Source organism: Hermetia illucens, chromosome 3 (genome assembly GCF_905115235.1).
Source record: "Hermetia illucens chromosome 3, iHerIll2.2.curated.20191125, whole genome shotgun sequence".
NCBI classification, from domain to species: Eukaryota; Metazoa; Arthropoda; class Insecta; order Diptera; family Stratiomyidae; genus Hermetia; species Hermetia illucens.
The window spans coordinates 113,093,664-113,237,842 of NC_051851.1; the positions used below are offsets into that span (position 1 = coordinate 113,093,664).

Consider the following 144,179-nt stretch of genomic DNA (forward strand, 5'->3'; position numbering starts at 1 on the left):
TGACTTTTACCCCAAAAAACTGCCCAAATATCTTATTAATCTTTTTTAATCTAGTTTAAGGTTATTATGAAAAGGATGATTCCTAGAATAAACTTGAATATTTGAAGTATGCACGATCCACCTTCAGATTTTTTAGCTCGTAATTCCCACCTCAAACTTAGGAATAACATATTGATAGGTGACGACACAAAGAGCCTCGAATAGACGAAACGCCATCACCGGAATAACGGGCGGACGCACAAGGACGACAAGCCCGAAGAACAATGCATCACTTTTTAAGCAATTTTTGTACTTCCGCGCGTCAAATATGCACGAAGTTTCCTCGACAGGCGACGTCTACTAAAATCTTCACAGGCGAAATCCCTCGGATCGGCCGTCCTTTACCTCGCACGACTTTTACACAAGTTCACACCTGTCCGCCTGGATTGCGGCCTCACCCCTTGCAAAACGGGGGTGAACAATTTTTTTTTTCACCGAATATCCTACATCAATTGAAATACCTCTATGAGTATTTTTCAAAGCTGACTTCAAGTCTGACATTTAGTCCAAAAGCGAAGAGAATGGTGGCGTTAAAGTGGTCATTTTTTCACAGACCCATTCTCAAAATCTATCCCACTGAAAAATCTGAAAAAGTTGCCACTATACGGAGCCTAAGCTCCGAAATATCCTCCATGACGACATTTGGTCAAATAAAGTTAATAATCATATATTGCTATAACTTTTAGTAATTGATTGTAAAGCCTGTAAGTTCATTCTAGAAGCATGAATATAATATAGGTTATAGGTAATAATATAATGATTCTACCAAGTTTCTAACAAAGTCATAGTAATTCTAAATTATCGCTTCAGCGCCAATTCTAAGCCTTTGAATGGCGGTATCATACTAAAGTGAATATTCTGACGTAAAACATCCAAATATGTACACTACGCATTAGGTACAACTGGCACAAATGTCCGCTCAAATATTATTATATAAGAAATACGCAAAACCTTCCACACCTCAAGTGTTTAGCTTCTGGTTTCCCGACTTGTTAAATTAATATTTCAGGAGGGGAAATAGGAAATTGGAGGGAGTCTAATACTGAAAAAGATCTGTATGTATAAACAGTTCATGTGTCCCTACTGACTAAGGCCTGGAAAAGTATTGCAGCGAGCGCCACCTCCAAGAGATTAGCTGTTAAAATGAAGAAGCATGTTCTAAAACATTGAATGATTTGAACTCCGGAATTTCTGTAGTTATCCGAATTAATTTGATCTCACCCGGTTTTCCCTGTCACTTTTTAAAGTTTTTCATAAATGAAAGGTCCCGATTAGTACTTTTCAAAATTGACAGTTTTGACATTTAATTCACAAGAAAGAAAGGAGGAAGTTGAAAAGTGGTAATATCTTTCACAGACACATTCTTGGAACCTGCCCAAAATCTGAAAAAAAAATCCGAAAGCTGTCAATATATGGTACCAAAATTCCGAAATGCTCCCATACCAACATCTGATCAAATAAAGTTAATAATACTATATTACTATAACTTTTAGTAATTGACTGCAAAACCACCGTTAAGTTCATCCCAGAATCATGAAATGTTGTGGCAATATAGGTTTTAATATATAGCATGATCTTACCAAGTTTGGTGAAAATCGCATTGTTACTAATAAAGTTCTGTACAGATTCTAAGACTTTGAATGTCAATAGGCCGCTAAAGTGGATATTCTGGCATAATACATATATGCATATACATTAAGTGCTGGGCACTAATGGGACAAATGTACACTCAGCTGGCTTTATAAAGGAAATACACAAGACCTTTCATACCTACAGCGTCCAGCATCCGGGATCCGGAATAAAATTTGGAGTTTTCCAGGCTGGCTATCATGTCACATCTCTGCAATGGGATAGTTGTCTGGAACCAGTATTTAGTACAATTTATCATTTTATTTTTTATATTCAAAGCATCAGAAAGTCAGTTGGAAGACCTTATGACCTTATTACGCATACATGAAGGGTACGAATAGTACTATGTCTATGGGCTCATCTGCCGTTGCTTTGATTTCTGACTCTACTTGAGTGTTCACAAAGTGTTTTTTATCCACTGGGCCAAAAAGATCCCTCAATTGTTTCCGTGTTTTGAGCTGCAAGTGACCGTCTCTAATTTTATTGTTTTTTACATGAGCAGGGTATTTTTCCATGAGAAGAATAACAATATTCGGGTTGATCCGTAGCAGGCTTTGAGTGTCATTATCGATGATCCCATCGAAGGTGGTGAGACCAGGCAAAACGAAAAGCTTACAATTGTAACACTTTCAAAGTAAGCGAATAATTATCCTTTATTCCAATTCTTCCAACTGCAGACTTCATGGTAAATTCCTCAGGGGAAGATTCTTCTTATATTTCTGAGTCTTCCTCCAATATTTCTGCTGTATCTATCTTCTGCTGTGTATGAGGGAAATTGTCGAAATTTTTGTGTTTCTTCGCTAGGTACTTGCCACCCCTTCGATTTATCATATATATTGGACTTATTTCAACTGAATTGACGGATCCGTTGAAACAAAGAGCTTTAAGGCTTATGGCTTTAGTAGACGTTGTGGCCGCTGCTCATATTAAATGTGGTAAGTTTCGTCCCCACTCTAAATAGGTAACATTTTCGGTGTAAGCTTAGAAATTGGATTTTTAGGCAGTCTGGGAACCATTCACTTCTCTTCTTGAAAGGAAAACTGGTTCGTAAGCGCAGTAACTGAATTGTTTGTACTTTTTTTTGTACAATAATGTCACAGAAGTTTTCATTTTGGACTTCTAAGCTGGAAGCATGCTGTTTTGATAACGAATTAGCTCTTCAGATTAACGGCATATTAGATAATGATGCTCTGTTCCTGCATGTTTCACGCAATGCACTTACAATTTTTGGTAGTTTGAAAACAATGCTTGGTCATCCGTAATTTACGAATAAGTCCGTTCAAAAGTCCTTGCTCGAGCAGACAGTTTCACTTTAGCCAAGTTTCATAGAAGAAAACCATTCGTCTACGAAAGTAACCGAAAAATAGCATGCCTTTGCGAAAGAGCGTCCTATAAAAGTACTACACTTTTGGTATTCAGTTCTCTGGTCTGGCAAATGTAAATACATACAACCTTTTGTGTTTGAAAGATAGCAGTTGGTCTGTAGGGAAGCCAATGCGGAGCTTAAAACTCACGACATACCTCCAGCAGCTAAGCATAGCGGCGGAAATCAGTTAACTTAGGACTTCAAAGCGACCAAAGAGAGAATTTGGTTGATTTTCATTAGAATTCGTTCATTTTTCTGACTGTACCAATACGCGGTTGCACTCATTTTCTTTGCTTTCCTTATATGATCTGGATTACGTGGAAATAAATATTTTGGTCTCTTTATTTTATCATCTCATACGCATTTAGATGTACGTTCTTCAACCACCTTCCTCCTGGAACGATTTTTCGTAGTGTGCCGAAGATAGTCACATTACACAATAAACGTGAGTATGACACCAAATACAGCAATAGCTTTTTACTTGGATCCTAATATGCCCATAAAAAAGTACCATCTAGTAACTTTTTGTCACATTTCTTGATGCAATGGTTTTTATATTCCAACAGCACTGATCAAGATTTCTCTTTGGCAAACAAGCACAATTAATATTCCAGTGTGCGGATATGCCTCTTATCCGCATAGGAAAGGGATTAGTTTCTGTAATTGAGGTAGATATTGCGTCGGCTTTGGTTTTTCGCCCTTTTTGTACTCCTGTCCTCTAGATAATTCTAGTTCGACGTCGGGTTTGACTTCTGCTAATCTTAGGGAAAGATCCCTAAACAGTTCTACCTAAGCATTTATTGCGCCCGAATCGGTTTAATTTTTCGTACAAAAGTTTTTCTCTATCAACTGCTAAATTAGACAACACTTCGTTTATTTACGATATTTTACCACGTTTTCTAATTCGTATTAAGAGATCTAAACTAGGGGAAGGAATGGTCAAATCTTGTTAACTGCAAGGAAAATTCATCGTGGGCTAGATGCCAGATTGTAGTCGACTCAACGTTGAATGAGTGCCGGATTCAAATCAGGATGATAATCCCAGGCGAAATTACTACGAGTCTAATGGCCTTGCCGCTAGCCTCTGAATATCGTCTGAAAATAAAAGGCTACCTTGAAATTTAACTTAACAGTTTAACCCCCGAAGATTGTTCTACATACCGTCATAGTTCTAGGCTATCGCTGGTTATTGATCTACGCATCAAAGGAACGTTGAAGCAATGCGAAGGGCGCATCGTGCCCGTAACGGTAGTGCCCACTCCCTACTCCTCTCCATTCATGTAATAATGTTGCACTCAGAACTCTCTGCGCCCTGTGCACTGCTCTACATTGATCATATTTACTTAGCTGTCTCAAAACAAAGCTAACCTTGACCAAATTTCAAAAGGTGGAACCATCTTCTCAAGCAGCATGGTCTAAGACCAAACCTAAAGAAAATAGAAGCTTTGACTCTTGACCCTAATGGAACCAGCACGATCCCTGTCAGGGGCAGGATGTCTGTGTCTACTCACGTTGCCTTAGGAGTACCTGAGCCTCGCGGCCGAACCCCCCCCCCCCCTGACGGGATAGCATGGTTTAACGTAGGATTAATCCTACGGTCCTCTTCAGACGCGGATTGATTTTGTGACCACAATCAGAGCCCCGCTGTGACAAGCAACAACGGTACCAGTCTATACCAAGTGCATGGTTTAGCATTCATACTGGTGGATGCAAGCATCACCTAAATCTCTACCGAACTATGGAGTACGACACCCGTGTTGAAACGCAACACCACGTCGAGGCCCGAAGGTCTGTTCTCGCTTGAGCATAACCACAGCCCCCATGAAACTCCCACTAGGGGGTCAACCGCAACCAACCGAGCTGTATTCGGATACGGCAGGAATTCTCCTGAAGTATAAGAGTCCAGCGGGTACCTCGGTTCCCATGGTACCAGTATACCCCTGGTAAGGTTTCGTGACCGAAGCCACTTCAGATGAGTCCCCGTGCAGATTCGGGTCTGATCGCCCTTGCTAGGTCTTGGAGCATTCGCCTACTGCATCACGGCCGGCAAGCCAATGCGATACAGCATTTCCCTGTACCACCACGTGGAGGTTCTCCTCGGCCACTTGGTTTTGGTTCAGCCGACAAGGTTGCCGCCCCGTCTTCCTCCCCGCCACCTCAGAGCACCCTCTGTCAGGGGCCACGATTCGACGTGTGAGTATACCCAACCTATGGTGGACTGCACCATGATGTTTTTGTACAACCTAGATAAAGATTGAATGGTGCGCCGAAGTCGGTATCATGATAATATCCGCGCTGATGATAAGCTGATTGCCAAGGCTGGAGTTAAAATCCAAGCAAATGGACCAAAAGACGGCCCGAAATTTGTGAGTTAGCAACCTGCAAATTTCAAAAAATTATTGCTACGTTCCCGTAGCCAACAATACCTAGGATAGCGACCGGATTGAAGGTACGATTTTGGCTATCGAAATCGGTCTTTACGTACACTGCTATAGTATGTAGGGCTCCCACAATGCTCGCTCTGTCCAACGTAAGCAAAATGAGATGATATGAAGTATCCTAGGGAGTATTTTCCTCCCTCTTTCGGTATGTTTTTGTGCGGCAGAAAGCCTAGCGGTAGCAGGGGAGCATCTTGTGTCGGGCTTTTGATGACAGTGAAAGCAAGGCACCCTCTCATAGGAGCGCTTTTTACAGGATTTCGACTGGGAGATTCCGACCCAGGTTAAGGATCATCAAATTGTGCATTGTTACGTATTAACGGAGATCTCCAATATAAAGGAGAAGAGCAACACCTCGTTTGCGCTTGTATAGATGGTTTTCTAGTGACCGGCAGTGAACTTTTAATCCAATCAACAACATCTGGATCCTCAGTAGGTTTAGGTGGTCTCTTCCCAATGTGAAGAATTTACCTTCACGTGCTTGTCGCCACTGCATCTACTTGAAGAAAACAGAGTGTCACCCCCTAAACTCAATACGAACCGTCCGAGTTCCTACTTCCATACATTCATAAACACTAGGAATCGTTGCTTTACTAAAAATTTTGAAATGCTACCATGTTAACATCAACATAAGGTTGGGGTTGTTCAACAATATTCTGTCTGTGCCATTATATGGGAATAACATATGGAAAGTTACCACAACTGTCACTCGGAAGCTCCACTCTGAAGAGCTGGTCAGATGTTGATGACAAGGCGGAAGTGGTAATGAATAGGTTTCACGTTGAGCAAAAACGGCATACGTCATAAAGTGGAATCCGCTATCCAAAAGTTGCTGACTAGTGGAGCAGACTAGTAAAAAAAGAGTGCATACTAATGAAAAGATTGTGGGAGAGAACACTTTGCTAGGAGCCGGGAACGATGAAGCGTAGACGAACAGTTTATGACGACCTGGTGGTTGGAAGAAAAGTGATTGTTTAGATTGGGTTGGCACCAAAAAATAGATACTTCTGTATTTATCTTTGCAGTTAGTTAACGCGGTGTTACGTATTTATGGCAATAGTATATACAAACTGCAGGACTTATACGAAATGGTTTTCTCTCGTTCGTGCAACCCCTAAACAGCCGTGTTATGATGACATTTATTGAAGATTTGGGGAAAAAAATTGAGGTATTGCTAACAAATTGAAATTAAATACACGCCGATGTTGCTTTGACCATAAATATAGTATTGAAACAAGCTGATTGTAAAAAAAGCTTGGATTAAAAATAAATTTCTTTAATAAGTAAATTTTTGACCTGGAAGAAAGAGAAAACGCTTTGAATATAATCTTATTTAAAGTTGAAAAGAGAGACGAGAATAATAAAAGCTTTTTAAGCAGAATCAACCAAATTTTTATTGATATCGAAATTAGTATTCCTGATCCCTCTATCCAGAAAGCCTAGTGACAGTGATCTATCCAAAAAAACAAAAAAAACAGAAAGATTGTGGCAAAATTTCAAAGGTAGGATACCAGTAACCATTCTATATCAAACTCCTCCAGTTGGATAGGCAGCGAAAAGCAACAGTTTCTTCTAGGGCTGTAACTGCTGGAAAAGTAAATGCAACTGTTGCTACCGTAACAACCAAAAGTAATCTGACGAACAAATACCAACGGGTGCAGGCTACACCCTCTCAAGATGGTGTTCACCTCCGCTGCACTTCTGGAACTCAAGCGGAATGATGAATATTAACGAAATTCGGCCAAAGGTAAATTACATTGTATGTCTCTGTGAAACCTATCCCTACTACTACAGTTACTCAGAGGAATTGATATATTCTGCGGCCAAAAGAATTAAATTGAAGAAAGGCCAAAAAGAGGTATTGTAGTTTGCTTCAATAGTAGAATTCATAAAAATAAAAGAATAAAATATAGAAAATTATATTATTGTAGAAGTTATTGTAAAGTCAGTTACAACTCTACTATGTATGGTATATATTTAGAACTGATGGATACTATGCTGGGCAGTTTGCCAGAGCATGTTGCGATTGTAGCTCAAAAATACCCCGATCTACCTTTTGGGAGTATACTTACTTGAAATAGGAAATAGGAAAATCTGTGATAGATTTGGCTTGGTTTGATGGGACTGCACTTGACCTCGTAGTAGATTGCAAAGAGAATTCCTGGGCAATCTTATCATTTTCAATTTATTATTCATCGTTGGAGTTCCGCTCTTTTGGCGGGTTTTTATTTTGGTCTACCATTCAAGCGTCCGCTCCAGAGTGTGTCGGTGCTTTCTTCTTTTCTCTATTGTACCGGCATTTGGGGGTGCGGTCTGCCGTCGTCAAATTAGGGTCTGCTAAAATTCGTTATAGCCGCGTCCTCGACTCAACTCAGAGCGTGAAACTTAGTTTTTGTCTTGTCGGTAGACGACAAAGACTTGCCGCGCCCATCGGACCCGCAATTGACCGCCCTCGCTGTACAAGTCCCTCCCTTTTGGTGGAGGGTTCGTCCATTTGGAGGTGCAATTCCAAATGACCGGAATCATAGCGTACGTGACTAAATTTAATTATGCAATTGTGGGCCTGGATGAGGAGTCCAGGCGGCGGCAAATTCTTCGCGTATTAGCACCTACGAGTACAGGCAATTGGACGTGAGCCTTGACTTGCGTAGGACGTTCCCGTGGCGATTCATTCTGGGTGGAATTCAAACGCCAGTGAACTACGGCATACCACCCGCAATCCAATGGGATGCTAGGGCGTTGACACCGGACGCTGAAAGCCGCCATTATGGCCCGCGGCGATCCGTCCTGGACTCAGGTCTTGCCTCTTGTACTACTTGGCCTCCGAACAACCCGCGGAGAGGAATTTGATACCAGCCCCGCGGAGTTGGTATACGGGGAGAACCCAAGGTGCCCAAGTGATCCGGTCTTCGACAAGAGATCGGGTCGCACAGACTTGGGATTACTGCGCCCGCTGAAAGACAATCTCCACCGCCTTAAAACAACACCTCTCACCCGACACACATCCGTACCTGTCTGCGCTCCCAAGGAGCTGGCCCGGACGGATGTTGCCCGAAAGGCGCTACAGCCTCCATACGAAGGCCCGTACCGTGTTCTCGAGCATAAAAAAGCTCTCCTTATCCAGGCTGAAACCCATTTGCGCCCCAAATCAACGTCGCATTCGCTTCGCAGAATGATGGGGAACGCAGTTCCGAGTTCAGTCGCTGAAACTCTAGGTTTCATCTTCGAATGTTGTGAATTCGACTGACAGAGGCCACCACCGTAGTTCTCCGTGGCCTGGCCAACCAATTAAATTGTATAAAATAATTGAATGTTTTTGATAGTCAGTTCCCAAACATCGGCCGGACTGGTCGTCGTCATTTTATATTTCATCTAAAATTAAAGAATAATTGTAAATATTGTTAAATAAAATAAAATGATTTAATTTAACAAAAAAATAAAAACAAATTTACTACACTGGCTAGCTTTTTGGCTAAAATTGTTTTTGTGATTCTTACGGCAAACCAGCAAAATCATGCAATACTATTATAGAAAAAAGATAAAAAGATTCCTAACCGACAAACTGGTTTTAATCTACAAAGAAGATAAAAGCAAGCTGTACGCCTTTTTGTAGACTTTAAAGCTGAAATCGATTGGATTCAGTTCCAGATTTGGAAAAATACTAACTAGTACCTATGCCAAAGCTACGGTCGATTTGGCTGACATTACTCAGGCAATTCAAGTTGCAAGAGGAGTTCTTAGAGGAGAAACTCTCTCCGCCCATTACATTTTGCTGTTAAATTTATGATTTGATATTTGATTAGAAATAGTATTACAGGTGTCGCATATGTTAACTATATTGTATTTTTATCAGATACATATGTCAACAGGTCAATCAATTATCATAAGTTATTTAAATATTACTAAAACAATAAATTGACCTTAACTTCAAATCTAAAACAAAATTCCTCCGAAGTTTAAAAACCACCATTTTATTACGGCACACAAGCTGTAGAATATGTCAAGGAATATATATATATATATATATATATATATCTGGGTGTAATTTTTACATATTCTTTCCTGATTCCTTCGATATTTTTAGGAAAAGCTTAATCTGCCCGTTCGGCAATAGTATCGCTAATTTATAAAATGCAAATAAATTCATTTGAAACATTTTTAGACTATTTTAGGTCCTTTTCAAGTCTGTGTTGATTTATGCCATACGGAATGTAGGGGAAATTGAAAACATGTAGACACAATTTTTTAAGAAGATATTGAATCTACCTCGATTTACTTCTAAGTATGCGATAAAACTGGAGACAGCTATATCCCACATGACCCTGTTTTCAAAAATACGCTGGATTTTCAAAATTTTTGAAATGGCAATAGAAATTTGCCTTGAAACAAGTAGCGCTCATGAAATGTGGTGAGCAAAATCCGAAATATATATACAAATAGGTTAACAACCGGAACGGAGGAATGCTGCTTACCAGTAATGGAACAATCTCAAACAAAGCGTGCGCGCGCAGAGACCTATCATGAACTCTGTCGAGAGCGACTTCACAGTCCGCGTAATTGTGTAGGCGGCCAACTACAATAAGTGGTTTATCAACTTATGATTGAGGTTTTAGAACAGCGAATCAATGCGTGTTTCGCCGATATCTTGCAAGGGCAGAAAGCCCCATACGTCCAGAACAGCAATGACGCATACCAAAGCGGCTTCACTCCAGTCAAAAGTCAAGTAAGAAGCAGATCAGATTTTCTCTCTGCGGCAAGCGATGGAAACGTGTGGAATTATAATAATAATAATCGTTGGCGCAACAATCCATATTGGATCAGGGCCTTGAAGTGTGTTAGAGCACTTCATTCAAGACCGTAAGGGTACACTACAGTATACTGTAGGAGGCAATGTGGTCAGCATTGCGCTCACCCGAGATTATTATCCTGATTTGACTCAGATACTCATTTACAGCTGAGTCGACTGGTATCCGACGTCAAATTACGATACAAATCCCACTGCCACCAGTGAAATTTGAACCGTGACCTGCCGTACGATAGCTTTGTGCTCTAACCGCTCAGCTATCCGGACACAGAAAAGTTGAATTATGGACATCATTTACACCATTTCTTCATCGAATTTACAGTGGCCTATGATAACATAGCCAGGATAAAACTGTACTGTACGATGAGACCAAACCAGACTGTCTAAACTGAACCTAATGAATGTACGGGATCAGATAAAAGCAGCAGGATTATTTTCGAGACCCGTTACCATCAACAACAGCCTAAGACAAGGCAATCCCCTATCCGTGACGCAGACGTAAAGTCCGACGAAATCCACGCATGGTTATTGGAAGTTACAGAGCCTATTTCAGCTCACACAAATTATTTCGCTTGGTCCCTCTCACCATAGGATCAAAGTTCTTACTGTAAATGACAATGATCTTACTAATCCTTATGTATTCTGTGGAGGCGTGGGTTCTTAGCAAGAAAAATTGCGAACTTTTAGGCGAATTCGAAGGAAGAATTCAAAGAAGAAAATTTGGCGCCCTACAAAGGAATGGATAATTCTGAAACCTTGGCAACCACAAAATTTCTGAGTGATAGCACGAAGGTTGTCATGGGCAAGTCATTTAACCCCTATGGGTGAGGACGATGCAGCCCGGAAAATCTGTAAGAGTAGTGAGTATTGAAAAAGAAGACATGGGAAATATGCCTGAGATGGAGTGCGGACATAGGCTAAGACGCCAAACAACTTTCAGGGACATCAAATTGAAGGAATTCGACGTAAACCAGGATGTCTGCGATTCCTTACTAAGGCAGGTCTAGATCGGATACTGGTTGTTATGCCGTCGGTGATGATGATGAGTAGTATACTATAATAAAAAAATGTCCAGTTTCACATGTATGGGGAGCCACCCTTAAACTCAACATAAATAGGAAAAACCCAAAAGGGAGTGTTCTTCTATGCTATAACTACCAACGTCTTAGCCATATACATGTATGTAAGCTGCTATTATACCCCGAGGTGCGTTAAATACTCCGGGCAGTATATTTTCAGCGATTTAGTCAGATATCAAATCCACTAATTGTGGCGAAGGGGTCCTTTCGCCCAACTTTTCGAGCCTCACTCAACGGAATACTCCTGTTTCCAGCTTTTCATTTGAACTTCCAAGAATTTTGCCCTTCTTCAAAATTCAAATGATGTGGAACAAAATCTCACTGTTTAAATCATTCACCCAGCTACAGCAGTTTTAAAAAGGGCCCTGGCTGAGGAATCGCGATCATTTTAAAACATATTTCCCGTGTAAAAATTTTGAAAAACCAATTTTTTTGTTGTTTTGCTGAAAAGATGCCCCAACACGTTAAAAATGATATACTCAAAGGATTAGGCTGAGTAAGTAACTATATGTGGACCTTCTTAGTCCGATGTGAGCTTAGTGAAAATTTGAGATCCGTTTTTCTGGAAACTACGTTTTAAAATCCGCCTCGACTTTAGAACAAATCTTAGTATATTAACTCCGTATTTTAACTGTATGTGTCCGGCATTGCCGTCGCCCGAGATTATTACCCTGATTTGATTCAGGTACTCATTCGCAGCCGAGTCAATTGGTATCCGACGTTAAATCACGATACAAATTCATTGCCACCAGTGAGATTTGAATCGCTACCTTCCGTAAGACAGCCTTCTGCGCTAACCACTCAGCTATCCAGAGAGGACAGCTACTGCAGAAACATTCACTTATTCTTACAAACAGTTGATCGGGTGAACATAACAAACTGCATCCAATATCAATTTCAATTTTGTCGCTTCTATCCACGCATTCTAAAAGAATCTAAAGAAAATAAAATGCAATTGATTTTTTCCTAGAACGGGATACATTATTTATTAGTATATACGTATTTCGAGCACAAGTTGTGTAATTAGTTATTTTTAAGGTTTTGTGTAAACCAAAACCTTCCGTCTGTCCGTCTTTTTTAAGGTTTTGTGTGAAACAAAACCTTATTAGAATCGAGACGGTGTCTGTCTGTCCGTCTGTCCGTCTGTCTGTCTGTCTGTCTGTCTGTCTGTCTGTCTGTCTGTCTGTCTGTCTGTCTGTCACACCCGATTTATTCGGAAACGGCTAGACCGATTGTCACGAAAATTGATGAGAGTATGTAATCTGGTGATCCCTTTACATGCAGTAAATGGCGCCATCTTCTGTTAAGTTTAAGGGGGGCTCCCCGTACATGTGAATGGAGGGTGCAAATTTTTTTTTCACAGAATGTAGTCATGTAGGGTATCAAATCAAAGGTCTCAATTAGTACTTTTCGAATCTGGTTCAATATTTGATATTAGATGAAACATAGGGGAGTGAGGGTTCAAAATATGACCCACAAAAAGTGTAACAGGTCTCGTTCTCAGAACCTATTCAACCGAAAAATCTGAAAAAAATCACAGTGGTGCATCTCTATGAAATCTAGGCCTCAAAATATATCCGGTTCCGATATCTGCACAAATAAAGTTAATAATAGTATATTTCCACATTTTAGAAATTTACCCGACACCCCCCCTTATGTTCATCCCAGAAGTACAAAATTTGGCATGTGTATAACGAAGAATATAATGCACAGTTTGGTTAAGTTTGAAGAAAATCCAACCATTATTAACAAAGTTATAGGGGGTGAAACTTTACAATTTTTTGTGAATTGCACTCTAGAACCTGCATGACGTCATCATCACATATCAATTCGTCAATACCACAACGAAATGAATTCTTATGAATTGGGTCGCAGACAATTATTTTGTTTTAGTTTTTTAGTTGGTTGTCAACCAGACATGTGTGTATGTAGGTATATAATATATGCGTGCTAATGAACTTTGCGGGTAGTGCCTAATTCAGTTAGATATAAGACGTAAATCGGAAATATGGGTACGATAAATTTAGATACGTGCATATATGTGTACAGTAGGTAATAGGCAGTTTGTTTGTTTAGGGTGAGCGTGATATATATGGCTCTAATATGTACGTTTGTCCCGTAGTTTGGAAAAATATGAAGGATTATGTTGGATTTGTAACTATATACGGACAGAAAAATGTGCGTCTCTTACATAAGATGAACACAAAACCTTTATACCCGAAGCGCGAGCTTCCGGTATTCCGACTTGTTTTTTTTTAGAAGGTGGAAATCTTCAAAAGACACTGGCCTGGACACACCAGCGTGTGGGATTTTTACCCACTAAAACCATCCCCGGCTGCTCCCAAGCCCCGTGGAACCTCCATACGGTATTACATCACGGAGCGGAGTCAGCTCATTTTAGCTTGGACCCCGTTCGTCTCTACGCGGCGTACGTAACCGCGCTTTTCTAGTCTCCTCTGCCTTTCGCAGTTTGATACATCCATTGAGTTGATCACATCCCAGTCTTCCTGGCATGCTAACATTCTTCGCAACAGATTTTCTGGTACGAGCACTTCTCCTAGAGTATCCTCTAGGTTCTTCCTTTCCTCCACAAACCTTGGACAGTGGAAGAATACACGCTCTGGGTCCTCTGGGACTCCATTGCAGTTTGGACAATCGGGTGAGGTATCTAGTTTAAACCTGAAGAGGTACTGGTGATATCCGCCATGCCCCGTGAGAAACTGAGTAACCACTCCTTGATGGCAGGGATAAGCCTGTGTGTCCACCAACCCTTTTCCGAGCATTCCCAACGCTCTTGCTATCTATTTAGAGATCTCCCCTTTCCGTGTTCTTCGTCTGCGATAAAGGCGAGATAGACTTCGCATTATATATATTCGTCTGCCAAGATGTCAATGCGCATCATTCCAGAGATGACGGATGCTGCATCATCTGAGACAGTTCTGAATGCTGAGCACACCCTTAGGGCTGTTCTTCTGTAGACTGAACTCAGTTTAATAATAATAATAATCGTTGGCACAACAATCCATGTTGGACCAGGGCCTTGAAGTATGTTAGAGCACACATTCAAGACCGTAACGGTACACTAGGAGGCAATGTGGTCAGCATTGCGCTCGCCCGAGATTATTACCCTGATTTCACTCAGGTACTCATTCACAGCTGAGTCGACTGGTTTGTTAGCGTTAAATATAACCTGCGATGCCTTTCCCCAAACTGGAGCTGCATAGAGCAGGATTGAACACACTATACTAGCTATAAGCAACCGTCTGTCCGTCTGTCCGTCTGTCCATCTGCCGTCTGGCCGTCTGTCCGTCTGTACGTCACACGCATTTTTCTCGGAGACCGCTATAGCGATTGACACCATATTTGGTGATACAGTGGGTTACATCCTTTTACGTTGAATCTAAGGGAGGGTCCCCATACATGCAAAAGGGGGTGTTCATTTTTTTATATATAGTCATGTGGGGTATCGAATGAAAAGTCTCGATTATTACTTTCCGAAGCCGGTCTTAATTGGTTTCTTGGAAAGGTGGGGACCGCGGGGGGTTCGAAGTTTATCTTTTCTTTAATGGATCCATTCTCAGAAACTACCAAACCCAAAAAATCTGAAAAAAAAATAAAGAGGCTGCCGCTGTATGCTACCTTGGCTCCGAAATACCCTTCGTACCGATATCTCTTCAAATAAAGTTAATAATAGTATATTACTATAATTTTTGGTAATTGGCTGCAAAACCCCCCTTAAGTTCATTCTTGTACCACGTTATATAATGTAGGCTATAACATAGGGCACGATCCTGCCAAATTTCATGGAAATCGCAATATTACTAATAAAATTACAATAAGTAAAATTTGTCGCTTCTTTCCAAATTCAAGACTATGAATGTCAATATCACTCCAAAGTGCATACTCTCTCATAATATATGCATATATTACGTACTATGTACTAATGGGGCAGATGCATATTCAAATTTCTTTATTTAAGAAATACACAAAACCTTTCATGCCTGAAGCATCCAGCTTCCTGACTTGTTTTGAGTTTCTAATGTCATTTTTAGGATTTTGAACTCTGCCCGGAACTCAATGTTGCCTACGAAGATAGAGTTTCTCTTGTTTTTAGCCTTCAGCAAGGGTTTCATTTTATCCTTTTTCGTTGATTTTCTTTGCATTGTATCCAACAGACTGTGTATTACGCTCTTGTAGAAAACAAAACATATACAGTTCCTTTCCCCCCTTCCTAAAAACTTGTGTATGTCGTACGACGGTGTGCTGATTTCAGCTTTGCTCACCGCATAACAACACTGTCAAATCAAGAAAGCATTGCACACCTGAGTGAATATAACACCATAATACTGATCACCTTCCCGTCTTCTAGAAAGAAATCTTATCAAAAAACATTTCGTCAGATATAATCAGAGGTAGAGGATCATTACCTCTTAGTCCATAAAAGTATCTGTCGATCGAATTATTAAGGATGAATTATTTTAGGAAAATTTACTGGATCCCACGTTTCTTGATTGTGAGGCGAAATCAAAATATAGTATGTTGTCACTTTCATTTGTTTTTCCACTACCTAATAATTAGGTAGTAAGATGGAAACTAAGAATCCCCATGCACGCGTTGAATTACATTTAATTTAAGGGCCTTTCCCTATATACCTACAAGAGGGGTGCAATTTTTTTTCAGCGAACTAGCGGCATCGATCGGTCCGATCGATGTCGGAGGTGTGGAGAGAAAGGACATATTGCCAAGCAGTGCATTAAAGACCCCAAGTGCATTTTGTGCGAAGAAAATTAGGGACAGGATAACCGACATATTTCCGGAAGTGGTAAACGCCCAGAATTTAGGAAGGCGTTAACTGCTGTGAAAAAATGAGGTTAATACAAATAAACCTTAATCATTGCAGGGACGCACAAGATTCGCTTGCGCAGACCACTTACGAATCCGCGATGGAGGTTGTTATCATTAGTGAACCGTACAGAAATCTCTACGGTGGTGTATGGATCACAGATTCGACTGGTGGATTGGCGATATGGGCGTGCGGTCGTCAAGCCATACAATAAAGCATGCGTCAGGCGGCTAGTGGGTTTGTGTGGGCGAAAATAAGCGGTATGTTCGTATACAGCTGCTGCGCTCCACCGAGCCTCGCATTTCCTGAGTTTGAAGAACTGTTAGATGATCTTGTTCACGACGCAAGGGGACGAGGTCCAAAGGTGATAGCCGGTGACTTTAATGCGTGGGCTATCGAGTGGGGCAGCAAAGAGACTAACGCAAGGGGGCGGTGCTTATTAAAAGCATTTGCCCAGTTAGATGTAGTTCTGGCAAACGAAGGCGATGTAAACAATTATCAGAAAGGGGGAACTGGTTCAATTGTAGATCTGAGTTTTGTCAGCCTTGGCACGTGACATGTCCTGGCAAGTTAGCGAGGACTTCACGTACAGTGACCACCAGGAAATCACCTTTGAACTAAGGACGGAGCCACAAGGCATATCCACCCCGGCTGCGGAAGCCGAAATCCAAAAGAACAACAGGATGGTCTGCTAAAGCGATGGATGAGCAAACATTTATGGAAGTGTGGCTAGACCCGCCCTGCTAAGCAGGCACCTCCACGGATAGAACTCCCTATGTTACATAAAGCTTCTCTAAGGCATGTGACGCGTCGATGCCTAGGAGATGCTCATTCTCCACTAGAAGACCCAATTATTGGTGGAATAGTGAACTTGCCAGCCTTCGATCGATTTGCCACAGAGCCAGACGAACGGCTCAGAGGGCAATAGGCAGGATCAATCAAGGGCAAAAGGAGCATGCCTATAGGGAAGCTCGCAAGACGCTCAAGCTCGCCATCCAACAGAGTAAGTGGGAATGTTTCAAGGAGCTCTGTTTGGAAGCGGACTTAAATCCGTGCGCCTATAAAATAGTGACAGGGCGATTCAGAGGCCCATCATCTCCGCAGATCACGTGCCCTATGCTCTTGTTGAAAATAATCCAGGGGTTATTTCCCCAGCAAGAGCGGGGTACCAACACTTTCCAGCGTGCCCTGATTGTGACGCCCATTCCACCAGTCACCAGGGACGAATTGCTGGAGATCTGCAGTCGAATAGGCGATAGCAAAGCCTCGGGTCTGGAAGGCATACCGAATAAGGCGCTCGAACTTGCCGTCAAATGTAGACCAGATATGTTGGCGGAGCTGTTCGAAACGTGCATGTCTAAGGGTATCTTTCTAGCACAGTGGAAGCGGCAGAAGCTGGTGCTGCTGTCTAAGGCTGGAAAATCGCCAGGGGAACCGTCCTCCTATAGACCCATATGTCTTCTAGACACTATGGGGAAAGTGTTGGAGCGGGTTATTTATAATAGACTACTCCCAGTCGTCGAGAGCCAGGGGGGCCTCTCAGATAGGCAGTATGGGTTCCGTAAAGCCAGATCAACCATTGATGCCATCAAAATGGTTACTGGCTTGGCCGAAAATGCAATTAACGGAAGGGGTTCTACCAGCAAATATTGTGTGGTGGTCACCCTGGATGTAAGGAATGCATTCAACTCGGCCAATTGGAACCTTATACGAAAGTGTCTGGCGACGATTGGTGTTCCCACCTTCCTCGCTAGACAGTGCTGGACTGGCACTCGCGGAGGAAAAGACGGAAGCGTTCCTTATCACTAAGCGCCGCAGAAGAAATTACGCCTGCATTAGAATCGGGAATTGTATCATCACTTCCAAGCCGGCCATCAAATACTTGGGAGTGAGGGAAAATTCAATTTTAAGCAGCACAGAGAGCACACTTGTAAAAAAGCATCCACCACAAGTATGGCTCTCGCAAGGATGATACCGAACGTAGGAGGACCGCGACATACTTGCAGGCTGCTCATAGCCAGGGTGGTGAGTTCTATCATGCTGTATGCAGTCCCAGTTTGGGAAAACGCGCTACAGGTTTTAGGCAATGCATATAAACTGAGTACGGTTTACAGAAGAACAGCCTTAAGTGCGTGTTCTGCCTTCAGGACAGTCTCAGATGATGCAGCGTTCGTCATCTCGGGAATGATGCCGATTGACATGCTGGCAACCGAAATGATGAACATTTACAACACCAGGTCCATCTCTCCCTTACCGCAGGTGAAAAAAGTCGAAAGCAGATGGCAACAGCGATGGGACCAGTCAGAAAAGGGGTCGTTGGACTTACACGTTAATCCCTTCCATCGGGGAGTGGCTGGAGAGGAAGCATGGGGAGATCAATTATAGTCTCACCTAGTTTCTCACCGGCCATGGAGGATACCGTCAATACCTGTGCAGGTTTAAATTGGACACCGGACCTAATTGTCCAAACTGCGACGGGGTCCCAGAGGACCCAGCGCACGTATTCTTCCAATGTCCTAGGTTCGTGGAAGAAAGAAGGAACCTAGAGGAAACTCTAGGTGAAGTACTATGACAGGAAAATTTTCTCCGAAGAATGGTAGCTTGCCAGGAAGACTGGGATGCGATCAATTCCATGATCGCAGTAATCCAGGAGAAACTGCGAAAAGCAGAAGAAGTCAGGAAGGCGCGGTTACGAACCCCGCGGGAAGACGGAAGGAGACCTAGCGAAAGTAAGCTAACTTTGCCCTGTGATGTAATACCTAAAGGTGGTTCCACGGAGTAGGGGGGAGTCGGGAGTGGTTTTAGTGGGTAAAAATCCCACATTCTGGCATGCCCAGGCCAGAGTCTTTTGAAGATTTCCACCTCCTTAAAAAAAAAAAAGTCAGACAGACAGACAGCCATTGAACCGATTTTAATCACTTTGGGCATATATTCTACACTATATCTAGATATAATTGATGTAAAAAAAAATGCGAGTCCGCGGATCCGACACCGGGAATGACCCCCTTAAGGTTTTTAAAGTATGGAAATATGATTACACAGTATTTGACCCAAAAACGAAAAATTGTGGGTTATTCACATTTTTCAAAATCAAACAGGAAGCTAGCGTTTGGAGTAGACAATGTAAAACAGAAGCAGATAAAAAAAATTTCTTCACAAAAATTTGAAGAACGCGAAAGTATTAAATTGGATATAGACAATATAAAAAAAATCTGGAAAGCGAGCGGCAGCAAACCTGATTTTAAATTGTTTTTCGGGTAAGCTTGCTAAAAGGGAAAATAAATCATAAATCATCATCAAGCGTGTTTGATGATTTAAAAGAGTTTTGCAACTTTATTCAATCACCAGGATTAGAGATCTCATCCATTTTACCTATCAATGTGGGTAAACTGGAGATATTTTGATGAAAATCTAAACATGCTCCCGCACATTAATATTCCCGTTGCAGCATATACAACTGCCTTTCCACAGATAAAACTGTATGAAGCAATGGAAAATATCGGTAACACGCTTCTTTATTGCGGCACTGATAGTTTAATATTTATTGAGAACGAGCGTCGCCATGGGGTTGGGATGGAAGGGAAAATATATAAGTCTGGAAGTTTTGAAATGGTATTTGGGAATGGTTACATATGATAATTCTGGGCTTCACATCACTTTTCTTTACTCAGATTCTGTGAGTAGCTTGTCCTATCCCAAAAAGGTTTCAAGGAACAATTTATATTTAATTCTAGATTTTTTTATACGATAATATTATGGCTATCAGATCCAATGCTATTTTGAACATGTTTACTAAATTGTTATTCTGATGCAGAAACATTTGTAATTCATGGACAATGGTTCTCTTCACTGTTGGATTATGAGCACAACGATTATTAACTTCCGCATCTGAATTGCCCATAAAATAAATTTGTAAAAATTGATAATCTGCATCAGGTACTGGTAACAGTGTCCCCAATAAGTGATAAATTTGTCCTTGTTAGATAATTTTTAAAAATTTGTCGATTAATTATTTCCGATACATACATTTTAGTACATATTGAATATTTTAAAAAAATATTATATACCAAAACCTTGAAAGTGGGCATGAAATTGTCCTGTATAATATGTGTAGCGCCAAATGATATCATCTAGAAACAGTTGTTATATTTCTAAATGTTGGCCAAGAAGTGCTTAGAATCATTTCCAATCCCAGAAACTAAAGATCGTAAAGGATCTGGTGGTGGGAGCAATTGTGGCAATTTCACTTTGCCTCCAGCACAACATAATCCACTAGATTCATGAGTGTATTTTAACGCCTTACAATATTTACAAATTATTTTCATTTCCCCAATTGTTACCGATTTGTCAACACTATAATCAATTGCCGGATCATAGTGCAATGCAGCTCGTTCAAGAATCACAGGAGCATTCCGTCTGCGGATTCGATCAATTTAATTATGTCGTGATTGCTGTTGTTATGTTTGATGTGCACGAACTCGTTGCATTCTAAGCCTATCTACTTCATTATCACTCACTAAATAACACAATTCTGATATGGCAATACGACTATTTTCTTGATCTGTCTCTCTCTGGTCATCAGTGCGGTTAGCACGTGAGGTAGCTCCTCGCACATTTGATTGACTGCGACGACCTAAATCAGGTCGTCTTCTCCTCGGCATTGTAAATTGTAAACAATCAAAGTGAGAAAATTTTTCGCTTACTTAGCAGTAAAGTGTCACAATCGCAAAATATCAAAAAAAAGAGCACATTTACTGGAATGTCACTATAACAAATAATCGCCAAAGTAAAGAAAGTTCTCGCGCATTCATAGATATTGTAACACTTCTTTCCGGGTTCTAAAGTGCAAGAGGATGGTTGTCATATTAGTTGGTTGTCAAATCTAATGTCAAATGTTACCGTTGCATTCAGAAATTTAATTTGTAACAAAACTTAATATCTAGTCTAGGTCTAGGTAGTCTAGTTTGGTCTTGAAATATTTATGGAAATTCAGAGAAGGTTTAAACGGTGAGAAACAAAAAGACTAAAAACAGAAATTCTATTTTCCAATGCATGTTCTGAGCTGTAAAACATTTGATGTCTTTTGTCTTTTTAGAAATAAAAGATTGTAACTATGAGGTCCGATAAACATAGTGAGTGGTTGAACTTTATTGAATATCAATTGAATATCAATAAAGTTCAAATTGACTCTAAATTTTATTTAGAAAAAAAACGTTTATATGGGAAGAAGAAAAGTGCTGCTTTTAGGGTTTTACCGGCAATTATTTGAATTTTTCTCACCTTTTAAACCTTCCCTAGACCTCCATGGATATTTCAAAACCAAGGTAACATAAATCCGTTCAGCCGTTCTCGAGTTTTAGCGAGACTAACGAACAGCAATTGATTTTTATATATAAGAAGAAGATTATATATAAGATATAATCATCGCGTGTACAAATGAAAAGTTTCGATTAGTACTTTTCGAAGCAGATATTAGTTTTGATATTAATTTCAAAGAGAAGAAGTGAAGAGGTCCGAAAAGGACAATTACTTGAAACATCCGTTCTCAGAAATTATCCAACTCTGAAAAAAATGCTCTACATTGCGCTATCTGTTCAAATCAAATTAACAATAGTATATTTTCATATTTTGGAAATTTACTGCGAACCCCCTTAAGCTCATAATAGATCCGTAAAACGCAGTAAGGTAAGCTGAAATAAGAGGCATTGTGCTGGAAAGTTTGGTTAAAACCTACGATTATTAACAAAGTTATAGGAGATCGAAATTTCTCCTCTCTCATCGCAACTACTGGCTGAGAGATAACATGCCAGCACCATGTCGAATTGAATATCGGGGAGATTCAACATATATACACTATGAAAGATATACAAATGGGACCATGTGTCCATGTGTCCAAATATTTTTACATAAAAAATTAACAAAACCTTATCGTAACTGAAGCGACGAGCTTCTGGTTTCCGACCTGTTCAATATTATTGTGTTTTTGTAATTTTTCTCAGCAAAACCGGCAAGTTTATTTAACGGTAAGTGCAACTGATTTCATTTTGCATACGCACCTCAATTTTATAATAACGGTAAACTAACATAAAATTAGCTTGTAATAAAGGAGATGTTAACGTGGAAAAGTAGATACAGATTATGTATCTTTTAAAACAGGTAGTCAAACTATACAGCGATTGCCTTAAGTGTCAGTGTTTCTAAAAAATCAGTGGTTAATGTCGTAAGAAAATTCAGCATTGTTCGCGAAAACGTTGAGGTTCTCCGAAGCGGTCGGAAAAATGAATTGAAAACGAACGACTACACAAAGGGAAGACCAAAGTATTTTGCGAAATGCTCTAAAGGCTCAAACTGCAACCTCCCAATGTGTTTTGCATAACGTTAGAGACGCTGACGTTGAAATTATCCATCATATACTGCGCAAGCTTTTGTATAGAAATGGGTTGATAGACTGGAGGGCAGCTAAAATGGCGAATTTCACAAAAGCGATGGGCCAACGGCGATTGTTATGGGCGCGCTTGCACAAAGATTACAATTCGAACTGTTTATATTATAATAATAATTGTTAGTGCAACAATCCAATTAGATCAGAACCTTGAAGTGTATTAAAGCACTTCATTCAAGACCATAACGGTACACTGCAGGGTTAGTGTACCCTATAGGAGACAATGTGGTCAGCATCGCGCTCTTCTTCTTCTTTTTCTTCAGCCCCGTTCACAAGCGGGGTCGGCTCGTCGTAATCGGTTTCGCCATTTGGTTCTGTCGAATGCCTGATCTGGGTCCAATCTCGAGGCTTTAAATCCCATCCAGGGTATCAAGCCACCGTTCTTTAGTCCTGCCTTTTGGTCATTTAGCATCGACTTCGATGTTCACACCAATCTTGGCAAGTAAATTCTCGTTAGCATAAATTGCGTGACTATACCATCGAAGACGCCTCTCTCGCAGCTTTTCCACCATCAACGCAACCCCATAACGATTGTAGATATCCTAATTTCGGATGTGATCAACACGTGTCACGCCACTAGTCGAATGTAACATCTTCGTCTCCATTACCGCAAGACGCCGTTCATTGCCTTTGTAGTCGACCAACACTCAGAACCATAGAGAGCGACAGGACGGACAAAATGTGGTAAATTTTAGATTTGAGATGTTCGTTGATACATCGATCACAAAGAACACTAGTTGTGGAACGGCACTTCATCCGGGTTGCGTTAATGTATCGCGCTCGCCCGAGATTATTACCTTGATTTGACTCAGGTACTCATTCACAGCTGAGTCGACTAATCTCACTGCCACTAGTGGGATTTGAAAAGCGAGCTCCCGTACGTGTATATGTACGTCTTGTGCTCTAGCCACTCAGCGGTGCTTTGTTGTCTCCCAGCCTACCCCTAATCTCTCGTAATGCTTTCGTCGCGACTGTGGTATGACAGCCACATCTAAAATTGTCTGCAGATTGAAGATTGAAGAATCAAACCCTTAACAATTTTCGTTACGAGATCAGGACATGTAATTTGCGAAGCGCCCCGACTTCTGAATCCCCTCATTACATCCCTGTTGCCGGTTCCCCATGGGTGTATATATGCTCCTGCGCAGAATTTTTTGAAGCAGTCCCTTTTGCTTCGTTGTATAGCTAACTTCAGGCTTCGTCGAGCTTCCTAATAAACACATTGTTTTAACTCCAGATCAATCGTACACATTGCTTCCTAAGCCGCCCGTCTGGTCCCATGTCATACCTATCGAAAATCAGACCATTCACTATTCCCAGCAGTTGCGCCTTTTACTTGGAAAACTATAACGTCTCTAGATCAATGAGTCGCATGACTTCGCGATACACTCCGTGATATGGAGGGATCTCTCCGAGGGTGTGCCTGATATAGGATCCTGGTAAACCTACACATTTATTAATATTTGCTCGTCAATTGCCTTCGCACACCAACCCGACATTCTTGGACGAGCAGGTCGCCACCCGTTTGACATGCTCTTCATATCAAAGACAATTGCCTGGTAATCACTGTGGGCGCAGTGTTCACTGACGTTCCAGAATATATCGTGAGCTAGTGATGGACTAACAAAAGTCAGATCCACAAACGAACCGGACGGTAATATATTAACAATCTTTAAAATTTAAATTTGAAATTTCCTTAAAAAATATCCATTTATAACAAATTTTATGTAGTGTCCGAAAATAGTATCAAATCTGGGGTTAAATGACTGAGAGAGTGGGAAATTGCGACTTTTTTTGGGAAGGTGAAATGTTTTCACACAATTCACGAAAAACGACATAATTCCGTAATGGTAAAAGATTGACCAATTTTTCTCAAAAAGTGGTATTATCCACCATTAAAATTTGTACCATCATACACGGAACACCCTGTACTGTTTCCTGTCTTTCTTTCAGAAATTTTAAATTCAAGTAGTGAAGGCTTGGTACTACCAGAGATTCGACTTCCAGGAAATTTCAGTATACATCAAAAATAAATAAAATTATCTGATCCTAAAAGAATTTTCCCCTCTATTTAAATTTATCTAAAAAATATACCGAGTAACCTCTCCAAACTGATATCATAACAGTGTATTTTGCAAATACCTCGCACATGTAGTACATACTAACATATTACATGAGTTCAAAACTATTAAAACCTTTCCAAGTAATGAAATCGACAATATGATTCTCCTGCTCCCTAACCTCCGCACACATAAATTTAGGACACGCTACGTACACTGACTACTTTGGCCTGACCTTGATGTTTCATTTCTTACCGCACCCCCAGCCTACGTATTGCAACAGTTCGACAGAGAAACCCTTACAGGCCGGTTCCGTATTGAATCAATGCAAAAAGGTGCCTGTAAGGTAGCTTCAATATGAATATGTACTCCCGTATCCATACATGCGCGCCTGGAACGGTTGAATTTGCTAAAAGCAACAACCCCAAAGCTGAACTAAGTCAGGCCGGCAGGAGTGGTAAAGGAACACAAACAGGGGTTGCGTTTCACCGTTTCAGAAATTCCTGTGTCATTTCTGCACTCAAAACAACGGCGCATCACTAGGCACGAAGCAGCTGATTGAGCTAAGAGAGCAACACGAAAGAGAGCATATTTTTCTCTTCAAACTCAAACTTTACACATATGAGACTTTTAGGATAATTTTTATTAAAATAGGGGTTCATTTTTGTTTCCCAAAAGTCTGTTCTTTCAAGTTATCAGTATTAATCATATGAAGCTACTTTAGATTAAGATACGTTTATTAAACAGTGGAATTTTCCTCTGAAATCTCCTTATCAACTTGTAAATCAAGGATCCTAATGATACACATAATTAAGAATAATAGAAATTTTAAAAGAAAGAAAATGGGAAGGCCCTTTCAGTAAAAAATCAAACCTAAATATTAAATTCAAAATAACAGATTGCAGACGTTGAGCGAACCATCTTCTTTCCATCTCTTTTAGTAATATTCTCCTGAAAACGTGTTAATATGTCGCTTTTATCATAGCGTAGGTACCATAAAGTGACAAATAGGAAAAAAGGAACAAAATACTCACCATTTACACATAGAAGCAATTAGGAAATATTCTTGGTTCTCAAACAACATTTTTTATTTCGGAACAACACTTTTTTGTTCTCAGACAACTTTTTTGCCCTGAAATAAGGACTGTAGGCATACTCTCATGTGAGAAGTGGCAGTCGTGGCAAGTAATATAGAAAAAGGCAACACCTAAACTAACTGCTAAGCTAAATAGAAATTCGTTGCTGGTCGAAACCCATGTGGAATTCTAGGTCGATCCTCTGTTACTCTGCGGGCAAATGTAGAAGTGACACCCAAACGATAGGGGAGCATTGGGGAATGGTCCTATCAAGGTTGTTGCCAGCACTCCTTTTGTTTCCTATATTTAGAATACAACGCCTCCTCGTGGTCAAGTAAATTAGGTGTTCTCTCCTGACCAATCAAACCCCAGATGATCTTGGGCAGTCCATGCGCTCTAGCAATATGCCACCGACGACGAAGCAGTGAACATTGCGGAAATCTTGTACCATTATTTTCAGAATCGCCAAAACCATGACTCGGCATCGCGATTCGACCAACGTCTATGTAGAGGATCTCTCTTTATTCGTAAGACGTCCTAATTATGATGCTTCCTAACCTGGATCCGGGTTTTGGAGTTATTTTTTTTCAAAAACTGCTCCTAGGTCTGGAAAGCCTTTCGGTAACCGTCAGGAATAGTCCAACACTGGATTCACGTATGCCGAGGTCCCCGAATAATCTGTTTGTAAGTTCAGATCGATGTGCGCTAGCGAAGTATCATTTGCGCGTACCAGACACAGTTCTTGAGACTACTCAGCGCAAGATCTTCTTGCCCATAAATGAAGTGGTACTTTGGTAGCCGGTCGGCACTTAGAACCAGAGAAGATGAAATAAATGGGCCAGTAAATGATGCCACTTATCTACGTTGAGGTGATAAGTGAATCAATTTTGTGACGCAGTTCACCATTTGTTGAGTGCGCCTATTTCGGGAATTTAAATCCCTCATTTTACAGCAGGTCGACTTTACTAACATTTTGTTGGGGCTAACCATCAATGAACGCTGCTGTGTTCAGACTAAGTTGCAGGCGGTACTGTAAGGCCTACGTGACATTGTCCAGACAAGATCAAAGGGCTTTTGACCGACGCCACTGAAAAAGGCACTATCGCTGTTAGTAACAGTGAACTGCGTCTACCGCAATTTGCCATGAAATTGTTTCAGGCGTTAGTGAAGTTCTTTGTGATAGACGCATCGACGAACGCCTCAAATCCAAAATGTAGAAGAATGTCATCCACCCTGTGCTTTCGAGTCCTGGTGGAGTATCAATGATAATAATTAGCGCCTCTTGGTAATGGAGGCGGAAATGTTGGGTTCGGTCTTGAATAATCTGGTAATTGAGTTTATGCTGATGAGAACTCACTAAAAAAGATTGGCTTGACCATTGAAGTCGACGGGAAAACGATCCGGATGCCGACCGGAACAGCATTTGTTTGGTACACATTACACAAGATGGTTATTTGAGAGCCTATGACCGACAAGAAGTAGCGAATTTAGTCTAGATGAGCCAATCCAACGTAAGCTAGTAACGGAATGGAAGAATGCTGCATAACGACTAATGTTCCATTCTCAAAGGATGCGGGCACGCTCAGAGACTTACCACGAACTCCAGCGATTGGAGAAGCGACTTCACAGACGGAAAAAGGAAGCCTGGGAGAACCAACAGGTCTGTGAACTCGAAAAGTACAAGAAGCAACCGGACCAGGTGTGCAAGTTTTACCAACAAGTCAGCAGGATGTAGCATTATACACCTCGATGCTCATCCTGCCGAGACAAAGAGGGAAATCTGATTTCCGACAGAGTCAGCATGGTGGAACGATGAGTACTTTGATAAAATGCTGAACAACAAGAACATCAGCGAGTTGAGGCTCCCGCCAACTGAAGACGACGGACAAATACTGCCACCACCAAGTATTTATTATCTGTCCCATATATAAAAACGTAGATATCCCGCAAAGCAGCAATTATAGAGGTATTAAGTTGCTGAGTACCATCTACAAGATATTCTCTGCTCTCTCGTGGAGAGAATTCGATATCCCGATGAAATTGATAAGGCTGACTAGGCTGACCCTGACCAATGTGAGAGGCCAGATAAAAGCAACAGGGTCACTCTCGAAACCGTTCGATATCAACAACGGTCTAAGACAAGGGGCTGATCTATCATGCGTCCTCTTTAACCTGGCCCTGGAAAAAATGATCCGTGCTGCTGAGGTAAATGCGAGGGGCACGGTCCCGGAAAAAAGTGAGCGTGATGCTGAGGTAAATGCAAGAGGCATGATCCTTTTAATTAGTTTTTTAAAAGATTTTAAATAATGGTGAATAGTAATTGCCTAGATCTGAATTCAATCTAGTGTCTACCTATAAGATTTCATAGTCGTAATTAAAAACCTATTTTTCTTTCAGGATAGACAAATAAATTTTTAATATGTAATTAAATATTTCCTCTTTTTCAGGATTTAGATGTAAGTTTTTAAAAACTAATTTAGCCATAATTAGAATAGATTTGGATTAGTATAAATATAGCTAATAAACCCACTGATGAGCAGACTTGTCAGCACTGTTCAAAGGAACAAGTGGTTCCCGAAATATCGGTATTTGCAAAATAAAAATCATCACTAGCGAATAAGAAAAACAAGTTTTTATTATTTCAAATAATTAATGGCTAGAAATACCGCGTAATTTCATTCAGATTACAAAAACTGTTCCGCTCGAAATGTCTCACCATAGGGTCAAAACTCTTACTGTACAAGACAATGATCTTTCCAGTCCTCATGTATTCCTCGGAAACTTGGGTCCTTAGCAAGAAAAATTACGAACTCTTAGCCGCGTTCGAAACAAGAATCCTCCGAAGAATTGTTGACACCCTACCCGTCTGGTTGTGGATAAAATCCGGCTCAACAGATTGCCATAAGCGGGTCACTTAATCTGTATGGATGAGGATGAGAATAGCCCGAAAAGTCTATAATAGCAATATCTATGGTAGAAAAAGAAGACGAGGCAGCCCTGCCGGAAATGGAACAATGGCGTAGGCCAGGGTGCCAAACAGATTTTAGGGATATTGAATTGGTGGACCTCGGTGGATTTGCCTGGAGTTTCTTGTTAAGGTAGACAAGACCGGATACCGGTTGTTGCGCCGTTGATAATGATGTTGAGCCACCTCCGCTACTAAACGGGATAAAGATTACATATATGGTTGCAATTCATCGCGACGGCCACACCTACAAACTATCGGTCGCGGTTAAATAAAATACCCCATTACTTCCCGAGACCCTTGCACTCATCCTCTACTGTTCTACGTCAAGTGCAATTATCGACCTTCCTTAATATGTGACTTATCCATCGCCACTTCTGCTTTCCGATCCGTCGCGTACTGGTGACAGGTCTGCGCACTGACTGAGTACTTCATCCATTACAATATCAGGCCAGTGTACTCCCATGATGCATCGCGGGCAGATGTTTAAGAATGCTTAGAGCTTTGGCAACACAGAAAAAACACTCTTGGTGTTGAGATAACTGCATTTTCAGATTTCAGACAAGGCAGTAAAATGGGTCCAGCGATATACAGTTCGGTCCTACCGTAGGCAGAATCCGCGATTCTTAGATATACAAATTGATCAACGCCTTCGATTCCCTGCCCTTTAATGCAGATACGAAGAGTGTGATCATCTATCAGATTGAGAACCTTGATTTTGTTTGTGTTCATCTTCTGCCCAATTCTATTTGAATCTTGAGCTATTTGGCGAAAGTCCATGACCCGGTGAAAAAGAAAACAGATGTCATTAGCGTATTCGAGGTGTTTTAGGAAAGTTGTCATCGTCTATTGAATTACTCCACGTCCAGATTAGGCAGCATGAAGAACGTCTCCAATAAAAAAAAATAATGTCGATGATAAGATGTAACCTTGGCCGACTCTGCTTTGTATTCCAAATTCCTCTCCGATTTTACCTCGGTGCACCACATGACATTTTGCGCCATCATATGTTCCCGATAGTAGCTACTACTTCGAAACATGAAAAACGTATAGGGGATCCGGAGCAAAAACCAACCTATCTCTCTGTCAGTCAAGTGTTTGACGCGTTCCATGATTAACTATTATCTTTGCGGCAGGGGGTGCCCTTTTTGGAATCTTAATGAACATCGCGTTCTTCCACTTTCTGGGAAGGATCTCGAATTTCCGTACCAGTGGAAGTACCTGATCTACAGAAACTGCAGATGCAGCGATGAATAACTCTGCTGGGAGACCGTCGAAACCAGCGGCGTTACTCCGTTTGACGGCATTGATAACCGAAATGATTTCTCTTCTACTTGGAAGTGACTGGCCATTTCAACCACAAGAGGCGGAACGGTTAAGAACTGTAGTGAAGTGTTCCTTTCACTTCTTCAGCTGCCCATCATCTTGGATTAGAAGTCGACCGTTAATGTTATTCATAGGACCATCGAAAGGTTTGCGACCACATGCAAGTTTTTTGTGATGCAGTATTCATTTCTGACATCATTACGTTCTTCGGCTTCTTCTGCTTCTGCTGACCAGCACAATAACAAACGTCCTCTTGTTCCGTATTTCGAACAGTATCGAAGTTCAAGCGCATTTTCCTGGCTGTGTTCAGAATAGCCTTTTTCTTTCTTTCTTCTCTGAATTCACTTAAATTTGTATATGCTGAATTCCATATTTCTTTCGTTCTGATGACTTTTAGGTCAAACATTGATGTTTCCCTATGTTCTTCCAATTTCACTATACAGAAGTAATTAGCTAGTTAGGATTTTATTTACTGGTATCTTGGCAAAAGGAACCTCAAATGATCCTAACAATATACATTCGTTTTGTTGTAGCTTCTCAATCAATTTCTCATGGTTGAAGTGACATAGGTTCTAACAAGCCAGGGGTAAAAGGGTAAAAAATAAAGGGGATACCAAAGGAAAATGGGAAGAACCTCGGTTCAAGCCTAGAATTGTACGCCCATTCGTAGAATATTCTTCAAACTGGCCATAAATCCAGCCACTATTTGCCTGTAAAACATTTCCCAAATGCTCTCACCAAATTTACGACAGTAAGACTAGACAGGAGGTCAGGCGAACTTTAAATAGGACATTCCAATTTTAAAGAGGAAATTCCGACGAATTTAACACAACACAGCCAACATTATGTGCATCCGCTGGAAGTCACCAGGCAGTCCACTCAGATTAGATTCATATGTAAAGTACAATAAATTGAACAAAGAAATTGCCGAAGCAGTCCTAACAAGTCGGGAAACCGGAAGCTGGGCACTTCAGGTATGAAGGCTTTGTTTGTTTCTTCTGTGAGTATATTTGAGTGTAGAACTATCCCTTTTGTACGTAGCCCGTTATGTATATGCATTTAGCATGTCTGACTACCCACTTTAGTGTGATATTGATATCTAGTTTCAGTAAATTTACACGGTAAAGTCAACTTTGAGCTACTGTAACTTTGTTACTAATAGTATGATCAAACTAATATATGCTCCATATTATATTTTATACTACTACTAACTTTTATAACTCTGGGATAAACTGAAGCGGGGTTTTACTCAATTTCCCCAAAAATATGCTAATGTACTATTATTAACTTAATTTGAACAGATATCGATTTGGAGAGTATTTTGAGGCGTGTGCGTCATATAGAGGCACCTTTATGATTTTTCTGATTTGTCGGTTGGGCAGTTTCTGAGGATGGGTCCGTTAAAGAAATCATCACTTTCCACCCCTCCCACCTTTCTAACAAACCTCAAAACTAAGTACTAATCGAGACCTTTCATTTGATACCCCACATGACTATATTTGGTGAAAAAATATTTGTACACCCCATGGGAACTCCCCCTAAATCTCAACGTATTAGGATATCACGCACTGCATGTCTGGGGGTCCACAGTTCCCACCTTCTCACCAAATTTCATGTCAATCAGTATAGCCCCTTCTGAGAAAAGTGCGTGTGACAGACAGACAGACAGATAGACAAACAGACATTGAACCGATTTGAATAAGGTTTTGTTTGCAAAATCATGCAAAAATCATGATGCAGATTGATGTCACCCTTACTTTATTTTTTCCTACTTTTTCCCAAATTCAATAAATGAACGACTACCGGGCATCAGATATCAGAGCTTCCATCATAGTCGAAATAAATCGTACAAGCATAAGGCGCAGTTTTTAAATTACCTTCTGGGTTTTAGCTGATTAATCCACAATTTGAAATGAAGGAATGCCCATGCACATATATATGTGTATGGATATGTCCGTAGTGAAAGGAGAAGAAATTGTATCTTTATTTTATTTTTTTCTGTAAATTATGGGATGCAGTAGATTAAATTGACCTGAGCATGTTTATCATGCATCCGAGACATATGTATGCTCATATGCACATGTTGACTAAAGCCCGACTGGTACTGAATGCTTTCGTTTGTAAAAGTTCTAATATACATATAACAATATATTTTTATTGAATACTCCCCCACGTGGTGTCATTAGGTGGTAAAGCATCGCATTACCGCAGCTAATCACAAGTAGGCGTATGTTTACATGCCCCCATTCTTCAGATGAATCTGTCCAGAATACCCAACATAAGTATTTCAATATTTTATTGCAACCCATTGATATGAGTTTATGAATGCGCACACGTATGTACACTTTATATTTTTGTGTTTCTGATTCTTAATCATTTTCTAGTTTGTAGATTAACAGGGTTGCTAAAATGAGTCATCTGAAAAGGGTTGAACTACATGTTAAATATCAAATCAATCAAGATCAGAGAGTAAGGCGAGATGTTTACACAACAGAATCCGGCACAAGGCACTCTCCGAGTGGTACGGAGGCGAGTTACGTGAATAAAGGCTAGCGTTCCCATCAATAGGGGAAACTACCCCCTTGACTTGAAGAGTGCCAGCACCATTAAGAGCTGAGGCTTCTCTTGCTCAGCTGGTGTGATGCAACCCGGCCAGGCTGCTATTGCCGCCTCGCCTCCCTCGTGGAAAGTCCTTGTTGTTGGTGGTGGCCTGCATATATTATCCTATCCGATGCACCCTCCGCCTCCTGCATGTCCTGCTTGTGTTTCTCCGTGCCAGTATTCCTACGCATTTTCCCTTGCAGATGCTGTTATCGTATTTCAGTGGATCGAACGTGCCGTCCGTAGTTGTTGGTGGTTCTGAATGGGAAAGAGGCTGCGTGTTCCGTTGGTATTTGAAAATTCAGTGATTTTCAATTTCGTTTCGGTTTGTGCCTAGTGCTGGCCTCCTCGTCTGCCTGTCCCACGCCGCTGCACAATTCTTGAGACGTCAGCGTAGTCTTGCGACCCATTCAGGAATCCTAAAATCAGTTCGCTTTCAGCTTTTGGTCGGTTTGCACGCGTGCGGTTGCCTTGTTTGGCGATGGATTAAGGAAATTCGGTCGAAGTCTCGTATGTTTACTCGTGTTTTGCCGGTACGTCTTGAGCACTTTGTGGCGAGAAAAGGAATACGTCCTGCATTCAGCTTCGTACTTACGAGAGATGACGCCGTGATTGTGATCAACTAATTACCGTGCGGCTTCTCCCAATTAGATGTATTTCAAGAACTGACATCATTGCCGGGTGGACCTGAAGTGATAATCGGCGGCGTTGGTTGGTTGCGTACAAACTCCAACATCGCACTCGGACCATCTCAGTCCCGAGATCTAGAAAAGTAGCACTTGCTGCTTGGATGCTGCTCTGGATCGAGATCTTTATTAGCCTCTTCAGTGGGCCGGGCGGAAAGACCTTGTGTGTGCGTCGGTTGCTGTGCAATCAGAGTGCGGGTGCATTATTTGAGGATTCTTTGTTCTGTGTCTAGTCCCTGTGTCGGTTGCTCTAATGGCAAAGTCAATTAGCATAGGAAAGTGAAACGATTGTCGGGTCTTTGGAGGAGTGAATTTGCGGGATATTGTCTGGTATTGGATTTCTTAGAAAATCTCATCGGTTAAATGCAACGCCTTCAGAACGGTCGGCTCTTGGTCGTTTGGATAATTACGTTTCGATAATGAGAAAACCGCTCAAGTGATGAAGGTACTAATGATTAACATCCCAAGCAGTATTACGAAAATATCAATTAGTTCTAAAAGTGCACCCAGTGAATCCTAATTACTTTACCATTTGAGGAAACTTGCTACGCTTGTACAACCTTTTGGATTAATATTATTCATCTTCGAAATGGCCAGATTCCAGCTCCATACCTCACATTACCACTATCAACTGGGTATCTTACTGTTGCTTTGTATTATCCTAGTTGCATCAAGATTCAATGGTGTTGCTGGTAAGTGAATATCTATTTCTTTATTCTACCGACGTATTAAAATTGAGAGGGACGACTGAAAGTCTGATCAGGATCACCTTTGAGAAGACATAAAAACTGAAACGAAAAAAGATACATATTGCGTTTCAGAGAAGGATCTACATTTCTGAACATTGGCATTGTTCCTTTGGCAACAATGCGTGGATTAGAATTCAATCAGCCCAACATTTTTAGCAATTTGAAATATATTATGAAGAATCACGATGCTGTGAACATTTTTAAATTCATTTAATTTTGTGCTGATGATAAATAGGTATTATAATTTTGGCTGGTACAGCTTCTGATAATTGCCTGCGTAACATTTTCGAAGGATCCAGAATTTGAAAGTCATAAGAAATTTAAATAACGTAATAATTGTAGTCTGCCTTAACTGCACGGAATTTTCTAATGCTGCTGTCCTCCGATTTGAATATTATGTTGATTATTCTCATTAAGAGAAAATAAACTAGAAAATTAATATATTTTTGTATGAATACATTTCACCAGTATTTGCCGAGTGTATTGGAACGCCTTTTAGCCTTGCATTATGCAACGGGTTGTTCTATAATTCCTGTTTATTTGCTCCTCGTTAAAATCACGTAGAAGCTCTTCTTTAGATTGTTTCATTTAATTCCCGGTTAAAAATTCGGCAAACCTTATGCCCTATAGATTCAGGAAATAGTGGTCCGTTATTATCGTTAATACTGCACAATTTTCCCCCAGGCCAACTTATTCACTACTTTCACTTTACCCCGCTTCTGAACGGGACAAAGGCTGTAGAACAAGAAAAAGATATATTATGTTTTTTAGTCAGATAACAACTCATGTCTTGGGAACAATCAGTATTGATATGAATTCTCATATAGTCTCCACTAATATGAACTGTGAAAATTTCGTTTTTTTCACTCTTTGTAGTTTTTTTCGCAGAAAACAATCTAACCTTGTTGTCGACATATAAACATTTGGGCTAAAAAGTTCATAGGCTAATATAGAACAAAATTTTTGAATAAAATTTAAGGGCGATACAACGAGTGTAGCGGTCATACAATTTTTCGATACCATTTTTATAGTACGATTTGTCTTTAGCCTCAAAATAGTCCGCAGTTCCTGCGTTTGCCTTTTCATCGGCGCTAAATCTCTTTGAGCATTCTCTTGAGGTCTGAGGGCCAGATCGGGAGAATACGGGGATCGTCGTTTTCATTGATTTGTAACGCGCTCCATTGTCTTGATAAAACAGCATTTTCTTTTTCTTCAAATGGACCCGTTTTCACGCGATTGCGTCCTACAAAAAATGCTATATAATAGCCACTGTTGACGGTTTTTTCCTTCTCAAGATAGTTGATAAATATTATGCCATGCGCCTGCCAAAATGCTGATGCTATAGCCTTGCCAGTGGATTGATGCGTTTGGAGCCAGTTCACCACGTACAGTCCACTCAGATGACGATCGTTTTGATTCTGGTGTGAAATAATGGGGCCATTTTTCGACCATTATCACATTTCGGTCCCTTTATGAAGGAAGAGCTTCAAACACTGCTCAGAATCGTCAACTCGCGCTGCTCTATCCCACAAACCAATAGTCGTAAAATTTGTACACGTGTCTTTTGAAGGCTAGGGTTAACTAAAAATCATATCTATTAGCACCATCTGTGTGTTAGCCTACAAACTTTTCAGCCCAAACGTTAACATTTTCACCTAAATTTATCAACATTCCAAATGAAATTAACAATTTTCCAATCAAATTAACGGCTGCACACGTCAAATTCACGATTTTCCAAATAAAATTACATATCATTAAGTAATCTAAAAAGAAAGTGAAAAGTGGGAATATAGTCCCCTTCATACATAGTTTTTTTTAGATTATGAAATTATTTGATCTTGTAAATTTTATTTGGAGAAATTGTGTTTTTATTTTGAAAATCGTCAATGAAAGAAAGTTAAATTCATTTGGAATATTGCGAATTTTATTTGGAATGGTCATGAATTTGGTGTTTAAATTTTCTTTATCGTTCATTTGATATAAAAAAATGTTAGTTTCGTCTGGAATGTCGTCAACTAGAGGTGGAAATGCTATATTTCGGTGCATACAATTTACGTTGAAATATTACCTTAAAATTTTCATTACTATTTTAGTTTAGAAAGCACTTAATAAAAAGTTTCCAGTTTTGGGAATACAATTTTCGCCAATGCTAAACTAGGTTCACCTACAAGGTGCTAAACTTGATTTCCCGCCAGGCGGTGCTTAAGTTAATATTGCTTTTTTTCAACCTCTCCCCAGGCAACTCCCTGGCCTATATTTTCAAAACGTTATGAAGAAGGGTCGCCAGAATATAGAAGCTCGTATATACTTGGAAATACAATACCAGCCGCAAAACTATCGGTGTTTTATGTGTTACACGAACCCGCGGGTGTAAACAATCCTGACCGTTGGGTTGGGTTGTTTGCAAGAAAAATTGCGAACTTTAAGCGGCGTTTTAGAGAATAATCCTCCTATCCTATTTCCTATGGATAAAGATGACCTAATCTAGTCTAGTCTAGAAGGACGAAATGTATGGTAGAAATAGAAGACATGGCCGACCTTGCCAGAGATGGAGCGATGGGGTATGCCAAGACGTCAGACTAGCTGTTAGGGATATCGAATAAATGCGAAACTGGAATGTATGGAGTTCTTAATAATCCTTAGTTCCTTACTAAGGTAGCCTAAACACCGTCACTATCCACTTTGTTGTATCGTGACAGACTTTCCAGACAGCTAGAAAAAGCGCAGTTTGTCTACTTTTTATTGCAAGAGGTGCTAAAATCTGGCCTTATAATCAGATGCTTTTGCCTAGATTATTCCACAAGTGTCATCAACTTAAATGAGTAGCTTCAAATGAGGAACACTTTTTTCAGGATCTGTCAAATGGATCATGAAAGAAATTTAATTTAAATAATAAGTATCTACTAGAAAAAACTGAGGATAGTGACAATGAGTCTGTTTTTTTGTGACAACTGCAAAATTTAAGTCAGTGATATAAGTTCTGAATTCAGCCCAGTCCAGTCCAGTTTGAGTTCTTTCGATAAAAGATGAAAACCTAAGCGAGCTCTATAGAATTAGGCGTACTAAGGAAATCACAATAACTAGTCGCATGCACCTTACAGTGATAACGATTAGAAATAAATGAAAGATTTTTCTGTGAGAAATATTAAAACATTTTATTATAATTCACTCTTTGTAAGATATAAATTTCCAAATACATTGGCGGAAAAGAGAGTAAAAAACCTTAACCTTATCACGGAGCCGTATTTTTATTAACGCGTGCTAATAATTTTAATTTTTGCTGTTCATTTCTCCAGTTTCTTATATATGCGTGTTTTGCTCTTGTCAGAATTATGCCTGTGCATTGCAAGGCGTAAAGATGATACAACCCGGAGAACTGGAAGCTGGACACTTCAGGTGTGAAAGGTTTTGTATAAAGGAGCTGCTTCATATACGGGTCTTTAATATTGTTATTGTTAACTTGCTAAAACTTCGTTAATAATGTCATGATTTGCACGCAACTTTTCTGTATTATGCGCCATACCAATCGTTGCTGCGTAATTTGATATTCTTTGAATGAACTTAAGGTTCAATTTAAAAAATTTGACGTATTTTGGAGTCTTCATAAGGCGCATGGTGCAACTTTTCAGGCTTTCGGGTTAGATATTTCCTGTCCTGTCCTGTCTTTTGAGCTCTTACTCTCTTATTTTGCAGCCTTTATCGAAGCTGAGGTTTGGTCGTGAAACTACTAATTGCGGCTTCTTTTTTGATATCTAACATGGATACATTAGGAGAAGATGATTAACAATCCCCTTTTGTATGAATGGGGAGCCGCCCTCCTCTAAATACCATACAAGTTTATGCCACTTATTGTATGCTTAGGATTGATTAATTTCATGCAGCCGCTTTCGAGAAAAATGGTTGTTACAGACAGAGGGACAGTAGTAAATGGATATTAATGAGGTTTTGTTTTACATATAATTGGCCAGTTTGACCAGAATTGGCAGCAAGCTTTGTATTGAAATATTTACTGCATATCTAGAAAACATTTTTACTGCATATCTAGAAAACATTTCTCATCAGCCTAGCAGCTTAGATTTTGATTTCTACTTTGTGAAGTGAGTTCTATGCTGTAGCCTACATCGCTGCAAAATTTTGTGATCCTAGGGTGAACTTACGGGGGGGTATTCCTGTCAATTACTAAAAATTATAGTAATGTACTATTATTAACTTTATTTGAACAGCTATCGGTATAGAGGGTATTTCAGAGCCTAGGCATCATATAGTGGCAGCCTCCTGCTTTTTTTTCAGATTTTTCAGTTGGATAGTTTCTGAAAATGGGTTCGTTAAAAAAATTATCACTTTCAATAGCCCGCACTCCCCATCTTTCCAACAAATGTCAAAACGAAGAGCGGTTTCGAAAAGTACTAAACGAGATTTACAATGCATCCAATAAAACAATTTCAGATGTGATTATTAAGAATTACAAGACAAACAATGGATAGGATTGTGGAAATATTTTATTGGAATGTGCTGTTAAAGGTAGCAACATTAGGTAGGGAACTTGATACGTAACCTGTATACATACCAGGATTAGCTAGTCTAGCATTTTCCTGGTCTGAGTGTAATAGCTACCTAACGAAAAAGTTAATAGCTAAATCTGAGTAGAAGATGAATACGAAATTCGCCTTCTTCTCGGACGATTGCGCTAAAACCATCACCTAAATTTTTGTTTCTAGTCCAATAATTGAAATTTGAAATTCTAGGCGCCATTTCAAAACTCATTTGTCCACCACAAATCAGTGTTACGATTATGAATGTTCAAAACTTTTCGAGCCGCATTTCAGTCTAGTATCCGTTGCAAAGCCCACCTACCTCCCCACATTAACAGATAGATTGGGAGTCTCATTGCGTTATCTATCCCAATTCAGTATACATACACATTGATGAATTACTGAATGGAATATTAATTTTTAGAAAAAAACTGGATTCCTTTGCTAAATCCTGATAAGAGTATTTTCTTAGAATTCAATTTATTACGGATAGGCTATTCAAATTATCAAGAATGCACGAACCAATTAAGGTATTTTCTAACACGAACGAGAACCCCCAACGCTATCTATCCAACACTTATGTACATACACACTACATATATGTCTGATCGAGATTAAGAGATGGTGTCGTGTCGGGTTATCACAACTGGATTAAGTGATGGCCTGCACGCGTTGCAACGCTGCATCACACAATTAAATGACATCTCAGCTGGCATTAGTTTCAGATCTTATTGTGATGTAATGCAGCTTAGAGACAGATGCAGAATTATATTCCAACAAGACACAGTCCCTTCGCCGGGTCCATGCCTTTAATAACATCTCTCCCAAGAAATCTTGAGTATGGCACTCAAAGAGATGTCGATAAAAATGAAAGCCACCCGAATCGTATCATCTTGACATTGCTGCGTTTTCTCCTAATGAAGCCGAGAGGAAAAATATTATATTTTCTGGAGTGGGAGGAAATTTGGAGTCAATCGGAATGCTTTCATGGGCAGTGTTTATTTTTTACTTTTATCCAAATTTAAGCCCTTTCAGCAACCTCTGTCAGAGTTCAATTAGAATAAAGATTCTCTTCGATTTGTAGAATTGCTTCTTCTAGTTCAATGTGTACAATGTCTCGTTATGTAATATAAATTTATGGGGCTTCAGATGAGTGGGTGTATTCCTCATGGGAAAAATTCAAAGGAAAAGGTTCGGATACAGTAATTCCCCTTTATACTCAAAATCACCACTCTTTCACTTAATTGTACAATATGAACAGAATATTACCTCAGATGAACAGAGGTGGAAAGTAATTTCCAAAGACAAATATCTTAATTTAGACAGTTTTTCAGGTCGTTTGCGCTGTAGTTTTTGTTTAACTTTCTCAAGGCTTCATGTCGCTATCATTTTCGACTCCACACTTTTGGATAGAATATTTGAAAACGAACGAAATGTAGTGCGCGGCCAGCAGTGCTTGTGTTTATTTTAGCAATTATTTAACTCTATTAGTTGACATAGTATATTAATGGTTCTTTAAGTGGAGAAAAGTTCACGCTGAGTTCGGCATACTGATTCATTTGTTTAAAGAACTTGTGAACACGGAAATTCACTCTTCGGGTTTTGAAATTCATGACGACGAAAAAATAATATTATTAGAAAAAATAAATGAAACTAGGTTTGGAGATTGGAAATTATCAACATGTGCATTTCAAATTTCTCAAGCAAATTGAATATTTGTTAATTTCTAGTTACAAACCATTCTGACCATATTGGATACTAGCGAAATGGCATTGCTTTTTAAAAAGGCTTGTCGTTCATCGTTATCTTTCCAGATGCATGGTCAAAGCATCTAAAAACAATGTAACTAGTTAAGGATCTCCTCTTGCTCCTTAGGAAACCCTTGTTAGATTCCAGCTTCCTAAGTTTCCTAGTTTAGATTTTTTAATTGCTTTATTAGTGTTGAGGAACACTTTAAAAATTATATAAACTTGTATTCTAAAGATTATTGTTGGGAAGCGCCCAGCACTGATGAAAAAAAAATTGCTCCTGACATATCAACATTTTCTCAAAAATGAAGTTTTATTACCGAAGGGAACGGAGCCACGGGTTTTAAAGTTTTTTTTGTAAAACAAAACCTTATTAAAATCGGTTTACTGTCTGTCCGTCTGTCTGTCTGTCTGTCCGTCTGTCCGTCACACGCATTTTTCTCGGAGACGGTTATAGCGATTGACACCAAATTTGGTAGAAAGGTGGGGGGTGTGAACGCTCACGCATATAGTGAGCTACATCCTTTTACGATGAATTTAAGGGGGGATCCCCATACATGCAAAAGGGGGGTGTACATTTTTTTTCATCAAATATAGTCATGTGGGCTATCAAATTAAAGGTCTCGGTTAGTACTTTTCGAAGCCTGTTTTAGTTTTGACACTTGTTAGAAAGGTGGGGAGTGCGGGGGGTTGAAAGTGGTCATTTTTATAAGGAACCCATTCTCCGGAACTACCCAACCGAAAAATCTAGGAAAACTCAGGGGGCTGCCACTATATGGTGCCTAGGCTCCGAAATACCCTCCATATCGATACCTGTTCAAATAAAGTTAATAATAGTATATTACTTTAATTTTTAGTAATTGACAGGAAAACCCCCCTTAAGTTTACCTTAGAATCACAAAATTTTGCAGCAATGTAGGCTACAGTATAGATCATGATCTTGCCAAATTTGGTGAAAATCGCACCATTACTAACAAAGTTATACTAGGTCAAATCTGTCGCTCCTCTGCAAATTCAAGACTATGAATGTCAATATCACTTGCAAGTGGATATTTTCAAATAATATATGCATATTTTACGTGCTACATGCTAAAGGGACAAATGTACACCCAAATCTCTTTATAAAAGAAATACACAAAACCTTTCATACCTGAAGCGTCTAGCTTCCGGTTTCCCGACTTATTATTGTCTTTGCATTGGTCACTAGAAACACTAAAATATACCCTTAATAATTTGGCGGTCCCTTTACCTGTAAAATAAGTGTATTAAAGGCGAGAAGGGCGCACTTAAATTTCGAAAATAAATTGGGATACCGGATACTGGACGCTTCGTGTGTAAAAGTTTTGGGTTCATTTTATCTGATGATAACGGTCATACACGTCTTAGAGTGTAATAACTTCACGTGTAACACAAAACTTGACCCCATATAACTCCGTTATTAGTTGAATTGCTTTCAAATTTATCAGAATTATGTCTAATATTATTGCTTATAAGAGATTAGATATTGTCTGCTATTTGTAGTCTAGCACTATTCGGGAGCAACTTACCTTGCGGAAAGCACTATTTGAGTTGCAAATGCCAATAATTAATGTCACTTGCATTATTCCCGTCGCTTCCTTCAATAAAAATTGAATTTAGGCCGGAGGAAATGGAAATCATAAAATTAAGCTTTGTATTGATGAAGGAGGTAAGTTGCTCCCGAAATAGCTACGTAGCTTTGTACTATTGAAGGGAAAATTTTAGTTTGGAGGAAGCTACTGGTATATCAATTATCACTTATACTGATGCTAAATTTTGTACTTATAGAATCAACTTTAGAGGGGTTTTCGGATCAATTTCTAAAATATAGTAATGTATCATACTATTATTGGCTTTATTAAAGCAGGTATATTGAGACGTAGATTTTGCATATACGCGTCACTGCGATTTTTTCAGATTTTTCCCGATGGATAGGTTCTGAGATCGAGACCGGTTCACTTGTTGAGACACACATTTTGAGTTCCCACTGCAATGTGTTTCACCCAATATGAGAAATGAGACCATTTTCGAAAAGTACTAACTGAGCGTTTTTGTTTGATACTCTACATGACCATATTCTGTGAAAAAATTCTCTTCTCTCGAGTTGAATCGACTTGGAAAGTTTGATTTTAATGGTGTTGAAAGTAGTTAAGTTCTTTGTCAAATTAATCGCATTGCAAAGTGTAAACTAACGGCCCACTGAATCGAGCAGAACACCTGGCCAAAATGAATATTTCTAGCTGAAATTTTAGGGTGTTGACACCAAGGAAGACTTTAAAAATTCTATAAATCAATTTCGTACCTTTTGAAAAATTTTTGAGAAAATACTTCCTACGCAAGTAGTCTATCACTCATGGATGAAGACCACTTCATTTTTCGGCTTCATAGTTCTCCTTCTTCTTCTTTAGCCTTCCTTAATGGCGTCACGAAAACCCTCAATATCGACACCTTACTGAGTGCACAGGGTACCAAAATAGAAAAGTTTATAGGTATTTTTACCATGTTCGAGTTCTATGTTGTACCTTTGGGCACCGCACCATCGAGTTTCTTCTAGGGCGCAGATATCAATGCGCCTCTTCCGAATGGCTTTTGCAATTTCCTGCGACTTACCATATACCATATGGGGTCATGGTAAATCTACCCAATCAGAAAGTCTGAAATAAAGGTACTGCTCCATATATATGACATCTAGAACACCGTAATCTCACTGGTGACAGTGGAATTTGTATCGTGATTTGACGTCGGATACCAGTCGACTCAGCTGTGAATGAGTATCTGAGTCAAATCAGGGTAATAATTTCGGGCGTGCGCAATGCTGACTACATTGCCTCCTACAGTGCACTGTAGTGTACCGTTACGGTCTTGAATGAAGTGCTCTAACACACTTCAAGGCCTAGATTCAATGTGGATTGTTGCGCCAACGATTACTATTATTATTATCACATCGAGCTACATATATATAAATGGAACCATCGTCTACCCATACATTCTTAAATAAAAAGTCGACAAAACCTATATCCGTCGATCCTCGCTTATCTGAGCTTGGGACCAGCATGTTATATAAACAACATGGAAGAGTTTTCGCCTTTACAGTTGTCGTCCTACATTTCGACGTAAAGTACGAGAATCTGTAAAAAGCAGCAAAATAAAATAATTTTAAAGTATGGAACTGTAGTAAGTAAATGTCCTTATAGAGCAGCAAAGGTCGCTAGAACAGTATGTCTTATCAAAAGAAATGTAATAATATTTTACCGAAAAAAACGGCCTTCACACGGGATGACCTCCTTAAGTTCAATACGATCAGCAGCATTTCTACTTTCTTCCCCGCAAAATGCAAAATAATTTTTTGCCAGCGTTTAGTTGCCATTGACCTGAATCCAGGACAATTGCTACTAAAATTCGATTTCTACCGCTTTTACTAACGGAGTCATGCCATGAAGCCCTTTTTAAGGTTTTGTGTGGAACAAAACCTTATTAAAATCGATTCGATGTCTTTTTGTCCATCTGTCTGTCTGTCACACCCAATTTATTCGGAAACGGCTAAACAGGCTAGGTTGCGAAATTTTTCACAAGTTTGGGTAATGCCTATACGTACTTTATATGTACATACGTATAACTTTATACACGAAGTAAATCGCAAATATGTGAACGATCAATTTATATACGTTCATGTATAAGTGTAGTATTGTAGGCAATACGCAATGTTTGTTTGTTTAGGGTGAGTATAATATCCACGTCTATAATATGTACGTATTTCTTGTAGTTTCAAAAGAATATGAAGGAATATTTTGGGTATTTAACCATACACGAATAGAAAAAATACAAAATACAAAACCTTTATACTCGAAGCGCCGCTTCCGACATTCCGAATTGTTTAAGTATTAGTGTGAAACAAACCCTTTTTAAAATCGGTTCAATGTCTGTCTGTCGGTCACACCCGATTTACTTGGAAACACCTGAACTGATTGTCACGGAATTAGGTGAGAACATGTGGTCTATGTGCCCTTTTATATGCAGCGATTGGCGAAAAGGGGGTGTACTTTTTTTTCTTACGAAATATTGTCGTGTGTGGTGTGAAGGGGAAATGGGGCTCAAATTGTATTTTCCGAAACTGATCTTATTTCTGATATTGATATTGATATTGAAACATAGGCGAAACAGGGCGCAAAATGTGTGCTTCGAAAAGTGAAACAGATCTCGTTCTTTTGTGCACGCAGTGAAGTGGAAATGTGTAAAGATGCGTTAGATCAATTTGTCAATACGGTGATAGGCAATGTTTGTTTATTTAGGATGAACACGGTATACATATGTCTATGTTGGAGTTTGGCAAAATATGACATAATATTTTGGATTTATTTTGAAGAACTGAATAAAGATGCACATGGGAATTTTTCGCCATATATTTTTTTAATATACGATATCATGGCTCATTATTTAAATACGCGGTAACTTATTCAAAAAAGCGTTTTTCGGCCCCACGCTAGAGGGAGCTCTGCTTATCTTAAAGAGGAAACAACCCGGGAAACCGGAAGCTTGACGCTATAGATATAAAAGGTTTTGTATTTCCCTATGTGAGGAGCGATGAGTGCATGACAGTTCCGGGTGTACATAGTTAAAAATTCGAATGTCCGCTATTTTTTAGAAAGCGATTTAAACAATCATTTGATGGAAAATACTGAATTGATAATAGTCAACCATACAACAAATTTCTCATAAATGCGACTTGAATATTGCACGCGAATGTCAATTATGATCGTTAATTATGAAGTCAGCATCTTATTGGCATGGCGGACACTATGAGCTACTATAACTTTGGTGTTAATATCGCGGTTTCCATGAAAATTGGCATGTGTATGCAGGATATTGTCCTCTATGCTAGTGAATTTTGCAATTCAAGTTTGATGTTGCTAGGATGAACTTAAGGGGATTTTCAGTTAATTTCCAAAAGTTGGTAATATACCATTAGTGAGTCTATTTGAGCAGATATCGAAATGGCACATATTTTGAGGCCTCAATTTCATCTAAGCGCACCACCCTGATTTTTTTCAGATTTAAGCTTTGGGTAGTTTCAGAAAATGAATTCTTTCTCATTTTAAATGTATAAATTTTGACTCCTTATTCGCGCAATTTACAAATCACGTCAAAACTAGTATCAGTTTCGAAAAGTACTGAGCGGTGAAAAAATTCTTTAAACCCTGCCATTTTATGTATGGGGACCCCCCTTTAAGCTCCACCTAAATTTATGTCACTCGCTGTATGCGTGGGATTTGATAGTTCCCACCTGTCCACCGAATTTTGTTCGGATCAGTTTAGTCGTTTCGGAGAAAAGCGCGTGTGATAGACAGAGAGACAGACAGACAGTGAATCATTTTAAAAACAGCATTGTAAACTGTGAAGCGAATCACGGTTCGTGAGCTAGGATCAAAACAAACATCAAAAGGTAAATTTCTGGTAGCTTGTCAAACTTTTTTGTAAATTTTGGTATTTTTTCGCGCCTTCTTTAATGCATAACGAAACAGCCCGATGAATTGTAGTTACTCTAGTGTACAAATCGTAGAAATGTGCTCTGTAATCACTTCTGCACACAAGTAAAAAGCATACTTGTGCCAATATATAATTAGAAAAAACTTCACATTTGAAAATCTCATCATCATTTACTAGATATATAAATAAGTAAACTTGTATATGTGCTGTGATAGAACCATACGAACTATCTATTCTTCTTATTGATGGGTACCGCTGAAACGTATAATACCCAGGGGGGATTCTGATTTATGGAGTACTGCCTCGTTAATTGAAGACTCAATCGCCCCGCACCACAAGATTAAAAGAAAAATTGTCTAGTTGAATAAGAAAAATCTTGACCATCTCGTTCGCTGGTGTACGAAATGAAAGACGATCATCTGATGCAAGAAATTGCTTACATCGAGGTGGTGGCTGCGGGTTAGTCACAATTCAATAAATCACTATCGGCGCGTGATGCCATCTTTCCCATAACGTAAAGAAAATTTGATGTCTCAGTGCTCCTTAACTCTGATTTTGCATGTTTCAGTTTCGTTTAGTTAATATTGTAATACATAAATACACATACGCTGTGTGAGCATAGCACTGTAACACTTAACGATGTAAAAATATACTTTCGTCCGCCTACAACTCGAGGTAGATATTCCCTGCTATGCTATTACCGTTTGGTCTCAAAACAGACCGCACAGAGGCATCAATCGTCTACCAACCGCTTCAGCCAATTAAGTGCAGAATTGGGAGGAATATCGTCAATTAGGTGGCCTTCACCCCTAGGCTGTTGGTAATGACCTTCTACACACCTTTGAAAAGCTGGTCAATCGATAAGAAAGATAGAAATTAAGAGGCTCTCTAGTCTGAGATATTGAAGACTGCCTTATTCTTCCTTTTTTTCGTGACACTAACCGAGCTCAATTCCAGATTCGAGAGGAATCAGACTTTTTCATCAAAATTTCCCATGTTTTTAATTAATTTCGCACCACACAATCTAGTAATTTCTGGTGCTAATGGTATGGTGTTGAAGAAGTTGCATGCGTGGCTAAATGTTCCATAGTAAAAGGATCTTTTAAAATAAGGATTTTATGTAACCAATATATTCCTTCATTCGAGAACATTCCCCTTCCCTCAATTCGTTTATCACTTCTTTTATGTTTCTCACAATATACACATTTACTTCCATGAAATCCTTAATATTGTAATTGATACTTTACACTATATAGGATGTCGGAAGCTGTCATCTCGCTGCTAATGCAGCCTTTGCTTACCTACCCGGGAGACATTTCCATTTTTCAAAAGGACAACCTTTATTTACATTACAAACGCTCTATAAACATTGACCAGTTTTAGTTGTCTCGTCTTTCTCTGATGTTTCAAGGCCGACATATTGCTACTCAATATTGATGATGTCGACGATACCTCACCGGTTGGTTATTTTTCAAGTTTGTTTTTTTCTGCCCGTTTTCTTTTCATCTAGCCATACACTTTCGGTCACGCCAATATAACGCAGAACAATAAAAAGATCAAATGCGTACCCTCCAAAGATACCAAGTCCATACACACAGGCTCATATAGCTCAGTAACTATCTGTAGGAGGAAATGAAACCAAAATGGATTTTATGTTTGTTTGTGTTGTTCGCCACACAGGACCACCCAATGTTTGTTTAAATTTACCCAAAGAAAGATAGAAAAACCAACAAAAGGCGGGAAGATTCACAGAAAGGGAGAATTTCTGAAAAAATATTGACCGCCAAGATGCAGAATCCCGTTTTGACTTTACAGAGTCATAAAACTTCGTTCTAGGCCGGTGATGTGCTCATTAATGGCCTGATGATGTTGAGAGACGTTCCGAATGAGTTAAGATTCCAAATTGCTTACGACCTACAGATTTGCATACGGACAGAGCAATGGAGTATGAAAACCATCTGATTGTAATAAGGTTTGTGTTTTCAAAGGACCTGTGTAATATACTGTTCACCCAAAAATTGCAATAAAAATTAAAATTAATTTAATTCTTTTTCACTCATTGGCACTAATTGAAATAAAAACAAAGGTGATTGTAAAGGCCGAGCAAAAGTGTTATGTCATGCTGGTTGGCAGCTACGACAATGCCCTAACCACGCAACACAGCTCAAGACAGCTGATTTTAAAGTTTTGTGTGAAACAGAACCTTATTAGAATCGAGTCGATGTTTGTCTGTCCGTCTGTCTGTCATACCCGATTTATTCGGAAACTGATCGACCGATTGTCACGAAAATTGATGAGGACATGTAGTTTCTTGTTGTTACAAGCAGCAAGTGGCGCCATTTTGTGTTAAGTTTCCCCATACATGTGAATGGAAGGTACAACATTTCTTTCACAGAATGTGGCCATGTGGGATATCAAATGAAAACTTTGGGTTCTTAGCCATATACGAATGGAAAAATTTGCGTAGAAAGTTGCTCACATAAGATGAACACAAAATTTTCATACCCGAATAAGAAAATAATGCAACATAGTTTTGAAGTTTTAATATGATCTTAATGTTGTCTTGAAGAATGCTATTTTTAAGGTGGCGTGTCTGTCACCGCCAATTTACTCGGGAATGGCTGAAAAGATTGTCACGATATTTGATGAAGACATTAAGTCGGTGTGTTTCCCTACATGTAGCGAGTGACAGCATTTGGTGTTGAGTTTAAGGGGGTCATCCCGTGTGTCGAATCCGCGGAATCGAATTTTTTTTGCCAACAGTTGTAACTAGATATAGTGTAGAATATGTGGGCAAAATAACTTTTTGATATTCGGAGTTGTTCGGAAATTATAGTGTTAAATACGTAATAAGTCACATGTCAGATTTATATCGATCGTCGTAATAAAGCGTGTATTTATCGGTCCGAATGACATTCGAATGACTTCGCTAAAAGGTCAAGAATTAAAGCCAAGGCTGTACATGTGTTTCTTTAAGAAACCTAAGGTTTATGGCCTAGATATAGAAGATTAATGGTCAGTTAAGATTTTATGGTTAAAAACCACTTCGTACTTTTTAAATGCGTTTTTCTCGAAACTGCATATTGAAAATCTGCTGCCACCATAGCTCAAAATCTATTAAACGAAATTCTTTGAAATTTTCATGACTTATTCAGAACATACAGTCCGCAAACTAGGATAATTGCGAATGATTCACTGGTTTTTTTTTATTCATTAAAGAAGCCTTAAAAAAACACCAACATTCACAAAAAGAAGTTTAACACTGCACCAAAAATTTAGTTTTTAATATTTTTTAATAATCCTACTTTGCGGACTGTAGTTAAGCCTGCACGTTAAAATGCCGTTTACTTTTTTTCTTTGATATGGAAATTAATACGCATGCTCAAGATATTAATAAATATATGGTGAAAAATTCGTATTTGTATCTTTATCCAGTTCTTCGCAAAAAATTTCTAAAAAAGCGAAAAAAACGGCCTTCACACGGGATGACCCCATTAAAAGGGACTCTTCATACATGCGAAAGAAAGGTGTATATTTTTTTCACAGTATATAGTCATGTGTGGTATCAAATGAAAGGGCTCGATTAGTACTTTTCGAAACTGATCTTATTTCTGATATTGAGGAGATAGGGTTCAAAATGTGTGCCCCAAAAATAGAAACAGATCTCGTTCTCGGAACCTTTCCAATCGAAAAATCTGAAAAAGATCACAGTGATGCGCATATACTGAATCTAGACCTCGACATCCCGTGCCAATATCTACACAAATAAAGTTAATAATAATATATTACCGTATTTTACAAACTTATCCCAGAAGCACAGAATTTGTTATCAGCATGGGCGATAACATAGGAAGGCAGTCCAACTAGTATTAAAGTTCCGTGAGTCCAAAATGACCTCAATTAGAAAAAAACGAATAAATATGGTACCATTATATTGGGTTTGGGGAAAAAGGGAATGTCGTATTTGTGATCGCAATTTGACGCTTTATTTAACATCATCATCATCAACGGCGCAATAACCGGTATCCGGTCTTCCGGGATTCTTCTCGCGAATGCGATCAAGAGTTCGCAATTCTTCTTGCTAAGAACGTTAGCTAACGTTATGCTCGTTCATGTTTATTTATCTGATTTGATCATTCACAGCTGAGACTTTCAGTTACGATCTAAATTTCTCTGCCTCCAGCGTGATTTGAACCACGACCTGTATAAACAAGTCGGGAAACCAGAAGCTAGACGCTTCAGGTATGAAGGTTTTGTGTATTTCTTTTATATAGAGATTTGAGTGTGCATTTGTCCCACTAGTATGTAGCACGTAATATATGCATATACCCACTTTCAAGTGATATTGACAATCAAAGTCTTGAATTTGAACTGAAGCGACAGCTTTGACCTATTATAACTTTGTTAGTAATAGTTAGATTTTCATCAAATTTGGTAGAATCATACTCGATGATGTAGCCTACATTATTGCAAAACTTCGTGATTTTAGGGTGTACTTAAGGGGGGTTTGCCTGCCAATTACTAAAAATTATAGTAATGTACTATTATTAACTTTATTTGAACAGGTAGCGATATGGAAGGTGTTTCGGAGCCTAGGCACTATATAGTGGCAGCTCTCTAATTTTTTTCAGATTTTTCGGTTGGGTAGTTTCTGAGAATGGGTTCGTTAAAGAAATGATCACTTTCAACCCCCCGCACTCCCCATCTTTCCAACAAATGTCGAAACTAAGACCGGGTTCGAAAACCCTTTAATTTGATACCCCACATGATTATATTTGATGAAAAAAAAATTTACCCTGCTCCCCCCCCCCCCCCCCCCCCCCCCCCCCCGCCCCCCCCCTTAAATTCGACGTAAAAGGATGTAACTCACTGTATGCGTGAACGTTCACAGTTCCCATCTTTCTACCAAATTTGGTGTCAATCTATATAATCGTCTCCGAGAAAAATGTGTGTGACGGACAGACACAGACAGACAGACAGACGGACATACAAACAGTCAGCAAACCGATTTTAATACGGTTTTGTGTTTACACAAAACCTTAAAAAGAAGGTCTGAAATGATGTAGCTATCTATGGTATCCGTAGAAACTTTCTACCGTTATTCAGTATTAGGACAGGTAAATCGTATTCGTTTGATTTGACTTTAAGAACAAAATCAACAAGCGTTCTCTTATCTGAATAAATACACAATACAAACCTTTGCGTGCAGTGTCAGCTCCCGCTTTTCGACGTCAAAATCTGTTTAAGCTCTGTCTGTCAAACTCAGTTTACTCGAAAATACCTAGAAACATCACAAAATCTGGTGAGAGCCGCAAGTAGCTCAATTTTGTGTTGAGTTTAAAGAGGTTTAATATTGGCACATTCTAGTTTATTTAAAATATTCAATATTTTTTATTTCTTCAAAATATTTCATATATCAATTGAAGAGCTCAATTAGTAGTTGCCAAAGGTGAAGCAACCTTTTACATTAACGTAGACGAAGAAGAGGCTCATTTAATCTCTGAATTCACCAGTATCGGCTAAACTGACACCCTCCGAGTCATTTAGGAGCATTGTGCGGACTTAAGGTCTCTGCTTTAACTGGTTTTCAACAATTTAGAAAAAGTTTAAATAATAATTGGTGCAATAATCCAGTTGGATTTGGGCCTTGAAGCGTGTTAAAGCCAAGGCCAAGACCGTAACGGTACACTAGAGGGCCACCTTATACTGTAGCAACCAACATGGTCAACATTGCGCTCGCCCGTAATCATTACCCTGATTTCACTCAGGTACTCATTCATCGGATTTGTGATTAACGTGTTTGATTGGGTGAACTGTTCCATTGATGCTGCATGGATAGTCAAGGAGTACACTTCGTCTTGACCTATGTATGTATTGCATACCGTCGGTCTTTAAATTATATATATGTATGTATAAAATCCGCTCCTATGCCTCCACTCCACTCCTCTTCCGGGCCATAAACACTGCATAGGATTAAATTCTTCAGTAAAACAATGAAAATGTGATAACTATTATATAATGGTCTTATCGTATTGATCAAGCAATATTTTCAATCTGAATTTTCTTTTCGTCACTTCTGAACTTCAGATAAATTAATAATGTCAGCTTTTAGATCCTGGAATAAAGCTCAAAAGCATTACAGATTAACTTTCGCATTCGTAAGTTAAAATTTTATTTGGAGACAGGCGAACAGATAGAATACTACGACTACCCAAACAGAAGTTGTCAAACTTGACATCACCGTTCCTAGTTACCTTTCTTAAACAACCTTGGTAATACAAGATACATTCAATCAAAGACCGAGAGTTTGGTTACATACTCGAGCCCAATTGACTATTAGAAATTTATGACGTCGCTCCCTCATTCGCATTGTATGGTCCTGTCACGAGTTCCCATACCTACAGAATTCGACGAGCAAACAATCTTTGAACTGAGATATAATTGAGCAAAAGGGATGCACTTACTTTGAGACCAACTTCTATTTACCTTCTCGTGTAGGGGGGAGCACCTTTGATGCATTTTTGTTTGTTGAATTGATTCCAGTGCCAGCTACCCTTCTCGAGTACTCTTTCTCTTAGAGCATAGTGCTGGCAAGGTGCAAATGGTCGATCGGCTGACAAACTTGCAGTTTGTGAGTGATTGCTTTCAATCAAAGGAAATAAGGTGAAAAAAGTATGGAAACAATGTTCGAAGAAATTTTAATGCGTTTGACCAATTATTTTAATTAACATGAGAGAATTAGGTAACATCTTTCATCTTTCCCAACAGGTAGAATTTTTTGCACCCAGTGTCGTAAATTTGGAGTTGTGTTTTCCCTAATCCTGAAACAGCAACATGGAAGCCAATAGGGGAACATTTTTAATGTAAAAACTGTTTGGTTTGTGTGAAAGTCTTGCTTAAGTGGAGAGCAATTATTGGGCATTTGATAATTTGAAATACCTCCGAATAGATTCAAGCAAGTATTAGTTTGGATGCATATGTATTAGCCTAAATACTATATGTGAATATTCGTGAAGATATAGTTATGCTATCACTTTTTATAAGTGGCTAGCTTTCCCACGTCTGCATCACCCTTTCGTTTCGAGAAACTGTTGATGAACATCTTCCCTGGAAAATACGGAAAATATTTGGTCTGTTTTTATTGGGGGATTTTTATTTCTCGGCACTGGAAGAAAATCAACAAACCGACAAAAGGAATTCACCTGCCCGTTGGCTGGTCGAAATCCTTTCTCATTCAAACTCGAGGAGAAGTCCAGAGAAGAAAAACTTGAGAAGCCAAGCAGGGAATTAGTGAAAGTCTCATTCGCAATAATGTAACCGAAAGCAGTAGCAGAAAACAAACAAAATTTGAGAATATGGTGTGGATTGAATAAGCTGGGAATGTTGTGTGGTTTTGATGTGTTTATATTGTGTCTACATGTAGCGCTGTGTTCGCAGTATTTATACCTACACCCATTTAAGAGCTTCTTTTCCCAGTAGCCCACAATAAAGAACTTCTGCTCGACCACTCCTTTTTTACGGTTATGTTGAAAACAAACTTTAAGGTTTTGTTGAAAATAAAACCTTATTAAAATCGGTTCACTATCTGTCTGTCTGTTACACACATTTTTAGTGCCACAAATTTCCGTAGAAAAGTTGGAACTGTGAACCCCTACGTGTGGAATTGCTCAGGTCAGAGTAGAGGGTCACAACGTAGATTCAACATGAATATGTGGATGGGCACCATTTGATTGAGCCTTACTTTCTCCCGGATAATTTAAACGGCGAAGACTACGCAAATTTCCTGAGAGGTGACCTAGGCGACTTACCGGAGGATCTCCCATTCAATTTACTTCGAGGCATGTAGTTTCAGTATGATGGCTGCACTGCGCATTTCAGGAGTAGTGTTAGAGAATTCCTGGACACTAATTATCCCAACAAATGGATTGGACGAGGTGGGCCTTTACCCTGGCGAGCTAGAAGTCCAGACCTAACTCCCATGGATTTTTATATGCGGGGGAACATGAAGAACCTCATGTACAGCCCAACCCAAATTCATCAATTGAAGTTTTGAAGGAAAGAATAATTATTGCAGCAAATGAAATAAGAAGGACTTTGACAACTGGTGTAGTAAAAAGTGAACTTCCCATGAGAGTGCATAGGTGTGCAAAACAGGGGTGGACATATTGAACATGAAATTTGGAGGCATTTTATTCGAACATAAAAGTTAAATGAATGTTATTTTATACTCATCTATTGTTTTATTTAGTTATCTAAGTTCAAAGAATGAATTAGATTAAATAAGCGCCATTATTTTTAAATCCCATGAGTTTAAATAAAACCCTGTCAGACCTCGTTGGATAGCTGGTAAAATGAAGCTATTTTTAGGCACGTCCGCAAAGCAGTCCCCATATTTTTTTTTGAGATATCCCCTAAAAAAATTAACTTTTTTAACTTTCAATCGTCTACAACGACGAGATATTCCCTAAAAAATTAACTTTTTTAACTTTCAATCGTCTACAACGACCTATTTAATTAACTTTCATACAATTATGGTTATTGTGGTCATAAAGCATCTTATTCTACATGTAAAAATTAAATAATAATAATAAGAGCCATACATTTCATAATATCTAATTCAATAGTCGAAAAATCGGTTTCAGTTCAGTTTGCCGGAGGGTCTATCATAGTGAAATCAGTCAGAAATGATGGTGGCCAATGGTGGTACCGAACTCAATGTCACTCGATATATTAGCAACGGTAAATTCGGTTTTGCGGTTTTGTTAAAAAGCTGGGAACGCAACTATCTCATGACCATATTAAGTTGAGATTGTTCTGTGCTAATATTCTCAATTCATTTCAATAACAATTTAAGAATTTGGTCGGAGTACAGAATACTTACCCATAGAGGTATTGACAAGCGGATAGCTCACATAATAAGAAAAGCGGCGTTATTCCTGCTATGCAATAGAGTCTACTATCCCAAGATGGCTGACAAATAGGTCGTCATAGAACTACGTGACCTAGGACGGTGGACAAAAAGTGCTAGTACTTCAGAAAATTGCAGCGTTAGTTGTAAACGTAAGCGACGGTACATAGGTATGATTGGTGAGCTGCACCCCAGAGAGGGGTTTATGGTCATCATATATATATGTATTTTGTGTCGTATTCATGTATGTCGTGTAATGTGGCTGCCTACAACGATGAATAATAAAACAACAACAAACAGAGTGGATAATAAAAATAGTGCTATAAATTATTAGGTTGTTGCAAATGAAATGTCGGATTTTTCAATGAAGTGAAGTTAGTTATGATTTTAATGTTTAAAACTGCCGCAAGGTGACTCTGGTGGTATGGGATAATTGAGTATAAATAGTCGTTCGTTCGATCAAGGAGTCATTTCAGTTTCAATCGTCATTGAAGTTCCAAGTAAAACTCAAAGAAAAAAGCATGGAAGGGAGTCAAAAACGTCTACTTTTTCTATATGAATTTAAACTTGGTCACAACGCAGCGGAGGCAACCAGAAACATTTGCAGAGCATTTGGAGCTGACGCAGCAAACGAACGAACGACACAGCGGTGGTTCGAAAAATTCCGATCAGGCGACATGACCCTCCAAAGTGTACCTCGTGGACACCCAGGACCATCGATCGACAACGACGAGTTGCGTTTGATAGTGGAATCTGATCCCCGATCATCGATTCGTGACATTGCAGAGAAAATAGGCGTACACTATTCGACAGTATCTCGGCACTTACAACAGCTTGGAAAGGTGAAGAAGCTTGATAAGTGGGTTCCGCATGAACTCAACGAGCAAAACATGGCGCTGCGAATGGAAATATCCAGTTCTCTACTCAACCGCAACAGGAACAATCCCTTTTTGCGCAGAATAGTGACATACGATGAAAAGTGGATATTGTACGACAACCGTCGCAGATCAGCGCAATGGCTAGATGCCGATCAGCCTCCACAACACATGCCAAAACCGAGCCTTCACCCGAAGAAGGTAATGGTAACTGTTTGGTGGTCTGCATCTGGAATTATTCATTATTCGTTTTTGGAGCGTGGTGAAACAATTAATGCAGAGAAATATTGTGCCCAACTTGATGAAATGCACGAGAAATTACGTGTTCAGCGGCCTAGATTGGTCAACAGAGATGGAGTGATACTGCTCCATGATAACGCCCGACCTCATGTTTCCAGAATGACGGTCCAAAAATTAAATGAATTACGATATGAGACTCTTCCTCATCCACCATATTCACCCGACCTCTCGCCAACCGACTACCACTTTTTTAAGCATTTGGATCACTTTTTGGCGGGGAAACAATTCAGCAATGAAGTAGCTGTCAAAAGTGCCTTTGAAGAATTTCTTAGCTCTAGAAACCCAGACTTTTACGAAACTGGAATAAATGCCCTTGTATCTCGTTGGGAGAAGTGCATTGAAGCTGCTGGTTCTTATTTTGACTAATAAAATTAATTTTCATAAAAGTTATAGTCTTTTGAAATTTTACTCAAATATCCGACATTTCATTTGCAACAACCTAAAAACGTTTTAGCAGAAATATGGTTGAAAAATAACTATCAACACCATGAAAACCAAAACATTTATTTTCTCGAAATGCAGGCCACTTGAGGAATCGATAGTGGACATTTTTAAACATTTTTGAGGTATACCGATAACAGCCACTCATGATAACAGATTGAACGGCGTATAGTCTTCAAACTTAAATTCGCATCATATGAGTTTTTCTGTTACCGAAAAATATTGAAAAAATATTTATGCGGGCTTTGTAAATTATAAATTTGGACGAAATGTCTATAGTTGCTAAATTCCTTGCGCTACTTTATAAAAGAATGGCATTTTGCGAGGTGAATTCCCATAACATTGTGGTGAATCACTATTCACAAGACCTTCCACGTCTGAAGTGTTGACCTTCCGATATTAAACTTGTTAATAATGTCAGGACGAAATTATAACTGTTATTAGCAAGCATGATCCGTCTGTTTCTATATTGTTGTGCTTAAGAATCCGAAAGTGTCCATTTGTTTTGGGTTATAATCGCTCAATAAAGTATTTTGTCCAATAGACTCCCCGCCTTATTTTCACTAATAACGGAAATCATTTCTATGGTACGATCTAACAAAACTGTCAAAGACCATGTTTGAAAAAAAAAGATTATCATAAGTCAAAGTTGTCGCTTCAATGCAAATTTTAAGATTTTGTATGTCAGTAGCACGTGAAAATGAATATTGCGACATAATATATGCATACTTATCATGCACTAGGTATCAATGGGGCAAATGTGCTCTCAAATATTTTTATATAAGAAACACACAAAGCCCTTGAAGCGTCCAACATCCAGTTTCTCGAATTGTCTTTCACTGCTTATCGTAAATATTCTTCCGCTTTTGAACACAGTGTATGACTGAAAGTCAAATACATCGATATCTAGTCATTTCTTCTCTTGGATCACCATGTCTTATACTTTCCGACCTTTTTGAAGAGTGCTCTGAGAGTGACTGCAATGTGCTACAAGCGAACGTTCAAATCCCTATTCCACTTTCTGAATCCGTGGCTGTTATTGTAAATTCAATCCATTCCGGTTTTTCCTAACGGATTTTCAGTGCCTTGACCAGCCCTCAAGCCTGATTGCTTTGCTGTAAGAATGGCCGCCGTTCACTCAGGCACGCCTGCTATTACCAAGGTAAGGAGTAAGATTTAATAGTAAGATCAATAATGTTAAATTAACGGGCATTACTCCGGCTTCTATCGTGGATTACTTTGGCTATTTCAGGTAACTATCCTGAGACACATGTTACTTTTGATAATACTATCTACTGATGTTGAAAATTCACCCAAAATGTCAATAAACGATGACATTTATTTTGCAGTCAACTAAGGTCTGATGGTCAGAAGAGGCATGTAGTAGGAAACCGTTAGTTCCTTACAGAACGAATACGCTAATTGGAAACAATGTCTATGAAAAATATGAACCCAATTTATTTTAAATCAAATGCCTTTTGACCAATGAACGCGTCACCGTTAAATTTCTACGATAAATTTCAACATTCCCGACAATTTCTAAACATGATTGATCATAGATTTCAAAGTCATCCTAACCTACCCTTTGTGTAAGAGGTAGGCAAGTTCAAAAACCAAAGATCATATATCGAACCGTGCTAGAAACCTCTCAGTTGAATGGCAAGAAGAAAGAAACAACATTTGACATATTTTATGGCGACACGTCGCTAAGTTCCTCTTATACCATCTCTATTCTCAACTATTCCTATCCGCAAAAATCCTCATTCCTCAAAAACAATTTGTGAAGAGGATTATCGGGAGGATTGTTCGAATGACATGAAATCCCATATTATCTCATCCTCTTCTATATTCTGTAGAACTGAAGGAGCGCTCTAGCTCAAGAGATCTCCATGTGTTTATGTACACAAAGTAAAGTAAATGAAGGCGAAAGCTTTTTCAGCAAATTATTTGGTATTTGAGAATTTGACACCCGCTAAATTCCTGTGATATATCTTAAAAATCGTTTTATCACCATATTGTCTCTCAAGTAGTATTCAGCGAAATTGGAAGGCCTCTTGGCATATGCCCTCAGAAGTAAAGATATTATTTAACCGGTGTTTAGTGTTGAACTATAAATGCTGAGAAACAAGGTAATCGGCAATTAATATTGATTGGGTGGCTTAAATTCATGTGAATTCCAAGGGACTTTCATTCATATACTACGAGAATGTATGTACAGCGACGTTTATAAAACCTAATCGACCTAATTTTGTAGGAGAACAAGATAATTTCGACTTATCCTTATTCTCTACTTCAATATTGCGAAGTGGACTGATTAGATCTGTTTGTATAGTTAGTAATAGCAGGCCTGACAAGGGGGTGGTGATGTGTATGTGTGCAAAGGGGATTCTCCCGGGTCCGGAGGTTCCGCAGGGAGCTCGGGATATATATTTCAATAAAAAGGGATAATACGTGCAATTTTCACTACGTTTTCAGTTACCCTTGGGTCGGGTTTTGCACTTTACGGCCCCGGATAAATTGTATCATTTTAAATTTGTTGCTGTTATAATATATGTAACTAGTACAAAGTATAATCATGGTTAATGCAAAATGGCATAAACAAGAACCTCTCGGATTGAAAATCCTGTGTTTTTGTTTCCGAAAATTCAGACAGAAAACTATCCTCCGTTTAAATAATACCCATGGCAAAGATTACATGGATGATAATCATATTTCATCGTGCTGAAACCAGAAAGATATTCTGTAGAGATAGAATGTAATAAGCACGCCATAACCTCATTCGATAACGACACGTAATTAATGTGCACTTCCTACGCTTTATTCAATATTCGTTAACAAAGGAATAAGGAAGGAGCGATTTGCAATTGTGCCAAGCAATTGCACGTTATGCAAGTTTCCATTTCGTTTCATCCCTCCCTTCATTTTTTTAATTTGTTTATCGTTAATTTCTCCGTCCCTGATACGAAGACAATCTAAGGCCGATTGGGTAACAAAAAAGGACAACCTACAGACAGAATGTGCATTCGAAAATCAATGGGGTAATTCATTTTGCGGGGTGATTGCTATCTTGGCATGACTATGCATGGACCGTCGAAGAACTGTTAGCATTTTATTTAGGGGAATATACATGTACTGTTAAGAAAGATAGATGAACAAGACAGACACAGACCAACCCTGAAAGCCCAACAACCCTGATACCCTGATCGTTGCACTGTTTCATCACAAAGAATAGTAAACCAGGGGAGGATAATGAAATTTCGATCCTTGTGATGATTGATTTCACGCCAAAATGGTTTCAATCATTTTTTGTTGCAGCTATGACAGCAGTATTTGGTTCGGGAGCTTCAGCGCAGGACAACGTTTTAATCGCATGAGAGGACACTGCATGTTAGAGAACACACAACTTGAGTCGGGACATAATTTATATTTTTTAGACATTGCCTAACAAGAAACCATTTACAGCAATTGGTTCTTGCCTACTCAAATACCAATTATGCTGTTTTTTTTAAAAAAAAACTAGCTTCTGTAGGCGGAATTAAGTGCATATGTAAATAAATGTACGGTTTTATGCGAACTCTGCATTATTCTTTAATACATTCTTGCAAAATTTGGACTATAATATCGCCTTCTACCAGAGTTGTTTGCATGTGGGCGCAAATGTAGACACAAATCATATCTTTCTTGCGAATCCTCACAATATCTGTTTTTGGTTGTCCCTAATGTGAGTCCTCCCACGGCTAGCATATAAATTATATGACGACATAACTCCACTTGTCATCAGTTAAATGAAATTCTTGTTTGCCATATTGTCGTAGTTGTTGTGGAAAGACCTCCAACATATCTAGTATGTCTGTTTTCTGATAGCTGAACAGAAAAACATCCGCTCTCTCAAGAGGCAATATCTACACAATCCTCAGAGAATTATCTAATTTGGAATCTATTTGGACGGTTGTTCTTGTGGCGCGTTCAGAATTGTTGCTACAAGAGAATCCATTTAGGGGCCAATTCAATGCTTGCTACCCTTTTCGGGTTCGCCCGTACGGTCATCGTTTTAGAATCCTTTTGAGACTTCTGATGCTTTACGACTAATTTACTGAAGATACGGTTTTGGTTTTTGAAGGAAAAATCCTCGTTTAGGAAAGTACAAGTACAAGTTCTTTAGCATGTGTAGTTGATATACATATGTATATACATAGTTTTGTATATGTATACATGTATAAATATGTACAACTGCTGCAAATTGAATTCTTTTAGCAACACGAGTTTTCACGGGGAGAAAATCTACAAGTCGATTTCATTAATAGATGCAGTTGTAAATTCAGGTTGAACTGTCAATACTGTCTGTGCCGATTGTCTGGCTGGGAAATACAATCAGGGTATTTTGGTATCGCCAAGTAGACTTTGCGTAGAAGTTGATAACATTTTTTCATTTCTGGTTCAACGCAAATGATATCAGTGTAAATTCACGGCTATGTAGCCGTAGTTAAGTAAATACTTGTTTGAAAAAAATAATTTTTTTAAATAACCGATAAAGACAAACAGAGAACAAAAAAGTTCGAATAGACCGAATTGCAAGTTTTTTTGGATAAAGATCCATGTTAACGTTTACGCGTCACCAAAAAGACTCAAGAAGGAAAATGAGTACTATACGAATTGTAGAAAACAGAATGGAGAACACTTGCAAATTAAGCCTTTCCCATCAAACTGTTGTCGGAAGCGGAAAAATGGAAACAAATCAACCACCCAACATTAGGAACGAAATGAAATATTCAGACAAAACAAGTAGGTTCAGGTATAAAAAGTTTTAAATATTTTTTATATTAGAATATTTTGGTGGGTATTTGTCCCATTTGTATCTAGCCTAGCAGTACTTTAGTTTGATACTGACATTCAAAGTCTAAGGGCTCATACGCACTTGCGGTTAACCGGCTTCACGTCTAGGCGCGCGGTCAAAAGCTTTTTGATTTTAATATGCACGGACAACGACAGTATATAAGGACAGTAGTATATAAGAAACAGTAGCAATGGGAAGAGCTGTAGTATAAGAGTAGTTGATATATTTGGAAGCAATAAAAATGGAGGGAATAAAACTCTTGGCAAGCATTTCTGATAAACAATCCAATACATATTCAAAAGTTCTAAAGCTGAGTCTATTTATATGATAGAATTTCAATTATAAAAGTCCCTCCCACGATATTTGATTCTTGCAAGTACCAATTTATCGAACGTCATTTAAATTTCATTTGCTGTATTTATTATGATATTCAATTTTTCCAAATCCGTACATTCCGGACTTGTGTGAAACTAATTCATTTTGAGTTTTCACATCCACCTAAATCTCTTTTTACACAATAGATACATTCCCATTAAAATCGTGTAAAAAAAACTTTTAAAAAAAGATATTAGCTAAATGGAAAAGTAGTAGGTTGGTTCTGGTAATACAATAATACGATATTAAAAGACATCCATAAAACATACAAATATTTATAAAAGAATTCTTAGAATATTTCAAATCGTGGTTAAGCAAAACAATGTGTGTAAAAAGAGAAAAATGTTTACTTTTTAACTTGTGCTAAATGAAATCCGTGTAAAAAAGAATTAGGTGTATTTAGTTACCACAAAGTAAACAAACATCGCGGGAAGCTAGAAAGCTGGGCTTTCAATTGATTTCGTTTGATTTCATACTTTGCGGTAAGATATAGCGGTTCAAGTGCCATGTGTAGCACTGATCGATGTAGTACAGATAAAATAACCTGCTTACTGTTAAAGTAAGCATTTTGGACATGGCGATGATGTAGCCAAGGCTAACAGCAAGTCCGTAAGAGTCCTTAAATTGCAACAAATTTAGATAAAAACGACGGCTTTGACCCATTATGACTGTTGCTAGTAATAGTACGGTTTCCACTAAACTTGGCAGTGTCATGCCCTTTATTAGAACCACTGCAAAATTTCATGAATCTAGGGTGAACTTAAGGAGACCTGTAGCCACTTTTCAAAAATTTCGGTATTCCACATTTCCAAATTCGCTGAAAAAAATATATACAAGCTCCTTTCGCATAGAACGATGTTACTAATTGCATACGACCAACTTCGCAGTTCCTTCCCATCTTCTAGCCAATAGGTGCAGCCATTTTTGAGAAAACTGCGTGCGGCAGACATAGTAAACGGGTTTTGATAAGATTTTGTTTGTTGTTTTATCTTCTTTTTCTTCAGCCTTTGTCCCGTTCACAAGCGGGGTCGGCTCGTCGTGATCGGCTTCGCCATTTGGCTCTATCGAATGCCTGATCTGGGTGCAATCTCGAGGCTTTCAAACCCCCATCCAGCGTATCAAGCCACCGTTGCTTAGGTCTGCCTTTTGGTCGTTTACCATCGACTTCGATGTTCAGACTAATCTTTGCAAGTGAATTCTCGTTTGCACGAATTGCGTGACCATACCATCGAAGACGCCTCTCTCGCAACTTTTCCACGATCGGTGCAACCCCATAACGATCGCGGATATCCTCATTTCGGATGTGATCTAAACGTGTGACGCCACTAGTCCAACGTAGCATCTTCGTCTCCATTACCGCAAGACGCCGTGCATTGTCTTTTATGGTCGGCCAACACTCAGAACCATAGAGAGCGACTGGACGGACAACATTGCGGTAAATTTTAGATTTGAGACGTTCGTTGATACGTCGATCACAAAGGACACCAGTTGCGAAACGCCACTTCATCCAGGTTGCGTTAATGCGTGAAGCAATTTCATAACGCAGCTCTCTATTGGCTGATAACGTTGACCCGAGGTATTTAAATCGGTCAGTTCTGGGCAGATCACTGCCGCTGACAGTGATTGTGTCTGTTTCATGGGGATCGGTCGTCAAAAATTCAGTTTTGTTTAAATTCAATCTGAGACAGTGTTGCATGAGGCGATCATTCCATTTTTGAACAAGTTGCTCGAGATCATTTTTGCTATCAGATGCTAGGAAAACATCATCTGCTTAAAGCAGTGTGTAGGGCGCTGGACGTTGGATATCCCGTGTGACGGTGTCCATAACAAGGACAAAGAGGAGTAGTGAAAGGGCACTTCCTTGATGAACTCCAACAGAGACACGAAGCGGTTTTGATACACCCGCCATACTTCGAACTTTACTTTTCGGATCGTGGTAGAGCAATTGAACCCAGCGCACGAGTTCTTCTGGCACGAAGTGTTGTCGTAAAGCATACCAGATGAGTTCGTGTGGTACACGGTCAAACGCTTTCTCTAGATCCAGAAAGGAAATGTAAAGAGGGCGATGCTTCTCACGGTGTTTCTCCATGAGTAACCGCGCACCGTGTATTGCCTCAGTAGTTCCGCAGTTCTTGACAAATCCGGCTTGATTCACGGTTATTTCATCGATTTCGCGAATACGGTTGTCAATAATGCGTTCAAAAATCTTCCTGGTATGGGAAAGTAACCGGATCGGACGGTAATTTGAACATTCTGCTGGACTACCTTTCTTTTTCCATATTGGAACAGTGGTACTTTCTTGCCAGTCAGATGGTGTTCTTCCTTCCTGAATAACCCGGTTAAAGAATTCACTGAGTCACGGTGTTGGGTCCCAGCTCTTTGCTTTCCAGAGCTCAGATGCGATGTCGTCAGGTCCTGTTGCTTTCTCCGATTTCATTTGTTTTATTGCCTCCTCGACTTCAGTTGCGCTGACTGGTGGAACTGCTCCAAATGTCGGCAATGATTGTGGAAGTGGAGGATGAGCAAATTCTTCAGTTGAAATCTGCTCGAAGTATTCTCGCCATCTATCCGTCGCGGCTCGACGATCAGTAAGCAAAGTACCGTTCTTGTCATTAACACAACAGAAGTGTTCGATATCCTGTGTGCGTTCATCACGGCTTTTAGCAAGTCGGTACAGATCTCTCTCGCCATCCCGAGTGTCCAGTTTATCGTAAAGATTTTTGAAATGGTTCGCTCGGGTGACAGCGACCGCTTTCTTTGCTTCCCGGTTGGCATTCTTATAAATTTGCCAATTAGCAGGCGTTTTATCGTCGAGAAATTTGTGGTAGAGGCGTTTCTTTTCACGGACCTTCATTTCAACATCATCATTCCAAAGCCAAGTATCTCGGTTGATGTACCGCTTACCCGGCTTGGTGACCCCGAGGGTTGCAGAGGCCGCTTTGTGGATCGTGTCTTTCATTTGGTTCCATGATTCTTCCACATTCGTAATGGTTGGCAATCGTATGAGTGAGACCGTTTCTTCGTTCTTCTCACCAAATCGCCACCATTTAATGCGCGGCGGGCCAGTGCGTTCCTCACGCCGTTTTATCGGTGGTTTAATTCGCAGGACAGCAATCAACGGCCGATGTTGAGGTGCGATGGTCTCATAGGGAACGACTTTGCAATCAGTGACAGTGGTAAAATGTTGACGTCTTATGAGAATATAGTCGATTTGCGTTTTATTGTTCCCACTATAAAATGTGGGAAGATGAGACAATCGTTTGATGAACCATGTATTCATAAGTACAAGGTCATGGGTGTCCGCAAAATCGATTATACGCTCGCCACCTTCGTTGCGCGCTCCGAACCCCTTTCCCCCATGGCACCTGTTACCGTCTGCCTTTTCACCCACATGACCATTAAGGTCGCCGGCAATGATTATGTAATCGTCAGCAGGCACGTGACAAGTCTTTTCATCGAGAAGTTGCCAGAAGGCATCTTTCTCGGCATCAGGTCGGCCTGTCTGTGGTGCATACGCGGTGAAGAAGTGAATAGTGCGATCAGCTGATATAATGGTGAGCTTCATCAGCCGATCATCAAATCGTTCGACTTCTTTAATGGCATCACGGAAACCCTCTGACATGGCAATGCCAACACCATATTGAGTGTGTGGGTTACCAAAATAGAGAAGTTTGTAGCCATTTTTACCGCGTTCGCGTTCAATGTCGCAGCTTTTGGAACCAGACCATCGGGTTTCTTGCAGAGCGCAGATGTCAATGCACCTTTTCCGAAGGGCTCTTGCGAGTTCCTCGGTCTTTCCAGTTAGGGTACCAACATTTAGCGTGCAGACACGTATTTGTTTTGTTCGTTGTGTGCGGACTAACTTGCTTACGTCCTGACGCCGTCCATGCGTCAAGAACCCTTGCCCATTTCTCGACAGGACCGGGGCCCGTCCTGCCGCGTCGACTGAGGTGGACGCCCTAGCATTTCTCCGAGGCCTGTGACTTAATCCGATCATCATGTTTGTAACGACATTCTATGCATTTTCTTGGTCGACCTGTCGCGGGGCCTGTCACCAAGAGAGATCAGGTAGGATTTAGCATAGTAGAATAACTCCAACTATACTCTATTTATCTCTTTCCCTGATCTCAGCATTTTATTTTTGTTTTACTGAGGATAGTACAGAGTACGTTGCCTCAAACCCTCCTCCTTTACCTGGGCTTGGGACCAGCATACTATGTTAATAGCATGGCGGAGTTGTTTTATGAGTTGCTAAAATTAGGCGAAACGGTAAATGCAGCCCGCAATCAACAAAAACCAATTGTAACTGAGTGTTGGATGCAAAGAATATACAAACGTCATCAGCTAACCGCGCTTTTTTTAGGAATGAAATATGAAATCTGTCGCAAATGCTGTTATATTCTTGAGATCATCCTATCAGTGAAAATCTATTTACTTTTAAACTCTGCTAATGGAACAGGGATGCTGCACACATTTGAACTCTGAAGTAGCAATCCTGAAGACCTTGAAAGGGATCTGAAATCGCCAGGAAGTTAACCTGGGTCGAAAATGTTGCCAGTATTGATCTGCAACGCCATCAAGGACGGCACCTATTTGGATGTACTGCATTCAACTTTGGAGGTCTGTATGTCTATTAAATATCAAAATTTCACAAGCGACAACTTTCCCTTGAAGCATATTCTTTATGAGATGGTTTTCACATTCATTAGGAGATCACAATCCTTGTCACATTGAAATAGACTATACTATGCGTTGTAAAAAATAAGCAGATGTTTAATTGAAGCGGCAGGCTGCTATCAGTTCCGAGCAAGCTGTATAGATGTTTAGGGGTTTGCGTCTTGCTTAGTTCACTTAACTGTAAACTCACACGCAATGAATATTATTATTATAAACATGCGGATGATATGTTAAGAAAATTATTGATTATATAAATATTAAGCTATAAATTGGATAAGTACATAAAACTGGAAGACGCTTCATTAATTTTCTCTGATTCTGTTTCTACACTGACGTCGAAAAACAATTTTCACTATCAAAAATTGTTTGTCGAGGTCATGGGCAACGCGGTTCGCAATTGCGTGCGTTCGATACGCAAGTTGCTCACTCCGCTATAGCCTTACAGATATGTAATACGCGCGGAATTTTACAGATTGTTATTCTTGCATTGGACAAATGTTCAATCAACTGGGAGCAGGTTCACGTGACATTTTTCGTATCCTAATCCGTAAAAATCCTGTAATTTCATTATTGTATGCAACCCTGCGGCCATATGAAAATGTTAGTCTTCATTTATTTTCATTAACGGCGAATGCCAATAGGTTTGTGATAAGGAGTTCGGTACATGGAGTGCTTATAATACGTTGTTGTTTTTCTTGTTTTCTTCAATATATGGCTAAGGGCACCATTTCTTTAGGAGAAACAATGATGCGTTCAAGTGGTCTACTCTTTTTCCAATGGAATTTCGCCTAGAGCGGAATTATGGTAATGCCTGAAATGTTGAACGAAACTTTGTTAAGCACTCCCCTCCATGACCTCAGGCTCCTTCCCATAAATAAGATTGTACATGTGCTTACACACATACAATCCTTCTGTACTTGAGAAATAACCTTCCCCCACTATTCAGTCAGTAGAACGGGTTGTTTGATGCGATGCTCGGCTAAAGTATACGAGTTTGATGATATACATATATTAAAACAAGAAAAGGGTAAACGGGAAAAAAGACAGAATGGGGAGCGAAAAGTAGCACTTTTTCGCCCTACATTTTATTCTAATTAAAAGCTAGTCACGTGCGGAATACAGTATAAAAGTGATATCTACACGAAGAAGGCATGTTTTTAAACCTATGTATGATAGCCTGGAGAAGTCGTGTGGCCGGTTCGTGACGAATGACTGACTTTTTGATTCTGGACTATTCACAAACGGAAAGTGTAACTAATTATGATTTCAACTGACGCTTGATGCTTTCGCATGTGAATAATGTATGAGTCGCATTGATTTCGTTCCAGGTGAAATAGATTGATATTTTCAATTCCATTCACCAAAATTTAAAGTGTGTTATATCTAAACAAGAGAACATTGGTTTCTGCTTGGTTTAATATTGCTGTCTTTTTTACCTTTTGAACTGGCCGGAGACCCTCCTGAAAAAATGATTGTCTTTATTTTCACATCTGCGGTTTTCATTTAACTTCTCCTATCCTCTTCATTTCATGCTATGTACCTTGTACTTATTTCCTTAAAAATAGCATCGACGATCCCAACAACAGACATGTCCCTTAATTGCTCTTAACATAAAAACATAATCTCAATATAAATTCCATTACACATTATTCCCTATTAATTTATGTTTTCCATGCGAACAGAGTCGTTTACCCGAATCGGGGGAACTGAAAATGGAAATATGAAAAATTACCCGGGAGAGAATCTAGTCATAATTCAAATAACAATTCAATCGAATTTTAACGGCGTCATTTGGAGTGTAAAAAGCAAAGGAATTACCTTTTTTCGTGTGTAATGAGATCAAGACCTCCAAAAGTCCTTAATGCGATTAATGGTTTACGATGACAACGAATGAATTTAAGTGCTTCTGCCTCGTAAAACTATGACTACTATTTTTTCATGAGCCTCGACTTCCCTATACGTTTCGTGTTGCTTTCTATACGCGGTAACGCAAGGCCTTTATCTGCAGTTTCATTCTGTTCTATATTTCTCTATATATATGGCATAAAGTGCCATCTTTTCCATTAAACTGCCAGACAGTTAACCAGCCATTGTCCCCGATGTCGTCAATTTAATGACCAACGCTTTATGCAGGATTTGAGGATGATGGCCATAAGAGACACTGACGGAATATCTTATTAATTTGTTGTATTTTATAACCTACGATCCATTTTTAAAAAGAATTAAAACCATCTTAATTTACACCAGGAAATTTTTATTCAATTTCAGGCTACGAAAATCCTCGAATAGTAGAGCATCCGCTTGATGTGATAGTACCAAGGAATGATCCTGTTACATTGAATTGTAAGGCGGAGGGTCATCCAACTCCGACTGTACAATGGTATAAGGACGGAGAAGAACTGCGAATAGATCCAGGATCACATCGGTTATTGTTGCCTTCTGGTGGATTATTTTTTCTGAAGGTTTGTAATTGAAACCAGTAATGATTTTTGATGCCATACTCACCCAATTTTAGAATGAATGTTTAGTTTTTCTAGTAAAAATAATTATCTTATCAGAAAGTACATATATTCTAGAGAGAGTATGTTACCATTGCTGTTCCATGCGATAGTTGATTATTTAGGTTTTAGCAGTTCCTTAATTCGCGCGAGTCTAAAGAGCGCATATAGCATCGTGCATCACGTTAGTAACAGCTTTTACGCAAGTATGTATATAAAGACAACCCTATTTATTGCTACATATAAATACAGATTCGCAGTTGCCTAATGTCTGTCATCCTAGCACTGTTTTATATTTATTTGTATGTAATTGCATCAACCATTACTTTTAGACAACTTGAAATTTCTTCCCAAAATTCGGACTTTACATTCCTGAAAATTTCAGAGAGTCTTAAGTTTTTATTGATATGCCTGCCACACTTCGCACTTTACTTTTCGGATGATAGTAGAGCCCAGCACACGGGTTCTTCTGGTATTAGGTTTTGTCGCAGAGCATACCAGATGACCCAAATCACGATTATTTGACCAATGTCGCGAATACGGTTGTCAAGAATGCGTTCAAAAATCTCCATGGTAAGGGACAGCAACCGGATTGGGCAGTAATTTGAACATTTTGCTGCACAACGTTTCTTTTTCTTTCTTGTCAGTCAGGTGGTATTCTACCTTCCTCACGAACCCGATTGACGAATTCCTCGAGTCACAGTGTCGGGTCCCAGCTGTCCGCTTTCCAGAGGTCAGTGGCGCTGTCAGATGGAAACGCCGGCAGTGCTTGTGGAAGTGGAGAATGGACCAATTCTTTCGTTGAAATCTCCTCGAAAGATTCTCGCTATCTATCCGTCGCACATCGTCGGTCGGTTACCAAAAAACCGTTCTTGCCATTAAACACAATCAAAATGTTCAATATCTTGTGTGCGAGTGTCCAGTTTATCGTTAAGATCTTTGTTGAGGAATTCCTAGGGTAACAGCGATCGCTTTCTTTGCTTTCCCGTTGGCATTCTTATAAATTTTCCAATTGGCCAACATTTTATCGTCGAGAAACTTGTGGATGCGGTGTTTCTTTCACCGACCTTCATTTGGACATTATTGCTCAAAAGCCAAGTATGCACCGCTTACCTGCCCTGGTGATCCCGAGGGTTGCATAGACCCCTTTGTGAATTGTATTTTCCACGATTCTTTTATATTCGTAATCGCGTGAGCTCTTTTCTTCATCTTTCTCACTTCTTCTATTTGTGGTGCACATGCGATGGAAAAGTAAATAGTGTGATCAGCCGAAATAATCGGTCATTAAATCGCTCGACTTCTTTAATGGCATCACGGAAACCCTCGAAGATAGCAATGCCAGCACCGTATTGAGTCTACCCCGTCGACTGAGGTAGACGCCCTAGGATTTCTGGCTGTGTGTGTCTCACACGCATTGTTTCCCAAAACGGTTACACCAATTGAAAGGAAATGTAGTGGATATATGGAAACTGTGAAAACCCACGCATACAGTGGCATAAATTTGCCTTGAGTTTAAGAGAGAGCCCATACATGCAAGGCGGGGCTATAAGAAAATCGCCTAATGTACCCGTTTGGGGTATTAAATGAAAAGTCTCAATTAGACGACCAGATTACGACGTAAATTTACAGATTTACATTCATGTTTAGAGCTAAAGTTTATACCATACCTTCCATACTTTTCCCCACCGCCTTTAAATAACCTTCAATTCGAAGCAAGATACCAACGGAAACTGGTTGTTAGCGTAGTTTCCAGAAGAAATTAGTTGCGGTAATGGTTCTTGAAAATAGTGCACAATTGAATGCATATTCAAGTGGAAATGCCGTGCAGTAAATGTTCCTTGCATAAAGAAACATAAAGCTAAAGCTTCATACCTGAGATCTTCATTTTTTTCGAGATAAGATATGGGATGAACGTTAGATGAGAGAGTTCAAATAATAGAAAAATATACGTTAAAATGTGACTAAACCCAACATACATTTCATCAATATACGAGAAACCCCTTTTAAATTCATCTTAGGGGTACAATACAGGTCATAGTATTAGCCATAAGAAAAGTTGTAGTTTATTTGTGTGAATTCACACACAATTCTCAATATCACGACTAAAAAGCCCAAAATTTTGAAATTTTTTTAATAAAAAGATAAGTGTATAACATTTGGAGCGTCTAGCTTTAATTTTAATATATACTATATTTATATATGTCTTGATTTTAAATAGTAATATTCTTGGAGACATCTATTTCTCGATATTCTCTACACGCATTCCTACAGATTTGAAAATAGAATATTGAGACTGTAAAACCGTCGAGACAATTTTATGATGCCCATTGCAGTCTGGAAGGGATCCTCTTGTGTTAAAACATACACTTTATTAGGGGTGCGTGAGATCCCGCCCGCCAGCTGTAATTTCAAGTGGCATCCTATCAATTTTCTAAGGATGTTGTGTAGTATTTATCAAGAACGTTTTGAGAGAGCACGCACTTCTTCGCTTTATGGGATTGCTTTATGATTTGCCGTTTTCTGCTACGGCGTTTCCATGTCTTCTGTTAAGGAAAAATGGAAAAACCCTCTAATATTAGGAGCATATATAACAGTGAAGATAAATGCATACAAGCGCAGCGGTTGAGTTGAAACTACGACGCCTCGATGTCACCACCAAGTTTTATTATGAATAAAAACATAGACATGGAATGGAAAAGGACGTGGAATAACATCACAGCAATAGCTTTGAAAAAGAAAAAGATTCACAAGACAATTGCTTTGCTATATGCGAATATACGTCCATATATGGTTGTTCCTTCACGTCGTTGCCGGCACTCTGAAGTCCTCAAGAGTGGGCAGAATCAAGGCAAAGAGCAGAGAGCCTCGCTAGAAACCACTTAAGAGCGTGTCACCACTTGAGTGTCTTCACTTCTAACACTCAACTGCCTACAGTTATCTTTCCCCCGAATAGTCGACAACAATATGTGGTCCTACTTGCCGGCTTCCGTGCTAGTGTTTTTATTCCACTGCTCTGAAGTTTCCAGCTTTTTTAATTATTTTCTATTTATAAAAATTCACACCATATGGTAGAAAATAATATTTATGTTTAGAATAAGGGTTTGTCTCAGACATTATGTTTGGTCTTCAAAGGATGTCTCTGTTGGTCGTTTTTTAGTTTTCTGTAAAACAAAACCCTGACGCATTTATTCAGGAATGACTCAAAATTTGGTGGAATGTTGGAACTATGGACGCCCCTGTATTTGGATCTGTATCTCGCTGGCATAGTGTTCCTGGCTCGAATTACAACACCACCTACAATCGCTTCCTACAATCAGGTTAGAGCGAATACTGAAATCATTCACAACACAGCCCTCCGTAACACCTATAAGGGGAAAAGGGAAAAAACAGATGTCCTGGAAATGAAACATCAACAAATTATCTTCACAACCACCTCAAGAACGATATCATTGATACGGCCACAAAGATACTTGGCCCCAGCCGCAGAAAATGTCGAAACGGCTGGTTTGACGATGAATATAAGCTAACCATGGAGCAGAAGAATGCTGTATATCGAGTAATGTTGCATCCTCAAAGAACGCGCAGAGACCTACCAAGAACTCCGTCGAATGGAGAAGCAACTTCACAGACGGAAGAAAGAAGCCCGGAAGAACCGGGCATTATCTGTTTCATACATAAAAAGGGGGATATCACGCAGTGCAGCCATTCTAGAGGTATTACGTTGCTGAGTGCTATCTATAAAATATTCCCCGCTATCTTGCTAGGCCGGATAGCCCCATACGCTCAGAACATCATTGGCTTTACTCCCGGCAAATCAGCAACATATCAGATTTTCTCTCTGCGGCAACCGATGGAAAAACTGTTGGGATATGGACATCAGTTTCACCAACATTTCATCGACTTTAAAACCGCCTACGATAGCATAGCCAGGGTAAAACTGTACACGGCCAGACCAGAGAATTTGGTATTCCCACGAAATAAATAAGACTGAGTAGACTGATCCTGACCAATGTGAAAGGCCAGATAAAAGCGGCAGGATCACTCTCGAGACTATTCGACATCAACAACGATCTAAGAGAAGGGGATGCCCTATCGTGCGTGTTCTTCAACCTGGCCCTGGAGGGAGTGATTCACGATGCCGACGTAAATGCCAGAGGCACCATCCAAGTCCACCCAACTACTGGCGTACGCTGAGTATATTGACATTATTGGGGAAAACAACCCGAGATGTACAGTCTACCTTCATTCAGATCAAGCAGGCGGCGCGAGAGAGACTACAACTTTTTGAAAATTTCTCCTATCTAGAGTCGAAAATCACAACCGATAACAGCTATGACAATGAAATTCGCGCACAGTTGTTGGCAGCCAACAGAGCCTATTTCACCTTACAAAAACTGTTTTGCTCGAAGCGTCTCACCATAGGGTCAAAGTTCTTACTGTATAAGACAATGATCTTGCCAATCCTTATGTATTCCTCGGAAACTTGGGTTGTTAGCAAGAAAAATTGCGAACTCTTGACCGGATTCGAGAGAAGAATCCTGTGAAGAATTTTTGGCCCCTACATGAGGATGGACGATTCCATAGCCTACATAGTGACGAAATCTATGAGCGATACTACGGCCGTCTGGTTGTGGACAAAATCCAGTAGCAGAGGTTGCGTTGGGTGGGTAACTTAATCCGTACGCATGTGGATGATCCAACCCCCAGATCTAGAGAATAAAACGAAGAGGGAATCAACCAAATCGAAGAATAAATGACCGAGCAAATTCAAAAAGTATCCGGAAAAACGGAGTGTAACAAAATATAGTTCATACGAAAAATGTGCTATTTTGTGTCTTCTTGTTAGTACTGACTTGTATGAAATGTCCTGACTTGTCTTCACAAAAAACAAAAATTGAGAAAACAAAATATTGTGACTTTCGACTTGAAATGTGTGGTTATATTCTATCGAATCAGTAAATAAAAAAAAAGTGCTGACTGTGAAAAGTGCCCTTAAACGGGTTTCGGAAATGAATTTTGAGCTAATTGGAATGTTGTTCACCTGAAATGGAAAAACTACAAAACTACGCGTACCTGAAGCGCTTAGCTTCTAGTTTCCGACTTGTTTCATCTTCGTGGGCTAATTTTATTGATTTCACAAAGAAATATGACACGTATGCATAAGGAGAACAATATTCAGGATGGTCGGTAGTATGAATGAGGCGGCGAGCTGCCTAAATCGAAGGAAAATTGATATTTTTTCTAGGCGGTGTCCCGAATTACTGATACCAAGGGATAACATGACAACGAGGTTTCACTTCGTTAAGAAGTTAGAAACACGTTGAAGTAACAAGGCAAACTGGGAGAGCGTGGCTGCGATATCCGGCTTAAACCAGCAACTGAATACTTGGTACACTGACGGATCCCTCATAGCAGAGGGAGCGGGTGCCGGTGTCATTGGTCCAAGGAAAAAGTACTTTGAGTCAATGGTCAGGTACACTAGCATATTCCAGGCGGAAATATAAGCCATAGACAAATGTGCCTCCTTTAATCTGCAAAGGAACTACAGGGGGCAGAACATAGCTATTCTTACCGATAGCCAAGCAGCGATCAAGGCACTTAGGTTCAACCAGGTGAAGTCTAAACTGGTATGGGAATGCCCTGAGAAACTGAATACACTCGGCTGGTCCAACAAGGTCTGGATACTTTGGGTTCCATGCCATGCTGGGTTGGAAGGCAACGAGGCAGCGGACGAAATAATCAAGAAGGGAGCTGGGACGCCTTTACCAGAACCCTTCTGTGGAATCAGAAACGGTTTCATGGCTATGAATCTAAGAAATGAAGAGTTAACGAATCCGGAATATTCCGTTAGACGGGGGAGGCGAGTACAATGGGCCAACACGGCCTGAGTGCTCAGAAGCTGTAGCTTCTCCCCCACCATACGCACACACACACACACAAGAAATGAAGAGGAACGGTGGAGGGAACTATTCTGGGCGGGCCTATCAGGGATGGAGCAGTCCAGGGTGCTTATTGGGGGATACAAACCCATGCGAACAAAGGATTGCTTAAACCTCACCAAAAAGAACCTCCGAATCATAGTGAGAATTCTCACTGGTCATTGTCGGCTGAACTATCACCTAGGGAAGTTAGGGATATCTACGGACACTGCCTGCAGGTTTTGTGAGGAGAAGGACGAAACCTCTATACACGTCCTGGGACAGTGTCCGGCTTGTGCAAAGTTGGTCGAGGCATCTGGGAGAACACTTAATACCAGATGCAAAGCTGAAAGATCTGGAAGTAGGGAACATACTAAAGTTCCTAACGGTTATAGGCCTGCTTGAGATACTATGATCAATAGGTACACTATAACCAGTAAAAGGGGTACAATAGTTCTTCAAGAACGCGGTGCAACTTTCCCTTGACAGAATAATAATAATAATAATGACCTCCACATCGAAGCTATGACCGAGACAGACTTCTACAAGTACCTAGGAATTCTGCAAGGAACCCATGCTCGAGTTGGTGATCTGAAGGAAGCTCTGCTGTCCGAATTCCTGCGACGTGTAAAGCTGGTACTGAAATCGCATCTCTCGGGGAAGAATAAAATAAGCGCGTTGAATGTATTCACTATCCCTTCACTGGCTTATGCATTCGGAATATTGCCGTGGACGAAGACCGATCTGGAAAACGTCCAGCGGCGGATACGGACAACTATGTCCAAATTCCGAATGCATCACCCAAAGTCTGCCGTGGAGCGGATGAACCTGCCTGGCGAGTCCCTTGCATGCAGCTGTCTGTAAAGCAGACTGTGGGCTGACTCCACTTAACTTGAAGGATCTTTCAATCCTCTGAGTGGGGTGAAGTCGGACCAAGAGCGGATCGACGAATGGAAGTCGAAGGCAATGCACGGTAAACACGTGAATTGTCTTTGGCAGCCAGAACAGATGGCTGTGTGCTGGGGAGCTCTTTGCTGAGACGGAGGGGTTCATGTGTGCCATTCAGGATGGCGTGGTCGCCACCCGAGCTTATAAAAAGCACATCATGAAAGAACGGGTGGAGAACGACCAGTGCAGAATGTGTCGTTTGGCGTTAGAGACGTTGGACCATCTCATTTCTGGCTGTACTGTTATGACACCGGTGCAATACATCACCAGGCATAATGCTGTATGTAAGGTTATCCATCAAAACCTTGCATACAAGCGTGAGCTGATCACGGGGACATGTCCGGTTTACCGATATGAGCCGCAAGCAGTACTTGATAGTTCTGCTTACAGCATATATTGGGACCGGCAAGTTCTGACTGATCGCCATACCGCACACAACAAGCCTGACGTTCTGCTAGTTGACAAGACGGGTCGCTCCGCGTATATTATTGATGTTGCTATCCCCCATAATAGCAACATTGAACGGAAATACGTGGAGAAAAAGGTGAACTATGAGCCATTGGCTCGGGAAATCAAAGAAATTTGGCGTCTCATGCTGGTGGTCGTAGTGCCCATAATATTGTCAGCTACAGGTATTGTACCTAAATCCTTGACGGCTTCCCTTGATGTCCTGGGACTTTCGCGCAGTCTGGTTCAAACCATGCAGAAGTACACCATTCTGCATACGTACTCGATGTTGCGGGGAGTGCTCGACGGATTCTCCCACTGACCTGCCACCGGCCGCCATCACCAGTGCCCCTTTAGTCTTTAAGTAGGTAGGATCGTCCGAGCCTAAATGCTTGGCACTTAGTGCTAGTATTAGGTAAAATCCGGCATCTGCCGAGATTGTGATAACTCGGAAATAATAATTCATATGGTTTTTGTGATATCATCTTTTCTTCGCTATGGTTCTCCGGTTTTCAAAATTAATTTTCCATTGCTTTTTTTCTAGGATAGCCTACACATTGTATTGGTGAAATTTAACGTGTATTATTTTTATTTCCAGGTCATCCACGCTAGGCGAGAAAGTGACTCTGGAGTGTATTGGTGTGAGGCTAAAAACGAATTTGGATTGGCAAGAAGTAGAAATGCTACGCTAAAAGTAACATGTAAGCTTCCAAAGTTTTCTAAGAAAAGTATAAATAAAATAATCAAGTTCGATCTAGACGGCTCTTAAGCATGAAAAAAATTCTAAAATGACAATAAATTAGAATATGCATGAACTGCCCCCACAAGCGAACTCACTTGGTTCGAACGTTTAATAGCAAAAATCACCTGAGAGCCTCCCACTATTAGTCCGCAACCGTGCATTCAGAGTTCCGTAACGTACTAAAAAGTTTCAGTTTTATAATTGCGCGAAGAATATCCTGATGAAAATTCTACATCCTTGCTTAAACCATGCACAGTTGACTCACATTACTTGGGATGTTTATCCATCATAATATCTGCATGTGCAAAATATTCTCCCGTGAAAAGAGATCCTTACTTATCCTGAGTTTTCTCATTCATTCACTGGACTCGGTTTGCAAGTTCCGGTGTTCTTCATTTGCTCTCTGTTCCACGTTAAAATTCCAACTCCTCGACCTGCAATTATTGAGGATTAGCTATAATATAGGGATTAACCAAGAATCCCTTCCACGTAACTCACAGCAGAGAAGTTTCCTGCATTATGAAGTAAATATAAAGGAGAGAGAGGAACATGAAAGCGGGAAAAGTTTGGAAGAACTTCAGATATGAAGCCAGATTCATGGAGTCGTTGGTCAACTTTTATGGGTGCACGTTAACAAAGGGATTATATGAGAAGAAACAGAAGTTTCATAATATGTATGTCTGTGGAATGAAGTTCTATTTTGCTGGAATTAAACGATTCTTTAGATCATTGGGATAACGTCATAAAACGAAATGAGCGGATTTTATTTTATATCATTTCGATGTTCTCCCTGGACTACGGCAAGAATCATGAAATTTTCTCTAAGCCAAACATACTTGAATGTTGCCATCTAATTTCACGTTTGAATGCACCCTTCTAATGAAGTCCTTTTTTCTACTCTTGTAATCTTGCAGATTTACGGGATGATTTTCGACTAGATCCGCAGAACACTGAAACGGCTCAGGGTGAAACAGTTCTGCTGGAGTGTGTCCCACCACGTGGTAATCCTGAGCCTACGATTACCTGGCGTAAGAACGGTCAAAGAATGGATCTGAGCATTTCAAAAAGAATTTCGCTAACGACTGGGGCATATTTGGAAATTAAGGATGTTCGACAGTCTGATGACGGACGATATCAATGTGTCGCTCACAATGCGGCAGGTACGAGAGAGTCGGCGATAGCATTTTTAAAAGTCCGTGGTAAGAATCTCCAACTTTGAAATTTGACCTTTGACTCAGTATTTCGGATAATCTTTGGAAAAAAATTAATTCTTATGTGTTCATACGTTACAGTTCGTCCATTTATCATTCGGGGTCCAGGGGACCAGAAAGCTGTGGTTGGAGGTTTTGCAATTTTGCAATGTAGAGTGGGTGGCGATCCAGTTCCTGATGTTCTTTGGAGACGAAGCACTGGAAATATGCCTCTAGGTAAGTACGGTTCTCCATAAAATTTAAAGATAATGAAAAGTATTAGGTTAATTATAAGCTTGGTGCCGAGAATGGAATTTACAAAGTTCAAATTACCTTAGCTTCTTGGATCGTCATTCAATCCAAAGCACAATGGTTGAGAGGGCAAAGCGTCAGCCTGTCAATTTCGCTGCTCTGGGTTCGAATCATAATCGTCATGGGTGCTGAAAACAAAACCATCATTAAAATCGATTGACACATTACATTGCTGCACAGTTTACACGTAAACGATTTTTTCACCACAATATGGTCATGTGGAGTATCAAATAAAAAATCTCGATTAGTAACTTTCCGAAACAGATATTAGATTTAGATTTGGTTGCAAATGGTAAGAGTTCGGGAGTCCGAAATGGGTCAACTACTTTAAGGACCCGTTCTCAGGAACAAGCCAACCGAAAAGTCTGAAAAGCATTATGATGGTTCATGGATGTGGTATGTAGGCCTCAAAATACTCTCCGTTACGATATCTGTCAAAATAAAAGTAATAATAGTTTATTATTATAATTGACAAATTTTGATGAGGGGCATCGAACTGGAACGTTTGGGGGAAATCCTACTATTGTTGACAAAGTTATCGAAGCCCAAATTAATGATAATCGTTGTCGGGACAATCTAATTATCCCTTGAAGTTCGTTACAGCACTTCCCTCAAGACCGTAACGGCACACTACAGGATTACAGTATCCTGTAGGACACGCGTCAAGTTACCACTACCTAAGAGATAAAATACCGGTACTACCTCAAATTGAATATCGGATATATTCTATATTACCAGCTATATATAAGTGTGAGCATCGTGTTCACAAATATTGTCATTTAAAAGATCGACAAAACTTTTCATACCTGAAACGGCGAGCTTCCGGTTTCCGATTTGTTTGAGTTTGTCCCCATACATACGAAAGGAAATTTTTTTTCACCAAATATGGTTATGTTTGATACACATCATGACCATATTTTGTGAAAAAAATGTACAACCTCCTTTCGTTTGTATGAGGACAAATTCAAAATAAACACAAAATGACACCCAAAGTCCTTTCCGAAACTGGCGTTATTTCTGATATTGGGTGAAATATAGGGGAGGGAGGGAGGGGCTCAAAATGTGTGCCCCAAAAAATCAAACAGGTCTTGTTTTTAGAATCGAGCTAACCGAAAATTCTGAAAAAATCACAGTGATGCAACTATATGAAATCTAGGCCTCAAAATACATTCCATTTCGATATTTGCACAAATAAAGTTAATAATAGTATATTACCATGTTTTAGAAATTTACCGGGAAACCCTACTTAAGTTCATCCCTAGGCCCAGGCCATAATATCGGACATAATTTTGAAAAGTTTGCAACCAATCCGGCTACTATTAACGTAGTTATAGAAGCTCAAAGTTTTGCATTTCAGGTAAATTTATGGCATCCTAAGACGTGTAAGACGTCATCATCACATAAAATGAGCTTATATGAACGGCAGGGTCCATGGCGACGTTTTAGCTTCTCTTGTTGGTTTTTTTTAGTTATTTGCATATCAGTATCAATTATGCGAGGTAGACATGTGTATGTATATGTATGTGCTAATAAAGCTTTGCGGGTAGTAACTAATATAATAGACATGTGTGCACCTGTTTACTAGCAGTTTTTAATTTACGTACATAACATATACATGTATGCTTTTATGCTCGAAGTAAAGTGGAAATATGTGAATATGCGTTGCATCAATTTAGATGCGCACATATATATGTATGCATCGGTTAAATACATTCTGCTGCTTAGAATCTGTACATTTCGCCTTCTTTTCATGCCAAATTCTAACCAATCTAGAGGATAATTTCAAAACTCACTAATTGAGAGCTCCAACAACAGTCGCAATATCGTCGTGGTCTTCATATTAGTTTGATCAACGTCGTTAAATGATCGTAATTTAAAATGACGGGTTGTACGAAACTTGTCTAAGAATCGCTTATTAAATATTAAATGGGGGGAGGGAGAGGTGGAATAGGGTTACTACTTCCAGAGAATTGGCAGTACGTTTGACAAAAAAGTAGGTGTTTGGGGACAAATCCTTTTTATATAAAAATAATTAAAATATTTTTATGATGTAACACCCCATTTTCGTCAATAATGACAATAAAGCAGTTATTTTATTTTTCATTTTCCTTCTTAACAAGGACGAGTACAAATACTTGAAGATCGCAGTCTCAGATTAGACAACTTGAAGCTAGAAGACTATGGAGACTACAGCTGTGAAGCGGAAAATTCCGTTGGTTCTGTGACATCGACAGGACGATTGATAGTCCAAGGTAAGTCTAAAGCAGTTTTTAACTAAACTTGATTTGAAATTTAATTTGATTGATTTTCAGCTCCACCTACATTTGTGATTCGACCAAAATCAAAAATTGTGAAACTAGGCTCTGAAGTGGTATTGCAATGTAAGGCAAAAGGTTACGAGTATCCAACAACATTTTATTCGTTTGAAGGGAACACAACCCGATTATTTCCTAGTTATGATGACGGCAGAATTAAAGTTACAATATCATCGGATTATGCAATCATTTTACGCATTAATAGAATAGAACGCGAAGATGCAGGCAAGGTGGTTGTTTGCAGCGCAACCAATGAAGTTGGGAGCGTTAGCACCCGCATTGTAATAACTGTTGACGAAGAAGATGACCTACCACCACCAGTAATATCTATGGGACCTGTCAACCAAACGCTACCAGTAAAATCAATGGTTACGTTACCCTGCAAAACATTGGGTCATATAGCAGCAAACATATCGTGGTTTCGGTATGGGGTTCCTCTGTCAAATTCAGACCGGATTAACATCACAGAGGACGGAACCTTAACGATAACTGATCTCAATAAAAACCTTGATGCTGGACAGTATACCTGCGTGGCAGGCAGTCTACGTGGAAGATCGTCGAAAAGTGGATATCTTACACTGGAAGTTCCTACAAATCCAAATATAAAGTTTTATAGAACGGAAGAATCCACGTACCCTGGGCCCCCAGGTAAATTTTTTTTCTTCAAAAAACTGTTCCGAATTTTACTAGTTTTACCCGTAAATAACACTAAACTATGATCAAATTTATGTAAGAGAACAAAGTCCTTTGATTCATAAAAAATACACAGAATGTACACTGATGCTTTCTCCTTTTCATAGGAAAACCCCAAATTGTTGAGAAAACCGATGATAGTGTGACAATTTCATGGATACGAAGCAATAAATTGGGAGCGTCTAGTCTTTTAGGATATATCGTCGAGATGTATGGACGGAACGATACTGATGGTTGGGTCACAGTTGGTACACGTATAACAAACACGTCGTTCACCAAAACGGATCTGAAGGCGGGAATCAATTATTTCTTTATTGTACGTGCCGAAAACTCACACGGTATATCGTTACCCGGTCCACTTTCGGAGCCTGTTTCAGTTGGAATGGTAGGTTTCAGTTCGGTCGTATATATTCTCTAGCTAAACTGCTCTTGACATGATTTTTGTTTGCACGAATTGAAAAGTTACGATAATAAGTTATGTGAATTTCTCTTGTAGGGAATGTCTTTTGATTTAGTAGTTGAAATTTAACGGATATCCGCAGGGATATAGATTTGCGACAACTTATTTTTTCAATTTGGTTTTTTTTTTTTTTTGAAGCGGGATTTCAATTTAGCATTGGATTTAAGCGAGGCCCGTGCAAGTCTTTTATCTGGTGACGTAGTCGAGCTTATAAACGCCACTTCCACATCTCCTGGGTCTGTAAAATTATCTTGGCAGGTAAGATAACATTTTAATTCACACATAGGTCTGCATCAATCCTTGCTGGAATAATCCACCATAATCAGCACACTTCTTACTTCATTTTTTTTTTAAATATTCCATAGATAATCAACGGAAAATACGTGGAAGGATTTTATATCTACGCCCATCAGTACTCTGATCCGAGTTATGCATTTACAAACCCCGAATCATTTGTGGAATTGTACCGAAGCAATCCAGAATATAAAATGTTGACAGTACTGAACGGCGGAGGAGCATCAGCATGCACCATAAGTGGATTAATGGAGTATACCGAGTATGAATTCTTCATTGTGCCATTTTATAAGTCTATTGAAGGGAACCCATCAAATCTGCGAATTGCACGTACTATGGAAGATGGTGAGTATACAGCTGCATTCTATATAGCAATTGTTTATTTTTTATTAAGGTTTCGTGTAAACCTTATTAATCATCAGTTTATATTCTGTCTGCCTGTCGGTCATTTTGAAAAAAACGCGTTTGAAAAAAAAATATGTGTAAGTCGCCGTTCGGATAGATGAAGACATTTCTCACCCTCAACTATTACAAGTAAACTTACAGATGGAACTGACGTCAATTATTCATAAATACCTTATTTATATAGCGCTACAAAATTACATAAGAACATAAAGCGACTATTTCTCTTGGATGTGAGTTCCTCTACATCCAACGAGTGGCAGCTTCTTGCGTTGGCTTTAAAGAGGGGCCCCATACATGCGAAAGAAGAAAGGGTGAATATTTTTCTCACAGAATATGGTCATGCAGGGTATCAAAGAAAAAGGCTCGTTTAGTACTCTTCGAGATTGATTTCTGATACTGTATGAAACATATTATAGGAAAGTGAGAACTTGAAATGTATGCTGTGAAAAGTGTAAACGTGTCTCCTGCTCAGAAACAGCCAACGGAAAAATATGAAAAAATCACAATGGTGCATATATATGAAACCCAGGTCGCAAAATACAAACTCAAATAAAGTTAAAAATGACATACCGTATTTTAGAAATTTATTCAAAAACTCACTTTGAGTTCAACCTAGAAGAATCAAATGTTATACGTTAGTATGAATTAATTGAACTGAAATGAATTGACATTTGAGCACACATCATACATAGAATATGTGGTACCTGTGGTATTAAACTTACCTACATATATATATATATATATATGTACATACATATATGTATGAATGCTTTTGCGCATGGAGTAAATCGGAGTAAAAAAAACTTGTTTTTCCTATTTGCTAATGTTAATTTATTATTTATTATTATTTATTATTTTTATACGAATCTAAATCTAGGATGCCATTCTAATTAATTATATGGCTAAATTAGTTTTTCAAAGACATAATTTTAATCATATTTTAAAGACTTATTCGTATATCCTGAAAGAAGAAGAGATTTTTAATTAGTTTTTTGAAAGTTTTTTAAATAACGATGAATAGCATTTGCCTAGATCTGAATTAAATCTAGTGTCTATCGGCTGTTTGCTAATGAATAAGCTTTCATATGCGTCCAGCTAGTTAATTTTTTCTCACCTGTTTTAGCACTTTCACATCGGCGGTGCTTATTTTATGGCCGGATTCCACCATATTTCTTAGTCACCATAGATTTTGTGGGTTTTCAGCGGTACTTGACAGCCAACTCTGCCTCCTTCGTATGCTCCCTAAATCTAATGGCTACCAGCCTTTTTGTTTGCCGAATACACCTTCGGACAATCTGAGCAAGCGATTTTATATATACCGTTTTTCGGTCCTTTTCTCTAGCCAGCTGAGATTCTAGCTGGTAGATACGACTTGATCCTACCAGTTGTATGTCGAACCTTTTTAATGTCCGTTTTAATATTTACAAATGGTTTTAATATGTACGTATGTATATCTTCAAATATGTAAAATAATATTTTGAATTTTTAGCTAAGTACAAAAAGAAAAACGTGCGTAGAAAATTCCTTACATAAGATAAACACGATACCTTTATGGGCCGAAGCGTCCAAGCTTCGGTATTCCGGCTTGTTTGTATCTCTATTAGGTGAACTTCTTTACACTTGCTAATAATATGTGAAGCATAAGAAATTGACTGTTATCGATACAGTATTTTCTAGATCAAATTATTTGTGCAAATAGGTTTTGGTTTTTAACATAAGGAACCACAGAACCTCTTACACTTGGAGCGTCCAGCTTCCGACTAGTTTCATATTCTATCGGGATTCGTTTCTCGTGATTCAGTTTAGAATGACGTCCTTTTCCGCCTGCATGCATTTGGAAACCTGTTATTTTTATGCTTCCCAACTACTTTATTTATCATGCTGTGGTATGTTCATAACACCACCACCCTCTCTTAGCGTTGTGAATTGGCGTTGGCTCCCTTTAAAACTTGAGCATTCAAGAAACTGAGGATGATACATACATGTATGTATACCTCGTCTGCTTCTACTTGCATACTTGTCGTATAGATGTAATTGGCGGTAGGGAGTTCAACTTAAGTATCCTTTTTCCAATTGCTCGTAAATGTTTCTGCTATTTCATTTCAAATTGTGCGGCATGCACACATACCGTTTTCATTCACCATGTTCAAATAAAAACATACTATTCAGCGTTTTGTTGAAAAGCAAATCTCTCGAAAGACGGAAAATAGAGGAAAGGGTAGAAAAGCAAACTTTCCATGCAACATTCATCTGCTCTGAGAATCATAGAGGTAGTTTCGAGGGAGAACGAATTTTAAAATGCTCGGCACCTAATAGAAAGATGCTTGTCTCTATTTATTGTAGATTCTATTTTCATTGAATGCTGAGAGAAATGTGCTTCCAGAATTTATTTGTCCTAAATGAAAACAACGTCGGAAAGGAATGGGTTTAGAATTGAAATTTATATAGACATTAGGAAGTGAGAAGGAACTAGAGAAATAAATTAGATTTTCTTTATTCTAAAAAAAGCGATTTACTTACCTATAATCCGTTGCTTAAAACCCCTTTATCATTATAGGGGGTATTCTATATTGAATTGACCCAGGTCTTTTTCTTGTGAATAGAAGCTTGTCCTACAAAACCTGGCCAGTGGAGTTTCGAAATATGACTATGGGGTGGGGACATCTCTGTTGTATAGTCACAATCTTCTCTATGAGCTCACATTTTCGATTCCGTTCCTAATAACTGGTTGCACCGGAATTAACGCTGTTTAAATCGTCATTTACTTTCCATACGAGCAGCTTTCTACAGTGTGCCCCCTAACCTCCTGATCGGAATCACGCCTCTTCTAGACAGTCTTATTCGAGAAATGGTTGCTTCCGCTATGCGCTGTCTTAGTCCTGTCTTAGTGATTTTTATCGGTCCTAGCAACTTGAACAACTTTAGCCTTCAACAGTGCCTAAAAACAACGCACCCAATGTTTCTTTCACTGGCGTGTAGCCTTTTATTTTCCCATTCCGCGGACAAACTAATTGTGTCAACCTATGTTCCCGCATATGCTTTTAATCTTTCTACGACAGAGTTCTTCGATTACAGTAAGTCGAACTACGTTAGCTTTCCATGAATATCGTTTTTTTGCGGTCGCCTTACCCAGGTTTATTTACTTCACTTTATCTCGTGGGTTTTTTGCATTAGTTCCATTTTGTAACTTAGTCGACTAGTCAAGATCGGACTTAATCCGAGTGGGGCCAATAGGTCACCATCAAACGCCATCGCTGTTTCCGTCGGCCATTAAGTCGTTTCAATCGATTTGGATATTTATGCCAATCTTCGGATGTAAGTTCTCATCCCTTTTCACGTGATCAAAGTGTGTCTATTTTGATTACCGTTAGGCGGGGTTTATTCTCTCCAGTAGCCAGCCAGCATTCGGAATCATAGAGTGCGTCCGGGCGGTTCACAGTTATCTTTTATTATAGTCGAAATTTTCAATAATTTTCTAAAAGACAATAATGTGATTTCCTTTATTTCAGTTCCAAAAACAGCACCCACTCAAATGGAAGCCCTATTGCTTAACTCGTCCGCTGTATTCCTCAAATGGAAAGAGCCTGAACATAAGGGTAAGTGGTCTTGAATTAAAGTTTTAGTAAGTTATACCACACACAGCATTTTTTCGTTTTTTTTTAATGAAATGCAATTGAGATTGGAAATGTCCAAATCGGTGGGCGTAGCCACTTTCAAACATATTGGTGATTTTGTATAAAATATCATGACTGAGTGACTTTTAATGTACTTTAAATTTTTGGCGAGATGTTACTTTTTAGTTAAAACATCACTTCAAAATTTTGAAATCTTTAAACGGTTAATATGGTGTTGCCTTTCATTATCACCTAGTGAAATCATTCCCATTAAACTCCTCAATAATATACCTATGTGTATCAAATTACAGGCAAATTATTAAAATATCACATCATTGTCCGTGGCGTTGAAAGTCGAACAAATCTCTCACGAATCCTTACCAATGTGACGATAGATGCCGAAACGCCTAATCTTTTGCTAGCTAATTTAACAGAGGGTGTTCTTTACACGGTTAGTGTGGCTGCTTCGAATGTGGCCGGTTATGGCCCATATAGCCCACCAGCAAGTTTACGACTGGATCCGATCACGAAAAAATTGGATCAATTCACTTCACATCGGTAAGTTTGAAAATTTTATGTTTTAAAGTGGAGATGGATACTAAAAGGAAAACGAAATTTGATTAGGATTAGTCATTCATTGTACAGTTGTGAAGGTAATTTACTTTGCACTTTGCAGATTTCCATTGAACCATGGGCACAGGGATGATGTTCTTACCCAACCATGGTTCTTAGCCTTACTTGGGTTGATATTAACGGTGATGATGCTGTCTTTTGGAGCGATGGTGTTCGTGAAAAGGAAGCATATGTTGATGAAAAAGTCAACATTAGGAACAATGGGAGGTGAGTGTAAATCTTTTCTACTTGATGTTATGGGGAAAATTGATAATATAATATAATATAACAGATCATAAGTTGGTGTAATGTGGTCTGGTCGCCAGCAATCCCCGTTTTGGAGCTTAATACTTCCCCTTTTTAAGGGTAAATCAAAGCCTTATTAAAATCGGTTTACTGTCTGACTGTCTGTCTATTTGTCTGCCCGTGCGTCCGTCTGTCTGTCTATCACACCCATTTTTCTCGGAAACGGTTATTGTGGTTGATACCAAACATGGTAGAAAAGTGGAAACTGTGAGCGCCCACGTACAGTAAATGACATCATTTTACGTTAAAGGGGGTCCCCATATATGCGAATGGGTTGTACATTTTTTTTCACCAAATATAGTCACGTGAGGTGAAAGGTCTCGGTGAGTACTTTCCGAAGCCGGTCTTAGTTTTGAGATTTGTTTGGAAGGTGGGGAGCGCGGGGGTCTAAATTGATCATTTTTTCCACGGACCTAAATCTGAAAAAAATCAGGAAGATGCCACTATATGGTGCCTAGACTCCGAAGTACCCTGTAGTATGATACTATCATTTTTAATAGTTGACAGGCAGGCTTTACAGCCTGCTTAAGTTCATCCCAGACTTTGAATGTCAGTATTGTGCAAAAGTGTATGCTCTCGCATAATGTATGCATATATTATTATACGTGCTAGATATTAATGGGAGAAATGCCCATTGAAATGTCTTTATAAAAAAAATACACAAAACCCTTCACACCTGAAGCATCCAGCTTCTGGTTTCCCGACTTGTTTAATCATTTCATCAGAACGATATATGTAGTTTTTTTACTAGTTATGTGAAGTTTCTAGTGAACATATCGAAAAGCACTGTGGAATTTCACAACTTTACTTTTCATTGAGGTGAATAGTACAATTTACTACATATATATGATGAAATTATTTATGTTACCTGTAAACTATTGGACAATTACTATAGAACAAAGCCCAATTCAAGTAATTAAAAAAAATTGTTTATTAAGCAGTGTCGAAATAACCAGTTACACACAGCCATAATATAACATTGAATTATATTAAGAACTCTGCAGGAACTTGAATTAGTTGAATGAAATAACAGCCGATCTTCCAAGTTTAGCATTGCTCATGGTTGTTAGTATTCGGATGATTTGATTACTCGAAAATGGATTACTATCATTTTTTGCTGGTTGTTTTACCCTAAATCCTACGATTCTTAAGAGGACTTTTCACAGTCAGCATTTTTTTCTGAAAATCTATCTACTAATTCAATAGAATATAGTCTCAAGAACTATCCTTAGACATTTTAAGTTGAAATAATTTTTTTTTTAAGGCAAGTGAGCAAATTTCATACAAGTCTCCACTAACAAGAAGACACAAAACGGCACATTTTTCAATTGAATTGTATTGGTGATACCTTTTTTTTCCGAATACTTTTTGAGATTGCTTGGTTATTTGTCACTTGTCTTTAAAAAACTGCATGTAAACTTAACAAGTTGTTAGATTCCGAGTGGCTGTAAACATCTAAAAGCTTGAACTTGTTTATCTCGAGTTCTCCATAATTTCTCCTCATTTTTCTCAGGTACTATTAAATCGATTTTAATATTTTTCCAAAGGCTCCCAACACTCGCCATTATGGCTCGAATTAGAATTTTCTGAAATTCATTGACATTCGGCCCCTTTTTTCGACGTAGTTTAGTTAAAAGAAATGTGGGCAATCTTGAAATTTTATTTTTTAAAATTCTACTTTACAACCGATCCCGTTAGTTCTAGTTTGGGCCATAACTACATGTGTTCAAACCAAAACTGCATTCACACTTCCCTTTTCGGGTTTACGGTTTGGTAAAAAAAGCAGGAGAAGTTGGATTAATTCTAGAAGAAAAAGCAATTTCAAAGCCAAATATAAACCTGTGTATAACAACAGCTGGATACATTTTGAAGGCTCTGTGCAAACAAAAACTTATGAAAATCGATTCACTATCTGTTTATCACATGCACTTTTCTCCAAAACGGCTAAACCGATCCGAACCAAATTTGGTGGGATCTATGAAATTCCACACAAACGATGAGTGACATAAATTTACGTGGAGTTTAAAGAAGGGTACCCTATACATACAAAGGCGGGATGTAAAAATCCTTTTCACTGGATATAGTCAGGTGTGGTATCAAAAGAAAGGTCTCGACAAGTACTTTCGGAAGCTGTTAGTTTGACGCGAATTGTAAAGTGCGCGAGTAAAGACCCAAAATGTGCACACTTATAGTGAGAAAGGCCTCATTTTCGGATACTACCCAAGCCAAAAATCCGAAAAAAACAGGATGGTGCTTATAGAAATCTAGGCTTCAAAATATTTTCCAATTTCGATATATATTCAAATAAACTTACTAGTACCACCTTTTAGAAATTAACTGAAAGTGCTCCTAGGAGTACTAAACCATTTTGCACCAACATAGAAGATATTATCTCGCATACAGATGCCGAATTTCATGCAAATCCGACCATTAGCGTTCATGCAAATAAGATGCTGGCGTGATAGTTAACGAGAATAACTGACAATCAAGTGAAATATCAAAGTCCCATACATAAAAAAGTTCCTTCTCCCCAGGCTTTTAACCTTTGTTGTTATCATAACATTGGGTCGGGGAAAAAGAAATGTCATATTTGTGATCGAAATTTGACGCTTTATTTAACATACTTAGAATTATCCGATTTAAGCCAAATATGCGCCGTTTTGATCGCAAACTTGTTGCCATTTAGAAAGCAACTTCATTGTCGCTGGCGCAACAAGCCAATTGGATCAGGGCCTTGGAGTGTATTAGAGTTTTACACAAATCCTTAAAAACTATTCTGCTCGAAACGCCTCACCATAGGGTCAAAGCTCTTACTGTTCAAGGCAATGGTCTTGCCAGTCCTCATGTATTCCTTATAGACCTGGGTTCTGCGCAAGATAAACTGTGAACTCTTGATCGCGTTCGAGAGAAGAATCCTCAGAAGAATTTTTGGGTTGCTACATGAATGAATGATTCCGTAGCCTCTATAACGACGAAATACAGGTACACTACAGGATTACAGTACACTATAGGAGGCAATGTGATCAGCATTGCGCTTGCCCGTGGTTACTACCTTGATTTGACTGAGGTACTCCTTCACAGCTGAGTCAACTGGTATCCGGCTTCAAATCACAATACAAATGCCACCATACACACAGCCAAATATACATTGAACGAGGTTTTCTGTTACAAACAAAAACTTAAAAAGAGCTATTAGGTGAACTCTTTTTAAGGCTTTGTTTGCAAAAGAAAATCTTATTAAAATCAGTTCAATGTCTGTCTGTCTGTCACACGAACTTCTCTCAGAAACGGCTATACCGATTGACACGAAATTTGGTGAGGAAGTGTGAACGCCCACACATGCAGTGAGTTTGACCTTTCTACGTTGAGATCAAAGAGGGGTCCACATACATGGAAAGGGGGGCGGGTGTTTAAATGTTTTTTTCACCGAATATGAGTATCAGTAGTTTTGATATTTGTTAGAAAGTGATGATTTTTTAACCGACCCAATCTCAGAAACTACACAACCGAAACATCTCAAAAAAATCATGAAGCTGTCTCTATGCGATATTAAAGTGGTCTTTACTGGATAATTAATTTAACCCAAAGTACCAAATATCAATATCACACTAAAGAGAGTAGTCTGACATGTTAGATGCATATACATTACGGGCTATGCACAAATGGAATAGTTCTCCACTCAAATATAATCACACAATAAACAAACCTTTCATACCTGAAACGCCGATTTTCCGGTTTCCCGACTTGTTTGTATCTGTTTTCGGTGAACTTCTTCACATTTGCTAATAATGTTGAACTCCTAATGTGAAGCGTATGGAATTAACTATAATCGATAAAGTATTTTGCAGAGCAAATTATTTGTGTAAATCGCTGCAGACGCAGTTGAATTTTAAATTATTATCCAAGTGCAACTGCCATGCACTCCAAGTTCCTCACATAGGGAAACAGAAAACCCTGAAACATCCAAGTTTTAGTTTCCCGACTTGTTTATTTTGATTTCAATCTTTTTTTTTCAAAATAAAAAAAACCACCAATATGTTATTTCGATCCTGAGAAATCGTAGTTTTAAAAACAATACTAATTGCGCTCTGAGTGTGGAAAGTGTCCCTAACGGAGTTACAGCAGACCAAATTTGTCTCTTGCGCAAATTTACCACCCACCAAAACATCATACAGTACTGAACAAAAAAATCCAATCAGTAAGAAAATCTGATTTTTGAGAAAAAATATTGAGCTGATAAAAAAACTAAATATTGGGGTTTTTGTGTATTGATATTTTGCTAAAATTAGTTGTTGGAGAAAAAAAAACCTATGTAAAACTTTCTAGGAGGGACTTTTATTCAAAATTAGTCTACTTTACGAAAAATAGGTAAATTTGGTTTATGTTTCGTATCAATCACAAAACTCGTCGTATCACAATAATTTTTTTTTGTTTCCTTAATAACTAAACAATAAACTCATAAATGTTTAATTAGTATTACATAGCACCTTCTTTTGCCTTAATTGCGGCTCTAATCCTCGCTGGCATTGATGAAATAAGATTCTGCAGAATGTGAAGGTCAACTTCATCATTTCAGTTTCCTATGGAGTTTAACTCCGTGCTGTTTTCGGGCCAAGTCAACTGCTTTACTGAGTTTTCGGCCAGAAAGTTGTGCACTTCCAAAGCAAAAAAGATTTAATAATTCAAAAACCTTCAATATTTCTTATAAAATGGCTGGAGAAAATAAAAAAGAAATTACTTACAATATGGGACCTGTGAAAGGGCGCAGAATTGTCCAGAAAGATGATCCCACTTGAATACTGATATTGCTCTTCAATACAAGGTATCAGATCCTCCTCCAAGATTCGTTTAGGCTACACCATTGACTGTTCCGTCAATTAATGAAAGTCCTTTCACACCATAAAACGGAAAACAGTCTAAAATCGTCCTGCTCAGCGGCTGGCGTACTGTGGTCTGAATACCCACTGAATCGCTCACCTGATCTTCTCCATACGTGATGGATCCCATCCGACTCAAAAATATTAAGTTGGAATTCATCGGAGAATATTACAGTTTTCCACTGTTCCAGGGTCCAATTATCGTGGCCCTTTGCCTATGAATAGCGTTGCTTTCGCATCCTTCCAGTTAAAAAATTCTTCTTTTCGGAAAGTCGGCCATAAAATCCGCCCTCTCTGAGCCTCTGACGAACCATTGATGCATCAATTTCTGTCCCAATGGCATTCTTGAGCTCCTTTTTAATGTCCGCAGGCAGAATCTCCGGCCTTCCAGAACCCTGTTTTCAGGCAGTACACCCAGTGGTCCGGAATTTTTTTAAAAATTCAGCTACAGAAAACTGATTAAAGCCACAACGACCGGTATTTGTCGTGTGCTATATTTTGTATGAAATAAGTTAATTATTTCTCCTTGGTCGATATCACTCATTTTACGTGTTTTTGCCATTTTTTTCAATTAACGCACTTCAAATACTTACCACTGCCAGAAACTACAATCTAACGGTACAAATACTTTCTTTACATGTGTATTTATACAACAAAAGGGGCGCACTTAACTGATCGTATTTCTTTACCCAATACTATATGTACATAGATTGTCAGTCTTACATTAAACTGAATAGTTTGGCATACACACGTGCTATGAACTACATGCAAACTTAAGAAAGCATTTATTCAGTGCAACATTTTTAGGAAAACTCTACAGATACAAAAGCTGTAATTCCCTATTAGAACCTTTGAAGGATAGCTTCCTTTCTTTCGAGGTAGTTATTTGGTTTTCCTAGAAAACGGAAATCGGAGGCATTGCTTGATCAGGGTCCACGTTCAATGCAATTAGCGCAGTGATAATTTAACCAAGGGGCTAAGCCAAAGTTATGTATTGTGCAGTACAGTATTTTGAATTATTTGATATAAGCTTCTTCTTTTTTAATACACAGGCTAATTTCCGAATTATAATATTGCTCTGATCGTAATCTTTAGAAAGGCTTGATATTTGTCGACAAGCGTCAGCATAAAGGTAGCAAAAAAATTGTAAATGAACATCCATGAGGGAAGCATTGCTGTAATTCATATTTCAGTAGTTTAATTGCTTTTCCCATGAAAGCATTCCTTCCATGCACGAAGCGGTACATCCTTTCATATGAAAGTCACATGCACTGTCCGTTTTTAATTGTTGTCCATTTGCAGACTTTAGCACAATAATTCCGCACATATCTCCCCGTACAACCGTTGACTGAGTGCAGCGCTTAAACAATTTTTGTACAAATTAAAAAAAATGGAACTTATTTATTTAGTTCATTTATTCAAGAAAGAACGGTGGACGAGGGAATACGACGGGACTTTTTAATTAAAAAATCCACAAACAAACATATTTTTTTCAATTTTTTGTCAAGTACGCTTCCCCTTCCCGCACGATACTTGACCCGTACTATATTATTTTCCACGGAGCTGTCAGGAAAATGCCAACGTGAGATACGAGTACCCTAGTTCAAGGAATGTTTTATTCCGTCTGCCGTCACTCTGCCAGATAACCAGGTCAGTTTCTGCTGGAGCGAAGGGATGCAGTAGAAGAGAAGCTCAATATGTCCTGTACTCGGAAAGTGGTTCTTATTATGACTTAATAAATGGACTGGCCAGAACGTGGATTCTTTAAAAATATTAAGCATGTTAGCCATAGGACTCTTCCCAATAGAACGAATGGATTTACTTTGTGAGCTGTGCAGAAGAAGCATCAAAGTATCGCAATGGATAAATTTCAGTACAATTAATTTTGAGGCATGTTTGAAAGAAAACTGCAATGTGCTTAAAATACATCTCGCGAAAAAATTCCCGCTTCAAATTTATGCCTGAAATTGAATTACTTACCTCGAAATACTAAATGCTACATATTATTTTCTATCGTAATTCACTGACTTAGCGGTAGACTCAAGCGTTAAATTGGATTAGCTATACTGATGGTCCTTTTTTCTTTTTGAAATTTATTATTCGCAGGATCTCATCCAAACGGTCTCCTCAAAATGCCAAGTCTATCACGAGCCAGCAATGGATTTTGGCTTGATCCATCGGGAATGATTTGGAAATCACAATCAGGCCCCGAAGCGCCAGCAACTGGAGCCGCACAGGACGTCATACAAAAGGATCAGATAACAGACTACACTGCTGTCTGTTTAGCACAAACGCTTCCCGTTGACCAGCAACAACAACAGCAACAAAATTCGCGTAGTCAAAGGTAGGTAACATTTAATTTACGGCAATTTACGGGGAAATTGTTTTTACTTTGCGTAGCGGCGATATATTTCCGCATGGCTCCCTTGTCGAAAATTCCCGTGATTTTTTTTCGTTAATTTCAAGTCATTATGTGGTGTTACTTTGGGAAAATTTATGGCCAAGTAGTGGATGACTTATAGAACGCGGTTGGAAGTTGGTATCAAGTAAATTGTAATTGACAACGGTCTGCTTGGGTATTTAGATCCGCATATTATTTAATGTAAATCATGCTAAGTTAGTGATGGGTAGAATAGTATGCAGAGTGAATTCATAAGTTCAATTTACGTTACAGTGGTTACTACTTTGGATTTTTTTTTCTGTAGAGGTAGAAGATTGCAAATGAGACTTTCAACATAATTTTTAAATCCCCGCAGGTACGTTAGCGATTACTCAAATATACCAGCCGACTATGCGGAAGTGTCTACATTTGGTAAAGCTGCCAGTGAATATGGTTCAACTGGCGGAAACCGCTCCCCTGCCCCATACGCAACATCTTCGATTGTAGGATCTACTCGATTTGTCAATTATAACAATAGCGCTTATCAAACTCATCGGCCAGCTTTTCCGAATCCGTATCGGGCCACGCACGAGGTATATGTGCCTTCGAATCGTTCAGTTTATTCGGAATCCTATTATTTTCCCAAAGATAAAATTCATATCACCGAGAATAAGTTAAACAATATGCCAAATTGCCATACTTTTAATCCCAGCTCGACCACAGAACCGGGACATAGCCCATTTGGAACAATAAGACGTGGCCGCTTTAAATTTTCACGTCCTGCTGTTAATTTTGGTGAGCTTGGTTCTTCAGTAGATTCGGCTAATCGAGGTGATATGAGCTCACAGCAGAAATACTCGCCTTACCAGAAAGAGCAGCTGCAACACCACCTTCCCCATCGCTCAGATTACCAGCAGCAACAACATCTGCATGGGCAACAACAAACAAATAATGTTTCAATTGGGGATGAATCAAATGATTACGGTCCTCGTCCAAGTCCGGGTGCTAGTACCGGTTCACAGGAAATTCCTCCAATGAATCAACAGGACAACGAGCAACTTTATATAAAAGTTGGGGAAACTAATCCACCAGATAACGGCTATATGAATTGGCGAAGAGAGAGTGCTTGTCGCAATTTATACAACAGAAACGGAGGCGGGGGTAGTATCGGAAGTAATAATGGAAGTGGCAGCGTGGGCAGTGGGAGTATAAGTGGACGTGATAGCGTTAGAGACAGTGGCAATGCCGTGAACAATTCAGGAGTTATTGGAATTTGTAGTGCAGGGCGACGCCACAATAAGGACTCTTGCGATAGTGATGTGATTTATGCACCAGGGTCGTCGTCAGGTAATCGTAGTCTTATAAATTATGTGAACCCAAATCAACGAATTAATGATGTATGATTGGAAGAAATGACGCTTTAAAGTGTTGGCAAAAGATACTTAATCTTTCAATATCGATGTCATGGTGCTGCAACTTCTGATAAAACTTATGTTTAAAGCGCAATAGAAGAAGGCAATATTATTTGACTAATACTCTCAACACTCACCAAGAATCTCGGTCCCACGACAATGGATATATAAATTCATATAGATTACACTTGTGTCCTTTATAGAGAAATAATGTGGAATAAGTGAAATGTTGCGTCTATCAGGAAAACCAAATGCTGTGTTACTCTACAAATAATATTATATAGTGAAACGAATCAAGAAATAAGAATGATAAATGAATGCTTATTCAAATAATGAGACTGAACAATGAAACAATCAGCATCCGCTTTGAAATGTGCCAATTGTATAACTTATGCTAAAAGAGAGTCAAACGGAAGCGAACCTCACCTGTTTTAAGGTTCAAAGACTGTTTTTTTGTCTGAGTTATCGAATATTCATTTCTTTGTTGAACTCTTCAAATACCTCATAAACCGAAATTTACTGGTCTTTTGAAGCGGAATTTTGTCATGCATTTAATTTTATTCAATTTGTGAAACTGCAAGCGGATGAGTGATGCAATGAATGACATAACTATAATAAAGTCTATTATAAGAATTAAGCGACTTTTTGTCGGGAACAACTGCTGCCATGTTCTACGCCTAAAATGTATAATATTTATGTATGTATATTAAAAGTAATTTATTATTATAATATGTAGTTACTATTGAAATAAGCAGAGATTAATAAAGATTTATACTTAAGAGGTGGAAAAAATGAAAGCAATAATAAATTATTACTAAAATTGGAATGAATTCGTTTTGTTTTTCTTTAATAATTAAAATTGTGAAAGGAGCCAAAAGGTCTCCTTTTTAGACGAGCATTTCAATTAGGTGAGTTCGATTTGGAAGATTGCTGGCAGCTATCTCAATGCGTGTTCATTCGTTAACTGTTGGTCTATATAAATGTATAGTCAGACAATATGAATGAATAGCTTGCACGTTCTAATTGACTAATTCGCCGCTGTCATTCCAGATAAACAATGGGATATATAGACAAGGATATAGGATAGTACAGCACTGTGAAAGAGTTTTTGGGGACATCTTTTTAATTTATCTGGAGTTTGGAGTCATCCTGTTGGCGTACTCCTATAACATATATAATTGGTTATTACATGGATGGGTAATAGAAACCTGCCTTTGGTATTCAGATATGTAAACATTGAAATGAATAGAGCATTGAGTGAGGAAAAAAGAATATCTGTATATGACGGAAACGGCAAAAGTTAAATGGATTAGATACGATGAAACAATAAAATAACGACTCGATCACACACATGGAGGTGAAAAGCTAGAAACTTGATTGTCACGATCAAGGAACAGAAGGCCATGAGGTATCGCATCCTCATCTGATACTTTCGGTAACTGATGTAAAAGGCCATGGCCAATGGAGTCCTCACCACACCCCTGAGTTAAATTTTATAAAGATGCTTTTTCACCAAATAGTTGAAACTTGCAGAGAGATACAATGGATAGGAGATGGAGTGATCCTCTAATAAGAGCCAAATTTAATAAATCTTATAATTCACCTTGAACATTTTTTGGAAATTCACGCTCGAGACACTATAACAAAGTGATTACTTCGTTTATAATTCAATTTCTAAGAGCTGCAATTGCCTCTAACTGTTGCATATGCCTTTAATAATTCTAAAAACAGCAACGTTAATTTCGCAAACGCCTTTCTTCAATTTGATAAAAGTACCCTTAGTCTACTATACATTAATTATTTAAATAGATCATAACTGTAGAAAATAAATATTTCAAGGCCCAGCCATCGTGTTTGTCGCAGCTGCTCTAGAATACTGTTTTGTTTGTAAAACAAAACCTTATTAAAATCGGTTCAATGTCTGTCTGTCTGTCTTTTTTAAGGTTTAACCTTATTAAAATCGGTTTACTGTCTGTCTGTCTGTCCGTCACACGCATTTTTCTCAGAGACGGTTATAACGATTGACACCAAATTTGGTAGAAAGTTGCCGTCGAAGTACAATAGACACCGATTGCATACAGCTTGTCGTAGAGACGCCAACCTTCATCCGCCAAGACGTCTATGGGGATTGTCCCTGCCAGTACATATGCTGCTTCTCCTGATGTCGTTCGATAAGCACTGCATACCCGGAGTGCACTTAGTCGATACGCCATTCCTAGTTTTCCGCAGTTTGATTTGTTTTCCAGAAAGGTTGCCCAAACTGGAGCTGCATAGAGTAGCGCGGAACTAACTACACTTGAAATAAGACGACGTCGACTTTGTCTTGGTCCACAAATGTTCGGTAGTATCCTCGAGATCGTTACAGCGATAGAAGATGCTTTAGTTGCAACGCACTCAATGCGTTTTTTAAAGTTGAGTCTTTTGTCAATCATTACTTCCAAATATTTAACCGACTCTTGGGAGTAAATTGTTTTTTCACCAGCTTTAATTTTCACGGTCGTGTCTTTCCTTCTTTTGCTGATTAGCAATAGTTCCGTTTTATGCTCAGCAAGTGATAGACCGGACTTTTTCAACCAGGAATTGATCTCCCATATCGCTTCATTTGCATAGATTTCGATCTCGTCTAAGCGTTTTGCCACTATTGTTACCCCGATATCGTCCGCAAAACCAATAGTTGTCACGCCGTTAGGAAGGCGTAGCGTCAGCACTCCATTGTACATAATTAACCACAGTAAGGGACCAAAGACAGACCCCTGTGGTACGCCCCACGTCATTGGGATTGCATCGATGGTTGATCTCCCCTTACGAAACCCGAATTGCTTGTCGGATAGGCCTCCCTCCTTTTCTGCAGCAGCGACCAGCCTGTTGCATAATACTCGTTCAAATTGTTTACCAATGGTATTGACCAAACATATCGGTCGATATGAGGAAGGGTCTCCCAATGGTTTACCTGGCTTCGGAATAAGTATTAACTTTTGCAGCTTCCATTGCTTGGGGAATTCTCCTTCTCTAAGGCATGCCGTAAAAACTTTGGCAAACATACCTGGTGCTGACTTGGCTGCCACTTTCAGGGCGATATTCGGGATTCCATCTGGTCCTGGGGTCTTATTTTCAGCGAATTTCCTTCTACCACTTCAGGAATTTCGTCGGGGTTTACATGGACCTTAGGCAGATTTGTGTAGTTCACATCCTCTAGGAAGAGAATGTCCACTATGTTTTGTAGTAATTTTGGGCAGGTAATCGGTGGGGAGCGCTTGCCTTTCAGTGATGACATTACAGACCTGTAGGCGCCACCCCATGGATCATAATCAGCTACGGTACACATCCGCTTGAAATGTTCAGATTTGCTCTTCGTGATAGCTACTTGCCATTTTTTTCTCGCGTTCTTGTATTGCATGTGTAGCTCAACGAATTCAGGTTGATTTCTTCTGCGCTGGGGGCATCTTCTAGCTCTGAGGCAGTTTTTCCGACATTCCTCAATTTCCGAATTCCACCAGAAATTGGGATTTCGTCTTCGGAAAGCGCTACGCCGTGGCATAGAGGGATCGCATGCCCGCTGCAATTTTTCCGCGACCTGTAAAGCTTTTTCTTGTGCGCTTCCCGATAATAATGTGTCATCTAGAAGTACCTCCTTGAACATTTCTTCATCGAATTTGTTAGTTACCCAGCTCATCGTTATTCTTTTTGGTGGCTTCATATAATTCCTACGCGAGGTTTAGAAAACAATAGCCTGATGATCGCTGTGTGTGTACTCTTCGCTAACATGCCACTGCAGGTCTTTGATAAGGGTGTCACTGACGAAAGTAAGGTCTACTACCGATTGTAATTCTCCCCTCCGGTATGTGTTGGCTCCCCCAGAGTTCGCAAGTACGACATTTAGACGCGAAAATGTCTCTAGCAGTATTTGCCCCCTTTCATTTGTTTTTCTGCTTCCCCATTCTTCTGACCATGAGTTGAAATCACCGTCAATTATTTTGGGATTATAGCGCCTGGCATCAAAAGATAGTTTCTCAAGCAACAAAGTGATTTCCTCCAGCGTGAGGCTCGGGGTTGCGTAACAACTATAGATGTGTATACCTCCTATTTTGGCACGTGTAAATCCGTTCTCTAGATGTTTTTTTACATCTTCTATAGCACGACTTCCGCATCTCCATATCGCGGCTTTGCTGTTTTTGTCAGCTACCCATACTCCGCTATGAAGATTTTCATATTGTTCGCACACACTAGCTACGTCGACATTATTTTCAAACACGCTCTGGGGGAGCAGGTCGCTCGACAGTGGTTCAGATTTAGTTGCATAAACTTCATTTGTACTTATTTATGAACGCCTGAATACTGGGCATTTACTGCTTCCTGCAATGTGGGCGCTGTCGCTATTTTTCATTTCGACACAGAATACGCATTGGGGCTTTCCGTTGCAATCCTTCGCAAAATGGCCTTGCTCTCCGCACTTGCGCCACAGACTATATCTGTCTTGTGAGCTGGTACAGGCTTTCGCAATGTGGCCGAACTGCCAGCACTTAAAACATTTATGCACTTGACTTTCCTCTCGTATCAGGCAAACCACCCATCCAATACGAACTGCTGCTATCGCCTTTCTTGCTGCTTCGACAGGAAGACTTATCGACGCTATCTGTGTATCCCCGTACGCTTTCCTAAGTCGTAGCACGTTGGCCTCGCTCACTGACTGTATTCCTAATTGAGATTGCAAGGCTTCACAGATCTCCGACTTCATTCATCCAAGTCCTTACATTCTATCACCACTGAATCTCTGCTCATTTTGATTGCTGCAGCCTCACCTAGTGCCACTTCGATTTTTTTTCGTAGGTTTTCGCCTACATCTTCACCCGCTTTAAGCTCCAGCAACAGATCAACTTTCTGCGTACGTCTGATATGCGTAACATTACCACTTAGTTCAGTCAGGGAGGTATCAGCTTTTACTTTACGCAAAATCTCCGCGTACGTCAGCTCGCTGGTTTTTGTTATGATCAGCGCGTCCGACCTGGCTCTCCTTTGCAACCGTTTCTTACCTTCTACTTTAGGCCAGGTAGATTCTTCGGCGCAGTTAGTCGCCTTTTCTGGGTGGGCCGATAAGCTTCCGTCTATAGTCTTCCTAGGTTGCGCCGGAATTAGTTTCTCCTTTTTGCGTTTCGCTGTCCGTTGGGGTGATTGTACCTCTTCGTTGGGATCTCTTTGTCGCTTATTGCGCATTGCCGAGATGTTCCTTTCACCTTGGATACCTTCTTTGTCAAAGAGCCTCTTGGGAAGAGATGTTTTCAGCATAGTTTGTCTTGCTACGGTAACCATCACTTTCTGTTGGCTGTTCGGCAGTATACCTTCTTCGCGTGCTTTTACATCCTCTTTAGCCTTAAAGTACGTCGCCCTGATAGAACGCGCTTGGTCTTTGATAGCGTGATGGACGTTATTTCGCTGACCAACGTACTCCATCAGATTTTGGATCATTGCTCCCAGCTGCGTGAACGCGTCGGCCTCATTTAAAGAATTGACTCCACCGCTGCTGCTCCTTTGATCCTAAATCTGTTTCTCACTCGATTTCGCTGGAGGCGATCGCACTAATTTACCGCTCCGCCTAAAGGGATCATTAAGGCTAAAAACCATCAAAGGCGTCTCCCCACTAGCCGTTTTGCTATTGGGAAGCCCCCCGAAATTCTCGGCTTCCTCCACTGTTTGCAGTGAAATAATTTACAAACAAATTTGTCTGATGATTCCTACACGCTCTTGCTTTGGCTGCAGATCGAACTGAGGGCTATCCACCCGCAAATGGTTCTAAACTGGGGTTTGTTTATTAATGCTTAATGTTTCAAGAAAAAAAGGATTGTCCCGCGCTGCAGCCCGGGATTGAACCTCGATCCTGAAAACATGGGCCAAACGTGCTCCCTCTAGGCTGCGCACTACTTGAAAACACAAGCTCTGCGTAGTGTAGACCACGTAATTATTACACTCTCTAATTAAACTCAATGCAGTCAACTAGAAAAAATTCAATTCAGCACTCAGCGAGAGAGCTGAATAAAGGGGAAGAGTTGTTCCCGTTGCTATTTCGCTTTCTTCAACCACTAACGAACCAAAGACCGATTCAGAACTTAGATGTACCTTCGATTTGGTCCAGTTTACGATTTTTGTTTGTAATTTTTTTTTCTTTGTTTAAATAGAAATAAATAGAAAAAAAAAAGGTTTACGAACGTAGTCGAACCAGGGTCCACCTGCCCACGAGCAACCGCGCTGCCACCCAGCTACTTTCAACATTGCGAAATCTGCTCCTGTGTAACTTGTTCAATGTTTTCAACTAACAGTCGCTAATGTCTTGAAAAAAAAAAACGGCAACCAAGTGACCGGTTCAGCGAGGAAAGAACAAAGAAAAAAGAAGAAACACTTGCTATTTTTGTTCGTGCTTTAAATAAGAAGTGGCTCCGATTTCACTTCATCTTCAAGCACTTGCGCACCATACACCTTCCGGCAATTTTTCCGCGAATTTAACTAAAACAATCTTTGGTTTTTTTCACTTCCTATGCTATTTAATTCTCACAGTGCTTCCAATTCACGTTCGTTATTATCAACGTACTCGGTTTGTCTGTCTGTCTGGCCGTCTGTCTGTCTGTCTGTCACAGGCACTTTTCTCAGAAACGGCTACACCGATTGACACGAAATTTGGTGAGCAAGTATGCCCTGCGGATCTCCACACATACAGTGAGTGATATCCTGATACGTTGAGATTTAGAGGGGTCCCCGTACATGTAAAAGGGGGGTGTACATTTTTTTTTCACCAAATATAGTCATGTGGGGTATCAAATGAAAGGTCTCATTTATTTCCGAAGCCGATTTAAGTTTTGAGATTTGTTAAAAAGGCCGGGGGTGGGAGGGGTGCAAAGTGGTGATTTCTTTAACGAAGCCATTCTCAGAAACTACCCAACCGAAAAATCTGGAAAAAATTACGAAGCCGCCCATGTACAGTGCCCAGGCCTCAAAATACTCTCCATATCGATACCTGTGCAAATTAAGTTAATAATAGTATATTACCATATTCTTGGGAAAATTGAGTAAAACCCCCCTTAAGTTTATCGCAGAGTTATAAAAGTTGGTAGTGGTATAAAATATAATATGAAGCACATTATCTCCAAGCTTGATCGAAATCATACTGTTAGTAACAAAGTTACAGTAGCTCAAAGATGTCTTTACCGTGTAAATTTACAACCTGAAGTACTAAATCTGATATGCTAAATGCATATTCTTAACGGGCTACGTACAAATGGGATAGTTCTACACTCACATATACCCACACAAGAAGCAAACAAAACCTTTCATACCTGAAGCGCCCAGCTTCCGGTTTTTATAGGTTTATTAAAAAAAAAACAAACATTCCCATTATTTTTAGAAAACGATTTCAGTCACGTGGATGCCTCGACTGGCCTCGCAGAGTAGCGCATCCTGTTAACCTAGTTTTCTGGCTCTACCTCAGAAATGGCTTCGTCTTGGGCCTGAATCGTTAATGGATTGTTCGCATAACATCGGTCCCTTATGCCACTCCATAAAAAATCTCGAAAGGCGTCAACTAGGTGGCCAATTCACATCGCTGAGGCGGCTGAAAACACGATTATGTTACTGAACTTGGCATGCAGAAAATGGACTGTAATTGTGGGGCATGACAATCGATGGCGAGCCGTTGTTCCAGGATTGAGACGCACGCTCTCAGATACCGCAGCCATATTCCCGGCAGAGTACCCACACTCAGTGGACCGGACGTGCGTGCGTATTGGGGAAGCTTATTCATAGACATCACATCATAGCCCCTCAACATCTGGCAGTATCTACATGCGATTTAGTGTCTATAATGTGTACGGATAAGCTTTTCCAATACATTCGCAAGCCCGGTCCCTTTGATTGGAGTACCACAGTATATCTAATTTGGGAAATTTAAAAAGCTCATCCGTACACATATTAGGGTCTCAACATCTGACAGCAGTAGTTTAGTGTCAATTCTGTGTACGGATAAGCTTCAACAATACATTCGCAAGTCCGGTCCATTGAGTGTGGGCAGTACTTTTTCACGAGTATATAGCAGGGTAATAGGTACCTAATTTCGGTCAAAATTTCTGCTTTGGTTACACAACATCGACACTAGAAATAAGTTTGCAACGTTGTTCAAGCGTAAAACGATTCATTTCGTACCGGGGAACTATGAAATTGACTTCCTGTCAAGATTTAATGGAAAAGAATGGTCACTGGCAAAACAACATTTCATTAAAAGAAACCACTACATGGACCAGCCTGTCAGAAGCGGGGTTGATTCGTCTTGGAGTGCGCCATTTTACTCGGCCAAAGGCCTGGTCTGGTCAAATCTCCATCCAGCGTATAAAGATACCGTTGTTTCGGCCGTTCTTTTGCTCGTTTCCCATCGGCTTTAATGTTCAAATGAATGAGGAAAGGATTTTTCGTCAGCACGAATTACACGGCAATACCATCGAAGACGTCTCTCACATTTTTCCAAAATCGGTGCATACCCACCCGCTGAAGGTCGCAATAAGGGTTCTCCATCTGCGGAGAACAAGTTTTTTAATTTTACGTACTAAGGGTATGAACCTTTATGTCGCTGAAAATATTAAAAATTAAAAATTTTACAGGAGTTTAAAACAAAATATTTCAATTTTCACCACTTTTTTCACTAATTATGCAAAAAAGGGCACATATTGTATTTAATACAGGGTACGGCAGCATAACTTCCTTTTTTAAAATGCGCGCCATTCAGTTAGTTGATATCATAGCGGAGCGCTGGTGGTCTCGTTCAAGAGGGGATACTGTAAAGTTTTGTCCCGACACGATTCAGTCGCCATCATGCGTTAGAATAGTGAGGAGCGTGCCTTTGCCGTTGAGGTTTACTTTTCAAGCGGATGTTCGGTTATTGCAACACAGTGTGCATTTCGGAATCGCTTTAATTTAGCCCTGTTGGCTCCCGTCCCAGGCCGCAAATCAATTGTTACATGGGTCACTACATTCAGACAAACTGCAAGTGCGACAAAAGGAAGAACTGGAGTCCCTCGGCCCGTTAGATCACCTGAGAACATTGAAGCAGTGAGAGCGTCAATGTTGCGATCGCCACGGCGTTCTGCGCGCAAACACGCATCTACCCTTGGACTATCCGATCGTTCTGTGAGAAGAATTCTTTGTGATGATCTTCATTTTCATCCCTATAAGATGGCGATAGTGCAAGAACTTTCAGAATCTTTTTATTTCAATTAGAGGCGATTTGGAATGGCCGGCACGCTCTCCCGATCTGTCCTCTTGTGATTTTTTTCTATGGGTTTTTTTGAAATCCCGTGTTTATGTGAACCGTCCAAGAACCCTACAAGATTTGAAGACCAACATCCAAGAAGAAATTGCCAACATAACACCTGCTATGTTAACAAAAGTCATGACAAACGCCAGAAATCGGTTTACGCAATGTACGGAGAATGGGGGACGTCACCTAACAGATTTGATCTTCAAAACAATGTAAATTAAAACATTAGACATGTACCTACATTATAAAAAATAAATAAATATTTTCCGATGCATACAATAGTTTTTATTGAGTTTTGAAAAAAGGAAGTTATGCTGCCGCACCCTGTATTTTATATTATGTCATATGTTGGTCCATATTCTTGGTAATTTTATAAAGAATCATACTTCCAAATTTCATAACGATCGATGCATTACTTTTTGAGCTACAATTCCCGCAAATGTCAAAAATTTCACTTTAAAAAAAAACGCGTTTGACAAAAAGAAATTCTTTGAAAAATCCCCTTTCGAATTCAACCAAATGTAGTTATAACAAATAAAAATGCACTTGTCGAAGCGACTGACAGGAAATTATAAATACGATATTTACGTAGCGCCACACTCTACTCCACTCGTTTAAGCTGGAGCCTGTGCACGATAATCGCTCGGTTCTACGATCGTAAAATCTAAAGCAACTCGAGCTTCGCTCTAAAAATTTCGCAGCGTATTCTGGGATGGTTAAACTAACGATCTATCCAATAAAAAAAGACGGTTTCGAAAACCTCCTTATGTGGCTTCCCCCCTTAATGGAGGTGCAGGCAATTGAAAAAAAATAAAGCAATGTGCTATTATTATCTTTATTTGAACAGATATCGAGATATACAGGGTATTTCGGAGCATAGGCATCGTGTAGCAGCTTTGTGATCTCTTTTAGAATTTTCGATTGGATGGGTTCTGAGAATGGGTTCCCGAAAGAAATAATCAATTTCCAGCCCCGTTCTTTTATTTTTTCGATTAAAATTTGCACCCCCATTTTGCATGTATGGGGACGTCGATATGTCGCCATTAAAGAGGGGCGACAATTGCATTGCTGAGTGCATGCCATGCAATAGGATTCACGCTTCCAAGGTGACCGACGAGTGGGACGTCCCAAAAACACTTGAGGCAAAACCGTGAAGAAGTACGAGCGTCTTGGGACGTCCTAGAGAAGTTGATGGGATTTCAGGTAACCGCGAACGATGGCGCGTAGGTCTGGTTGACGTTCTACACCCCACAGAGGGTAAATGGCAACCATATTTGCAGTCTTCGTATATGCGTATGGACCATAACCATAACCCATAACCCTCTCAGAGTGGTTTTCTGTGAAACAAAACCTTATTGAATTGGACGTCTGTCACACCCGATTTATTCCGATTGTCACGAAATTTGGTGAGAACGGGCGGTCTGTGCATCCCTTTTCATACAGCGGGTGGCATAATTTTGCACCGGGTTTAAGGGGGCTCTCCATATATGAGAATGGAGGTGTACATTTTTTTTTCGCATCAAATGGAAGGACTTTCTAAACTGATCCTATTTTTGATATTGGGTGTAACATAGGAGAGTAAGGAGTCAAAATGTGTGCCCAAAAAGTGTAGCAAGTCTAGTTCTCAAAACCCATTTAACCGAAAAATCTGAAAAAAAATCACAACAGTACATTCGTACAAAATCTGGGCCTCAAAATACATCCTATTCCGATATCTACTCAAACAAAATTAATAATAGTATATTACCATACTTTAGAAATTTGCTCCAAAACCCCCCTTAAGTACAAAATTTGGTACCATTATAAATAATAATGTAATACACAATTTTGGAAAATTTAAAAAAAAATCCAACTATTATTGACAAAGCTATAGAAGGTGAAGGTGAATTTATCGCTCTCTAGGACATTCATGGCCCCGTCATCATATAAAGTGAACCAATATGAATGGTGGAGTTGGAGCTTGGAAATACATATGTCAAGGAATATTTTGATTTTTTGGGTATGTACGAATCGGGAGACGTGCCTTGAAAGTGTCTCACACGAGATAAACCCAAAATCGTTATACCCGAAGCGTGGAGCTTACGGTGTTCCTACTTTTTAGATACTAACTGATCTATAATTATTGAATTTTTCACGTCATCCACGGTGGCCTTACTCAATTTCCTATCGACACCAGTGATTACTGCACATTAGATGGGGGCTGTTGTTGCACCTGTGACCGTGATTTATACTTTTGGTGTAAACCAGCCCTGGACTCTCCTTGGACCTAGAATGTCACGAGCGCGAACAATGTGAGTTTTAACGCAGCCTTCTTCTTCTTCTTAATCGCCCTGATAGCTGTATCCTTCGCCCCTCCTTTATCAACAGCACTACAACCGATATCTGGGGTAGTCCTGCCGTACTAACAAACTTTCATCGTTATAGAGGCTACGAAATCGTCCATCTTTATGTAGTGACCCAAAAATTTTTCTGAGGATTCTTCTTTCGAACGCGGTCAAGAGTTCGTAATTTACCTTGCGAAGAACCCAGATCTACGCGGAATAGGTACATGAGGACTGGCAAGACAATTGCCTAGAACAGTAAGAGCTTTGACTCTATGGGAAGGCGTTTTGAGTAGAACAGTTTTTAAGGTTTTGTGTAAAACAAAACCTTAATAAAACCAGTTTGCTGACTGTCAGTCTGTCTGTCCGACCGTCTGTCTGTCACACCATTTATCTCAAAAACAGTTACTCCTATTTATACGAAATTTGGTAGAAACTTGGAACTTGTGAATCCCACTGCATGCACTGAGTAACACAGTTCCACGTTGAATTTAAGCGGGGTACAAGCAAAAGGGGGGTGTAATTTATTTATTTTTTCACCGACCATAGTCGTGTAGGGCATCAAATGAAAGGTCTCGTGTAGTACTTTCCGAAACCGATATTAATTTTGGGATGGCTTAGTGATTGGAGCACTAGGATGTCGTATGAAAAGTTGCCGTTCAAACCTCACTGGTGGCAGTGGGATTTGTATCGCGACTTGACGTCGGATACCAGTCGACTCAGCTGTGAATGAGTACCTGAGGTAATAATCGCGGGTGAGTGCAGTGGTAACCATATTTAATCCTATAGTGTACTGTAATCCTGTAGTTCACCGTTACGGTCTTGAATGAAGTGATCCAACACACTTCAAGGATCTGATCGAATGTGATTGTCGCAATTATGATATTAGTTTTGGCATTGTTTGCAAAGGGGAGGAGTGCAAGGGTTCGAATCAGATACTTCAAGGACCCTTACTCAAAAACTACCCAACACAAATATCTGAAAAGAAATATGGTGGTCTATGCACATGGGGTCTAGACTTAAAAATACTCTCCAAGCCGATACATGTTTAAATAAAGCTAAGAATAGTATATTACCAAATTTTGTATAAGTATATTTCCTTGAAATTGACTGGGTACTCCCGGTAAGTTTGTCCTAGAATCATCAACTTGCAGTAATATAGACTTTGCTATAAAGCATAATAATACCAAGTTTAGTGAAAATGACACTATTACTAACAGAATTACAATAGCTCAAAGTTGTCACTTTTGTATAATTTTTTTGCATTCTAAGACTTTGTATGCCAGTATTATACTAAAGTTAATGGTCTGACGAACTAAATAAATAAAAATTACGAGCTAGGTACAAATGCCCACTTAAATACGCTTACATCAGAAATACACAAATCCTTTCATACCTGGAGCGCTTAGCTGCCGGTTTCCCGTCTTGTTTTAAAGAAAAATAAGGTCAGTTGGCTGCCAACAACTGTGCATGGATTTCACGTCGTAACTGTTATCGGTTGTGATTTCCGACCTCAGATTGGAGAAGTTATCAACGGTCCAAAAGTTGTAGTCTCCTATTTTTATTGTTCTCATTTGAGCAGTGCTGATGTTGTTGGTTTTTTGGGTTTTGGTATTGACGTTGCCACCATGTACTCCACCTTGCCTTCATTAATGTGTAGTTCAAGATCTCGTGCCGCCTGCTCAATCTGGATGAAGGTAGACTGTACATCTCGGTCTCGACAGTAATCCTGGTGTTTTTATCTAGTCACTCGTATAAATTTCATCAAGATATTGAACTCTCATGGCCGTGTACAGTTTTACCCTGATTATGCTGTCATAGGTGGCCGATGAAAAATGATGCAACTGATGGCATATTCCAACGTTGCTGGTTTGCTTGGAGTAATGCCTCTTTGGTATGGGCCGATGATGTTCTGGACTTGTGGGGTGAATTGCCCGGACTGTTTCTTCTATACTTGGTGGTGACAGTATTTGTCCGTCGTCTTCAGTTGGCGGGACTTCCAACTCGCCGATATTTTGACTGTGGAGTTCATCAAAGTACTGAACCAATTCTTCTAATATGCCGATATCCGAAATCAGATTTTCCTCTTTGTCTCGGGAGGATGAGCATCGAGGTGTATAACGCTGCATATTGCTAACTTATTGGTCAAACGCCTGGTGCTGTTGTTGCCTGTACTTCTTGAGTTCACAGACGGAGTCCGTGGTAGGCCTCTGCGCGTATGCGCTTGTGAAGGCCATCTGAGGAGGGAGACCAGAAGAATAACTTAGATAATAGTAATCGAGGGTTTTCATTTCATACCCGACGACTCTTTATGAATCAAAGCAAACAGCTTTGCATTTGTAACTAGCATCGCGAATAGATTAAGAATCCCAAAAAAGTGATAACTTTAATGTATTGTGTATGTGTATAAATTTATCGGTCAAGACACAACTGGGGGACAAGGCTCCCGTTTCTAGTCTAGAGCAGCTCCCTAGAGACCCGAGATCTTGACTGCCTCACAGAATAGTTCGAAGTGGTGTAGGCCATAAAGCGAAAATGTCAAGAGAACTAATGCCCGGATAAGGTATTCACTTCTGTGAATGGTCGAGACCAAAAATACGCTGTGGTCGAGCTTGCCAGGCAACATGTGTCGAAACTCCATAACAGCTAGAAAATCAAAATTAAATGGGTAGTATGCAGGGTACGAATGGGGATAACACGTCAACAAGGGACCCGACTGGAAAACGGTATTCCGCAGATGCAGTCAAGTACTATGAAAGTGAGAATTGCGTTCTCTATAAAAATCGTTACTTGTCTGGTGAAAGCGTTCGGGATGGTGTCCAGTCTTCGGGGAGAAACTTGAAAGGACAATAACGCGACTAGCATGCTCCGCATCCTACAAATTAACATGCACCGAAGTGTCGCCAATTGAGGCAATGCCCGATTTTCGACGCAGTCTGTATGTTGTGGACGATGTCGTTTCGGGCACGGAGGAGCGAATCTTGGTAGGAGATGAATTTAAGGCAAAGGTTCTGAAAAGAGGCATGCCTCACCCAGACTGCAGAGGAAAATGGAGCGTGAAAATGGAAATGAACCAAGAGTTTGTGAAGCTTTCATGCCGGAGGGGCCCCCGCTGCGGAGAGTTTTCTATGTACTAGCGGACGGCAGAGATTATCGAATTACGGAAGGAATGTCTTAAGCTCCGCCGATTGGCACAACGAATAAAGACACGCGCCATAGCCAGAGTATAGATTAGCAAAAAGGGGACTCCGTAGGGTGATAAATGCAAGCAAAGGTCGGGGTTAGCAGAACCTATAAAACGAGGTTAATGAGGACCCGTGGGGACTTGGCTATAAACTTGTCACCTGGAAAATTAATTACCGCATTGTACGGGCATTATTCTCCAGACATCCCGTCCGTGCTGATGCCAACAGTGCAGAAGGCATCAAGGACTACTCCTTTTCCGAAATGAGAGAGCTCAAAGAAACAGTGAAAAATAAATAAGGTTCCGACAACGGCCAAACTTGCTGCTCGGGGCGTTCAACGCTTGCCTGCAAAAGGGCATTTTTTAATCAGCAAAAGAAAATGAGACCCAGAGCGGCTGTATGCATAGAAACCGCTGTGTATGCTTGCCATGGCCGGAAAAGTGCTCGAAAATGTCATCAAGAGTAAACTTGCTGAAGCGATCCGTGCTGCCGGGAACTTACTCTAGAGACAGTTTGGGTTCAAAGCAGGAAGATTCAAGGCGGATGCTGTTATGGAAGTTGTGGATGCGACTCGAAGATGAGCTTCTTCGAGCAAATCTAAACAGCAGCGGACAGGGGTGCTCTTGGAGTCTCGGCCTGGAGTCGGTTAATGAACGTTGTGGGCCCTATATCTACCAGGAGATGTCTTCTTATGGAAACAATGCAGCCTGTTCTGCTCTTTGGCAAGGACGTGCATTGTAAGTGCTTTGCCCAAGTACAGAGACGGGGAGCTTTGCACTGTGTCAGAACCGGCCGTGATGGTGATCACGGGAGTGATCCCCTTGCCCTCCTTGCTAAGGATCGTAAAGCTACCTACAGCCGCAAGAGCGATGATTTACGAGAGGTGGTGCGCCCTTGAAGAAGGTCAACGCATAATTACTGAGTGCTAACTTTCTTGGCCAAATAAGTGGCTGAACCGAAAGTGGTGAGATTGATTATTTCCTTACTCAAATTATATATGGGCATGGAGATTTTCAGTCTTATTCGTAGAAATTTCGGAAAATACTATCTATTGATTGTGTCTTCTGTAATGGAATTACCTTTTTCTCTTGCGATAGGTGGGATGGTTTTCGTCAGCAACAAAATTGTCAGAGAGATGCTGAGGAACGCTAGCAGATGGGGTCGTGTTGCGTATTTCTCCTTATTGCGAATACGATTGGAGGGATCGGATGGCAACTGTCAACTCACTTCCTCCTCTCCCCTTCAGTTGGTGAAAGAAATTCCCTGACTTGAACGTTTTCTAAGTCGGGAGTGCGGGAGGGCTAGCCCGAAGTAATATATATATAGATGTTCAGCAGCCACTCACATTTCCCACCCATTTCCAAAAAAAATATAAATTTATAAATGACTGTAATATTCTACATGCAGAATCAACGAAGGAAGTTCAACCATACTTTGCAGAAAATACAGTGGTATCTTCGAATAGGGAATCATTGATTTTCCCCTCAGAAAAATTGTGTTGCATCTCGAACAAAAGCAATGCAAATATGGCGAAGTAATTTTCCAATAATTCAATTGAAAACCTTGGCAAACAACAAATTTATTATTTCACATCGTCAGCTGCATTACATACTCTCATCATCAACATTGTATTCCAACTACATATTCAGATGCATGTGCATAATGCGGACGCATATCGTGTGCAGACCGTATGACAGGAGCACATTGATAATACTTTGATAGATGGTCGGCCAAGCAAACTCACCAATTACGAAATAATTCTATCAATTATAACATTATTAAATTTTAATCAATGCTCAACATTTTCCGCAGGGAATATTTATAAATATTTCTACTGGAAATGAATTTGTATGGACAAAATATTTGATTGTTTGGCAGCGAATTCAGGCAATATATCCTGAACTCTCTGTTTTTCGGCTCTACAGGACAATTTAATAAACTTAGCGTTTAAGTATTGAATTGAATGAACTTAATTCGGTGATGTATCAGTAGCGGAAATACATAATATTATATATTGTAATAAAAATGAAAAGCCATGCAAGCGGGGTGGCAGAAATCAATGCATCAGGGTGGACACCAAAAATGGTCCAGCAACACTCAAGCATATACGTAGAGGCATCCACACATCAGTAAATAATGAGACTTTAATTGAGGGTAATGCCTTAAAGATATCAATTTGCAAATTTGTTGTTAGCACCTGCTATGAAATTACACTGATGAAATCTCTCTGCATTGCTTTCTGAAAATACCTGTCGTAAAACTATTTTAAACGGAGAAATTTTTATGCATTATTTGCGAATTGGCTTCGTTTTCTCCCTCTTGTGTTGCTCTATGCCTTCAATGTCTTTCGATAATTTAAATTAATACCAAATAGAGGAAGGGCAAGAAGTACGCTTCGGGCAAGAAAGGTTTTATTATTCCTTATGGGAGGTACTCTGGGTCCTATTTGAATATAACTAAAAATCCAATTGCTCACTGAAGCGCACTTGCGTTGCTACCTGGCTTCAGGATTACAACCGAGAACTATTTGATAAAACCCAGAAGTTCCTCATAGACCTCCATTTAAGTACTGACTATTTCGAGTAACGCTTAATGTAATTGGTACTTTTAGCATTACTGAATAAGTGAACTCCGTTTACAGTTAGCCAAAACATTTTCGTGTTTTTCATGGGTCCTCAGTGCAGTAAACTTCAGATGATTGGTGCAATGCTGACTTGATGTGGTGAGGTTCAGAAAGTTTTTTGTTCTTAACATTTTTTGAGCTTTTTTGTCAAACAAAACCTCATTAAAATCGGTTCCATATCTGTCTATCCATTTGTTAGTCACACCCGATTTACTCGGAAACGGCAGAACCAATGTTACGAAATTTGGTGAGAACATGTGGTCTGTGTCCTTCTAAATGCAGCGGATGGCGCCATTTAGCGTTGAATTTTAAGCTTTTTCACAGAACATGGTCATGTGGGGTATGACTAGATATTGAATGAAACATGAGGGAGATAGGGCTCAAAATGTGTGCCCCAAAAAGTGAAACAGATCTCGTTCTCAGAAACTATCCAACCGAAAAATGCGAAAAAAACACAATGATGCAACTATCTGAAATCTAGACTTCCCATTCCCATATCTGCACAAATTAAGTTAATAATAATATATTACCATGTTTTAGAAATTTACCGAAAACCCCCCTTAAGTTCATCCCAGGAGTACAGTGACATCAGAAACGTCGATAGTATAGGACATAATTCCGAAAAGTGTGAAGGCCCTCTGACTATTATTAACAAAGTTATAGAAGGTCAAAGTTTCGCATTTTAGGTAAATTTATGGCGCTCAAGACGTGTATGACGTTATCGTCATATAAAGTGAACTTATATGAACGACAGAGTCGACGGGGACGTTTTAGTTTTCTTATTTTGGCTTTTCCTTTAGTCATTTGCATTTCAGTGTCAATTACTCCAGGTAGGCATCTGTATATGTATATGCTAATAAAGCTTGTCATAACCAATATAATAGACATGTGTGTACCTGGTTACCAGCGGTTTTTAATTTACGTACGTAACATATGTATACACATATGTATGCTTTCGTGCATGGAGTAAAATGTAAATGCGTGAAGATGCGTTAGATCCATTTTGATACCCACATATTTATACATGCATCGTCATGCGGTAATAGAAAATGTTTGTTTATTTAGGGTGAATACATTGATTTGTATGTAAATATGTGTATTTAACGTTTGGAAAAATATGACGGAGTATTTTGTATTCCTCGCTATGTAAAAATGAAAAATCGTTCATAGAGATTTGAAATAATAAAAACTTGTTTTTCCTATTGGCTAGTGTTGATTTTTATTTGCAAATACCGATATTTCGGGAATCACTTGTTCCCTTCATCAGTGCTAGCAAGTCTGATCATCAGTGGGTTTATTATTACCGGTATTTGCAAATCAAAACACTAGGGAATAGGAAAAACAAGTTTTTATTGTTTCAAATAATGAATCGCTTGAAATACTGCGTAATTACACTCAGTTCATAGAGAGTATCTCACATAAGATGAACACAAAACCCTTATACTCGAAGCGCCCGGCTTCCTGTATCCCGACTAGTTTCCTATATTTTGCGATTTTAGGATGAATTTAAGGTTTCTAGTAAATTTACAAAGTACAGGTAATGTGCTATCATTAAATTTATTTGAAACGGTGTTGCTATCGGCTAGATGTTATGAAGACTTTCTTTGATTTTACCTTTCTTTCAATACCCCCAATGGCTACATTGGAAAAAAAAAATGTTACATCTCTTCTTTCCATGCAACGACTATCACATAAATTCCATATAAAATGTGTGGGATTCCTAGTTCCCACATGACCACTAAATTTTTGTTTCAAATCAAGTACAGTGTCTGATTTTTGTCCATCGGAAACTTCTGATATTACGATGTCCGAAAAGCTAACATTGACGCAGAAGCGTCTATCCTCGAGGGAAACAGGTTTCAATTTATTAATAGCTCTGTTCGTTGGCAAGTTGGTGATCAAAGGGTAGTATAGGTCCCAGGGCGAAACGTGGATTAGCACCGACGATGGAGCATAAAACCATCTTCACGTGGTGACCGCTGGTAGCTCTTTTGTAACGAAAAGCTGCAGACGGAGAAGGATGAAGGCGAGTCTCCCGCGCCTAAAAACGGGACAAATTGTACCAACTGGTCCTCCAGGTTGGGGGTTGGGTAGGGCTGACAAATCTACATGGAAAACCGATGTTACGGAGCCACGAAAGGAGCCTCGGACAGGATGGACTTTACAACGACGAACCCGGCAACGACAACGGATTAACAATTTGCGCATTTTCTCATGGAACGTGCGCTCCCTGTACAGAGATAAAGCTGATGAGCAGCTAGCCTGTCCCAATATAGGGCTGATATAACAGCGTTACAACAGATGCGATGGACAGGGACCGGTTTCCTGGAGAAGAGCCGCTACACCATATATTATAGCGGTCATCCAGTAAACCATGTGCTCGGAGTAGGTTTCTTAGTCAGCCAAAAAATGAAACCTGCTGTTATCGGCTTTGAAAACATAAGCGAACGGCTATGCATTCTGCGCTTGCGAGGCAAGTTTAGAAATATAAGCCTCATAAACCTTCACGCCCCTACAGAGGAGAATGCAGAGTCGGAGATGGATACCTTCTACGAGGCAGTAGAACGAACCCTCGAAGCCTGTCCCAGATATGATATTAAAATCATACTTGGGGATTTTAACAACCAAGTAGGGAAAGAGCCCGTATTCAGGCGATACGTTGGCTCCCATAGTTTACACGAAAAAACAAATGATAACGGACTGCGGACTATTCAATTAGCAGGGTCACAGGAAATGGTACCTGGTTTGCGCGGAAAGCGGTTCGTGGGCCTCTCCAGACGGGACCACTTTCAACCAAATTGACCATGTGTTAATAGAACGCCGCCACCTCTCAGCCTTGATGAATGTTAGAACGTATAGGGGGCCAATATAGACTCGGATCACTATCTCTTTGGCTCGTTGGCTCGAATAACAATACCACCTAGAATCCCCTCTGACAATCATCAATCATCCACAACATAACCCTCCGCGACACCTATAAGAGGGAAATGGATTCCGCAATAACTGCAGTCAACAGAGGACCTGGAGTTGAAGCATCAACAAATGAGCTTCACAATCACCTGAAGAATGTTATCATGGATACGGCCGCAAACATACTTGGCCCCAGCCGCAAAAGGAGTCGGAACGGTTGGTTTGACGATGAATGTAAGCTAGCAACGGAACGGAAGACTGCCGCAAAGAACGCGGGCACACGCAGAGACTTATCACGATCTCCATCGAGCGGAAAAAGGAAGCCTGGGAGAACCAACAAGTCTGTGAACTAGAAAAGTACAGGGAGCAACCGCACCAGGCGCGGAAGTTTTACCAACAAGTCAGCAGGATGAAGTCTTAGACACTTCGATGCTCATCCTGCCGAGACAAAGAGGGAAATCTGATTTCCGACAGAATGGGCATATTAGAGCAATAGGTTGAGTACTTTGATGAGCTACTGAACAACCAGAACATCGGCGAGTTGGAGGTTCCGGCAACTGAAAACGACGGACAATTGGTTAAATATGGAGACGACCAGTTGCACCAAGTGGTTCATCAACTTGTGCTCAAGGTATGGGACAGCGAATCAATGCCTGATGATTGGCAACGAGGCATTATCTGTCTCATACATAAAAAGGGAGATATCACACAGTGCAGCAATTATAGAGGTATTACGTTGCTGAATACCATCTTTAAGATATTCTCCGCTATCTTGCCAGGCCGGATAGCCCCATATGCCCAGAATATCATTGGCCCATACCAAAGAGGCTTCACTCCAGGCAAATCAGCAACAGATCAGATTTTCTCTGTGCGGCAAGCGATGGAAAAACTGTTGGAATATGGACAACAGTTGCACCGAAGACGAATCAACCAACAACATCAAACCGTACTGATCAAGTACGAAGAAGAATAAGGATAGGAGAATACAACTTTGAGACCGTTGACAATTTCTCTTATCTAGGGTCGAAAATCACAACCGATAACAGCTACGAAGATGATATCCGTGCACGCTTGTTGTCAGCCAACAGAGCCTATTTCAGCTTACAAAGACAGTTCCGCTCGATACGTCTCACCATAGGGTCAAAGCTCTTACTGTACAAGACTATGATCTTGCCAGTCCTCATGTATTCCTCGGAAACTTGGGTTGTTAGCAAGAAAAATTGCGAACTCTTGGCCGCGTTCGAGAGAAGAACCCTCCGAAGAATTTTTGGCCCTCTACATGAGGATGGACGATTCCGTAGCCTACACAATGACGAAATCTATGAGCGATACCATGACCGTCCGGTTGTGGATAAAATCCGGCTTAATAAGTTACGGTGAGCGGGTCACTTAATCCGTATGGATGAGGATGATCCCACCCGGAAAGTCTATAAGGGCAATATCTATGGAAGAAAAAGAAGACGAAGCAGACCCTGCCTAAGATGGAGGGATGGCGTAGGTCAGGACGCCAGACAGCTTTTAGGGATACCGAATTGGTGGACCTCGGCGCAAAACCGCGATGTTTGGAGTTCCTTATTAAGGCAGGCCTAGACCGGATACCGGTTGTTGCGTCGTTGATGGTGGTTAGTTGGCATCAAGGGTCATTCGGCATAGATTCTCCTTTTTAACATTTGCCCCATTTAGTAGCAGTCATCATAGGCTTGGTCCGGATGAGGTTGTGTGGCTTTAAAACCCCCATTTATTCGGTAAATTGACATCAACTTCAAAGTTCAAATAAACATTAACTAGTAGGTTCTCGTCAGTGGAAACTGCCTGAACTCACCACTGAATGTGCTTCTCTGATAATTTGTCTACAATATGTGCAATACCGTGTTGATCGTTTATTTCAGAATTTCGGATGTGAGCACATAAGTTAAGTCCGCTGTCCATGTACTGTTCGGCCTGCCTGTTACGCCGTAAGAGCCCACAATGCGCCTGCTCACCAGTGGAACTGAATGCACCGTCCATGTATTGGCAAACCGCGACAACAATAGTTGAACACTGGACGCGAAAGGAGTTCAGACGAGAATTGGAGATATTTTTGTCTGTGAGTATTTTTTAAAAATGTTCATTAGCGATAAAGATGTCCATCAAATTCTCGCTCACAGCCTAAGCAAACATGAAATCCTCGCTCACATCCTAAACAAATATATCTGGCCGGTTGGGCAAATCATTTTTCATTCGATCAGCGACCGCCGCAACAGTTACCAAGTCGAGAAGACGGAAGCTGACCGCTCGAAATATGAAAGGTTTCTGTATTTCTTTTATAAAGAGATGAGAGGGAGTGTGCATTTGCCCCATTAGTATGCAGCACGTAATATATGCATATATTATGTGAAAATATCCACTTTGAAGTGATATTGACATTCAAAGTCTTAAATTTGCAAAGAAGCAACAACTTTGACCTATTGTAACTTCGTTAGTAATAGTGCGATTTTCACCAAATTTGGTAGAATCATGCCTTATACTGTAGACTACATTGTTGCGAAATTTCTTGGATGATTTCTAGGATGACTTAAGGGGGGTTCTGTATTCAATTACTAAAAGTTATAGTAATATACTATTATTAACTTTATTTGAAGGGATATCGGTATGGAAGGTATTTCGGACCCTATGCACCTATAGTGGCAGGTTCTTGATTTTTTTCAGATTTCTCGGCTGAGTAGTTTCTGAAAATTGGTCCGTTAAAGAGGTGATCATTATTTTGATATAACGAAGACCGGCATCGGAAAGTACTAACCGAGACCTTTCATTTGATGCCCCACATGACTATATTTGGTGAAAAAAAAGACATACAGACAGACAGACAGTAAACCGATGTTAACAAGGTTTTGTCTTACACAAAACCTTAAAAATGATAGATAATTGCATCCCATCCAGGTTACCGCGCCGGTCGAATGTGAACTATTCCGCATTGTGCGTGGATTGCGGGCTTTACACAAAGAACCCAATTTTGCATCTTTGTTTCCATTATCGCGAAATTCCATTTATTGCCTTTGGTCGCCAGGTAGCACTCAGAACCATAGGCGACAGCAGTACAAAAAACGTCAGTTATGTAACGTTATTTCATTAAGGTTGCACTGATACGTGAACCAATTTCATTGGTTGAGATCATTAACTCGAAACGCCTTGTCTAGATGCAGTAATTCATTGTAGAGAGGGTGATACTGCCCAGTGTAACCGCACAGCGTGTATTGCGTTTGTTAACGGCAGGTTGAAGGATATCACAGGTACGGTTTCCAAGTGTGTGTTCAAAAACTTCATGGTATGGGATAATAACCGCATGCTAGGCAGCTTTTCTTTTCCACGGTTATGGTTTCTTATCAATCAAATGACTTGTTATCCTCCCCAGTAAAACAACTGAGGAGCTCACTCAGCCAAAGTGTCTGATGGAACTGGAGGAACTACTGGACCGCATTTCCTTTTATAGACGAACGTGGAGAGCAGCGGAAGACGAGTGTAGAGCAGAAACAGTCGCACTCCCCGCTGAAAATGTTGCTTGCGTCAAACGGCCGCAAAGTGAACTGGGGAAAAAGCGGAAAGAGGACGACCTGCCTGAAGGAGACTTTATCGAAGTAGTCTCCAGGGTCCAAAAAAAGACGGCGAAAAAGGAGAAAAAGAAACAACGGACTCCGTCGCCAGAGACACACCTGTCCAAAAACAAGGAGGCTGCCAACCAAAAGCCAGGAGCGGAAAAAACGAGGAAACGAAGAAGGACTAGACTGTCGGCTCTGCTCATTAAGCCGACGGAAGGCAAGACATTTGCGGAAGTCCTTAGTGAAATCCACAACAGGATGAAACCCGAAGAGAACGGAGCAGAGGCGCCTTCGATACGGAAGACGGGGAGTGGTGGAGTTCTCGTCGAACTGGACCCAAAGACGACCAACAAGAGCACGTTCTGCGAAGTGGTCAAGGGGCTATTGGGGGAGAAGCCTCTTGTTTCCAGCCTAGAACCCAAGTGCTCTCTAGAAATACGGGATCTTGACTGCCTGACAGAAAAGGTCGAAGTAGAGGAGGCGCTAAAGCGTGAATGTCCAGAGGTAACCAATGCCCGGGTAGCTATTACCTCTGTAAATGCTCGAGGCGAAAAACTCACCGTGGTGGAAGTCCCCGAGTAATATGCGAGGAAACTCCTTAACAGCGGGAAAATCAAAATCGGATGGGTAGTATGCAGGGTACGAATGCGGATAGTCCCCACCAAGTGCTACAGGTGTCTGGACTATGGACACACGTCAGCAGCTTGCAAGGGTCCGGACAGGAGGACAGCATGCCGGAGATGCGGCCAAGTGGGTCATCTTGCGAAGACTTGCAAGGAAAGTGAGAGTTGTGTTCTCTGCAGGGATCGTGGCGCGTCTGGTGAAAGCGTCGCACACACTGCGGGCTCGGGACGGTGTCCGATCTTCAGGGCGGAATTGGAGAGGGCTAGGGTGCGAACGCCATGATCCGCATTTTGCAAATTAACATGCACCAGAGTGCAACCGCTCGCCAGTTGCTAGCACAGTTCGCTGCGAAAGTAAATGCTGATCTAGTGCTGATTAGCGAGCAATACCGAAACAAGGACCCGTCCTCATGGTATCTCGACTTATCGGGTACGGCCATTTGGGTTCGGGACGACGTTCGACTTCGTGTTCTTGCCGAACGCCGGGGGACGGATTTGTCTGGATCCGGTGTTTAGGGATAACGTTTCTTAGCGTTTACCTGACGCCGAATGTGACGATGCCGGACTTTCGGCGTCGGCTTGATGCTCTGGAAGACGCCGTTTTGAGCACGGAGGGACGAATCCTGGTTGGCGGTACTTTTTAATGCCAGGGCTCTTGAATGGGACATGCTTTAGCCAGACTCCAGATGGAAACGGATTCTGGAAATGGCGGCGAGAACCGGGCTCGTAGTTTTAAACATCAGATCCACGCAAACGTTTCGGCACCCAGGTTGTGAAAGAAGCATTCCTGACATCACTTTTGCGTCGGAATCTCTGGCAACATCGGTGGACGGGTGGCGAGTCCTAGAAGACTTCTCGGCAAGTAATCATCAGTACATTGCGTTCGAAGTGTTTGACGCTACTTGCCGGCGAGCACCAACACGACGTTCCCCCTGCGTGTGGAATGCCGCGAAGGTGAACATCGGAAAGTTCGTCGAAGCTCTTGGAGCAGGTAGGCTCACGCTGGGGGGAACTCCGGGAGGTGGTAGTGTCGCAGCTGACACCGTCGTAAATTCAGTGATGAATCTGATAACGACGGCGTGTGAGGCTTCCATGCCCCGGAGAGGCCCCAGGCGCGACAAGCCTTCTATGTATAGGTGACCGGCAGAAATTGCCGACCTACGGAAGGAGTGTCATAAGCTCCGCCGTTTGGCGTACAAACGTTGTCGTTTGTACGCCAACGAGGAGGCATGTGCCATAAAGACACAATATAGATCAGCAAAAAGGAGACTTCGCGGCTGGCAGAATCTTGTTAATGAGGTGAATGACGACCCGTGGGGACTTGCTACAAGCTTGTCACTCGGAAAATCGGGGCTCTGCGGAAGCCCTGCATACTGAGCACCGACCAGATGGACCGCATTGTGCGGGCATTGTTCCCCAGACACCCTGTACGGGTTGATGGAAATAGCGCGGAAAGCGTCGTGGATTGCCCCCTTTTCACAATGAGAGAGCTCGAAGAAGCGGTTCTCACTATGAAAAACAGGAAGGCGCCAGGTCCTGATGTTCCGCGAATGGCCAGAATTGCTGCTCGAAGCGGTCAACGCGTGCTTGAAGGAGGGCATTTTTCCTTGTCGCTGGAAAGTGGCCAGACTCGCGTTCATCAGTAAGGGTAAAGGAGACCCGGAGCTCCCGTCTGCATACCGACCGCTGTGTATGCTTGACACGGCCGGAAAAGTGCTCGAGGAGCTCATCAGGGGTAAACTCACTGAAGCGATCCGTGCTGCGGTGGACTTATCCGCAAGGCTACAGTGGATGCTGTTATGGAGGTCGTAGATGCGTTTAATCGAGCCGGGGCACACAGCCGCCGATCTCGACGGATAGTGCTCCTCATAACGCTTGATGTCAGAAATGCCTTCAATTCCGTAAGATGGACAGACATGCTAGGCACACTAGCGAACTCCTTTCACGTGCCAAGCTATCTCTTGCAGATATTGACGGATTATCTGAAAGACCGCTCCCTGCTCTATGAGACGCTAGAAGGCCAGAGGAGGATGGAAATCACGTCGGGAGTAGCACAGGTATCCATCCTAGGGCCGGACCTCTGGAGCGCTTCTTATGATGATCTGCTGAGACTGTCGCGCCTGGTCGGTTATGCAGACGACGATGCGGCACTTGTTGCCGGACGCACTGTTGAACAGGCGCAAAGCAGACTTGGCATATTGATGCGACGGGTAAGCGGATGGATGACTGCTCACGTTTCAACCTTGCGCTGGAGAAAACCGAAGTAGTCATCCTGACCAGAAGGAGAATCCCGACCCTGCGTCCCATATCCATCGGCGAGTTGACTATAGAGTCAAAACCAGCGATTAAATACCTTGGTTTAATGCTCGACTCGAAGATGAGCTCTTTCGATCAAATCAAAGCAACAGCGGACAGGGCTGCAGCAGGAGTCGCGACCTTGAGTCGGCTAATGGCGAATGTCGGGGGCCCTATATCAACTAGGAGACGTCTCCTCATGGGAGCAACGCAGTCCGTTCTTCTCTATGGTGCGGAAGTATGGGCTGATGCCCTTGACAAGGAGGTGCATCGTAAACGCCTCGCTCAAGTGAAGAGGCGAGGAGCTTTGCGAGTGGCGTCTGCTTATCGCACTGTCTCCGAACCGGCTGTGATGGTGATTGCGGGAGTCATCCCCGCTGCCATCCTTGCCAAAGAGCACAAAGCTATCTATCGCCATAAGGGCGAAAACTTAAGAGAAGTGGTTGCCCGTGAAGAACGTCAACATACCCTTAGCGAGTGGCAACTTTCTTGGCAAAATGAGCCAAGGGGCAAATGGACTGCGCGACTCATCGACAAAGTGTTGTGAGTGATTACTTCCTTACCCAACTTCTAAGTGGGCATAGAGGTTTTCAGTCTTACCTGCACAGGGTTGGGAAGGCGCGATCTCCTGATTGTGTGTTCTGCAATGGAGTGGCGCATGACGTTGAGCACACCTTTTTCTCTTGCGAGAGGTGAGACGGCCTCCGCCAGCAGCTTTATGCAGACGCAGGGCAGCTCTCTCCAGACAACATTGTCAGAGAGATGCTGAAGAGCGCTGGCAGCTGGAATCGTATTGCGCATTATGTTCGGGCTCTTCTTACTACGAAGAAGATTGAACTCGACCGGCGGAGGGATCGGACGGTAAGGGGTTCCCTGAACTAACAACAACTCCAACAGGAAGATGTTTGATTGGTAGTCTGTAGCCAGGGTGCTGTTGCGGGAGTCCAACACTGTGCGTAAACGCATTCACCTGCCCTACTCCCCTGGACTAAGTATAGCAGATTAATGGTCAGCTAAGTTCATAGCCCACAATCTATCCAACGAAATTCTTTGAAATTTTCACGACTTATTCAAAGTATATTTCTACCGTCCGCAAACTAGGATAATTGCGATTCATTCACTAGTTTGTTTTTTATTCATTGAGGAAGCCGTGAAAAAACACAAAAATTCACAAAAAAAAAATTTAACAGGGCGCCAAAAAATTAGCTTTTAATATCTTTTAATAATCCTAGTTTGCGGACTGTAGTTAAGTCTGTACGTTAAAATACCGTTTACTTTTTCCTTCAAGATGATCGAAGCGCCCTCTAGCGTGGCAGCAGAAAAACACCTTTTTTTGGAGATGGGTGTATAAATTCCTCTGTATTTCAATATGCTATCGAGCGGGAAAAATTACTATGCACGTTCAAGATATTAGTAAATCTATGATGGAAAATTTGTATTTGTATCTTTATTCAGTTCTTCACAAAAAAATTCTAAAAAAGCGAGAAAAACGGCCTTCCAAAAGTTCACGGGATGCTACCTGCACATTTTTGGAAACTCATCTCGACTTTTAAGGTTTTATGTACTCGCCAACAGAAAACCTTATTAAAATCGGTTCACCGTCTGTCTCTCTGTTTGTCTGTTCGTCTGCCTGTCTGTCCGTCTTTTTTTTTTTAAGGAGGTGGAAATCTTCAAAAGACTCTGGCTTGGGCACGCCAGAGTGTGGGATTTCTATCCTCTAAAACCACCTCCAAATCCCCCCAATACCCCGTGGAACCACATTTAAGTATTACATCACGAGGCGGAGTTAGCTTACTTTAGTTAGGTCTCCTTCCGTCTTGTCGCGGGGTTCGTAACCGGGCCTTCCTTCTTCTGCTTTTCGCTTTTCACATGGAATTGCCTTCCTGGCAAGCTACCATTCTCCGGACAAAATTTTCCGGTGATTCCGTTCTTCCACGAATCTAGGACATTGGAAGAATACGTGCGCTGGGTCCTCTGGGATCCCGTTGCAGTTTGGACGATTAGATGAGGTATCCAATTTAAACCTGTACAGGTATTGACGGTATCCTCCATGGCCAGTGAGAAACTGGGTGAGGTTATAATTGATCTCCCCATGCTTTATCTCCAGCCACTCCCTGATGGAAGGGATCAACCTGTAAGTCCAACGACCCTTTTCCCCAAACTGGGACTGCATACAGCTTGATGGAACTCACCACCCTGGCTATAAGCTCCTACATTCGGCATCATCCTTGCGAGAGGCATACCAGGGGTGGATGCTTTTTTGCAGGTTTGCTCTATGTGCTGCTTAAAATTGAGTTTTCCGTCTATCATCACCTGCAAATATTTGATGGCCGGATTCCCAATTCTAATGCAGTCGTAATTTATTTTGCAGCGCTTAGTGCTTCCGTCATTTCCTCCGCGAGTGCTATTCTGGCACTCTCTAACCAAGCCCTACCAACACTGACTGCTTCGCTTGAGTACAACACTCACCATCCTCGAGATGCTTTGCGACCACAACCAGTGCTATATTATCGGCGTAACCCACCAAGTACATCATTATACATGACGTTCCACAGTAGTGGGTCCAGTATAGAGCTCTGTGGGACACCCGCGGAGACTCCTTGGGTCCATCATCCGTATTATACCAGAGTGTTTGCTCGTGGAAGTAGCTATAGATAATAGCAGCGAGGTAGGGGGGAACACTAATCGTCGTCAGAGACTTTCGAAAAAGGTTCCAAGCTCTGTGGGACACCCGCGGAGACAACGTACTCCTTGGGTCCATCATCCGTATTATACCAGAGTGTTTGCTCATGGAAGTAGCTATAGATAATAGCAGCGAGGTAGGGGGGAACACTAATCGTCGTCAGAGACTTTCGAAAAAGGTTCCAATTGCCCGAGTTGAATGCATTCCTCACACCACACAATATCTGCTGGTACAATCCCTTCCGTGAATTGCATTTTCGGCCAAGCCCGTAATCATTTTGATGGCATCAATGGTTGATTTGGCTTTACGGAACCCATACTGCCTATCTGAAAGGCCCCCTTGGCTCTCGACGACTGGAAGTAATCTATTATAAATTATCCGCTCCAACATTTTCCCCATAGTGTCTAGAAGGCATATGGGTCTATAGGAGAACGGTTCCCCTTGCGGTTTGCCAGTCTTAGGCAACAGCACCAGCTTCTGCCACTTTCATGGAGCAGGAAAGATATCTTCCAACATGCACGTTTCGAACAGCTCCGCGAACATCTGTTCTACATTTGAAGGGGGGGCTTTACTGTCACCTATTCGACTGCAGATTTCCAGCAGCTCGTCCCTGGTGACTGGTGGAATTGGCGTTACATTCAGGGGGCGCTGGAAGGTGTCAGTATCCCCCTCTTGCTGGGGAAATAACGCCTGGATTATTTTCAACAAGAGTATAGGGTGCGTGACCTGCGGAGACGATCGGCGTCTGAATCGTCCTGTCACGATTTTCTAGGCGCTACCCCACGGATTTATGTCCGCTTCCGAACAAAGCTCCTTCAACATTCCCTCTTACTCTGCTGGATGGCAAGCTTGAGGTTCTTGCGACTTTTCCTACAGGCATGCTTCTTTTGCCCTGATCGAGCCTACCTATTGCCCTCTAAGCCGTTCGTCTGACTCTCTGACAAATCGATCGAAGGCTGGCAAGTTCACTATTCCACCAATAATTGGATCTTCTAGTGGGGAATGAGCATCTCCTAGGCATCGACGCGTCACATGCTTTAGAGATGCTCTATGTGACATATCCGTGGAGGTGCCTGCTTTGCTAGGCAAGTCTACCCACACCTCCATGAATGTTTGCTCATCCGTCGCTTTGGCAGACCATCCTGGTGTTCTTTTGGATTTCGGCTTCCGGGGTGTGGGTGTCCTGCCTTGTGGCTCCGTCCTTAGTTCAAGGGTAATTGCCTGGTGGTCGCTATACGTCAAGTCCTTGCTAACTTGCCAGGAGATGCCACGTGCTAACGCAGGGCTGACAAAAGTCAGATCTACAATTGAACCAGTTCCCCCTTTCCGATGGGTGTTCGTTGGCCAGAACTACATCTAACTGGCCGAATGCTTCTAATGAGCACCACCCCTTGCGTTAGTCTCTTTGCTGCCCTATTCGATTGCGCACGCATTAAAGTCACCGGCTATCACCTTTGGACTTCGTCCCCTTGCGTCGTGAACAACATCGTCTAGCAGGTTTTTAAACTCAGGCAGTGTGAGGCTCGGTGGGGCGCTCCACCAGTCGAATCTGTGTCCCATACACTACCGTCCGGATTTCTGTATGGTTCACTAATGATAGCAATCTCCACCGCGGCTTCGTAAGTGGTCTGCGCAAGCAAATCTTGCGCAACCCTGCAATGATTAAGGTTTATTTGTATTAACCTCATTTTTCACTGCTTTCCGGCAATATGCCGTTTATCCCTTCCCTCCTTTTCTTCGCACAAAATGCATTTGGGGTCTCTATTGCACTCCTTGGTAATATGTCTTTTTTCCCCACACCTTCGACATCGATCGGACCGACCGATGCCGCTAGTGCATGCCTTCATGAAACGTCCAAACATTAGGCATTTGGAGCACCTTTTTAAAGAGATCTGTTCCTTTAGTCGGTAAACAACCCATCCAATCCGAACCTTGCATACGGCAATAACTTCTGCACTGACTCCACTGGCAATCGCATTGTGGCCGTTTGAGTACCGCCATAAGCTTTTCTTAGGCTCACGATAGATTTTTCGCTGAATTCTTCCAACTTGAATTGTTCCTTCAAGGCAGGGCAGATCTCTTCTCTGGATCTTACCTCATCGAGATCCTTGCACTGTATATAGACCTCATGTTTTTGGGAAGGATCCGCGATATTCTCCCCAAGTGAGTTTGTAACTTGGTTACGAAAGTCGTCAGTTTTTCTCATGCTGCATTTTTTCAGCTCAAATATGAGATCCCCTTTCTGGGTCCTCCTGATTTTGCTGCCGTTTCCGCCTAGGTTTTTTAGGTCGGGGTCAGATTTCACCTTCTTCAGTATCTCCGCATACGTCAGATGTCCTCTGCTGGAGATTACAATTGCCTCTGGGCGAATTCGCACCTTTGGTTTCTTATTTCTTTTTTTATTCACGACCTTAGTCCAACCATTGTTCTTATTTTCTTTCAGTTTCGGTTCGCTAGCCGACTTTCCTACTTAGGGTACTTTGGGCCCTTCTGAACTTTTATTTCCGTTTGTTGGACTGGTCAAGGAACCTTTTTTCCTGTTGATTCCCCAAAGCTTCCTCCTCTTTGTCTCGCACTCTTTTACTTGAGCGAAGTTCGATGGCCAGCTATCTCCTTTTAGCCCATCATTCTTTGCCTTTGCAATTGGTGTTCTTGGCAGAGATGTGCTTTGTTTGAACACCTCCTCTTCCAAATCCAAAACACTTGTAGTATTAGATGCAACGGTGGCCAAGTTGTCCACTACCGAGGCACTGCGGTCGAGGGATATCGACGGCCGGAGCCTGCTTGCTCACTCCCAAAAGCCGCCAGTACTGGGGTTCCGAGCCCCTGCACCGTAACTGTCTGTCTGTCGATCACACGCATTTTTCTTGGAGACGGTTATAGCGATTGACAACAAATTTGGTAGAAAGGTGGGAACTGTGAACGTTACACATACAGTGAGTTACACCCTCTTATAGTGAATTTAAGGGGGGGCCATACATGCAAAAGGGGGGTGTAAAACTTTTTTTCATCAAATATAGCCATGTGGGGTATCAAATTAAAGGTCTCAGTTAGTACTTTTCGAAACCTGAGTTTTGACATTTGTTGCAAAGGTGGGGAGTGCGGGAGGTTTGCACTATATGGTGCCTGGGCTCCGAAATATCTTCCATACCGACATCTGTTCAAATAAAGTTAATAATAGTATATTACTATAATTTTTTGTAATTGGTTGGGAACCCCCCTTAAATTCATCCTAGTACCCCGAAATTGGTTGTGATGTAGGCTATAATGTGGAACATGATCTTACCAAATTGCACTATTACTAACAAAGTTATAATACGTGAAAGTTGTTGCTTCTTTGAAAATTGAAGACTATAAATGTTAATATCACCCGAAAGTGGGTACTCTCACATAATATATGGATATATTACGTGCTACGTACTAAGAAATTCACAAAAACCTTTCGTATCTGAAGCGTCCAGCTTAGTCAAACGAGGGAGTTAGTTGCTCTCCATTTGGTCCGGTCCAACATCAACTGAATGTGGGCTTAGAATTTCTCATATCCCAAACAGAAATCTCGTATTTTAACTAACAGATTTGCGACGAAATTTGAAGAGATGATGATTATCCAAAGGAAGATTGGTTGATCTCCTTTACTCGATTCACCAAATGTATGGATAAGACTACTGCGTAGAGCTCGAGGCGGTTTTATGTGAAACAAAACTGTATTAACATCGATTCAATTTGTTGGCCACCTTTCAGGTGGAAAGGTTCAGAAGATAACATTGGCTGTTATCACGCGATTATGTTACAATTTTGCTCACTGAAACCACCTCGTCCTCCTTCGATTACTCCGCCTGACTACAATTTTGGTATTACGTCGTGGGTAGAATCAGGTGCGAATGCGAACTGCGGTTCGTGTCGTTATTTGTTGCTTTCCTCCGAAGCTCCTTTCTTCTTAGTAGGTTGTGGATTGCCTTCATTAATTTTTCGACCACCCTCCAAGCTGTTTCAAAAGCTGGCGACATTCTCGGGTGACAACCGCGCCTCGGCGTCAATTCTCGCCTCAACTCTGTGCTCGCTGAACCTCGGGCAGTTAAAAACAGCATATACACAATAGTTCATTAAGGGCGCAGTATAATTTCACTTAATAAAATAATTCTTCGGAATCATCTCGCATGCCGGGCAATGTGAGGACTTATCACGCCCGAAGCGTTAAAGATATGCACGGCGCCCTCCGCGTCCGCTTAGGACTTGAGTTAGATCGTAGCTTACTTCACCGTGCCTTCATTTGATTAATTTTGAGGTATTGCCAAAAACTTTATGAGTCCAGCATCCTTTAAGTGAACCATCCCATCTTTTTAGCCAAAATAGCTTCACTTCGTGCTAATTACCGACTCGCCGATTGTATATGGCATGGGTTATAGGGGCGTCGACATTCGTTCGCCAAGATGTCGATGGGAACCATGCCTGCTACCACACATGCTGCTTCGTGTGATGTTGTACTGTAAGCGTAGGACGATCGTAATCCACTCAGTCAGTGTGGGACTGCGATTTTCCTCCTGTTTGCTTCTAGCTTCAATGACGATAGCCAAACCGGAGCTGCATAAGACAAGATGGAGCTGACCACTTTCGAGATAAAGAGCCGACGGCTTTGCCTTGGAGCACCTACATTCGGTAACATTCTTGGCAACAACGCAGCAATCCCGGAGGTTTTTGTTGCCATTGTCAAGATCCGGCTTGAATTTCAGCCTTTGGTCAAGTATGCAAAAACAAGTCGGGAAACCGGAAGCTTGACGCTTCAGGTATAAAAGGTTTTGTGTTTCCCTATGTGAAGAGCATAACGTAATTCTGCATTGGCTTATAGCATTGACCCGAGATATTGAAGTCGCTCAGTTCTGGGCAGGTTACTGTCATTGCCAGAACTGAGCGATTTAAATATCTCGAAAGGCAGGTTACTACCATTGCCAGAACTCAGTGATTTAAATATCTCGAGTCAATGCTATCAGCCAATGAAGAACTGAAATTGTTTCACGCATTAATGCAACCTGGATGAAGTGGCATTCCCCAGCTGGTGTTCTTTGTGATCGACGTATCAGCACACGTCCCAAAGCTAAAATTTACTGTCACGTAATTCACACTAACGAGAATTCAAGAACCAGTATTAGCTTGTGAACAGGACAAAGGCTGAAGAAAAAGAAAAAGATGTGAGGAGCGACGAGTGCACAACAGCTCCATGTGATATAGTTGCAAATTACATTGCCTTCTATTTTCTAGAAAGCGATTTAAATAAATCATTTGATGGAAAGCCCTGTGTTGATAATGGTCAACCTCATACGCTTCACACTCTGAGTTTAATATTGAATATGCAGATAAAATTTCAAAAGAATCGGTCAAACCGTTTCGGAGGAGTATGGTAACTAACATTTTGACATGAGAATTTTATATATAAGATTGCGACAAATTCATTAAAAACTCAGCGACTGGAGCTGCCCCATAATTTCGAACACTATACAGTTCCTCACTTTAGCATCGGATACTTTGCGCTGATTTTCGGTATTATCTCTGCCATTTTAGGTTGCAATTCTCTTTTTTCTTCTCATCCGTTTTTCCTTTAGTCTATTAAGGTAGATGATATTTGTTAACCAAGAACCCCGTACGATCCCATATATTATCTCGCGCAGCCGGTGTTCACGACTAGTAAACCTATTAGGGGGGTTTGGTTGGTTGACAACCTTTGTGACTGTCTTGGTGTCAAGGTGATGCAACGTCGATTCTTCCAAAACCACATAGCGCCGAATTTTCATTCAACACTTTTTCCACCGACAAGAAAGCTGACAAATTGACACCAACGACCACGACGACCCACCAGCAGATATGCTTGGTAGCAAGCCAGGTGCGGTCGAAAACAATGAAGTCAACATAACGATAACGAACATGGGCGCCAAATTAAACGGCACTGTAGGCATAGTGAGCTTCGAGAGTGCTAATTAAAACGCGGCTATAGTAGGATATTCGGGAATGTCCTTTCCTTGCTGTGAGTATCAACATGTATCGACGATTGAGAATGTAAGGCCGGATAACCTCATGTCTACTAACCTTGCCCTTGAAGTCCCATCTGTTTAAACTGGTCCTTTTTCGATTGGAATATGTACTCCCACACTTGGTGTTCGTTCAGTGATTCAATATCCTCTTTTGCTGCTGTTTTCCACAGTTTGCACTTTCGACGTCTTTTTGTTGGACTGTTTCGATACATGCTTTGAAAGTCTGAAGGCGATTAAAACAAGGTTGCTTTATCTTTTCATTCATCCTTTAATTGATTGATCTTTGCTTAGTTCTTCTACCTTTTCCTCGATGTCTGCTGTCGCTTGACTGCCAGTTTTCCCGCCTGGTTGTGTTAACTCGGCGAGTTTCATTGGCCGTATAATATTTCTATTGAAGCCCGGGTACTGTTCCGATTTGTTGATTTGTTCTTGCTTTTAAATCGGATTTGAATAGTTCCCACCAAACATTAAACTCTCTCTGTTTCTGGATTTAGTGTTCTGTAAATTGCAACTGCTTCGAGCTTGCCTATTTATGTTTTTCTCTTCACTTTTCAGGAAAATGTTTGATTTAATTCTGGGATGTGAATGAAATTCAGTTGCCAACCTGTGAGATATCTTTTCAATGCTTCAATTCGCCATTCAGTTTTGGAGATTGTGATGTTATCATAATTATTTCTCCTCAGAGACAATTGTCCAAACTTGTGTCGAGTAGCATAAATTTAGCAGCTTCTTTCGACGCACGATTCTTCCTATGTAAGGAGATAACATTCTTTCGGAAGAAGTTGTTAAACTCTAGCGAAATGGGCTTTTCTAATGTTATTCGTCTTCATTCCTATTGGCTTTTCCCCAATTCTCGTTGCCGCGCTACGAGGTAATTCCCTATCGCAACACGAGTAGTAGGCTCACTACCAAAAAAATTCTCTAGTTCTGTTGAAAAGTATTAAGGTTTTGTTGAAAACTCTTTAATTTAATAAGTGTAATAATATATATTTGTACATATAGTTTAAAAAGCCCATGAACCCTCTTCCCGCCCAACCGGACCCAGAGGCGACCAACCTAAGGATGGGCTGAAGGCAGCATCCAAAGACCCGCATCACTGCGATTCTTCGTTTCAACGCAAAGTGTGTGCGACCATGCGAAAATGTATTGTTACATCCCGATTGTCGCAAACACCTCAAGCAGTGGCGCTACATACTACAGGGACATAGATCTTAAATGGGAGACAGTACGAATCAAGACTGAAGCCCACTAGGTCAAATTGTTACCGGACAGGACTCTTCGGACTATAGCACAGGTTGCAAGAATAACCGGTTTTTGCATTTCCATGTATAGTCCAGCTCTAAGATCGAGCGTTTTCAATGCTTTATGTAAATTTTCCAGGACTCATTCCGTTGCCGAAATTACGACTGGGACTACTTCGGTCTTTTGTAGTTTCCAAGTCTGCATCATATCGTCCACCAAACGGCCGTAGTTCTGGATTTTTTCGTGCTGTTTTTTAACAGTGTTCCGGTCCATCGGCACGGCTACATCGATTATGAAGCACGCTCGTTCTTCCTTCAGAAGCAGAACTAGATCGGGTCTGTTATGATTAACACTGTGGTCGGTGACAATAGTGTGATCCCACAGTAGTGTGGCCCAATCGTCTTCCAAGGTTCTCTGCGGAGTATACTTATAATAAGGATGGTAGGCTGCCACTAAATTATACTCCATCGCAAGGTTTTGATGGGGAATCTTGCAGACGGAGTTATGGCGATTGGTGTACTCGGTACTGCTCAACATTCTGCACGCAGATGTTATGTGTTGGATGGTCTCCTCTTCACAGTTGCCTAACATACAACTGGAGTTGGTGATTGAGAAGTCATGAAGGATGTACCGTTTGTAATTTTTTGTTGGGAGCGAAGCATCCTGAATTGAAGTTAGAAATTGAACTAGAAACCATTTATTGGAGGCTTCGATGTCAATGCCAAGCAACAACAAATTTTTGATATGACCTCCGTGAATGGGTTTCTCTTTCCATATGTCGATCTTCTGTCGGATTGAAGTAACATTCGACGTGAGATCCCATTCTCTGCTTTTCAAGTTCAAAGGAGATAATTTACTATCTGCTAAGACGGTAGCCTGATGTGATTGGCTAGAGGATTGTTTCTCGAAGAAAACTCATGAAGAAAATGCACTTGAATATTGTGCAATGTTTTCAAATCAAGTATCCCCCTTCCTCCTTGATGACGTGGGATAGTGATCCTCAATTTTCCGGAGCAGTATTGTGCATGTTGCTGTTTGCGAAAACTACCCTTACCCGTCTGTTGACAGATTCTAAATCCGTATTAGACCACTGTATCACACCGAAAGTATATAGAACGACGGGAATGGCGAAGATGTTCATTGCAAAGTTTTTATTTTTCCCGAACAGCTCAGTTTTCAGGAGAAGATTCAGACGCCGTTCAAATTTGCCCACCAACGTAGATTTCATGGTTGCCACAGCAGGTGTTGTTGCTTACAATATGCCGAGGAATTTGTAGACGTCGTCCGAATCCATACCCTCAATTTGGATGTTATTTTGGCTGTATCCTTCGTTGTCGGTGTGTTTTCCCCGAACAATTGTTTTTATGCGACATTTCGCCAAACCCGAATGCATGCGATGTCCTTGCTGAACTGGATGGTGATATCCAGCAAGGAGCGAAGTTGGTCCTCGTTTTTGGCATAAAATTTGATGTTGTCAATATACATTAAATTTCATGCAAAAGATGGGATAACTGAGTCAAAGTCAAACAAAACCAATGCGGGGTAAGAGAATCGCGTTGGAAAATGCCAAGCCTGATTGGTATCTCTCCTGATGTTTGTGAGGATACCGATAGCTTCGTGCTCCGATTCTTCATTACTGTTCTGAGGAGAAGAACCACATTCGGGGTAGTTTTGTTCAAGCGTAATACTTGTAGTAACCAGAAATTTGATATGGAGTCAAAGGCTGACCTATAATCGATGTAGGCTGGCGAGATGTTTCGTTTTTGGTGGACAGCCTGCTTTACAGCTACCGTATCGATTACAAGCTGTTTTTTACTGCCTCGGGAGCATTTCGTGCATCCTTTTTGTTGCTCAGCTATCGATTTATGAGCATCAAGGTGTTTTGAGATGTTCGCGCACAAAACTGAAGTGAAGACCTTGTAGATGGTAGGAAGACAAGTAATTGGTCGACATTTTGAAGGGCAAGAGGTACCCTGTTCCTTGGGGATGAGAAAAGTTATCCCCTTGATGAAAAATTGTGGAACTAATTTCTGATAGACAATCATCTGATTAAAATGATTTGTAAATGCCCTGTGAATGGTCTTCAACCGTTTCAGCCAGAAGTTGTGAATCTTATCAACTACTCCTGGCGTCTTCCAATTACCTGTCTTTTCAAGGACTGTTTCTACGTCAGCCTCAGTTATGTCAGAACCGTGTGAATACTCACGACCCTGCACTGTACCATCAATACATTGTTTATCAAACGAATGGCTTATCTCCCTAAGACTTATAGTCGGAACAACAAAACGCAAATCTACTAGATTCTCTTAAGACGCAGGCATTATATCACCGTCACTAAGCCGTTCCCAATGGTACAATCGCATCTCAATATTGGCCGTAAATTACTGTCTTGTGAATCAAGCCACCGATAAAACTGCGGCATGAACGCACTAGCCAACCGCGCATTAAATGGTTATGATTTCGTGAGAAAAAAAGTAGAAAGGATTTGACTTACACAGTTCCCGACCTCCACGAATGTCGGAGAATTGTGAAATTAAGCAAAAAGCGCAACCCACAAAGTGGCCTCTGCAACCGTCGGGGTCACCAAGCCTGACAAGCTATTTATTACTTGGCTTTAGGAAAAAATCGCCTCTTTCACAAGTTTCTCGTATAAAAAATGGGCAACGGTGAACATACTAGAATAAAAGGGGGAAACAAAAAAAGCGATCTTTACGATAAACTGGATACTCGGGGCGTCGCCAAAGACCTGTTTCGATTGCCAGGAGCCGACACCTATGCACACAGGACATCGAACACTACTGTTGCGTTCATTAAAGGAACGGTACTTTTCTTACCAAGACGAGAAGCTACGGATAGATAGTGGGTATATTTGGAGCAGATTTCAACGGAAGAATTTGTTCATCCGCCACTTCCGGAAGCATTGTCGACACTTGAAGCAAGAGCGAGACTGAAGTCGAGAAAGCTTTCAAGCCAATGCAACCGGGGAAAGTAGCACGACTGGATGATAATGCATCTGAGATGTGGAAAGCGAAAAGCTGGGACCTGACATTATGGCTGAGTGAATTCTTCATCCGGGATATTGAGGAAGGGAGAACACCATCTGATTGGCAAGAAAGCATCACAGTTCCAATATGAAACAAGTCGGGATACCGGAAACTGGGCGGTTCGGGTGTAAAGGTTTTGCGTTCATCTTATCTGAGAAATTTTCTATGCATGATTTTCCATTCATACATAGCTAAGAATACAAAATATTCCTTCAAGTTTTGCCAAACTTCAAGAAACACTTATGTTCATACATGTCAAAGACATAAATATTGTGTTCATCCTAAATAAATAAACATTAGCTATTACTGAATGACGACGTATATATATAAATGGGCGCATTTAAATTGATCTAGCGAATCCGCACGTATTTCCACTTTACTCCGTGCACAAAAGCATACTTGTATGTACGTAAATTAAAAACCGCTGGTACCAACGTACTCACATGTCTATTATATTGGTTACTACTCGCAAGTTTTACTAGCACGTACATACGCCGAAAAAGGAAAACTAAAACGTCCCCATGAACCACGTCGTCCATATAAGTTCACTTTATGTGATGATGACGTTATACACTTCTTAGAATACATTAAATTTTATTATTTTATATTATCGGTTATGCAGATGTTCTGTCGTTTTGGAACGAACTTAGGGGTTATTTCCCCGTAAATTTTTAAAACATACATCTTTAATACAACAGGTCATATACTATTATTAACTTCATTCATTTCATTTCTTGTAGATGCAGCACTGTAATTTTTTCAGATTTTTCGGTTTCACTTTTTGGAGCACAAATTTTGAGTCCTCACTTTAATATGTTTCATCCAATATCGGAAAGGAGATCAGTTTCAGTAGTATTACTAATCGGATTTTCTAATTTGACTATATTCTATAAAAAAAGTAGACTCCCCGTCGAATGTATGCCCCTCCCCCTTCAAACTCAACACAAAATGACGCCACGGGCTGCATATAAAGGAATACACAATTATTCTCACCAAATTTCGTGACAAGTGATTCAGCCGTTTCCAAGTAAATTGGCTGTGACAGACGGACAGAAAGACACGGTTACTCATGGCTGAACGTCATGAGAGCCATCGCCCTATTTACGTTACATTTCTGGATCTAGGGAAAGCATTACACTTAGTGTCAGAGGAGCTTATGTGCTGCGTTTAGTTGCTCTACCATGATGAAAGTTCAAAATGTGGCTTGTATATCAAAATCGCTTCGAGTATCTGTTGGTGTTCATCAAGAAAACGCCCTTTCATCACTGTTCATTGTTCTTGCCGTGGACACTGCCACCTGGGAAATCCAACGTTCAACGCCCTCAACATCGTTCTCTGCAGATAATATTTGCCTAGCATCTCATACTAAAGCTGACATCGAGCAATTACTTGAGAATGGAACGGCCACCTCATACAACACTTGGATTTAATCTGAATAAAACTGGGTTTGTGACGACCGATCCCAATTAAACAGGCACTCTCATTGTCAGTCCCAATGACCCGTCCACAACTGAGCGATTTAAATATTTCGAATCAATGATGATCAATGATGATGATGCGTTCTGAAATTGCTTCACGCATCAGCGCAATTTGGATGAAGTGGCCTTCCATAACTGGTGATTTTTGGGGCTAACGTCTCAAATTCGAAATTTACCGCAGTGGCGCTCACTCTATCATCCTTCATGGTTCTGGGTGTTGGCCAACTATGAAAAACAATGAACAGTGCCTCGCAAATAAGGAGGCAAAGATTTTGCGTTAGAACAGTGACATGATACACCGTAACCATATCCGAAATGAAGATATCCGCAATCGATATGGAATTGCACGATCGTAGAGAAACTGCGAGGCAGGCGTCTTGGATGGTGTGGCCATGTAATTCGTGCTGATGTAAACTCACTTGCCGAGATTAATCTGAACATGAAAGTCGATGAGAATCGACCAAGAGGCGAGCCGAAACAACGTTTTTTTAATACACTAAAAGTGCTTTGAGAGCCTCTTGTCTAGATCAAGCACAAGACCAAGCAAAATTTCACAACCCAACAAGACAAACCGACCCCGCTTGTGACCGAGACAAAGGCTTTTTATTGACTTTAACCTAGACACGAAACAAAATGCTGAATCTCTGTGAAATGAGGGTCCTGTGCAGAATAGTGAGAGCAGCTCCCGTGGGACGAGCTAAAAAGAACCTGTGGTGAATTACAAATCTTGATCATGATATGACTGCGGGCTAGTCTTCTTAAGCGTACGGTCGATGCATGAATTAGCAGAAGCGTATTCAAAGAGAAAATGTTAAAGGGACCCAGGACCCAAATCGTTCATCTACAGAAAATAAGTCTTGAAGGTGAATTGTCTGATACGCATCGTAAATTCTGCTTCGCTTGTATCTCGACCTTTGTGCTTCGGATTATATACGAGTAACATTACCCCATCCACCAGCGACCCGTGTTATCTTCTGGCTTTATAATTTTGTTGGGAACAGTTTTAAGACTGCAATTTTTCTTATAAAATTAGTTGTTTTGTTTTTCTTTTGCTGTTCGTCTCGGGATTCTGCCGACTGGACAAATTTAGCACTTGCCGCAAACTCCAAATCTCCACAACCGTTTAGTCAAATTAAACAATGCTACCAAATGTGAACCTTTCGTACTGCTTTACTAAAGGATTCCTCACCTTATGCGTTACTTCCATGTACTGAATATAAATTAACTGGTTATCTTTGACAACCACGGTTATGTACGCCATGGCATTATTACTTTTCGTCTGCCAATTGGAGTGACCATTCTTTCTTATTAAATTAATTACATTGCCCCATAGTTCAGTGCGACAGCAAAATTGGTTGAGCGTCAGTTTCTCGACCTCAGTAGCCCGGGTTCGAATTCCTGTTCATCATTAATGTTTCCATTCGCCTTTGTGTTGTCCCCCCGTGAAAATGATGAAACTGAAGCACTGTTTCCTTGCAAATCAAAATAAAAAAATAACAATATGAAAAACATACGGCGAAAGGGATCATACGCAATTGGTTGCGCACTAGAACTCCCTTTAGCTTCGCTACCCACTAAACACAGTTCTTCTCTTCTCTTCAATCCATGGTGTAAATAATTTCAACTTTCGATCTATACTTTAATTTTAAACTTCTGGGTACATAACCCGTGAAGCCAGGTTAAATGAATTGTTTAATATCTTCCTTTTAGATGAACAGTGCATTTCACTATTTAGAAAAGAAATGATTTATTAAACTATGACGATAGCTATTTCGAAACAATCTACTTCTAGAGCCATTTCAAGTATACTATACACAGGAGATTCAACTCACCCCATATTCTTCGAAATTTTATGGAGACGGAAAAGTCTTGCACACGTTCGACCGCGACAGGAGTTGCGTGAGCAAAATTTCACGCATAAGAGCTGGTGTTAGTGCAATCTATGAAATGCAGTTCATTGGTGTGCGCCCACGTGGTTGCAAGCACTTGGCTGCGAGTTGCTACGAGCACGTGGCAGCACTTGTGATAACGATAGATATTGAATAACTGTTTATGGTTTCGCATATCCTAGCGAGGACCATTTGCGGAGCTTCCTTAAAAATTCATTTAGGATAAACGGTAATGCATCTTAATGGAATCCCTGACGATATTCTCGGCAATTCATCGATATTTGTCTCCAAGCAAGTGAGGGGGGATCAAGCCGATGCATCCAATATCAATCTTTCGGATGCATCCTTTTCCTGCATTCCAGGAATTGTACCGTTGGCGTACGCGATAATTACATACTATACATGAACGATTTGAGTGAAAAGCAGGAGTATTAATGGATAGATAAACGTTTTTAGCATGTATCGTAGCGACCAGAAGCTACTAAGTTACTGGCACATAATAATTGAGTTTTCGTGAAATTGCTTAATCGTTCTTGAATGAAAAGTGGATTCACACATATTTTAGGGATAGAGTTCTTACATACAACATAGCTTATATGTACATAAGCGTATTCAATTTACAACGTGAATATAGCGTAGATAAAGAATAATGCAAACATAAATCAGGATTGACAAGGGACGTAAATTCTTTCATCCTCCTCCTCCTTCTCTCCATTTTATTTAAATTTTTCGATAGTATTATATTATATATTATTGAATGCAATAAATTAGCGTGAGAACAGTGAATACTTTTATTCAGTAGAATAAAAATGCAGGTAAATTATTCGCTATGTATATATGACACCAGAATGACTACGATAAAACCACGAATTTACCCACACCGTAAAATACGTTTGGTGGAATTTATTTTCATATAAACCGATTAAAAATTTATTCGATATAATTATAATTTATTCTGTAGATCTGTGGGTTTGTGTGTATGAAGTCTATTTATGTGGTGCATATTCGTTCGGAAAAAGTGACAAGAGAGGTTTTGTGGTTTCCTTATTTAAGGATATTTGAGTGCGCGACTTTATTTACAAGTAACTTAAAATCCAATCCATGTTCAAAACCCATTTATATTACGAGTTCTTTCTGCAGAGCGCTGCTTCGGTTGAATATTATTTAACAAGTATACAGAGGTTCACAATTATGAAAGTAGGTATTTTACTTGCTATTCTAGTCTGTTCGCTTTATCTAATAGTCAGTAAATGAAACTCTTAGCATTTGTGATCGCTTTGGACGGATGCTTTCTTTCAGCCACTTCTGAAGCTGTTTTCAGGTTTTTCAGTAACTGTTAATTTATTGTAGTGCTGCGCTGTAATGTTTGTGTAATTTTGTTACTGCTTGTAAACTAACTTTACTTCATCAAGAACAAGGAGTCGGTTATTCAATAGTTCATAGGTAGCAGAAGTGCCTGGGGTCTTAACATGTCTTCGATGATGATAACAATTATTTTACAAGAAACAGACGATTTTAAATCACTATAGCTTTGCTAATAATAGTAAGTCTTCCACCGAACTTTGCGGTTCGGTTCCTTATATTAAGATTTACATCATACCTCCAGAATAAGGTTAGAACATTTTTTTTCAACTAACATTTCTATTAAAAAACCGACATCACAAATTTAAAAAATACTTACCCCAAGTAACCTAAGAAACTAACTTAATATAAGATTATAAATATGGGATTTAAATTAATAAAAGTTGAGTGTTTTGATGAGTTGAGTACTTTGATGAGCTACTGAACAACCAGAACATCGGCGAGTTGGAGGTCCCGCCAACTGAAGACGACGGACAAATACTGCCACCACCAAGTTTAGGAGAAACAGTCCGTGCAATTCATCGGCTAAAAAATCATAAGTCGCCAGGAGCCGATGGAATTACAGTCAAATTGGTTAAATATGGAGGCGACCAGTTACACCAAGTGATTCATCAACTTGTGCTCAAGGTATGGGACAGCGAATCAATGCCTGACGATTGGCAACGAGGCATTATCTGTCTCATACATAAAAAGGCAGATATCACAGAGTGCAGCAATTATAGAGGTATCACGTTGCTGAGTACCATCTATAAGATATTCTCCACTATCTTGCTAGGCCGGATAGCCCCATACTCCCAGAACATCATTGGCCCATACCAAAGAGGCTTCACTCCAGGGAAATCAGCAACAGATCAGATTTTCTCGCTGCGGCAAGCGATGGAAAAACTGTTGGAATATGGACAACAGTTGCACCATCTGTTCATCGACTTTAAAGCCGCCTATGATAGCATGGCCAGGGTAAAACTGTACACGCCCATGAGAGAATTCGGTATCCCGACGAAATTAATAAGACTGACTAGGCTGACCCTGACCAATGTGCGAGACCAGATAAAAGCAGCAGGATCACTCTCAAGACCATTCGACATCAACAACGGTCTACGACTAAGGGATGCGCTATCATGCGTCCTCTTTGACCTGGCCCTCGAGAAAGTGATCCGTGATGCTGAGGTAAATGCAAGAGGTACGATCCTCTTCAAGTCCACCCAACTACTGGCCTATGCTGACGATATCGACATCATAGGAAGAACCACCCGAGATGTACAAACTGCCTTCATCCATATCGAGCAGGCGGCGCGAGATCTTGGGCTGCACATCAATGAAGGCAAGACAAAATATTTGGTGGCAACGTCAGCACCGAAGACGAATCAACCAACAACATCAAACCGCACTGGTCAAACACAAACACGAAGAAGAATAAGGATAGGAGAATACAACTTTGAGACCGTTGACAATTTCTCCTATCTGGGGTCGAAAATCACAACCGATAACAACTACGATGATGAAATCCGCGCACGGTTGTTGTCAGCCAACAGAGCCTATTTCAGCTTACAAAGACTGTTCCGCTCGAAACGTCTCACCATAGGGTCAAAGCTCTTACTGTACAAGACTATGATCTTGCCAGTCCTCATGTATTCCTCGGAAACTTGGGTTCTTGGCAAGAAAAATTGCGAACTCTTGGCCGCGTTCGAGAGAAGAATCCTCCGAAGAATTTTTGGCCCCCTACATGAGGATGGACGATTCCGTAGCCTACACAATGACGAAATCTATGAGCGATACCATGACCGTCCTGTTGTGGATAAAATCCGGCTGAATAGGTTACGGTGGGCGGGTCACTTAATCCGTATGGATGAGGATGATCCCGCCCGGAAAGTCTATAAGGGCAACATCTATGCTAGAAAAAGAAGACGAAGCAGACCCTGCCTAAGATGGAGCGATGGCGTGGGTCAGGACGCCAGACAGCTTTTAGGGATATCGAATTGGTTGACCTCGGCGCAAAACCGGGATGTCTGGAGTTCCTTATTAAGGCAGGCCTAGACCGGATACCGGTTGTTCCGCCGGTGATGATGATGAGTGTTTTGCTTGTAGCTAATGTGCTGCACCTGTGAGTAAGATTACAAAAACCTCCAATCCCTGCATTGGCTTATTTGGAGGGATGGGATAGGTTTTGGGAGGAGGGAGGAAAGTGGATTAGGACCAGCCTGAGCCATTTTATTTGAGTGGAGGCTTACACCTTCGAACAGTTGGTTATCACTGTTTGCAGGAAATAAGTAGTTGGAGAAATTGATTCTAATGGAGGAAATATTCTTCGTCGATCCGCAGACACTCAGCAACTAGAGGACACTTTTTTAAGAATTTCACCGCATATCGGGCGGTTGTACCATTATCATCAACGGCGCAACAACTGGTATCCGGCCAAGACCTGCCTTAGTAAGGAACTGCAGTCATCCCGGTTTTGCGCCGATGTCCAGGAATTCAATATTTCTAAAAACTGTCTGGCATCCTGCGCTACGTCATCACTTCATTTGAGGCAGCGTCTGCCACGTCAGAAAAAGATTTCTACCATAAATATTACCCTTATTGACTTTCAGGGCTGGATCATCCTCACGCATACAGATTAAGTGACCCGTCCCCTGCAACGTATTGAGCGGGATTTTATCCACAACCAAATGGTCGTGATCATAAATTCCGGCCTTATTAGAATCGAGTCAATGTTTGTCTGCCTGTCTGCCTGCCACACCCGATTTATTCGGAAATGGCTGCGGCTATATTCATGAAATTCGGTGAGAACATGTGGTCTCTGAATCCTTTTACATGTAGCAAGTAGCGCCATTTTGTGTTGATTTAAAGGGGGCACTCCATACATGTGAAAGGGAAGTGTAAAATATTTTTTTACAGAATATTTTCATATGTGAAACATAGTGGAGTGAGGGCCTAAAATGTATGCCCCGAAAAGTGTAACAGATCTCGTTCTCAGAACCTATCCAACCAAAAAAACTGAAAAAATTCACATTGGTGCCTATACCTATAAAAAATGTAGGCCTCAAAATACATTCCATTCCGATACCTGCTGAAATAAAGTTAATAATAGCATACTACTATATCGTAGAAATTTACCCAAAAACTCCATTTAAATTCATCTTAGAACTACAAAATTTGGTACCAGTAATATATATGATATTATTAAAAAATTAGAGAAGATCAAAAGTTTGTATTTCATGTGAATTTATCGCAATCTAAGTCGTGTATGACCTCTTAATCATATAAAGTGAACTGGTATGAATGGCGGAAATGGATATACAAATATATCATAGAAATATTATGAATTTTTAGCTATGCACAAATTCAAAAACGTGCATAGGAAATTTCTCACACAAGATGAACACAAAACCTTTATACCCAAAGCGTCCAGCGGAAAATTAGCCTCTTCATTAGTCTGAGGGAAATAGCTGTTCAGAATAGGAATCTGAATGGGATCAAAAGTGAAATAAGGTGTTTATAGCTGAAAACGGTGACCTTTTATAGAGGTGGTTTATTGAACGAAGGGGGGTTTGAAGGCGCCGTACATTTTATATTCAATTGCTTATATCGACATTTTGCGAGCCAGTTGCTTCCTTCCTCAGAGCTTACCCTAGACCCTGAAATGTCGATATTTGCAAATTAATATACCAGGGTTGTCCTCATTTTGAAAAACAATTTGCACTTTTTATTCATATACCCGGGACAACCATAAAATTCAATACCAAAAATGAATGGTGTGCTTTGAAGAAATGGTTCGCAAGGACGTTTGCTTTTTCAGGAGGGGAAATGTTTTGAGGCAGGATGTCGTTGCCATTGGCAACTTTACCTAGTTACGGAGAGGCTTTTGGGAGTTTCCCATATGTATTTGGATTGAGTTCAATATTAGATAGGCTGCTAT

General features: G+C 40.4%; 1 protein-coding gene across 2 annotated transcripts; it reads left to right on the forward strand.

Moving 5' to 3' along the window:
* The first annotated feature begins 33,115 nt into the window (after positions 1-33,115).
* Positions 33,116-96,526, forward strand: LOC119652955 (roundabout homolog 2). Of its 2 annotated transcripts, XM_038057351.1 has the most exons (16): positions 33,116-33,799; positions 33,892-34,046; positions 68,564-68,757; positions 76,705-76,807; positions 77,763-78,047; positions 78,141-78,275; positions 80,471-80,602; positions 80,663-81,313; positions 81,466-81,743; positions 81,957-82,076; positions 82,184-82,457; positions 86,027-86,113; positions 86,443-86,689; positions 86,808-86,971; positions 94,033-94,270; positions 94,683-96,526. In XM_038057351.1, the coding sequence occupies exons 2-16, from the start codon at positions 33,944-33,946 to the stop codon at positions 95,707-95,709; spliced, it is 4,038 nt and encodes a 1,345-aa protein (XP_037913279.1). In that variant the 5' UTR covers positions 33,116-33,799; positions 33,892-33,943; the 3' UTR covers positions 95,710-96,526. The 2 variants fall into 2 exon arrangements, with proteins under 2 accessions (XP_037913279.1, XP_037913278.1); XM_038057350.1 differs by having other exon boundaries at positions 33,116-34,046.
* Positions 96,527-144,179: the final 47,653 nt, after the last annotated feature.

Bases quoted from the DNA above. Each gene is read 5' to 3' on its own strand.
- LOC119652955 (XM_038057350.1), top strand. From the start codon at position 33,944: ATGGCCAGATTCCAGCTCCATACCTCACATTACCACTATCAACTGGGT. The intron at 81,314-81,465 runs GTAAATTTTTTT...TCCTTTTCATAG, and splicing joins CACGTACCCTGGGCCCCCAG to GAAAACCCCAAATTGTTGAG. The intron at 82,077-82,183 runs GTAAGATAACAT...AATATTCCATAG, and splicing joins CTGTAAAATTATCTTGGCAG to ATAATCAACGGAAAATACGT.